Here is a 144179-nt window from a genome sequence, read left to right as displayed (position 1 = left end):
CATTTTAATTGAAGATGCAGCACGATTATAAGGATAAATGTATAAATTAATAACGAATCAATAACAAAAACAAATAGTGCATTTTTTCAGTTTTTTTGTGAAAGGATTTGAAGCAATTGTGTGTTTGTGAACTATAATTTATGAAAATTTGAATTAATAGATCAAACTTTGAATGGGCATCATTTAGTTGATTTTCTCAGACAAAAACTGTTAATTTCCTATTCAGAATGTATTATTGTATGGAATGAGTGATGTATTGGACGTCATCATTGATGACGTTCAATCGAACGAATGATAAAGGGGGCTAAGTTTCGTAAAGCTCCAGGGTATAGCCGCGATTTGTGGGCCATGAAAACTGGCCCAACACTGTGCCTGAAATTTGACCTGTATATGGACCAGAACGCGATCTAGACGATGGCATATTCGTCATGTCTGGGAAAACTCCAGTTTTTGATAAAATGACGAAAAAGTGGTGTTTTTTATTGCGCAATCGCTATAAAATGAGTTCTCGCCGGAAGCGTTAATAGCGTTAATAGCAACCCAAACACAATTCACCCCCAGGAGACAATTCACGCGCTAGGCAATTCAAATTTGATTTTAAATAATACATATTGCGATTTTATTCCCAAATTAATTAATAATTTCATTTTGCGTTTAACATACGTTTAAGAAAATATTAACAAAACAAACAAAAAACAAACAACCGTTAAATTTTATTGTTGTAAATATGGTAACCTGATTACATATCCACTAGCGTCTATGCATATTTACACATAAAAAATAGTTCGCAAGTAAGCAACAAACAATCACATTCAAACGCAAATTATTTAACAAAATATATAAATTTAAGCTAGAAATCGAAACTTAAATACAATGTCTGCACTAAAAACACAATACCAATAGTTTTTACAATAACACATTCGACATGTACATGTACTTCCAACAACACGCCAACCGCTATTTTCAAAGCGAATGTGTAGAGTAACATTTCAACAATAAAGACAAACTGGAACTGGAGTTTAACTTAGTGCGCATAATTGGAAGTGATAACAGTAATTTATTTTTCAACTTGTCAATCTCCGTAGTATACGTTTAGTTGTGAGATGTTAACGGTTTCCCAAAAAAAGCATGCCTTCGCTACGAAGTCAAAGTGGGTGGGGAACGAGACTGCTTGTGGATTTCGAGTTGCTGGAAGTTTGTAACGAAGCTGCTTTTGTGCAATATTCAGCGATTTTGCAAGCTGTGTGTTTGAAGTTGGAGATATATATTGCTGACATTAATGATGTTGTGTACGTTCTTGTGACCACTGATCTGCATATGATACCAGTGGGAGAGCATCCCGAATCCTAGTCCAAATTTTTGACGCTCTCAAATATTAAGCTACTTTTCTTATGGGTAATATCCAAAGAATTTAGCCCATATAAAAAGTATCTCTAAATTCTTTGCGCGTCTTATAAATAAGACTACCCGAATCCCAGTTCCCACATAGTCTGCAACAGATGTTTCCTGGTCGAGTGGTTGGTAAGTTTCATCGTTATACATGCATATTACACATTTTACATTATTTGTGCTATTTTTGACACCCATTTTTCATGCTGATGAACCAACGGTCAGTGCCAGTAGTCCTACTGTCATTGGTCTGTGTGCTTGTTGAAAGTACATGTAGAAAGGGTTGTTTAGCTCCAATAAGCCATGTTGCTCTTTTTTGGATAAAATTTATGGCAGTTGGCTTTTTTATCTTTGTGCAGCAACCTCTGCCGCCTCATTTTTTGAAAACATTAGTCGCACACTGTTCATATTGTGGAAAAATGAGTCGTGCATGTAAAAGTAAGAAAAATGGGTGGTGACTATTCAACAATGTGAAAAAATGAGTCGCGCATTGTTTAAAATACTTAAAATATCAGTCGCAAACATTAGAAAAATGTAAAAAAAGTGTCTCACAATGTTGAAAATTGTGAAATATGAGTCGTACAATGTTGAAGGTTGTAAAAAATGAGCCTCGCAATCTAGACAATTATGGAAAAATAAGTAAGGGGACAAAAATTCCACTCGTCTGCTCATATTGACGAGTGAAATCTTTAATGGACAAGTGAATTTCCCTAAAGCGCTCGTCCTACAGGACGAGAGAAAAAGCTGATGTTAAAATATGTATTTTAGGACCCGTAAATAATTAAATAAAATCATTTTCTTAAAGCATATCTATTCCGAAAGTAGAACGAGAATGAACTGGAAATTGTAATTGTAAATTTCATACAACAGGTGCGCATTGTTATGCGAGACTAAGTCGCGAGTAAATATTGGTGTCAATGTTGACAGGGAAACATCCGACTGCATTCACTGTAAGTATTGATTTTTAAAGAATTATTTAACTGCAAAGTACAGTTTATAACTAGTCTGAATTTCGTCCGAAAAATGTCTGACATTTGAGCGTTCTTTAAAGGGATGGGGGGGGGTTTGATGTTCAAACATCCCAAACAGGAAAGCACGCAAGCATTAGAAAAAAGTAAAACAGCAGTCTTCATTTATTTATTTTGTGTTCCTCATAAATAACTTATTTCACTGCTCAACATTTCTTTTTTGATCAGCTGGCATGAATAACTGAGTAAGCAGCATTTTAGCAGTGATATAGTAAATTTTATTAGTCATATTAGCCCTTTGCAAACTTTATTTCACACATATTCAAGGACGAGTGCATGTGTTTGCAGGACGAGTGCACATTTAAATGCACTCGTCCTGCAGGGCGAGTGCAGTTTAGAAATATTGTTGTCCCCTGTAAGTTGCACACTGTTCAAAATTGTGAACAAATGACTTGTGACTGTTGGAAATAGTGAAAATAATTAATTGAGCATTGTTCAAATTTGTTAAAATATGAGTCTCAAACTATTCAAATTTGTGAGAAAAAAAGTCGCTAACTGTCGAAAAATGTGAAAAAATGAGTTGCACACTTTTTAAAATACTGACCATTTGCATTGCAAATTCCTCTAATTAAAATACTGACCATTTGCGTTGCAAATTCCTCTAATTTTTGCAAAAACAGCTTTCACTATTTATTTAATAATAATCAGCGTTCTAGATAAGCTGCGTATCAGCGTAATATACGCATTCGAAATATCAAGATACGCTCAATTTATCATTTCCGTGCGTACATTTAAGCAAGCCAATCTGGACTTACGCTAATGCTGTAAATTCTCTGCGCAGTGCCCCAGATAATTATTTGAGAAATAGGGTTTTCACCCATTGATTTGAAAAATATAAGGGTGATTTCCTTCTTGAAATAGGGTGAAATAATTTATAAAAATGCATACCTTTATATCATTAATGTTTTACTTCTGTGGAAGATGCTCACTTGTACTGATTCAATAAAACTTTAAACTATCATAATTAACTTTAATAAACTGATGTTTCATAACATCTTTAATCATTGAAACTGTCCTTAATATAAACTTAAAACAAAAAAAAATCGATAACACGAATGATCATTTGGCTCTTGCTTTCTTGGTTCGAAACAGTTTGCGATCGACTGATATTTTTTTCTCAACAATAGCGGAAGTCTTTCGACCTCTCTTAGACATTTTTATTTTGCATCGTTATAGAAACTGAAAGTACAGGCACTTTATAAATACATGCACAATGAGCGACGGATAAAGTCAGATTGAAAACGCATGTATGTTGAGGAAAACAATTTGATCACACTTTATTTAACTATGAAATCTAGAACGCAGAGAGTTTGAATAAAGCTTGACTGTTTTCATGCTCCGTCATCCAGGCGCTTGCTTAATAAATACGCGTGACGATAATAATTTCAAAGAGAAAATACCGAAAATGAGCATTTAGCATTTTCGATTGAAGCTATTGTGTTGTACGCATTGAATTTGACGAATTTGCGCACAAATCAAAATGGTTGCGTTTTCAATAGGCATGTTATTGAATTTCTTTGCGTTTTTAGACATTTTAATAGGGTGAAAGACACAGATACACAGCTTATCTGGGGCACTGATGCGTACATCATAAACAAAAAATATAAACAGCTGATTGTCTTTAGCCAAAAAATGAGACTGGTTATCGTAAAAATTAGAGCTGGTTGTAGAAATAGTTAGCCAGTCAGTATGTATACTCTGTAGCATCTAGATGCATGGTAAATTTAGTATTGATTTTTTAACAGACAGTCAAGCGCTTATGTGTTTATTAAATTACATGAAGTGGTCAGCATGGCTTCTTCCAAGCCAACACAAATTACTTCTCAAAGTACAATTGATTCTTTGTGTATGGCAAAAATTGTATCGAGTAATAAAATTGTACTGCCAATACTGAATGATTTAAATTCCTCTGTTTTAAAATCAAAAAGGAACCACTAAAATGCTAATAAAACAACTGTTGAAAGTTGGCAAAAAAGTTCTCCGTTGGCCACGGTGGTGGATAATAACGACGAAGATCTTCTTAAATGTAATCTGCCAACAAGTTAAAATAACAAGAAATTAAGAAACCTACTAATATGAAGGAATACACATAGTTAGTGGTTAATTGTGTTTAACATTATTAAAGTAGAGTGTCTGTACCCCGGCTATATTCTGGTTTTACTTTTAGCAAATTACCCCTCAACCAAGGCGAAATTTGACCATTTACCCCTATGCTTTGAAAAGTGGGGGTATTTACCCCCATGGGTACATTTTTTATCCTATTACCAGCTGAAAATCGATAGTATAACAACGATCGTATAAACTTTACCTTTATACTATCGCTATTTTTTCCGACCTCTATCTTAAGAACACTATATGTTTAAATGTGACGTCATAGCAAATGATGACGTTGAAGTAAACAAACACTTTAAAGTCAACTTTGAAAACCAGCGCTGTTTCTTTGAATTTTAAAGTCAGGTTTTTTTTTTACTAAGAAAGTGACGCCGATATTCGGCGTCTTCCCCTACCAGAATTTTTCCCCTAAAAATACCATTTCCCCTCCAAAAATATAATTTTTCACCAAAATATAATATTTTACCCTCAAAGAAATGTTTTTTTTCTTTTGGGAAGTCGACACTTATCCAATTTGTACCATGTACAACGATCTCGCTCTCTCTCTCTCTCCGGACGAACACTCAAATCTGGGAATCCCAGTGATTCTATATATAGCTCTTAAATTACGTCATGGAAACCGGGCAACTAATCGTATTAATCATGTGACTATTTTACTGGATTCCGGTCTTGCGCGAGAAGGGTGTTTCGTCAATTAATTACCGGAAACCAGTCGAATTTTCATCCGGGTTATGTGAAAGCCAAGATATAAACGTTAAAACAGAAAAAAGTCTCACAATTGGCGTTCATACACAAACAAAACAAAACGTTCGGACTCAGAAAATATTAATTGCGTGGACGCATTTTTTAAGAATCAATCATCAAAAACCGTTGAAACCCAGCAGGATTCGGTACATGTAATCAACATCGATTAATACTGTCGGATTATTGTGAAAGTGAAAGTAGACAATCGAAAGCTGCGGCACCTTTCCCTTCCAATACTGTAGCAGATCTAGATCGTCAACCCATTCATCATACAATTGAAATCATAATATTGACATTGTTCCCAGGCCCCAGTTGAAAACATTTCCCATTATTAGATCTACACCTGCAACTTTATTTAGGACTTTGACTTTAATATCATACTTGTTCATGTGTTTAAGAACAAAAAGGTCAGAGACATGCCTCTTTTTCTAAAAAAAACCTGAAGTCTGTAGGTGAGTTATAGACATTGAAATGAACAGTTATTATTTTTCCCCAAATTTGTCTCTTTCGCGCTCGATTTTCCCCTTTTACCCAGCGTCCAGCGTCTTCCCCTTTATCTAAAAAAAACCTCTGAAAGTATTTATACTTTTTTTGAACGATAAATGACCACAAAAAAGGATAAATAGAAAATTATGTGAGTTTTGGATAAAGATCAAGTTTATCATGCTCGGCACGAACCATGTTAGCGGCAAGCCTCGCGCTTCATCGGTTCTAAGCCTCGCATGATAAACTTGATCCAAAACTCACATAATATTCTCTATATCTATAATGCTGAATAATTGAGGTAAAAAAACAAGTCTATTATAAAAAAAATTTCAGTTTAAAGAAATCGTAATTATTTTTTATTTGAAGTTATTTACGGCCATTTCATATGCCTATATTATCATTTTTTTCATTATGATATTGTGTGACAGAGGTCCTAATTTAACGACAACTCTTGTGTTTAAACTGTTAAACAAATTAACAGTATACTATATGCAAAGACTCACACTGGACAAATTAATCATTAAATCTACAATGAATGGGAAGTAAGCATTTGTCCCTCTATTTACATTGTTTTTTATCATGATAGAGTTTTTTTTCTCTAACCCGTGATATTAAAGAAAAGATGAAACTGATCAAACAGCAAAGCTCAGTCTTGTATGGTATGAAATTACTGAGGGTGTATATCTCATACACCATCACTCACTTACTAAGGCTCGATTGGTCATTGTTGGCTCGGGTACTACTTACATGTACCCTGGGTAGTATACTTACATGTACCCCGGGTACGGAATATATACTTAAACGTACCCGGTGATATTAGACTGTACCTGAGTTGTATATCCTCCCAAAATCCGATACGCTACTGATTACCGTTAAACGATATTGTTTACCTTAAACAAACTTCTATTTAAAAATTTCTGCATCATGTTGCTTTTTATCCCCACACTTTTTGAAAAGCGTGGGGATTTTGATCATATTGTGGGTATCTCCGCCGTCCGTCCGTCCTGGCCTGGCCACTATCTCCTCCTACACTATATGCACTAGAACCTTGAAACTTACACACATGGTAGCTATGAGCATATGTGCGACCCTGCACTATTTGGAATTTTGATCTGACCCCTGGGTCATAAGTTATGTGGTTGGGCCCGGGCCGGGTCAGAGATTTTACTCATTTTTTAGGTTATTTTACTATAATTTCTTCATTTCTACACTGATTGTCTTCAAATTGATACCAAACCTCTCTTATGACAATACGGCAGGGGACAAAAATATTTCTAAACTGCACTCGTCCTGCAGGACAAGTGCATGAAAATTTTCACTCGTCCTGCAAACACATGATCTTGTCCTTCAAATATGTGTGAAATAAAGATTGCAAAGGGCTGATATGACTAATAAAGTTTCTTATATCACTGCTAAAATGCTGCTTACTCAGTTATTAATGCCAGCTGATCACAAAAGCAGTGAAATAAGTTACTTTATTTATGAGGAACACAAATTAATAAATGAAGAAAATTTTGTGTTTTCCTTTTTTCTAATGCTCGTGTGCTTTCCGTTTCGGAAGTTTGAACATCGCTCCCGCCAACTTTAAAGAACGCTCGTTTGTCAGTCCTTTTCTGACGATATTCAGACTGGTTTAAAGCCGTTCTTCTGGATTAAATAATTCTTTAAAAATTAATACTTACAGTGAATGCAGTCGGATGGTTCCCTGTCAACATGGACGCGCAAAGTTTACACCAAAAAGTCAATATTTACTCCGGACACAGTTTTGCATAACAAAGCGTACCTGCTGTATAAAATTTACAATTGCAATTTCTGGTTCATTCGCGTTCTACTTTCGGAATAGATATGCTTTAAGACAATGATTTTATTTAATGAAAACGAGTCTTACTTGTCAGTAAATACATATTTTATTATCAGCTTATTTTCACTCGTCCTGTAGGACGAGAGCTTCAGGAAAATCCACTCGTCCTGTCAAGATTTCACTCGTCAATACGAGCGGACGAGTGGTATTTTTGTCCCCTGAATACGGTAAATCTCAACTATGCATGGCCCCATTACCAACCCTGGGGGCCCCGCCCACATAGGCCACTCCCACTAAAAATTGCAGTTTTACTATAATTTCTTAATTTCTACACTGATTCACTTCAAATTGATACTGAACCTTTCTTATGACAAAACTATCAACCTCAGATATGCATGGGCCCCATTACCAACCCTGGGGAACCCCACCCACATAGGCCACGCCCACCCAAAAATGCCTTTTACTATAATTTCTTCATTTCTACAACGATTCACTTCAAATTGATACGGAACCTCGGCCCCATTATCAACCCTGGAGCGCCCCGCCCACATAGGCCACACCCACCAAAAATTGCCTTTTACTATAATTTCTTCATTTCTACACCGATTTACTTCAAATTGATACTGAACCTCTCTTATGACAATACGATCAATCTCAACTATGTATGGCCCCATTACCAACCCTGGGGCAACCCGCGCACATAGGCCACGCCCATCCAAAATTGCCTTTTACTATAATTTCTTCAATTCTACACCAGTTCACTTCTAATTGATAATGAACTTCTCTTATGACAATACGGTCAATCTCAACTATGCATGGCCCCATTACCAACCCTGGGATGCCCCTGGGTCAAACATGCGGCGTGGGGATACGCGTCGGCCTCTGCAGCACCATTTCTAGTTGAGTATGCATGTCTATAATATAAAGGCTGTTTAAAGGAAAATTGACCTAAATGTGAACATAATTAATTTTTACAAATTAGCCGACAACAACTGATTTAGCATTAAAATTCTCAGTTACGTTTTAGTATATTTATCGTACCCAGGGTACATGTAAGTATACTTAAGAGTACCTGAGGTGCATGTAAGTACATGTAGTACCTGTGCCAACAATGACCAATGGAGCCTTACTAACTGTATAATGATTATATCTCACCAACTACCTTAACCTTGTGTTTATTAACCTGAAATTTATGTAAAATCTGGCTTTTTTACTTTAATTTTTCATTCAATTGATTATGCAATTTTTGACTTATCTCGTGGGAAATTATTTGAATCTTTGGATTTTAATGTATTTTAATGTTGTGTTTGTCACGCATAATTCAGTGTTTTCCAAAAAAATTGAGTAGCCAGTTATATGGGCAGCAACTATGCGGTAAAACAAAAGCATTTGTGACATTTAACTTGATGTATTTGGGAAAAGTAGCCGGCATGTAAAAGAAGTCGTTTTAATGCAGGTATTACATTGTAAATATTTATTTATTATTTCGAAGATAACAGTCATTGCAACGTGTTTAGTGAATATTACATCGATAGGCTGGCATGAAAAGTAGCTCCTTTTGAAGCACAAACTGCATCCAAGAATATATCATGGCTGACCCGGTTTGATGAGGCCTGTTTTTGATAATAATTTATTACTATTTTTACTTCCGTGTTCATAATCTTTACGGGCGCCATGCTGGAAATAGTCCGTTTCCCACAATGCATTTACAGCGTTGACACACTGGGTCTATACCGGGAAAAACCACGCGCCAGTTTTGGCGCCTGACGTCATCCCGCCGAAATTTTAATTGGGCAATTCATATGTAAACGTCATTGTATTCGCAAAAAGGCGGTAAACTTTAAAAGCCAGACATTGAGGGCAAAGCGCGAAAGTAAAATGTCTCGGATATTGGGAAAAAAACGCGCGTGTTAGTCAGTTAAATAGTTACTTAGTTAGTTACTTATTTTGTTTAAAGTTCATAAATTTATATTGAAAAGTGTAAGGCAATAATAACTTAAACGGACTAATGCACAATGTGACCAACGGACTGTCGGATTACTAACGGTAAGAAAACATGCAGTTTATTGTCAATATTGATTTATTGGCTTTGCGTAATGCCCCTTTTCGCACTGTTTTCAGAAACTTGTGTTTACAATCACACTCGCATATGGAAATATCATGAATATAAGTGACATGAACGCCTGTGAATGTCTTTGCTGCAACTAGTTTAGTGGAGTGTAACATATATTATGCGCATGCGCTTCGATTGTTTTATTACATGCGGTATTGGCAGCCATTTAAAGAAATGTGAAAACAACACATTAATCTTACTTGTTCTCGTTCTAATTAATAGAATTTTTCAACAGCTTGGTCGAGTATCGAGGTAAATATATTTAAATGCGTTTGCATATAAACTGAATACCGTATGAAACGTGTAGATGATGCTTTTCTGCATTTATTAACGACTGCAATTGTTTGTGAAATACCATTGTTTTTTACTGTTATAAAATTGTGTATTTCTAATATTTGGGTATAATACGTGTGTCTGGATATATTAAATATATTATATGGTTGTTTTATATTGTGCATATACAATGAATAACTTATGAGGGCTTAGTGTGATTCAGAATACAGTTTGGATCCTGATGAGACGCCATGGTTTGTGGCGTCTCATAAAGTGCAAATATTTCAAGGGAGATGACTGTTATAAGTTTCTGATCAGCACAAATTACACAATTAACTCCCTTTCTTTACGGGCTCCATGAAAATGCTATGTCCACGTATAAAACTGTTTTACAGTGTGAAGACCCTACATAAAAATGCGGATTTTTTTCTTACGTGGTATCTTGCGACACACATTTTCAAGTCTATTTCATTACATTTGGCATATATATTAATAAAAATGGCATCGTATGAACATGTCGTCATAGTATATAAGCAACATTGAAGCCTAATATACATTCATCTATTACAGTGATTCATTTTGAAATCTACATCAATGAGTCTCTGGGACTCGCATATTTTTAAACAATGGGTCCAAACTGAAAACAATGGGTCCCAGATTGTGTCTTTGTAAATTCGTAACAAATAATCTACTTAACATGATACATTATAGCATGGGTCTCTTTTGTGCAATTTTACAGCTAAAAACAGAAATATGTTTATAGCAAGTAAAATCTTTGTTTTACTTTTTATAAAAAACAGTGAAACATACAACATCTTAAACAGAGAACGTTTAACATCTTTAACAATTTGGACTGACTAGACTTTTAATAAATTGGATGACTAGTGTTTATAATTTTTTTTGTCAAAATTAGCCCTTTCAAACAGTGTGACAAAATACAATTTTTCCTTTGGTCAAAAGGTTTACAACTTCAATACAGATTTAGTGTAACAACACTCATACTGTATTTTAGGTGAATAGCCTTCTCGCCTTGTTTTTTCTCCAAACAGGGAGAGCTTTTTCCACAAGTTCATTCCGGGCACAACTTCACTCTCATGAGTTTATCTTGTTTCCCAACAGTTAACCTGTTCCTGAATTTGGTCGAGACCTTATTCTGTATAGAAAAAAACCCTCTCACATCCTGCAGTATAAACAGTAGATGTCTGTGTTGGTATATGTACTTACATTCTACGTAAAATATGACGGAATACTGTACGATCTGTATCACTATTATGTATGTACCGTATACAAATAAAAGATGCTATTGATTTCAGAACTTGCAAATTTTAATTGTCACTTAAGAAAAACCAACACTGCTCAATTAATCCAGAAACGTATAATAACATCGCTTTACTAAATAAATAATAACTGTCTGCGCTCACAACAGACGAACGCAAACTGTGTTTTCCGCAATTTATTCTTCATATTTAAACCACATGGTTTACATCGAGGCTGCGTTATCGATAAATATCTACACAGCGAGTTACAATTGTTCAGGATCAATTTCAAAAAGCTTTTTCTGTCGCATTTTCTCTGTTTACTATCCGGGACAGCCAATTAATCGTCCACTAACTTTTAATAAAACGCCATAACTGATTGGATAATTGATATATTTCAACCAATCAAAATACGCGTACTACATTCCCAATGTAGTAATGTGACTTCCGTTCTACTTTTCAAAACGGTGTTGACATGTGTTTTGCTTATATCCACGAATCGTATTCGATATCATGTACAACTTTGACAATGTTGAAAATTAGAGTTTTTAAACAATGCGTCCCGAGAACGCACATGTTTGAGAATGATGCGTCCCCAGAAAAAACGTGCGTCTGGCACGCGGGGCGCACATCAAAATGAATCACTGCTATTATTATTTGGGCACAAATAATTTTACCGTATGAAGACCCTACATAAAAATGCTGATTTTGTTCTTACTTGGTACCTGGCGACACACATTTTCAAGTCTATTTCATTAAATTTGGCATAGATATATATAAAAATGGCATCGTATGAACCAGTAGTCATAGTATAAGCAACATGGAAGCCTAATATGCATTCATCTATTATCATTTGGGCACAAATAATAATACCGTGTCAAGATCCTACATAAAAATGCTGATTTTTTTCTTATTTGGTACCTGGCGACACACATTTTCAAGTCTGTTTCATTAAATTTGGCATAGATATTTATAAAATTGGCATCGTATGAACCAGTAGTCAAAGTATAAGCAACATTGAAGCCTAATATGCATTCATCTATGATTATTTGGGCACAAACAATTTTACTTTGTGAAAGCCCTACATAAAAATGCTGATTTTTTTCTTACTTGGTATTCTGGCAACACACATTTTCAAGTCTGTTTCATTAAATTTGGCATCTATATTAATAAAAATGGCATTGTATGAACATGTCGTCATAGTATAAGCATAGAAGCATAATACGCATTCATCTATTATAATTTGGGCTCATACAATTTTACCGTGTTAGCACCATATATCAAGTTGCAGATTTTTTTAATATTCGCCACATACCCACAGGCATTTTCATTAATATCTCAGAAAAAAAGACATATAAATTAATACACATGGCATCTAAAGAACATTTTATCATAGTTAAACATGGTTCCCAGCCAACCTGGAAATCAGGGAAAACTGGAAAAAGACTCTTTTTTTCCAGTCAGGGAAAAGTCTGGGAATTTGGAAAGTTTGTGAAATCAGGGAAAAATCAGGGAATTTTGTTTGGTCAGACTTTCCCGACTTGTGTCGAGAAGTCCATACAATTTAAACAGCAAATCATTTCCTCTGCATATCTATCGTGACTTTGTAGTATACGTGTAGCTTAGTTATGTCTGCAACTGCTATTTATTCAGGGTGTCTAAAACAAGAAATAGGTCAAAATCATGATCCTGGAAGTTTTATTTTCCATCAGGGAAAAATCAGGGAATTTTGTTCATACAAAAAGCTGGGATTCCTGTTAAAGCAATATAGAGGCATGAAATGCATTTTTCTGTTATATGTCCACAAATAATTCCACTTAGTGATGACCCAGCTTGAATATGAGGATTTGTTGAATTATTATTGCTAACCGACATACATTTTTAGTAGTACATCAGGATTCAATACCTATACCTTAGTGAAAATGGCATCGGAAGAACATTTGTTCATTGTACTAGATAGAATGATACATTATATCTATCCATCTTATACTTTATTGCAGTTTCAGTAATATTTGGTCTATAAATGATTTCAACATGATATAATTATTAATCATTGCTAGGAAATGTTTACATTTGTATATATGAAACAAAAATTAAAAAAGACGTTTTTTTCCCCCATTTATGTATATATATATATCTATGTATACATCTTTTGTTGCAAACAGTTATGCAACATGTGTCAGAAAACACCCAGGACAAATATATGGACGGAATGATTTTTTCACTTATGTGGGTGTATGTTGGCTCCACTTCACACGATACAGTCATTGTAGTTTAATTGAAAAACGCATCTTACAATGTGAGATGAGTACTGGGTTCAAGCCCCAGCAGTGGCCTATCATGTGTGATATACAGAGCCCATTATGATTAAATATACACAGTTATCTATTTAAACAATTCAATTAAATATAAGGAATAATGTTAAAGGGGAATTGCTGCTTAACCATTTTTGGGATTGTATTGTAATTTTTTGCCAAATTTGACATTCAATAACAGGGTTTATATACATCCCAAGCATAACTGTTTCTAAATAAAATAAAAAAAACAAGTCGAAGTGTGCAGAATATCAAAAATTTGAAACTTTCTGATGTCTAAAAGTCATTAAATGCCACTTAAAGTTTACATTTTTTTGTACAAAATGACCCATTTTGTGCTGTTCATTATTGGTTAATGTTTTACGCTGTCAGGTCCAAAAGCGCACATTCTGTAGCTTGTTTGGACCATAATCTATAATGCGGCCATGTTTCAGCAGATTCGGCCCAGTGGTTCTGATTTTATACGCCGTGCCTAGCTTTTAATGAGTATTACTCACTGACTTATGCATATGAGCTCGGCTGTTTTCGGAGAATACCTGAGGTATTCTCATAGCCAGCTCATCGTATCGTGTCATGTCTTTTCGCCTTCTGGCGTCCGCCATGTTAAAACCTTAACATTGACCCATTGTACCCACAATTTTCGTACCCACATTTTTTTTCGTAACCAAAGTTTTCGTACCCACATTTGTTTAGTACCAAAAATTTGTGTTCCCGCATTTTCTTACCCAATATTTTCGAACCCACATTTTTTTAGTTCCCACTCATTCCATCCCGCGAAACCCTTAAGGTGTCGCAACTCTAGTAATAGTTATTCTATTATTACAAGAAGTACAACAAGCTATTTTCCATGACTTTTTAATTAATAGTATTTGTAATGGCATATTTTATCATTCGACTGAATTTATAAACTGTGTTCATGCAAGCATGGACAAGGTTTCATTTTTTTGACTATTAAAAAATCATATTAAACATGAAATTTTGATGTAGCATAGGTTTTATATGCAAGTGTCTATTACACTTATAAATTATAAGGAAAAATGCCCCGCCCCTTGGAAGCCATGTTTTGCAAGCAAACGTAACCATTTTCAAACTCATCCAAGATATCATTGAGACAAATCTTCTGACCAAATTTCATGAAGATTGGACAATAAATGTGACCCCTAGAGTGTTAACTAAGTTTTACTAAAGCCATATATAGCCATATCAGGAAAAATGCCCCGCCCTCTGGTGACAATGTTTTTTAAGCAACCTTTTTAAACCCAACCGTCGTATCCAGAAAACACATGTTCTGACCAAATTTCATGAAGATTGGACCAAAAATGTGACTTCTAGAGTGTTCATATGTTTTCACTGTAAACAAATAGAGAAAACTGCCCCGCCCCCTGGCGGTCATGTTTTTTCACCGATCTGGACCATTTTCAATCCTGTCTGAGATATTAATGAAACCAATGTTTTGAGCAAGTTTCATGATGATTGGGCAACAATTGTGACTTCAAGAGTGTTCACAAGGTTTCTCTATAGCCATATAAGGAATACTGCCCCGCCCCCTGGTGGCCATGTTTTCCAACGGACCAGAACCATTTTTGAACTTGACCAACATATCATTTAGACAAACATTTTGACAAGGTTACATGAAGACTGGGCACCAAATGTGACTTCTACAGTGTTCACAAGGTTTTTCTTTTTTTTACCTATTTTGACCCAGCATGACCCAGTTCGAACTCAGTCGAGGTATCAATGGGACAAATGTTCTGACCAAGTTTCATGAAGATCGGACAATAAATGTGGCCTCTTGAGTGTTCACAAGGCAAAATGTGGACGCCGCACTACTCACGATGGACAAGAAGGGATTACAGAAGCTCACCATGAGCACGTTGTGCTCAGGCGAGCTATAAAACACCATGTGTGTCAGACGTCCCACAGATGTCATGGCAATAGGAAATTCATGGAAAAATTTCACACTTGAAGGAGGTGTATGTAGAAGGGTTCGATATAAGGAGAACTTATACTGCCTTGCTATATGAGCTAGCTTTTATAGCGACACAGTAGTTTCTGCCTGATTTGGAACCGGGAGGTTCCGGGTTCGATTCCCATGGTGGTCGGGGATTTTTCTGGCTGGGTTACACAAGTATTGTTGATTTGGGGCTAATAATCCTGGAGCCAAAATTGACCCAGGTTTAAGGCCGAGGCCAAATGAGCATGATCCTGCTATACACTGAACAAGTATTGGTTCTACCGAAGAAACAGGATTGAGTGTTCTAGTAAGCTTCAGCCTTTCAGTGCAAGTTATCTAAAATTAATAACTACCCGTATTTGTTGAAATAAACATTCTGCACAGATTCAATTATTTATTTTACCTGTATGTAAGAATCTTTCCAATCCTGAAGGTCAGTTAACTATTTCAAAAGCACCATAACTATGAAAAAAAATTATTGTTTTGAATATTGCGTTCTTCAAAAATGATGCCGATGATAATTCGACACGATTAGGAATGATAAGATATTTCTAAATTTCATTTTCGCTAACAATTCCAATACCAATTCAATTGCTTTGAACACAGTTGAAAATAACACTCTTACACTGTGGAAACGTTCTACATACTATATTTCCACTGTTTTTTTCCCCAAGCATCCTAGGGATTTAAACATTTTCTCTGACTTTTGTAAATATGCAGCCATATTGAAAATAGTTAAAAAGGGCGACCATTAGACCAGAGGCAGATTCAAGCGATCAATCATCTGCTGATCCAGAGTGGTTAAGCAGCTACGCTCAAAAATATAGATCATGTGATATTTGAGAAAATACTTGATGCAATAAAAGTTCAGTTTTTTACATCCATCATTTAACCAGCTACTCTCCATTAAAAGAAATGCTACCAACGGTTAAGGTCTCATTATAAAGTGTCCAACATTAAAACGAATCTGTAGTACACAACAATGCTTTTTCTACCAAATTTTCAGATGAATATTCCACCCTAAAGTCATGGTAACAGTCCTACTCGGTTACTCCTTTCTCCATAGATTCAACAAGAATAGGGCTAATCTATTCAACTGTTCAGGGGTCATTATCAAAGTGGTGTGAAACGCTGATCACTGTTAGACGTGATAACATGATGGTGGCCATATCTAATTACAAGATACTGGTGTAGAATGCTGAGAATTCAGAGGGTTAAACATTGCTCACACACTAAATGAATAATTTGATTGTAGAACAAGGGACAAAATTGTCACAAAACCAGGTTTTCATTGTGAAAAAAAAATCTGATAAAGGGAGAAAACTCAAACTGAACTTTTGAAATGACCAAAAAAAATTAACCCCCTTTGTAAGTTTTTTTTTTTTTTAAATCTATTTTTAGTCGTGGCGACCTTGACATTGGAGATATTGACGTGATTCTTTCGTGGGACACACCGTCCCATGATGGTGAACAAATGTGCCAAATGATTTTAAAATCTCACAATGAATGACATAGTTATGGCCAGGACAAGCTCATTTATGGCCATTTTTGACCTTTGAACTCAAAGTGTGACCTTGACCTTGGAGATATCGACGTAATTATTTCGCGCGACACACCGTCCAATGATATGAACAAATGTGCCAAATGATTTTAAAATCTGACGATGAACGACATAGTTATGGCTCGGACAAGCTCATTTATGGCCATTTTTGACCTTTGAACTCAAAGTGTGACCTTGACCTTGGAGATATCGACGTAATTATTTCGCGCGACACACCGTCCAATGATTGTGAACAAATGTGCCAAATGATTTTAAAATCTGACAATGAACGACATAGTTATGGCCCGGACAAGCTTATTCCGCCAGCCCGCCAGCCAGCCAGCCAGCCCGCCAGCCAGCCAGCCCGCCCGCATTCGCCAATCTAATAACCAGTTTTTTCCTTCGGAAAACCTGGTTAAAAATACAGGGGTATGCAATTTAATAGGTATCAAAAAGTTAATATTAATTAACTAAAGCACATTTAAATGAAGAGCATCGTGCTTGTATTTGAATGCTGGATTAAAATATAAAGAACAGATCAGAACTTGTACATAGTTTATTATTGAATTGAACAACATATTTATTAATATTAATTAAACTATGTTATGGAAAGTATATATATATACACACTTGGGGACTTTTTTAACGCATCACTTTTCAAACTTGAATATCTAAGTTATGAGTAAAGATATTGATTCAAATTTGTACAATCATTTGACTAAATAGTCTACGCAAGCTCACGATAAAATCATTCATCCGTGACAAATGGACGCTTTAGCAAGTGGGCTAGGTGTGGTTCCATATTTTTGCACGTGGAAATGTTGAAACGCAATTTAATTCTAGTTTTATTTCAATTGAATAAATTTAAGTGGATTCTTACACAATGTCACGTAATTATTATTGTTCGTTGATATCACACAGTAACCAACTAAGTTCATTTCTGATTTCTTTGCGTTTTATTTCTGCTTATTAACACAACACAACGTTTCCAAAATGTTTGTCAAATACAAGATACATGCGAAGCCCGCAATGGGCCCATCCCGCGAAGCCAGCAATAATGCGACTTGTATGTTCGGCCGTTTAAGTAAGACTCCTTTATACAATAATGGACAAATAAATTGGGTGACGGCTGTCTGGATGATTGACTTTAACACGAGTTGAATTACCTGATACTGGATGGCTTTATGTGTGACTCACACATCTTGTGCATATATATGCCAATAATTAAGCGAGACCACGTTTGTTTAACTGCATATATGAAAGTTCACCTGTCATTTAACATGAAAATATACACAAATTAACAGTGCGCATGTGCTTACCATAGACATAACTAATTAGTGAACCCAGCCATGGGCAATAACTTGGTGCTTTTTTTTCGTCTAATTTGACGACGACATATGATGCCCATTTATGCTTTTTCATGAAGACAGATATTATGTATTCAGTTACACCGAACAAGGAATATACATGAAATACACCAATTATGCGACATGAAATACATCAATTATGCGACACACCTCATTTTCATTTAAGAAAGATTTTATATTTTATGATTTAAAATCTTTAGAAAGATCAAATCCTGAATGACAAGTGTCTTACAATATCATGTATCAATGTTAAATGACGTTGATCGATTGTCCACGTAACACTACAGGCGTTGTTTGACTAGTGACCTCCTGTGCTGTCCATTCGAAGAAGGTATTGCCCGGGTTGAATATGTACCTGTTGCTGTCAAGTAGATGTCTTGGTTTGTTGTTTTCTGTCTATGTTGATTCATGGGTGATGTTATCTACCATTGCTGTCGTGAAGAAGCTCTATCTATCGCCAAGCTGTGTAGGCAAATCGCACGTGGTCGGTTGCACTCATCTGCGTATCAAGGTTCACATCGAGGCTGGATATGTCATCGTGGTTTCTGTTGTTTTTGTCGCTGAACCAGCCGTCATCACGTCGTTGTTTCTGTTGTTGAATCCATCGTGATATTGTCTCTGGATATGGTGTTGATGCGTACCGCGTTGCTTATCAATTGTGACGTATGTTAAAACCTTTGTGATCGCATTGTTGTTTCTGTTGTTGTTGATTGTACTTTTGTTCTTGGTTCCAGCGTCTTCATTTCTCTTGGGACATTAAGATCTTCTATTGGCCATAATGCTCACGAGGTATTAACTATAGCAGTGTTCTCCTTGATGTCTTAGGCCTCGGAAGTATCATTCCAAATGCGTTATCTACGCACGTCAAACAGTTGAACGGCTGCATCTACTCTATAGTGTTTAACGTCACAAGTATTGTGTCCAGTGTTGCGTCACTCTTTGTCCTTAAAAGATTCTCAGGCGCTGATTTTTCTTCTCGCAATAAAAAACCATGTGTTTCGCTTTGAGAGCAAAACCCAATGATGTTTCTTATGCATTCCATTATAATGAAGTACCGTCGTTAATTCGTTGTGGAAGTCGTTTGTTTTCGCGATGTCGATCTTTAAAGGCGTAATCTTCAAATCTCGATATTTTTATCTGCGTCGTGGTGATACAAGTATCAGTTGTTCAAAATCATGGCAAACATTTATAAATATCCCCTTAGTTATTGTTAAATATCGTCATGACAACTTACTGTGATATCTTATTCAAAAAAATAAATTCTTTACAACGAAAAAATATTAGTCAATTCCTCAAAACAAACTTCGGATAAGTACATGACAGTTTGACGTCTGACAAGCCATTTACTTAATATGACTTGTGTACCGCCTCAGGCATAATCATTTTACGCACGTGCGGCCAGTAAATTTTTGACAGGCGCGCGCCACTTTATTGACCTAGAGTAATGGGTAATGATAGACGTACCTGTTCATATCATGGTTTCATAAACCTCATCTTTATCACTATAGTTTTGCCGTTGGGCATAGATTTATTGACATGTTTGACCTGTGCACTTGTAAAAATGCGCAAATATGACAAGGCAGACTTATATATATATGCATTCATAATATAAGAACACGTATCGGTATACTTCAAAATTCAGGTCTTTGCTCCTAATCGAACTACTCAAATAATTCTTATGCGACATCGCATCTTCTGTCCATAGCGTAATTTGCTTCGATGGCACAGGGATAAATTCTCTTACTCATGAGGACGCTAAGGTTATCGGAACCTCGGGCTCGGTATGTCCGAACGCTGATCAGTCAGCCGTGCTCATAAAATATAATTGTAACCCTTACACAATTATATTAGAAATTTAATGCGTACATATCGTTATATTTTCACTGCGCTATACGCGTCAGATCGCATTAAATTCTTACTTAAAATTACTCAAGACCTTCAATATTACCGATATCCTACATATATTTGCATCAACACAATGACGTATATACATATTTACATAATTTTTTTGTGTGTCTGCCCTATTCATATTCGCAATCAACATTATTTTTCTTATTTCCTATTTTCTTTTTTTTACAATTCGGAAAACTATTTTTAAATTTTCCAATAATTTTATTTATTCGTCCTCTTTAATTTTCTTTATCGTTCTAATAAACAAAACCCGCCTTATGTCCTTTATTAAAATAATAAACAAAACTGTTTTTAATACTCTTATTTTTCCTCGTACATTTTAATTTAATGAAAATTTACTAACATTCCAACAATTTAAAATGTATTGGTAAGCAAAAAAAAACATAAGTCCGTACATAATCCTATATTCTAACAATACCAAAAATATATAAAAATTCTTTAAATACTCTCTGTGTGTACACCTTTAATTTAATGAGTTCCATAACTCATAAAAATAATGTAAAACTCAAATATCTCTTTTTATTCTCAATTCACCGCTATTTATAAAAATGTACCGATAAATGCAAAATTGGCATGATTTTGATATTTGCTAAATTTGTTCGTACATAATTTATTATCAACACTATTATTTTTAACATCTAACTACATTTAATTCTTTAAAACAATTCTTAAAAATTTCGTTGTCATGACGCCTTTTACTTTCATTTTCTACTTTATAAATTTTGAAATTCCCTCTCCAAGTTTGCCATAATTGTTTTAAACAACTGACCTGAATTCATGTCGCGTTGTGGTTGTGATGTTTTCATTTTTTCGGCACGTGATCGCACTTGTGATCGTACTTCGGTCGTATCCATGGTACACGGCTCCATAAAATGTACTGTGTCACGTAATTATTATTGTTCGTTGATATCACACAGTAACCAACTAAGTTCATTTCTGATTTCTTTGCGTTTTATTTCTGCTTATTAACACAACACAACGTTTCCAAAATGTTTGTCAAATACAAGATACATGCGAAGCCCGCAATGGGCCCATCCCGCGAAGCCAGCAATAATGCGACTTGTATGTTCGGCCGTTTAAGTAAGACTCCTTTATACAATAATGGACAAATAAATTGGGTGACGGCTGTCTGGATGATTGACTTTAACACGAGTTGAATTACCTGATACTGGATGGCTTTATGTGTGACTCACACATCTTGTGCATATATATGCCAATAATTAAGCGAGACCACGTTTGTTTAACTGCATATATGAAAGTTCACCTGTCATTTAACATGAAAATATACACAAATTAACAGTGCGCATGTGCTTACCATAGACATAACTAATTAGTGAACCCAGCCATGGGCAATAACTTGGTGCTTTTTTTTTCGTCTAATTTGACGACGACATATGATGCCCATTTATGCTTTTTCATGAAGACAGATATTATGTATTCAGTTACACCGAACAAGGAATATACATGAAATACACCAATTATGCGACATGAAATACATCAATTATGCGACAACAAGGAAAACATAAAATTAATTTACAAAACAATATAGCTTGTATGAATATTCAGGAGCACAATCGCCCACTTTGCATTTTACAGGCTACCTTTACCACTTGCTAAAGCGTCCGATCGTCACGGATGAATGATTTTATAGTTAGCTTGCACATATTGTAGTCAAATGACCACATATGCAATTTTAAATAAAAATATTTACTCATTACTGAGATATGTAAGATTTAAAAGTGTTGCGTTAGAAAAATCACCAAGTGTAGTAAAAGGCGATATACATGTTATTCCAATTTAATTTCAATGTCATAATTCTAGGTAAGTTTTTACACATGAAAAACATAACATCAATTAAAGAAAACAATATGGCTCGTATGAATATTCAGGAGTGAAACGGCTCAATCTGCATGTTGCAAGCCGGTCAGTTATTAATACGTGTAAGTTTTTGCGTTTTACTTTTCACATTGTTATTATTTAAAGTTGTACGAGTTTGCGAAATTGACTTTTGAAGTGACGTATTTAATTTGTTAAGTTTTAGATTTTGTTGTTTTTCAATTTCAATTAAATTTTCAGGAATAATCAGATATGTGTTGAATTATTCTTGGTCCAAACACAAGCCGTTCAAATTTAAGGGAGATATATATTGATCTGATTAGAAAAGTCTCCAAGTGTATGCGAACAGTATACAATGATCTCAGAGCATAATTATAATTATGATATATATTATCAAATTATTCAGAAGTAAACAATTGAATATTCCTTATTTTTTCAATGTACAGCTATAAATGTTCATATAAACAAGTTGAAATAGCATAAATAGTATGGCACATACATTTTATAGAATTCTTGTCAATTTATAATAGAAATTTATAATTTTTATAGAATGATAAGCTGCTATATACATGTATATTTAGTACTGTCATGATTGTAACCCAAACTTTTCTAGCAAGGAAATTTCATGGAAAAAACATAAATTTTTGCTCCAAATACTTCACCTTCGTAATTCACATAACAAATGTTCACATAATATACATACCGGGTAACTATGTTACTAATCAGTAAATTAAAAAACAAATTTTTTAACAATCAACTTTACAAGAATTATCAACATGGGTATCCAGCATGATATTTGCTAGTGGAGTGTTGAACTGGTCTTAAAATACCAAAATGTCGTCAACATGAATTTTCCAAATATAACACCTGGGTTCATTTATTATCGCCAAGCAGGTTGTTGTCATCCTGACAGGGGAGTGTGCTTTATGACCACAGAACAGTTAACACTAATTAGTTCTGCTGATAAGCTGATGGCTTAAATCTAGCCGTCCTGGGAGTAACTTGGTAGGGGTGGTAAGTGCCCATACATGAAATTATGTCAAGCAATAAATGGTGTTGATTTATTCAGAAAGTAAAGCATATTGCACTGCACAACTGCAATATTAAGTATATTGTAACTTCTACAGACAAAACACTGGTTATAGAAATAGTGGACGAAAATAAACATGAAAATAAACATGAGTAATGGAATGTGCTTTGTCTTATAACAACAACAATGCGAGACTATACACAATATTTCATTTAATTAGCAATACAAAATTAACAAATCACAATAACTTAAACAGACACCCGTTTACAGTTTAGAGAAACATGTACATGTTTACTATAACAAGAGCACCCAATAATGGGTGCCGCACCCAATAATGGGTGCCACGCTCGGATGCGGGTGCAGTTTTGAATGAATGAAAGCTTGTACGAATTAGTTTTTTTCAAGAGGTCACTGCAACCTTGACCTTTGACCTAGTGACCGCAAAATAGGTGTGGCGTGTAGAACTCATCAATGTGCATCTACGTCATATGAAGTTTCAAAGTTTTAGGTGGAAGCACTTTAATTTTAGAGCAAAATTTAAAGGTTTTAGCACGAAGCGGACGTCGGACGACACAACGAGCTGGCTATGACAATACCTCGGTTTTTTTCCGAAAACAACCGAGCTAAAAATACCCTTAACAGTAATGTCAAATATTGAAGATATTTACAAAAGCAATTAAAAAGAAGTCTACATAAGAGTTTATACACCCTATATCTACTAATGAAAAATGTTTATTTAACGTAAATGAAAAAAATCACACATGATTGAAGCATTTAATCTTAAATTACAAACATAGTCCAATACCAATAAGCTTGTTTGATAACATTTTTGGGGGCTAAGCATGCATACAAATTATTGCAAATTTTGTATTTTGTTTTCTATTTATCAATTTGATATATCTAAACATGACACACACTTTATACATATAAAGTCATTTTCAGTCGTTCAACAAAAGAACAAACATGTCACATGCATTCAATAAAAGTTCAATATAAACAACCACAATTTTAGGGAAATCTGTATTTAAGACATACGTGTATGCTGAAGTTTTAAACTGGAAGAATTACGGAAATTGAACCCCAGTGAATTCACTCCACTGACAGCTATGTTGACTGGTCAACGTTACACAAACTGTAACAAAACTAGTTAAATGACACAATTCTCTAATAGCAGTAGATCTACGTCAATACTTATCAAGTACTTTAAATACAAGTATAATATTAGTGTTGAAATATACACATTTCATAAACGTCACATTTACACAACTTTACACATTGTGTGATCATGCAAATGTAATTTTTCAAATAAAGTCATTACTGATGCATTTTGTTATTACACTTGGTGTTTATGTAACAATAAGTATCACATTTTACCTAAACTATTACTTCCTGAAACAAGCATATATTTTCTTAAGTGTTTATTCCACAAAACCCTTTTAGACATTCACCTATAGCCGAGTATATAGTGCGAAATAATTAGAAATGTATTTACTTGTTATGTAGAGTTGTAAAACACAATTATTATTTAACAAAATAGATATCTTTTGCAAACAATAGTACTCGCTTATATTGCCAATAGAGGCCATTGCAAGTCTTGGCAATTGTTAGCATATGACATCACTCTCCCTTAATTTTAATTCAAATTTCAAGGTATTATTTTTTTCTTTAGTTTATGTAAAAAAATACATTTTAAATAGTTGCTAAAATTCATTCGATGAAAAACATTGCATATAACAAGGTGTTTATATTGCCTTAACTATCTTTTTCTCTTCAAAATATGTCATGCTGCATTATTTAAACAGTTTAATACGTATATGAGCATTTACACAAGAAATGTTGTTTTAGAACAATTGTTTGTACAAATAAATGTAAACAGTGAGTTTATCTTATAAAAGTGGCAACATTAAATAAACAGTTTACACTGAACATACAATTGTTTCGCAGTTGCTCTATGTATACATGGCAAAACATACCTATAAACAGTGATCAGAAATCTTGGTTAAGTTACATGTGTACTCACTGATTTAAGAGGGTTGTCTAAATGTGCATATACAAATATATGCCATTATAAACTATTATGTCCAAAAACAAACTATAAAACTTACCAGCATGTAAGTCTATGATATAACAACACAAACTAACAATCATAACTTTTGCCATTTTTCATAAAATACTTTCATCTTTGTTTAATTCTCATTTACATGAAAAGCTTTCCCAATAACACAAGAGTCATGCTCTTATCATTTAATAAACCACAGGCATTGAAATCAACCAAGTACTGATAGTAAATACAGAATCAATTATGTTAGGTACATTAAATGATTTTTCCCAGAATTTATTTATACATGTATTCCGATGAAATATTATGCTACTAAACAAGATTCTTGATCGAAAATACTTAAATATTTTCTCAATTTTATCCAATTTATCACCATCATTTAAACAGCTTTGACAATCTTAAAATAAAATGTTATCATTATCAGGATCAAAGTCTGTAGTGAAAGTTTCATAATACAGACAAAGACATTGGATAGACTTGTTATATGTGTGCTTATGATAATAATGTACATACTATATTTCACCAAAACTTTCAACATAAAATGACTGACAGTATCATAATTCCCATAAAACATATACTTGTGTTTTCCTTTGAATACAACTTGGCTGGTCACATACAAAACGTGGCTGTCCACATGACTTTCTGGCTTTCCACTTCAATTGTTGTGATATGTCATTCTGCCATTTCGATGTGAACAAGCTCATTTATTTTCCATCCGTCACAAAATTCAAAGATAAAACCTGTCAGAGTAAGTGCTGAACATACCAGGAGGTATGTAGAGTCTAGCACATCTTAAACAGTATATATCTCTAAGCTTCTCAGGTTTGACTGAGGAAAATATGGTAACAACTGCTGCAACAGGCTGTAATTCTGATTGGCCAGTTTTCTTTCTTCCATGGGTGTCTGATAAAAGAAAGACACATTACTGAAAAGTCAGTTTTTTATTATATTTTTGATACAGATGAAAAAAATGAACAAGCACTGCCTGCCGTAGGGTGTTAAAACATATCTGATTTGAATTCAGAGAGGAAATAATGGTCCTGAATCTATTGATAAAATAACAATCGACTACATATATTAAAGGTGAAGTGTAACCTCTTAATATACAAATACTATGGGATGGGATTTGATAAAGATAATTTTTTGCCATTCGAAAAATAGTTAATAATGACAATAAGCTGATGGCCCAAAACACGTGCATTGAGCAAGAGTTTTTATGAGAAAACTCATATCTCTTTTGTGAAGTAGGAAACAAGAGTTGGTCACCATGGTCACGGACGCATCCACATTTTTCTTGTGTCACAAAACTCCACTAATGTCATAGAGAGTGAAAAAAGTTACACAGGAGGGTAAGTTCATATGATGGAACATATCTTTGATTTCATCACATAAGACGCAATACTCTTAGTAGACAAACAAATCCGTTAGCTGATGCGAAAGACGTATGGACGGACTATGTTAAATCTACATTCAACCACCCATTGCTTTAATTGGTGCCATGCAAAAAGCATTCACATGACTTGAAAACTCACCCAAGGTTCTCTATGTTCATAGACTGAGGGTCATGCAACATGGCCATGACAGAATATCGAGACGATTATTGCAGCTGATGTTTGTGCCTTGTGTGCAAATGATTCCGGAGCAGACTCTACGCTTTGCAATCAGGGTTTTCTGGAAATAAAGTCAATCATGTGTCAAACGAGACAATACTAGCATGATTTGGACATTTTTTTTTCAAGACTCCCAAGTACTGGTTCAACCCCGCCACACTTGTGATTTTCTTAATAAGCCATAAACTTTCATATAAACAAGGTAAAATAAAGAGGCTTAACTAAAGCCTTGTGTCCACGAAGTTCCAGAGTTGGAAAGCCTCTTAAAACTTAACATACAGTCAATGCAATCACGCCAAATATTAGAAATTAGTTTAATTTTTTGTTTTTTGGTTATGACCAATTTTTTTTGAAGAGTTTTTATATACAAATAATATACTTTTTCTGACAAAAGTGGTATATTAAGTGGTATATATATTTGATGATTCACCAAATACATACAACACATTTTGAAAAAGTTGATTTACATAAGTTGGGGACAATCACTAAGAGGTGGTTATCACCTAATAGTTAAGATGGTCGCGTCCCTGCAGATTTATTAGCGTCTATTTCGTATTAATATTCGCTCTATATCTCTACTTTACTCACAACAAAATTTCTTAGCAGGATCACAAAATTACAGCTCCCGCTAAGAAAATACGTGGCGAGTCAAGTCGAGATATAAGCGTATATTAATACAAAACAAATACTAATCACTTTCTTACTGTTATGGCTGGAAATAAAGCGGCATTTAAAAATTAATAAAACTAGTAAAGGCTATAAAACAGCGAACCTTACCAGTCTTGGCATGGACGTCGCCATCTTGACTTGCACGTGATTACCCCCCCCCCCTGATCACTTCTTCCCTGCCATTGATGCCATGTTGTTCAGTCATCTTGTTAACTGCAAATGACGGAGAATACTGCAGGAAAATGTTCAAAGATAGATTCCAGTTCTGTAATAAATCCGTTTGCAGTAAAAAACATATTGAGATTTCTTTAAAGGGAAAGAGGTTATTCTTTCTGCAGACATTGTGTTTACTGAGAAAGATAGTGACATATTAAAAGGAAAATGTTTAAGACCTGTTCTGCAGTCATTTTGTTTTAAGATATAGTGGTCATCGAGTTCTCAATATATTTTTACAAACATTATTAAAACCAATAAAATACAGTTTATGGAATAACCTAAAATAATTAAAATAATAAAAATTAAGGACGTAAAATTAAAAAAACTGCCTCTATTTGGATTCCAAACTTGGGTAATTTATATTTGTATTCAAGGCAGTAAAAGCATATTGCGATACTATACACTATGTACCGCAATATATTGGTATAAGTTGTAGTCATATGTTTATTCATTTAAAATTGTTGCCATTTTTTTAGTAATGCCAATGAGGTCTGTCAACTTACGCACACAATCTGTGAACAAGTCCCTTTAAGATCTTTCATTTTCTTACTGCCGTGAACATTTAAGCTGATGTGACCTTAAACCTGACTCCCAGGTGTGTACAGTGGTCATGTCAAGTGGCAGCTGATAATTTCATTGCTTGGCACCGAGTGGTTTTGGGTAATCCTCGACCTAGTTAGGAGAAGAGAAATCATAGGAAAGATAAATCAAAGCAAAGTCAAATATATCAATATATTTAGATTTTTTTTGAAACATGTGTTATTTAGATATATTTTGAAACAAAAATAATGTTTTCATCATAACGTATTTGAGGCAAAATGTTAAGAAATACATGTTTTGATGTTTGCCATTATTACAATAGTTATCATGCATATGCATCTGTGGTGTTAATATATTGTGCTATATAACGCTCTTACATTGAAATTAACAAATATTTTCAATAACTCCATTAGGTTTTATTTAAAACAATCCATACAGAGCGGACGGTGCAATAGACTGCGGTGCGTAGTTATTTATAATATAAGTTACACAGCCTCTGAATTCCCATGTTTGATGAGATACAGAGACAGTACATTAATATAGTGCAAGAGAGTCGTGACTGGGCCAATGATAAGTTAGAGCTTTGTCACAAAATGTCAACTAACCCTCAACCCACACTCCACGGGGTTCACACAATGAAGTTTCATTATAATTCCCTTGAGAAATATGGACATGGTTTAATCAAATACAATACAATCCTTTAACATTATATGCAGACAAAGCGCCACTCTGAATGACTAACCTTCAGAAAAATGACTCCATTATTATGACTCTGTGAAAATGTAGCAAAATGTATGTGTGAAAAGTATCCACTTCGATAAGCTTGTGCAATCTGCACAGGCTAATCACTGACATCACTCTGCCTAAACCAGATTTTTGCAAGAAGAGACTACCTAAATACAAAAAAAATACCATTAAAGCGGAAAGTGTCGTCCCAGATAAGCCTGTGTGGACGACACTTTAGGCACATGCGTTATCTTAGAGAAAAGCTCCATTGTAATTATTCAGTCAACAATTAAAGGAAACATTCACCAAAGGTGAGTCTCAATATAAGTTTTTTCCAAGCCTCATACATTTGAAAGAGCTCAGCAATGGCACTGTTGATTGTTGAATTGTGGGTGTTGTTGCTGCTTTTGCTACTGCTGCTGCTGATGTTGCTATTGAGACTGAAGCAGCAATATCTGCATGTCTTACTGTTGTGACCTCTATTTCTCTCTATGGCACTTCATCTTTAGCTTCGGTTGTTACACAAGAGACTGACGGACCTTTAAACATGAATGAAAAGAAACAAGCATATTTGTCTCAAATTTAACGCCACGTGTATTTCAAGTTCACTGACCAAAACACTCTATATTCCTTAAATGTTAACATTTTCTTTTCAAACAATCTCAAAGTTCCTTAGTAGAAAACAATCTAAATGGTCCTGCATTGAAAATCCTCTGAAAGTTGTTAATTGAAACAAGAGGTTCATAATGGCCCTAAAGCGCTTACCTGAGTTAAACGTTAAACTTTGGTAGAAGACTCGACCTGGTGCAAGATCGGAATTCAATTTTGAAGTTTTCTTAGATACTGTCAAGATGAACATTCTGAAAAAGTTTCATCAAGATTGAGACATGTATGTGACTTCTACTGCGGAAACAAGGATTTCAAAAGATTAACTAGTTTTGGATGCATGTCACATAAATTAAAACTCAGCCTAAAATGAAAAGATAAACATTTCGAAAAAGTGTCATCAAATCAACTTATAAATGTGGCCTTTAGAGTAGCAAGAAGATTTTTCTACCATAATAACTAGTGACCTAGTTTTTGGTCGCACAATCCCTCATACAAACTTGCCATTGTCAAGATATGCATTCTCTCAAAGTTTAATCAAGATTGAGTCATACATGTGGCCTCTATATTGGCATCAAGGGTTTCTGAAGATTTGACCTGGTGACATAGGTACATAGTTTTTGGATGCATGTGACCTCCATACAAAATCAGCCTAGATATTGTTCAGATAAACATTCTTACCATCTTATGCAAAGGCAAAAATACAAGTGACCCCTTCATATAAATGGCAGTTTTATTACGATAATTACCTTTTATATGGAACTTGATTTTGTAAAGAGATAAAAAGTCAGTTTGCTTGGTGCCTATAGATAATTTGTATGTTGTTGCTCTTGATGGTCAATTTTAATTTAAGGGTTTAGCGTGAAACTGTTGTATCTTCTTCACATTTCTATATGAGATGCAATAGTTTCACACTTATTGAAATTAGATATACTGGTAAATTAAGTGAAGTGCAGAAAACTGAGTTTGCATTTGGGTTTTACTAATTTGTTACAGCCTGATAACATCAACGTCTTTTAGTTATAAGGGCCACATTCTGTGAATATTGGGCTTAATGCACGTGCAGTCGGCACAGGATATTTAGGGACACAACTTTTGGCCAAGACAGGATTTTCATGTAGAAGAGACATCCTTAAACAAAAAATTCTCCAAAAGTGGAAAGTGTAGTCCATTATAAGCCTGTGCAGACTGCACATGCTAATCTGGGACGAGACTTTAAGCAGCACATGCATTAAGACCAGTTTTCCCAGAACTAGTCTTATAATAAATGGGCCTCATGGATTGTGGTCACAGCTGTGCCACAGTGATCCATTTTCCAATTGCAAGGGACTTACCTCAGTTGTTTTATATATATTTATTTGGGGCTGTTATTCGGCCCCTTGTAAAATGTAACAAAATATAGATTTTTCCAAAAAGACAGAATAAAATTAACAATTGAAGGATTCCAAAACAAATAAAAAATGTTTTGCAATATTAAGTTCATTTTCCTAATCAGCTCTCCAAGTTGAACCATAGCAAATATAACATTGAACACACTTTTATCCTCAATATTAAAGCAATTGTTAGTAAAAACAACCACAACACCAATTTCTCCATTTTACTTAAAACAACACAGTTTTTTAGAATCAAAAGGGCCCCAGCCCCAATCCAAAAGTGGTGAAACAAGCAAATTCGTTGAATTTATATCCCCCGCCAATATCAAAATTGTTACAGAGGGATGGACTGACAGACAACGCCAATTCTATATCCCTCCACCTTTTAGTGCTGGGGGGGGGGAGTAATTAATGTAAATGTACAAGAAACTAAGAATGGTTAGTTTAGTTTAAACATATTTATTTAAGCTCGATTGCATCGAAAGCCTAAGGCTTATATAAACGCTCTCGAGTCTGTTTCCTGGGCCTAGAACCAGTACTTGGTGTCTATGGGGGAGATCTAAAGTACGCTCCCACGGTGGGGATCGAACCTGTGATCTCCCGGTCGTTAGGCGGACACCATATCCATTACACCATGGCGACCTCAAGAATGGTTGGTGAACATGGGCCCAACATGTGTGTATTATTAGTATTTGGGAAAAATCAAAAACTTACAACATAACATTTTAGGCATATATTTTATTAATGAAATGCATTTATGTACAAACAAGTTTCATTAAAATGCACAAAAGAAGTTCCACAATATGCTTCTGGACACAAAAGTTTTCTGGATGGATGGACAACGCCAAAACAATATCCTCCTTGAGATAAAAGGATTGATGGACAACGCCAAAACAATATCCTCCTCCAGATAAAATTATGACAGAAGGAAGGACATACAAGTCAGCGACAATATGCTCTCCCTTGTTGGAGCACAAAATCTCTAACCTATAATTTCTAAGTACAAAGGTGTATACATAATTCTGGAAAAAATGCTGGTCAGTTAAGGGGTTTAGCGTAGGACCTTACATGAAGCATTTGTGTAACCTTGACCCTTGCATATAGTATATTGTGAGACGTTGACCTTAACCTTAGACATGAACCTTAACCCTAGACATGAATCTTACAAACGACACACAGCAAGGAAGAAGATGGAAAAGAATTATAGAAGGTCAAAACAGAATCCACTGAGCATAGTAAAATAATGGCTAAGCAGTAAATATTTCTACAAATGTGTGACCTTTGATGTGTGACCTTGACTTGGGTCACAAACGCATAGGACTTGCACTGCCTGATATTTGAGGACAATTACATCAGGCCATTTTGTGAATCAATTTAGTATGGCAGAATCCTTACCAAAAAAGGCATATTTAATCAAAATGTGTAATTTTGATCTTTGTGTGTGACTTTGACCATGCGCCTAGCAACCTGGATCTTATATTTGACACTCAGCTAGATACTGGAGAACAATTGGACAGTTATTACAGAATCCCTTGATGCATAGTAAAGAAATGACTAAATAATGTGTGACCTTGACCTTAGCCCCTAGCATTATAAGTGTTGAATGTGAAGCACCTCGAGAGGATTGGCAACAACTATGGCAAGTTTCATGGCTCTGGCTCATGTGTTAAATAAAGATGCAGCCCTAAGCTTATATTATAAAGCATTTTTTTCAAGATACAAAGGGTCATAACTCCATTATTAACAAATAGTGTACAATGCCCATTTGGGGTGCATCATCCTCTTATCCATATACATACTCATACCAAATTCCAATGAAATCAACCAAAGCACTTCCAAGATATAGCTACAGACACAAAAGTGCCAGATGGACTGAAGGACGGACGGAAAGACGGATGGACAGACAACGCCAATTCAATATCCCTCCGCCTATGGCGGGGGATAACAAACTATTACTGGGACTTACCTGTTGAGATGTATTGCCTGTGTTGCAGTTGGGTAACATTTTTCTCTGGGACTGAACTTGTGAGGATAAGGTCCCTGTGAACAGATAGAAAGATCTTAACAAATCCCAGAAATATATTCAATGCATTCGGAAATGGCATCAGTTACATGGACCAAATATGAAACCAAGGGGTGTTGTGGTTTAACCAAATGTTTTTTCGAAGGTTTTACCTATATCAGTCAATGACCACAAGGGCCAGGTGCATTAATCAAACAAACTCTGTAGATGACCTCTAGATTATGCTCAATACCAAATATGGAACACTTGGGCTTTGAAGTTGCAGACAAAGATTTGTTGTCCCTAAATATGTTTATGTAAAACTGGGAAATCCTAGGGCTAAGCCAGTTGACCCCAGAGACATAATTTGGTAATATTTTGAGAGGACACACTTTACACTGTTGCACACCAAACATTAAACCTCTTGGCTATGGGTTTCAAAAACGAAGAAAACAAGATGTGTTTGTGAAACACAATGTCCCCCTATATGACGTTTGACCTTGAAGGATGACCTTGACCTTTCACCACTGAAAATGTGCAGCTCCATGAGATACACATGCATGCCAAATATCAAGTTGCTATCTTAAATATTGCAAAAGTATTCATAAAATAAGTGATTTGGGCCACATATATTTGACCTCTGACCTTGACCTTTCACCACTCAAAATGTGCAGCTCCATGAGATACACATGCATGCCAAATATCAAGTTGCTATCTTCAATATTGCAAGAGTATTCATAAAATGAGCGATTTTGGCCACATATATTTGACCTCTGACCTTGAAGGATGACCTTGACCTTGAACTTTCACAACTCAAAATGTGCAGCTTCATGAGATACACATGCATGTCAAATATGAAGTTGCTATCTTCAATATAGCAAAAGTTATTGCAAAATGTTAAAGTTGGCGCAAACAGACCAACAGACAGACCAACAGACAGGGCAAAAACAATATGTCCCCCACTACTATAGTGGGGGACATAAAAATGAACACCCAAGAAACATTCCTGTGAGGTTTCATTTAATTCTTTCAAGTGCTTCAGGAGAAAATGTCCCTTGACAAAAAGTTGACAAACAGAAATACATTGCAAAAGGATGGACAGCAGATACCATGGTATCCAAAATGCATCCACAGTTTCAGGCCTCTAGTAACAAAAAAAACTGTCAAAAAACATCACTTCAATTATGTCAAAGATATCAAATCAAAATATGGAGGTTCCCAAGTTCACATGCTTTTTTAAATAACTGCAAAGTTTCAATCCCTCTTGCACAATACTTTTTTTAGCTAGGGCGGCCACACAAGTGAAAGAGATGGACGAAAGGATGGAAGGACAGACAAAATCACAGATGAGGGCAAATCTTTTTACCCCCCCCCCTTACCTCATATAGTGGGGACATTAATATCCATACTCTACCAAAAATTATTTGGATGACTGTGAAACTGTTTGCATAACAACCTACCTTGTAGATGAGGTAGTCTTGGCCCCTGAGCAGGGAAGTTTGGAGTTCCATGGATAGACTGGCTGTACCCTGGGGGTAGGAGCTTTACCCAAAATTCCTGACCCAAGAGCTTGACACCTTTACCAAGCCATTGTCCTTGGATGTCCAGAAGGCCTGTTGTTGTTCAGCTGTGTAAAGACGTGTGATTGTATGGGGTCCTGTAGGAACCAGAAAATCTACAAAAATCCCGGAATTTTATCAGTTTTTAATAGACCTCTACACAAACAAGAGCTGTCAGAGGACAGCACGCTCGGCTATTCGAGTGCTTGACAGTATAACGTAATCCATCAGGGGGAAATTGTTCATATTCAATAAGGTCAAGGTAATATAGTCATATTCTAAGTGGAAGAGGACCATAATTGAAACATATTATTGATCCCTTATGTTTTAAAGAAGTTGTACTTTATAGACGATTCTGAGTTCAGGTATATTTTCTACAATCTCTTTAACATTTGTAAAGACATAAAACAAACTAATAAGATTTTATTTTAAGTTTGATAGCAATAGCTTGGGTGGGATGGTTGGACAATTCTTCCAAAATAAAGTAAATAAATATTTGTGGATTTTTTTTACTATGTTTCAAAGAAAAAAAATCTTTTTGGGTGTGGGGGGGGTTGGGTGTGGGTAGAGAGAGGGGGTATAATGTGGGTGTGTGGTCATTTATTAGATGATATTTTAAAAATAAAAAAAAGGAAAAAAATATTATTTTTTCTATTTATTTTTTTTTTTTTTTGGGGGGGGGGGGGGATTCTGGGGTGGGGCGTGGGGGATGGTTTTGGTGGAGTCATTGTGTTATGTCAGGTAAGTGTTGTTATGTCAAAGTATGAATCAAATCTGATCCTTAATAAAGAAGTTATGGCAATTTAATTAAAATTTATTAATTTGACCTTGAGAGTCAAGGTCATTCAAAGGTCAATGTCAAATTCAACTTGCCAGGTACAGTACCCTCATGATAATTAGAAAGTATTTGAAGTTTGAAAGCAATAGCCTTGATACTTAAGAAGTAAAGTGGATCTAAACACAAAATTTAACAAAATATTCCAAGTTACGAAGACAAAAAAGCCCCACAATTCCATTAAAATGCCAACCAGAGTTATGCAACTTGCCCTGTACAGTCCCCTTATGACAGTTTTCCAAGTCTGAAAGCAATAGCTATGATACTTAAGGAGTAAAATGGACCAAAACACAAAACTTAACCAAATGTTAAATTATCTAAGTATAAAAGGGGCCATAATTCTGTCAAAATGCCATTAAGAGTTACATTACTTTGCCTGCACAGTCCCCTTATGATAGTTAGTGAGTGTTGCAAGTATGTAAACAATAGCTTTGATACTTTAGGAATAAAGTGAACCTAAACACAAAACTTCACCAAAGTTTCAATTTTCTACATATAAAAAGGAAACATAGTTCTTACAAAATGCTTGATATAGTTGTCTGCTCTTGATTATAGATTGTGGTCATGTTGGTCAAGATGTATGAAAAATATAAAAGCAATATTACAATGAACATAGAAAATATTTGATGTGGTACGCAAACTTTAACATAGATTTATCAATAGTATGCATATTCTATGTGGAAAAAGAGCCACAATTCTAACAAAATGCCTGTTACAGTTGTCTGCTCCTGTTTATAGATTGGGGTCATGTTGGTAAAGAAGTATACTCAATATGAAAGCAATATGTTAAGGGACATAACAAATATTTGAGGTGGTACACAAACTTTAACATAAATTTATCAATAATATGCATATTCTAAGTGAAAAAAGGACCATAATTCTTACAAAATGCTTGATAAAGTTGTCCGCTCTTATTTATAGGTTGGGTTCATGTTGCTTAAGAAGTATGCAAAATATAAAAGCAGAATCATTGAGAGAATGGACATGAACATTATTTCATGACCATTCAATTAACAAGTTATATGGCTGACCATATCCCAAAGCAAAATATGTTTTTTTTTTAATTCTTTGAAGAAAACAATATCTAATAATCTGTATAAAAATACTATAAGCTAAAAGGTGTAATTGCTTTCTAGTCAAACAAGAATTTGTTATCATTGTGACAAAACTATCACCCAATGGTGCAAGTCATAATATGTCGCATGATGTTATAGATTGTCTAAGTGTTGTAATTTTCAGTGAAATATGATACAAAATTTAGATGCACAACCTCATATGAGAATGAAAATACCTGAAAGTTTGAATGCTGAACGTTGAATATGTAAGTGAACACCCACAGGCCACAGACATTTACAAAGACCGACAGACATCCATCCAAGGTGATTCCTATATACCCCAATCATCACGGGGGTATAATGAATAAATATCTTACTCCAGCGGCATATTTGTATACTTAAAACTTGGACAGGTGGTTAATTTTAATTTATAGATATCCTTATTTAAAAATAAATGCAGAAAATTATTTCATAGAATGTTGACTGCATTTCAATGATTGTTAAAAAAAATTAACCAGCATTTAATAGGCATTTTCTTTAATTTATGCAAGGGGAATTTTGTAAATATACATGTGAAAAACAAAACAAAAACCTTTTGGTTTAGAGGCTGAATTTTGGCACAAAAATGTATGAAAATATGCCCTGACCCTTTATGATTAAAACTGATATCAAATCAACTCTTATATGTATTTATTTACTCAGTTTGACCAATTTACAATTTAAAAACACAAAATTCCTGATAAGTAATAGGAACTTTTCTACAGAAAGGTCAGCAAAAAGCTGATGTAACGTGAACTAAATGTGCAAATCTAAACTCATTAAAAACTGGGTTAAATGCATTTATAGCGTAAAGAGTTGTTCCAGATTTGCCTGTACAAACTAATCAGCCACGACACTTTCAGCTTTTATGGAATTCTTTGTTTTAAGGTATATTCGGAAAGTGTGGTCACAAATTAGCTTGGGCAGACTTAACACGCTTTTGTGGGTAAAACACTTGAGGCACATGCATTAAGCCCTGTTTTCACAGAGCGCAGCTGAAATACTTCCTGTTTTTGTTGCTGCTGCTGCCATAGCCAGAGATTGTGTGAGTCTTGACGCCAAAGTCACCACCCTGAACCGGGAATGTAGGACAACGCTGCTCCTCAGGCATCAGGTTCATATTATTGGAGAGCGATATATGGAGGTCAGTCACTTTAAGAGGCGAGTCACTCAGCGCCTGCTCTATCTGTGGATCAGATTGTTTCACCTCGAGTGACTCGTCGGGATGAAAGTTGAACTCACCAAGGCTCAACTGTTTGAAGTGTTGATTTAGCGCCTTGTGAGAAGATGTTAAAAGGTGGCGTGCTGAATTTCCTGAGCGAGTTGTAGTATAAGTGGATTGGGATTGCCTAAACATTCATGATGTTTGTCTTGTTTGCTTATAATGTTTTCTGCAAAGGAAATGGAAAGTAAACTAAAAATAGTGTTTTTAGTGACAAACGAATATGCCTTGACAATGTATGTTGAAACACCTTACTTAACACTTTTTAATGCAACACATTGAGTCTATATTTTATATTTAGGATTGCATAATGATTTATTTTTCGCCAGTTAGCACTCACAATAGCATTGTTATAATGAATAACGCGCAGCAACGTGTTAAATCGAAATTTTGGGGTTTTAAACAGTGAGGAATACATGGTAAAGTACATTTTGTAGCAAGTTGCCATATTTATTTGTACATTAAAAAACAGGAATAACTTAAGCACTTTTAGACGTGACACTATACCCCTTAAAATATGATGCAATACAACATTTTGCTAACGAATACTTAAAAATTTAGAATCAGTGCTAAAAATATAAATTGTACTTATATTCAACTTATAGAGCTGAATAAGGAAATGAACTCAATGTCACAACCTATTAAAAACAGTATTTGTTTTGTCAAACATTTAATTGGGAATTAAGCCAGTAATTATCGAAAAATATGGAATAGACTTTTTGAGATTAGGAATGCTTTGACCAAATAAATAACACTGTAAGGTCTCACCTGAAGCTCAAGATGCAGAGATGACATTCTAGCCTCGCTGATATTGCTAAGAGCCCAGTTTGAGTTCTACCTAACATCGGGTTGAGAATCAAAGAGCATATTGGACCACACAACAAAACTGCTGTCATTTTTCAACACCTTCTCAAGCGCCGACTCAATGCCAGGCTGTTTAGGATTGGAGTGGAAAGTTACAAACCCTGATGGGTTCACCTTTAGCACCTTGTTTCAGCTGTTGGTCGAACTTCCCGCCAGAGGCATGGCCATGGAAGCTCTGAGTGTTCACAACAAAGTCGGTGGTGCCTTTCTTTGTTAGCAACTGCGTCAAAAGTGCGTTCTTTTTGGACAGTTTGGACACCTGTGAGGACAAACCGGGACTGTCCGTAAAGTCACGACTGTCCAGGAGTATCCCAGTGGTAAGCATACGCTTTTGACTAAAACTCTACAAATATTCCTTGATTTTCTCTTGTTACTTTCCGTTCTACTGTTTGTCCCAAAAAGAATGGAACGAGTTATCCAACTTTGTATTTATCATGATATTAGTTGTGAAGTCCAACATTGAGAACTGACCGTACATGTTGCCATAACTGCTGCAATAAGGCCTTGTGTCTGTAACGGTTGTCCCATCTCCGGCACTCGGGTCTAACAAACCAATCAGGCTCAAGTGCGGATCACTCGACACGAAAATTGTGGTTGTTGAGAACCATGTGTTAAAACTCTTTGTGCTCAAAATTTTCTATAGGAGGAATTTGTTCAACGATGCTGACCCTTTGAAGCTGGATGTCAAATGGGAGAAGCTAGGGGTCAGGGGAGTGGTCGTGCTTGACTTGAGGCTTCTGCAGGCCTGGCTGGTGCCGTTGCCGTACCAACTCTATATCAAAACCGGGGCTCTCCTGAAAACATGGGAAATATGAACTAATAAAAAAGGTTTATATTACAATCTATAACAAACTATGTCTCTTGATAAAGTTTTTCAGAGGCAAAACTTCATTCTCATGAATGTTGAACTTGGCATTTCACTGGTTCCTTGTCCAAAATAACATGACAATGGATTCAATCAAACCATATCGTACTCAAACATCATTTAAATTGTTGGTCAATACTTTATTAATCTGTCAATTCATAAATAATAGTTTTAACTTTTTTTGTTAGTGTCCGCTACAATGCAATCCCCGGACATGGAAAGGCCGCGTCCCCCCACATCACTGGACTGTAATACAGCCAGCCTTTCACCAGACAGTTGTCTTCTTTGCTGAGCAGTAGCTGTAACGTTGAGCGAACCAATATGGAATATGCAAACTGCACAGGCTAATCTGGGACAACACTTAACACACATGCATTAAGTCCTGTTTTCCCATGCAACCTTACATTGTTGCCATTGCATGCATGAAAACTAACTCTAAAGCTTTTATTACACTGTTCTTGGAATGAGGCCGGGGTCCTTCTTATTGAGAACAAATGCATTCCATGGAATCATATTTATAAGCTTTATTAAATATCTCACAACTTTATAAAAACTCAAGGCCTTACGAGGATGACAGAAATTCTTGGGGTGTTGTCTAACTGAGGTTCCTGTATGATAAGTTGGAAAGCATCGAGCTAAAGAAGAGTTTGAGTTATTGATCCTCAAGTAAAACAAGTCCTGCTGTAAACATGATATACACAATAAAAGACGCCATTTTATGTTTTATTAAATAATATCATTCTTATCAATTTCATCTTTAACATTCTTTGTACACAGGTTACACTGTAAACCATTATTATTTGAGGGACATTATTTTTGTTGATTTTAAGGGTTGACTGATCCACAAATTTATCACACACAGAAAAGTAACTGACACAAATTCATCATTTATTTTTCTGAACCGAGAAATCCACAAAATAAACTAATGTGTCCGTAAAAGTCTTTTTGACCACGAAATTTCGGATGAATATATATACGAGTTTACACTATACAAACAAGTAAAGAGGATATTTTATCTTAAGTACATTCATACTTTTCTTTTCCACCTCATCTTTTTTGCATTCTTAATACACAGGGGATACATAAGCAGGTCTTTTCCTGGCGTATTTATGGGTATGTGAAATGGACCCATACGCAAAGCGTTTTTCTTTCTTTAACAAGGGCTGTTTGTAAAACATGCATGCCCCAAATATGGGTTGTCAGTTGTAGTGGCAGCCATGGTGTTAATACGTTTTTAGTCACTGCGACCTTGACCTAGTGACCTGAAAATCAATAGGGATAATCTGCCAGTCATGATCAAGGTATCTATGAAGTTTGATGATCCTAGGCCTAGGAGTTTTCTTGAGACATCATTCGGAAACAATTTTACTGTGTCGAGTCACCGTGACTTTTGACCTAGTGACCTGAAAATCAGTAGGGGTCACCTGCAAGTCATGATCAATGTACCTATGAAGTTTCATGATCCTAGGAGTAAGCAGTCTTGAGTTATCATCTGGAAACCATTTTACTGTGTCCGAGTCACTGTGACCTTGACCTTTAACATAGTGACCTAAAAGTCAATAGGGGTCATCTGTGAGTCATGATCAATGTACCTATGAAGTTTCATGATCCTAGGCATAAGCATTCTTGAGTTATCATCTGGAAACCATTTTACTGTTTCGGGTCACCATGACCTTTACCTTTGACCTAGTGACCTAAAAATAAATAGGGGTGATCTGCAAGTCATGATCTATGTACCTATGAAGTTTCCTGATCCTGGGCGTAAGTGATCTTGAGTTATCATCCAGAAACCATTTAACTGTTTAGGGTCAATGTGACCTTGACCTTTGACCTAGTGACCTGAAAATCAATAGGGGTCATCTGAGAGTCATGAACAATGTACCTACACAGTTTCATGATCCTAGGTCTAAGCGTTCTTGAGTAATCATCCGGAAACCATTTTACTATTTCGGGTCACCATGACCTTGACCTTTGACCTAGTGACCTCAAAATCAATAGGGGTCATCTTCAAGTCATGATCAATGTACCTATGAAGTTTCATGATCCTAGGCGTAAGCGTTTTTGAGTTATCATCCGGAAACCATTTTTCTATTTCGGGTCACAGTGACCTTGACCTTTGACCTAGTGACCTCAAAATCTATGGGAATCATCTGCGAGTCATGATCAATGTACCTATGAAGTTTCATGATCCTAGGCCTTAGCATTCTTGAGTTATCATCCGGAAACCATCTGGTCGACGGACATACAGACATAAGGACAGACGGACCGACATGAGCAAAACAATATTTGTACTGTGCCGAGTCACCGTGACCTTTGACCTAGTGACCTGAAAATCAGTAGGGGTCACCTGCGAGTCATGATCAATGTACCTATGAAGTTTCATGATCCTAGGAGTAAGCAGTCTTGAGTTATCATCCGGAAACCATTTTACTGTGTCCGAGTCACCGTGACCTTGACCGTTAACATAGTGACCTAAAAGTCAATAGGGGTCATCTGTGAGTCATAATCAATGTACCTATGAAGTTTAATGATCCTAGGCCTAAGCATTCTTGAGTTATCATCCGGAAACCATCTGGTCGACGGACATACAGAAATACGGACGGACGGACCGACATGAGCAAAACAATATACTCCCTCTTCTTAGAAGGGGGGCATAAAAAGAGAATTAGGCATTCGATCTCCAAGTGTGTATTAAAAGTGTTCACTGGTGACACCACATGTCTGCATATGTGTAGATACAGTTATAAAGACAAGGGCTGTTTGTAAAACATGCATGCCCCCCAGGGCTGTCAGTTGTAGTGGCAGCCATTGTGTGAATATGTTTTTTGTCACTGTGACCTTGACCTTTGACCTAGTGACCTGAAAATCTGTAGTGGTCATCTGCCAGTCATGATCAATATACCTCTAAAGTTTCATGATCCTAGGCCTAATTTTTCTTGAGATAACATCAGGAAACCATTTTACTGTTTCGAGTCACTGTGACCTTGACCTAGTGACCTAAAAATCAATAGGGGTCATCTGCCTGTCATGATCAATGTACCTATGAAATTTCATGATCCTAGGCGTAAGACTTCTTAAGTTAACATCCGGAAACCATTTTACTCTTTTGAGTAACTGTGACCTTGACCTTTGACCTAGTGACCTGAAAATCAATAGGGGTCATCTGCCAGTCATGATCAATATACCTATGAAGTTTCATGATCCTAGGCCTAAGCATTCTGTAGTTATCATCCGGAAACCATTTGACTATTTCGAGTCATTGTGACCTTCCCCTTTGACCTAGTGACCTGAAAATCAATCTGCCAGTCATGATCAATGTACCTATGAAGTTTCATGATCCTAGGCGTAAGCATTCTTGAGTTATCATCCGGAAATCATTTGACTATTTCGAGTCACTGTGACCTTGACCTTTGACCTAGTGATCTGAAAATCAAAAAGGGTCTTCTGCTAGTCAAGATCAATATACCTATGAAGTTTCATGATCCTAGGCCTAATTATTCTTGAGTTAACATCAGGAAACCATTTTACTATTTCGGGTCACTGTGACCTTGACCTTTGACCTACAGACCTCAAAATCAACAGGAGTCATCTGCGAGTCATGATCAATGTACCTATGAAGTTTCATGATTCTAGGCGTAAGCGTTTTTGAGTTATCATCCGGAAACCATTTTTCTATTTCGGGTCACCGTGACCTTGACCTTTGACCTAGTGACCTCAAAATCTATAGGGGTCATCTGCGAGTCATGATCATTGTTCCTATGAAGTTTCATGATCTTAGGCGTCAGCATTCTTGAGTTATCATCCGGAAATGATTTTACCATTTTGAGTCACTGTGACCTTGAACTTTGACCTAGTGACCTGAAAATCAATAGGGGTCATCTGCCAGTCATGATCAATATACCTATTTAGTTTCATGATCCTAGGCCTAAGCATTCTGTAGTTATCATCCGGAAACTATTTGACTATTTCGAGTCATTGTGACCTTGACCTTTGACCTAGTGACCTGAAAATCAATCTGCTAGTCATGATCAATGTACCTATGAAGTTTCATGATCCTAGGCCTTAGCGTTCTTTAGTTATCATCAGGACACTATCTGGTGGACGTACAGAAGGACCAACAGGCCGACATGTGCAAAACGATATACCCCCTCTTCTTCAAAAGGGGGGCATAATAAGTGCCTTATGATTAATATGTCTCAATTATATTTCAATAAGATCTAAAAAAAGTATATAACTAGCATAATATGATTTTATTCTTTTAATATTAAGTATTAGAAATAGTCAATTAAATTTGTTTTTCTGAAATTGATGGACTTTTCGCACGAAAAAAATAAAAATCCAAAAATTGCATTTTTTCCCAAATTGGCCATGAAAAGGCCTGATAATTAAAACGTCTTTGTTACCTTCTGTGTATTCAGGTCATCCTTGTCCACCACATCCTCAGCATCCTTGTCCTGACTCAGCAGCCACTGGAGCAGCAAAATAGCTTGATGTATTTCTTGTATGTATATTTAGGACTCACACAAATTTATATAAATGTAATGAAAATCAATAACAGATGTTCAACAGCATAAAATATGGCAAATTAATAAATCTCACATCAAGTGTTACCTTTCTGTCAACATTGCGTAAAATATCAATATATACTCCTCCAAAGATTACTTAAACAACATTTTATTTAAAAAATATTCATCCATATACATTTCTTACATGGCATGGTGTTTATAGAAATGAAAGTCTAAAAATAGCCTCAGTTGCTACGTACATGTGCATCTATGTACAAATATGTAATTTTCAGTTGAAATGCTTTGTTTTTTCATGCACAGTTTACAAGAACTAAATGTTAGGACCATAATGACACAAATGATATGACAACATAACATAATATGCATTAGATCTAATGTTCTAACAAAACCCCTCACATTGTGTAATCAGATAACAATATGTTAACATAAATTATTTGTATCTTTTAGCTACACACTTACACTACTATGTTCGTATGCTAAACAACACATTGTAATTGAAATACTAATCACTAATTACAACAACTAGTACATACATGTACACACTATTCCACTCTGAACACCAGGATGTTGTCCCCATATTGTCCCACAATGATGGATGATGTTGTGCTGCTGTAGCAGACTGACTGTGGGCACCACACTCCATCCTCCTGAGTAGCAAGATTAGCCAGCTTACTCTCTCCCTCCCAGCCCACCTGTAGTACAGTGTTGGACAGGCGTCCACAGACCAGCACCTGGCCTGCAGGGGTCACATGTAGACCATATGGGCCATCTAGTGCTGGGTCTGTGTATAATGTAGCCAGGAGTGTGCCATCCCTGGCCAGGGTGTGAAGCTCTCTCTGGCCCCAGCTGGTGATGTACAGCCTGTCTCCTGTGGGACTCACAGCACACCTCCATACTGCAAAACAGAGTAACATCAAGATATTGAATTATTGTCAATGTTAAATAATCTTATTAAACGTACTGCAGTGATATTGTATTACGCATGTTGCTATAAAGAGGCCTTTACACATCTAAAATATATGCATACATTTCAATGATTCAATAGTTAAGCGTGACAATAAACTTCAGTAGCAGAGCTACAGTATTGTGTTAACGTTTGACATGTTGAAATGCGACTGGTGAGTTAGATAAGAATTGAAGCAAAACAATTACACAGATGGAAACAATTACACATACAGAAACAATTGCACAGTTCAATCAACAGTTTATACCATGTTACTATGTGCAGCATGAATAGATTTCCCACACATGAATACATGTGATAACTATGTACTGAAATAAGTGAAATTGACCAAAGCAGTTATAATTCATGTGCCGTGTTACAACATTATTTGTGTTTTTCAAGTGTTTATAACAAAAAAAATAATATTCAAAACAGCAGTTATTGACACTTTTCTAGCTAGTTAGTTACCAAACCAATTTCAAAAGCAAAATGTTTAAATGAACATAGATCTACTACTATAATTGCAATGAAATTAATACATACATTTGAACACTTCATAAAAGAATACAACCACAAGAGTACCTATGCTATATGGTGTTATGAAATTATTCAATTTATCAAAGATATTGTACATGTACAATAATTTAAAAACCACAAAATTAGGACTAGGTCAGAAAGTGTCTCACTGCAAGGAACTCAGTTTCTATTTATAGACATGCCATGTAGTGACAGTCAAAATACTTCATTACTCATGTTTATAAATCAATATTTCTGAATCTAATTGTTTTGGCTACATTGCACTGTAGCATTCAAAGGGCACATATGAATTATAGAACAAATATTTTATAATACATCAGCAGGTTTTCTGCTATGACATCCGACTGTTATTTTATTTTTATCTCACAAAGTATATAACTATAATTTATATGATTAAAAAAAAACAAGATAAAGGCCATATGAGTCAATATTTGTTGATTAAAAAAATAAATCCCAATTCGGTTCATTAAGTCGATAAAATTTTTCCAATTTGTGATTGTATGGATTTAAAACAAGAGCACAGTTTAACAGGTGCCAACGCTCGGCTGCGAAAGCTTGTTTATGTATATATTTATGTAGATATAATTTTAACTAAACAGTAACATGCCTCTAGTTCAAAGATTCTTAAGATTAACAACCACTTTTTTAATATGGACATGAATTGTTTAAGTGAGAACAAAACATAACATACTTTATGTGGTAGGACTAGGAAATTAATATTAACTTTGTTGAAAACCATTCAAATAAACATTAAGATTGATGTATGTATAATAATAAACTTATTCATTTTAGCTAGACTGCATCCAAAGCCTTAGGCTTGTTGAGATACTCTCAAGTCTGTTTTCTGGGAAGAACCAGTACATAGTGTTTTTGTAAAGATCATGAGAACCCTCCCCAAGTAGGGATCAAACCTGTGGCCTCCCAATGGCTAGGCAGGCACCATATCTACAATGCCACAACAAGATTATTAAACGATACAATATATAAATAAATAAATAAATAAATATATATATATAAGATTTATGTATTTCATTTATGCCAGGTCACATGCTGATGACACCAGTGTCGGTGATGGCAGCTTTGAAAGTGTCGGTGGCCAGGCATCTCCTGACATGCATGAAATCTCCACAAATAACAAACAAGAGGGCCATGATACATGTAGCCCTGTATTACTCCACTGCTGAAACAAATATTCTTGGCATGTGCAAATACTTATATATAGGCCCTATTTAAGCACATGTACACTTTTGTGACCCCCTGGGCTGGGTCAAATTTAACCTCAGGGGCATAATTTGAGCACACTTTGTAGAGGACTACTATATCTCACGACATGCAAAATGTGGTAGCCCTAGGTCCTAGAGTTTAGGACAAGAATATATTAAAAGTTTTCACAAAACAAGCAAGATATGAGCGTATATAATGTTCAATTTTGTGACCCGCGGGTCAAATTTGACCCAAAGGGCATAATTTGAACAAACTTGGTATAAGAGGACTATAAGAATGATGTTACTGCATAACATATTTGGTAGCAATAGTCCGAATTGTTTTTGACAAAAAGATTTTTTTAAAGATTTCACAAAATAGGCGCTTTATAAGTTTATTAGATGTCTATACATACCAAATTTGGTAGCCCTAGGCCCAATGGTTATAGACAAGAAGATTTTTAAAGTTTTCAAAAAATAGGCCCCATTAGTGTATGTTCAGTTTTGTGACCCCGGGCTCAGGGTCAAATTTGACCCAAGGGGCATAATTTGAACAACCTTGGTAGAGAACTATAAGATGTCACTACATACCGAATTTGGTAGCCCTATGCCTTGTAACACTTTTGGCCTAGTAAGCTGACTAAACTCAATTGGAACTATCATACATGTAGGGATGCTCTTAAGCCTTGGTTATTTGGCGGTCAGACCGATGTTAAAACGGTCATGAAACTGCTTGTTTACTGGGGTTAGGAAAAAATACTCCAATTTGACAGGGTGATGGAAAGTTTTGTTTACTTGCTGAGATCACGTTTTCTGGAACATGACCGTTTATATAAGCATTCATACATGTATAAGCATTAGTATAAAAAAGGGGTATTTTTAAAACAAATCGAGCCATTATTGATAGCAACTAGCACAGTAAACATTATAATTTTACGGCTTTATGGTAAGTGGAGGAGAGACGGACATTTACTTTCTGGACGGATTATATTTGTGTTGAAGTATCTTGTTTCTTTCTTGTTTTGATCTTGTTCAATTTCTTAATAAGAATTACATACATTTACAATACAAATAAGAATAATATACATTTACAATACAACATATACAAACATTTAAACAAGAATAAAAAGACTATATATGCTATAAAAAGACTTGTTGCTTTCTTTCGCAAACTAACGAGTAGTTAAACGAACCTGGAAAATTCATTTCAAAACAAAAGATTACACAATGCGACTTAAACGAACCTTTGAACACTAATATATTCACATAAGGGTAGAAGTGTCACAGCCTTATGGTTAAAGGACAAAAAGATTTTTAAAGCGTTCACAATATAGGCACTATATAAGCATATAATCGATTTTGTGGCCCCCAGGGCAGGGTCAAATTTGACCCCTGGGGCATAGTTTCAACAAACTAAATAGAGGACTATACAATGTCACTACATACCAAATTGTGTAGCCCTTAAGGCCTATTGATTATGGACAATTTTTTTTTAAGTTTTCACAAAATAGGCATAATATAAGCATATGTTCAATTTTGTGACCCCCGGGGCAAGATCAAATTTGACCCCAGGGATAAAATTTGAACAGATTTGGTAGAGGACTGTTAGATGTCACTACATACCAAATTTGACAGCCCCAGACCAGATGGTTATGGACAAGAAGATTTTTTAAGTTTTCACAAAATAGACCTTATATAAGCATATGTTCAACTTTGTGACCCCGGGGCAGGGTCAAATTTGACCCAAGGAATAAAATTTGAACAAACTTGGTAGACAACTATAAGATGTCACTACATACCTAATTTGATAGCCCCCCCGGGTGTACATTGTCCAGGGTTATCATGGAACTTAGGCTGGAAATCCATGGTATAACATGGAATTCCATGGAAATCCCTGGAATTTGATATAGTTTCCAGGGTTTTCCAGGGTTTTGTTCTTGAAATGTCCATGAAACATGGACTTTTTTTTCCATCATTTTCCAGCCTTGGATGGAAAAGCATGGAAAACGCTGGATTTAGGCTGGATAACCATGGAAGATATTTCCAGATAGCATGGAAAGTGGGACTTAGAAATTTTTAAGCATGGAAAATACTCTAACATTTTCAGCTGACCCTGGAAAAGACTTAGACTTTTTAAGAGGAGAAAATAACTTATAAAAATGCAACACATTTTATTCAAAGTTAATCAAAGTTCAACAATTTACACAATATATGAATAAAACATAAAACAATGTGCATAGTTTAACCCATTTATGCCTAGTGAACTCTCGCATCTTTCTCAGTTGGATCAATTTATTTCCAAAATTAGGGATGTCTAGTATATTTATTTCTATATTGAGAACAATTCTTACAGAAATTCCTTTAGGCAAACAGCGTAGACCCAGATGAGACGCCGCATCATGCGGCGTCTCATCTGGGTTTACGCTGTTTGCAATGTCCTTTTTTCAGGACGCTTGGCATGAATGGGTTAAAACATAAAAAATTATATATACACGGGGGGCAATATAGAAAAAAATATCATTCAAAATTCAAAAGACTGTGCAGCTAATACATGTAAAGTATTATTATGAAATTGATAGAATGAACTTGGACAATATAAAAAATCTGATTCACAATTGCAATATTACACTTAGCCTTACTGTGTACCAAATGTCATTATAATACAACTAGATCCCTAAACAAAAGATAAAGAAAAAAATATAGATGTTAATTTAAATTATTGTAAGTTATTAATTTTAATAAACATTAACTGATCATGAAACAAAACATGAAGCAAGTAAGGCATATATAAACTTAAATCAAATTAACAAAATTATATACACTGTTTTGAGCATGCAGACAATATCAGATGACCATGTACTGGGTAATATGCTTATGTGAAAATGCAAAATATGTCACATATATTGCAATTAAGTATAGTTTTGAACCCTAATCATATTTAATCCTAAATATCTAATCTGTCTCGTGATGATTTGGGAGCAAAGCAGCGTAAATACATGTATTTTTTTCATCTGCAATTACCACAAGGGGCTCTCTTAAGTCGGTTATAGCAACTACTACCGGGTAAAGGCGGGTCATTTTATGGATGTGTGGTACCCTGTTTGGAAGTATGGAGTCTATTAGTTTGACTAAGAACCCAGAAGCACACACCTGCTTAGTGTCAACATTTGCAATATATCTATCTACTTCTATTGCATGATAGTTGTTCATCATGATTGTGTAAGAATTTTGCTTCTTAACCTTTTCAGTTTCTCTACTGTACATAGTAAAACAATTGTGTATTATCTTAAATGATCTATTAAACTTGCTGAGATCTGTTGTGCCAAACTCATTTTGTAAGAATATAGTCTCCGACTCAGTCATGGTTTTAAGTGGAGTCGGCTTTACAACATGACATTGTTTTGCATTTCCATGTTTCTGGGTGTATGTTTTACTCTTCAGCATTTTTGTTATTTGCTCTTTAGCAGTGGAACTATATGGCAATTCTACAAGTTTTCTTTCCACACGCTTTTTGGCTTGCATCTGCCAGAATATATCTTTGCACACATTACCTGTCCCATGGATTGTGTCCATTATAGTGCCATTAAAAGATTCGTATGGAAAGCAAGACCAACACCAAAGGGGTCCCCATCGCCTGACCATATCAGAATAATGAACAAGATTATGTACATTCATACTCATAAACTGCTGTCCATACAAAAGTTCTACATTTTTGGTAAAAGCGCACAGCAACATATTTGCTCGATTTATTTGATCAGGTTCAATTCCTTCTCCAAGGAGGATGTAAATTCCTTCAACTAAACAGCTGAAATGAAGTATGTAGACACGCTCAAGATAAGGAATAAGACACGGTAATGAATAAAACAAGAGCCAATTTCGTAGTTCCGATGCTTTCCAGTGATGATATGTGTTTGTTATTGCTCTTGGGCGTCTATGGATAAAGTAGGGTGGCTTGATTGATTGGAGATGACGATCAATTGATTTTGTATGTGATCCAATATACCATGCCTTTTTGGCAAACTTTGCATCAAACCAGATTTCCATGAATTTTTTTACTACACCAAGAAGCGCTCCGTGCATGTAGTCAATCACTACATTATTCATTAATGAAAAGTATGTCAAGTACATGAAGACAGTTTCCCCGTAGAATCCCATGACACGCTTACGACTGTTTCGAGCTTCCTTTGCATGCTCTCTAATGGACTCTTCTGTGCGCATTTCTAAATGTTCCTGGTATTGATAGGACCTGCAATGCCCAGCACCACTGGCTACAGATTGACCTTGGTGGAGACAATAGAGGCAGCCATATTCTCCATTGTGATGAGTCATTTGTAGAATGTATGCCCTGGCTTGCAAATCCATTGTCATGACCAAGAGCATTGCCCTCGAATGTATTGACTGACCTTCATTCACAAATTCAAACCCTTCATGGTACAAACAGTTAAGGTTTTGAACCAGTGGCTTCAGAAACGACACCATGTTGGGTTTGCCACTGCCTTGCCAAATGCCCCAGAGAATCATGTTACTACAGAGAAACCTGTCCTTTTGGGGCAATTCATTAACCAGTAAATAAACTGGCCACAATGATACTGAAGAGCTTTTAAACAATGGCACCCCATCAGTAAACATAGACAATGAAATATTGTTACTATTGTGAAGGAATGCCCCAGGTTGTTTAAGTTTTCTGTATTCATCTCCAGACCTGATGTCAGAAATGACAGATGTTGAAATATCTGTTCCTTCTTGGATAGAAGCCCATATTCCAGGTCGCTCAAGAAGTTCTTTTAATTGACACCCAATGTCAGCTGTCACAAAGTAAGCATTTGAAGCTGAAGTGCCTGTGCAGCCAGGTGTAGAACATATTTCTTCATTGTCAGACGTGCTTTTTTTGCACATGCCACAAAACAAATTGTGTGTTAGGTAGTGTCTGTCAAATCCACACTCTTCTTTCAAAGTCTGAACTGAACTTACTGCAGTATTTGACGTTGGTAAATGTAACCTTACAACATTCAAAAGATCTTTAATTGCTACATTGGATAAATTGTGTCTGGTTGCATACGCTGCTATCGCCATAACATGTTCTGTTTTAGAAATGCTTGATTCAAACAGATCTTCTTGTGGCGGTATGACATACAGTGGAGGGCCTGATTTATTTGTTCTGTTCATCTGTGGATCATAATTTTCATCATCACTTTCTTCCTCGTCATTAGAACTAGCAACATACAGACTGTGTTCAGGTTCGAACTCGGAGCCACACTCAATATCCATGTCACTGTCAAAGGATTCTTCTTCATCATCTCTGTCTGTGGCTGTTGGCAGTACAGTAGCATCTGCATCTTTCAATGTCTCTTCATTCAAGTGTGCACTGCAAAAATATGAAATTCTATCTATGCACTACATTTACAAATTTGGATGGCTTGCTAATGTGAAGTAATGGTCATTTACGCAAATTATTAGAATCGTTGTCTGAATAGTTATTTTCAAGAAAACATACACTGACTTTATAATTAATGATATAAATTGTTTGGGCCAATAACGAACACTAAAATTGCCTAGACATACTGTATAGATTTGAGTGGGGCATATTAATTTTAATTTGTCACGCATACTTATAGACATATAATACGGTGTATGAACTGTCGGGAACAGTATGTCTAATATATGCTTAGACGCCTTTGCCTGTTAAATACATATAATGACATAACATGAAAACGTTTTCGAATCTTAAATTGGACCACACAAAGCGCCGCCAATCTGGTGTATGAATTTCGTTTTTTGTTTCGGTTTCATCTCTGTTAAATGTTGTATCGTAGAAGTTTATGTAACGCATGGACACTTGTTTATGAAACGATTGTATCGCACAGAATACTCGGAACATGCGTTGATATGGACATTGAAATTATTAAATACCTTAATGGTCTCTTCTTTGATGCGTACAATGTACTCTTGGGTCGTTCAACAGACGTATTTGATTCATACTGCTTGTATTTTCCTCGTTGTCCTTCAACAACTGCAACCAAAAAAAAAAGTTAACTAAAACTCAAACAGAATAACACAACAATCAAGCATAAAAGCTAACAAACTATTGGTAAATAATCAATTCATTGATTGCCATCTTCCAACTTATCCCCCCCCCTTCCTCAGAAAAAAAGAAATGATAAATAAATAAAATAAAGAACAACTTGTTTTTACAACCTGCCAGACTCATATTAAAAACATTTTTAAAGAAGCACATATTCTAAAACATTGCGTAGGAATATTCAGTTTCAGTTTCATCTCCGTCAAATTTCATATTGTAGAAATTCGGGCTAAACTGCACTGAACCGGTATGTCGCCATCTTTGTTTTTGTCATGCGCACGTGCTCATTGTTAGCAGCATAAGAATTAAGAAGGCACGCTAAATTGCTTGTTAGGCCAGTTCGTGTTTTTCAAGAAGCATACCTATTTGACGGCCACATAGGTATGCTTCTTGAAAAACACGAACGTCCAGACATGAAGACAGACGATATTTAGCACAGCAAAAAATACATGTATGTCCGTTTGGAGTGTGGCTCCGACATTTTAAATGTCAGTGAGCATTTGACCTATACTATTATGTGCTTATGAAGAGTGATTTCGATGATTTTGCGTTCACACACACTGACACCCTACGCGTTTCAACTTCCTTTAATATTTTTAGTGTACATATATTTGCGACATACCCCCGGACATACCTATTAGCAAGGTAGAGTGAAATGAATTGATGTGCTCGATCAGCGTCTGCTTCCTACTCAAGATCTTCCGACATTGTTCATCTGGACACTGCCATTTGTAATCATTATTTTGACAGTTTTCAATATTCACAATCTCTTCATTCATTCTGAAAAGGAATTGTTTTTAACGTGATTTATATCAAACTGTTCTAAACCATAAACTATAAAACTAAATCATAAGATGTTTTTTATTTTCTTTTTTACAAACTCTTTTTCTGCATAGAGGAGTGTCTACATACATTATTACAATATATATCAGGCTCGGAACGAATAAAATAACGGCTCGGCAAGCCTCGCCGTTATATTATTCTAAGCCTTGTCTGATATATTAAAAACATATCAGGCAGTAACCTGTTATTCTCTCTAGTCTATAACAGAACACATTTAAATGTATTTACTGACCTTTTCATGAGAAGCCTATAGGTGTATAAATAATTCCTCACTTCTAAGACGTCTCGACCATTCCAACGATGTCCAGAACACCATAGCAAATAGTTTGATAATGAGCGTGCGTTCGGCTAAATTGTTTTTGTTACCCGATCATCTGATGGCATATGGCTGTCCTCACAATGAGAGAGGTCGTAGAACGACACTGCTTTCGCTATGCGGATTGTTTCAAGCTGCAGACCCAGATCCATACTTGGCGGCCCGGGGGGGGGGGGAGCGCACAGCCAAGGAGGGTTGTTCCTTTTGCCCATGTGTTCACACACTCACTCATAGTCAGTCAGTCTATCAATGAATCTCAACCATTCATTTATTCAATCACTCCAACCAACAATTTTCTCACGTATTTATTCATTTTACACACACTAGCATTTATGCATGGCTTTTGTCAGCATAACATTTATCCATTCAATAATGCATCTTTTTTAAAAACTCATTCACACTCGAACATGTACTCATTAACTCACTTATACATTAAGTCACTTGCTCAGGCCTAAACAAATGGTGTGGTTCGGGTCACCCGATCCTACCTAGGAACAGGCGTCGACCCTAAAGTTTTTACTGGCCGTGCCGACCCTTAACTTTTTTACCGTTTTCTTTTCTAAGGAAGTGTTGTAACAGTCTCTCTTCCCAGAGAAGAGCTCCCGCTGTCGTTCGCCAAATGCGAAAATTTCGCAAATTTTGCGAATAACCTAATCGTTTGGCGAAAATGCCTGGCGAACGTTTTTGTTCAGAAAATCCGGAAAAAAAACGCATCGTACCAGTGTGAGCGTCCTAGAACTTGGTCCGTATTCCGTGTTTTGTAGAATCCTCAAATGCGCATATATAGGATCTGGCATGAGTTGTCATATCATATTATATTTTATTAAACGGGTTCAGGAATTTTGTTAGTAAGCGAGCCTTTGCAGTCCGCACAGGCTAATCAGGGACGACAATTTCCGCTTTTATGGAATTTGCGTTTTAATGATGTCTCTGCTTAGCGAAAATCCAGTTGAGGCGGAAAGTGTCGTCCCGGATTAGCCTGTGCGGACTGCACAGGCTAATCTGGGACGACACTTAACGCACATGCATTTTGCCCAGTTTTCTCAGAACGCGACACATTTGTCTCGATAAACGCGCGCGCAAATTTTTCCCTACATGTACAACGACACGTGTTGGGTCTTGTGGAAACACGCTAAGCGGTTCTACTGACCTATTGTGTAGACTACTATGTTTTGACAAAAGGGATTAAAATGTGCGAAAGCGACTTTTAGTGGAGACGGTCCATAATTACTGTGAATAAATTGTTCAGAATATAATAATTGTTTAAATAAAAAAGCTCTTAGAAATATAACAGAAAAAAATATTTAAAGCACTACATAACATCGAGCGTTTCAGGATCAAAGTACTCCTATTAATATGAGGTCGATATACATTACGTCTAATTATTTGGACTAGGATCAAAGATAAATGAGCGGAAAAGAAATCGAGCTAACCGAAATTACGAACGCTGGCCGGTTTAGTGAATAAAAAAACAAAGACTCGTGGAAGGCTTAAAAAATATGAGTCGCTCGGTGGGGACGTGCTCCCTGTGCCCCCGTTAAAACCGGCCCTGACTGCTGTCGAATACGATTCAACAAACATAGTGAAGTCATCCTTTTGGCGCATTTTTGATAACGATGGACAGAAGATGGCAGACCAGAACGAAATTGCGCTAGTAATTTGGATTAAAGATGTGCCAATACGAGGCGGAATCATTAGTTTATTAGACATAAGTTTACCTAGAAAAGAGTATGAAGCATACAAAGAAGGAGACGTTGTTTATGCGAGGTGTCGAGGTTTCAAAGGGAAGCATGAATGCTTGTTGGGAAGAATTGGAGGTGAGTTTTCAAATTTGTACTGTCAGTACATTTGTTCTGTTCATTTTAAAATAAAATAACTACATTAACGCTTAGGCCTTTTATTTATATTATGCTATTTTTTCCGCACGTATATCATGATTAACTTATATGAGTACGATTAAACACGATTTCAAAATTCTATGCATAGATGATGTCGTCATTATTTTTCAAAAATACAATTTCCGGTTTGAACAACGTGGACGACATTAATACATCCATAAAGTGTGTTTTAAGTACTTTTTGCACAAAATATTGTTTGCTAACATACACAATGAACTAAAAATTATTTAACCACACGTTTTAACTGTAAATAATAATGTGCATGTTCAATATAATTAATAAATTTCATTTCAAAATGTAGCGATGTATTCCAGTTTGTATTTAATGTTTCGGACTGTAAATTAATTTATCGTACTACATTGGAGTAAACAATAATACACAGTTTTATGTAAAGTTTATTTCACTTTTAAATTTAACTATATCAGAAAAGATGTTATTTTTAATAATTCAACTATAAATCTACACTAAATGATGTTTCGATGTTACAACTTTAAAGCCTAAATTCAAAACTAACTAAACTCTTTCCAGACATGTTATTAAGCTACAATTTTGTCCACTATCACCAAACAGAGATTCACAACATAAACAGCCGAAAATGTCATCTCTCTAGCAACAGAGCACATTTAATCTTAACAAAACAAACTCTCTCTCTCGAACAATGTCAGGTATCAGATCCAGCATCCACACCCAAAGGTATAATTAATCGCAGTTAGCGACACAAATAATGCCATACATCGTCGGTCGTAACGTAAACAAAGCTGTAGAGTAAGACAATATTGTTGTCAATTGTAATGATTTAAAAGAGAAGTTTGACGATTTCTTTAGTTATTTTAATGCGTAATACATCTTGTTGATTTAAGGCCATAGAAAATAAATTCCTACATTTTCATACCCGCCCGCCCATCGAAAATCGTCCCGCCCGAACGTTTTTTATTTTGAAAAAAAAATCGAGCTGCAAAATACTGAGGACGAAACGGCTTAATGAGTACGAAAATAGCGAAGTGCGAATCGGCAACTCAATGTCTTTGAGACGCTATAAAAAATTGACCTAACAGCGCACGAGCGTCGTCTGAAATTTAAGTGATCGAGCGAAACAACAACAAAATGTTTTTTTTTATTTTGAGGTGTAGAAACGGCGTTCCAACCGTAAAAGATTGGTACGGGGTGTCAAAATGTGCAGAAACTTTAACTCTCGCGGACCTGTACGATGAGTTCATTTGTGGTTCGTATGATCAAGCCCCATCGTTGTAATTTAAACACCCGAAAATCGTCTGGGCCTTCGTCGACCGAAATAAGTTAGAATTGACACAGGTGTCACCCGATGTTACAGTTTTTTAAAATTGATATTTAAATGGTAAAATAAAACACAAGTCACGGTTTGATAATTTATTTCTTTAATACTATATAATTTTACATACATATATAGGCGTTATGCATATTTACCAACAAATTCTTGAATATTTCATTACGTATGTCCGACATATGAAATGAAAGATAAAAAATAAAACCCACCCACCGGCCCCAAGTTCCCCCAAAATTTGGACGAGAATCTAGTTTATTATTTTCTATTGCCTTATGTGCTGTCTTTTTATGTCCACCAGTATATACTGGGGGACATATTGTTTTTGCCCTGTCTGTTGGTATGCTGGTCTGTTTGTTGGTCTGTTTGTTGGTTTGTGCCAACTTTAACATTTGCAATTACTTTTGCAATATTGAAGATAGCAACTTGATATTTGGCATGCATATGTATCTCATGGAGCTGCACATTTTGAGTGGTGAAAGGTCAAGGTCATCCTTCAAGGTCAAAGGTCAAATATATGGGTCAAAATCGCTCATTTAATGTACACTTTTGCAATATTTCAATATTCAAGATAGCAACTTGATATTTGGCATGCATGTGTATCTCATGGAGCTGCACATTTTGAGTGGTGAACGGTAAAGATCATCCTTTAAGGTCAGAGGTCAAATATATGTGGCCAAAATCGCTCATTTGATGATTACTTTTGCAATATTGAAGATAGCAACTTGATATTTTGCATGCATGTGTATCTCATGGTGCTGCACATTTTGAGTGTTGAAAGGTCAAGGTCAATGACATTATTACCCCCTCTCACCCCCACCCCCCCACCCCCCCACATTTTTTTTCAAACATCTTATAAATTACCTACCCACCCCACATTATTACCCCCCCCCCTCCCTACCCCCCCCCCCCCACCCTCCCTACCCCCCCCCCCCCACCACCCCCCCCATTTTTTTAAACATCTAATAAATTACCACACCCCACATTTATACCCCCCTCTCACCCCCCCCCCCCTACCCCCCACCCCCCCCCCAATTTTTTTTAAAACATCTTATAAATTACCACACCCCACATTATACCCCCCTCCCCCAAAAAAAAATAAAATGTTCTTGTTATAAACCTGATATTGATAAACACAGGCCGACAGTGTCAATTCACCATTTTTTGCATAATACACTACAAATTATGAACTATAGGTAGTTTATATAGTATATAGTAAAAAATCGAGACGCGAACCTGTGTTAATAATGGATACTGTATTTTTTGTTGTTCATTCTCAAATTTCAGCTAAATCTAGGAAATCAGAATTTGATGCGCTTTTGCTGGGTACTAGTTTCCTTCAAATTCTTGAGGAGTTTGGCTTGCACCAACATGCGTAAGTAGCGCAGTCTTATTATTTTAACCCTTACCCTTGAATTGGTTATCTCTGTAATGTGCTTAATAATATCATTTGTTATTTATTAATACATGTAGTTGTACTTCTTTTCTATTTGTTGAATTATGCTTTGCTATATTTATTTTTATGTAGGGAGTTTAATTAATTTATAATATTTTTAATGAATTAACATGATGTTAGACACAATATTGTAGTTTAAAGTGTTTGTACATTTAACTGGGAATAATTGGCTACATTTGGCCAAAATTCTTAAAATTTGGCTACAAAAAATTCTATTTGGCTAAAAAGTTGGCTACAGAAAATTTCAACCCTAAAATGTTGGCGACAGAAATTTCAACCCAGCTTGAGCCCTGATTTATAGTTGTTATCTATCAAACCCTTATATATGTTATAACTGAAAGATTTTTTATGAACTGTTCATTTATTGTTAACTGTACAGAAATATTTTATCTACATACAACACTGTACAAATCTGAAGGAGAAATAAAAATAGTTATTCAAACTTATTTCCTCAATTTCCAGTCCAAATAAGCAAAGTCAGGATGATTCTGATGTTCAGAATGATACTCTTATTCAAGAGGTAAGCATTGTAAAAGTCTAAAACTATTACAAAAGTCAAATTTGGTATTTCTTTTTAATTGAATAAAATATTATGCAAAAAGCTTTAAAATGTAAAAGTTACTGGGTTAGTTATGGTGATATATAAATCTTTACAGCTCTACTGGCTTGTGTTCTGAAAAAAATGAACAGGTGTTAGTAAAAAAAACTTACAAAGGCTTACATTTAACATGAAATGTTAAAATAGGTTATGCCCCAGCTTGAAACTACAGTCACCAAGGAAGTAAAGCAGAAAGAAAAAAGAAAAAATGCATCGCCAAAGAAGAGAACCAGTAGTGCTCAATTGGTAAGTTCAGTCAAGATAAAGAAATAATGAATCTCCAGATACATATCCAGGGCTTTTTCTCATAGGTTGGGGATGGGGCCTTTCGCCCTTAATTTGGGGAAAAATAGCACAGTATTTTTGCAAAAGGGGAGAAAAAAACTTTGATTTATGGGAAAACTGCCTGATTTTAAAGTATTTTCCAGATAGAAAGGCCCCTATTAAAGAAGGAAAAAAAGCCATGATTATCAGGGAGCAACTTTGGCTAATACCTATGCTGACGTTTCACTTTCATTGTAGCAACATGTTTTCTTTTGGGAAGCAAATTGCCATCTTCTGCATTAATTTTGTTTTTTTGTTTTTTATGTCCCCAGTCTATACTGGGGGACATATTGTTTTTGCCCTGTCTGTTTGTTTGTTGGTTTGTGTGCACAAACTTTAACATTGGCCATAACTTTGGCAATATTGAAGATAGCAACTTGATATTTGGCATGCATGTGTATCTCATGGAGCTGCACATTTTGAGTGGTGAAAGGTCAAGGTCATACTTCAAGGTAAAAGGTCAAGTATATGGGTCAAAATCGCTCAAAAGGGGACATAGTGTTTCACAAACATATCTTGTTTATCAATCAAGAAGTATGCAAATGTAACTCAAAACTTAAAGCCAAAAATCAGTTGAAAAGTGCAAATGTGACCTTCAAAATTAATATCGCAAGAATATCTTGCTACTTTTTTAAATCAATTTTGCAAATACACACTGTAATTGCCTCAATTTGATCATATTTTCCAATACTATAAAATGAACATTACATTTTTTTTGACACCAAATTATGAATAAAAATAGAAATTGAACATTTTTCACACGTTGGAAAATTAAAGACATATTTGCGAGGCCTAACTTCACATGCGAACATTTTGTAAATACTGGTACTCATTCTGTCAAGGACTTTTGAAAGCCAGTTTGAAAGGGGCTTGACTTTTGCCTTTTTTAAAACAAAATGGCTTGGTTAAATGTTTATTTTACTTCTGCATTAAAAACGTAAAAACCTTTGGTGTCATTATTTTTTATTTATTCTTGAAAACCCAGGTTCAAATTGCAAATGACTTGGAGCTGACTGAACTTCAAAATTCAGTGGAGTTCAGTGATTCAGCTGAGTCATCCTATGTGTCAGCATTTCACAAGCCAGAGACACCATCAAAAAGGTAGGTCTTTCATTATCTTTATTTTGGTACACACACATTTTCAAAATGTTTTGTGTATTAAACATCTATTGTGAAAAGGATTATGTTTTGTTTGTATAGTGTGTTTGTGAAATATAATTTTATGCTTACCATATATATATATATATATGGGAGCATATAGTTGCCAGTTTGTCTTTCCGTACTTCCTTCCGTTACACTTTTTTATTAGTTTCTCATAGCGCCTTCAATACTTTTACCGATCATGTACATATTTGGCATGAAGGTACCATGCATGAACCTCTACCTGTTAATGAGGTTTGAGGTCACTGGGATCAAGATCACTAATGGCTTATAATAGATTTTCTCAAAGTCACACTTTTTTCCAGACAATTAACCCATATATTGACAAAGCATTATTGGGGAGCATCCATCAGTTTTACTGATATCCTTGTGTGCATTTGTTACAGGAAATGTGTTGGATCAGCAATAAGGGGAGGGCTGTTGGCATTGGACCATGACAGCAAAGAAATCCATGACATGGACCAGTCCCCAGTTAAAGGCACGGGATTTAATCAAAATTCTATTGACTTATTTTAATTTGTTGAGATTTTCCACTGGTATTAATATTTAATTTTATTAAAACTTTGTTTTAATTGTTGATGAATAATTATGTTATAATTTGGCTAATTATATAATCAAAACAATGAGAGGACTGAAATACCACTTTCAGTGTCGAAATGTAAGTGCAGCACAGTTAGTAGACATAAATTTGTCCGGTAAATTTCTTATACAGTTTTCAACATACAACATTAAATCTTCCGTGCCTCTTCCAGCCGACTGTTCTTGTGGCTGCAAAGCTGAAATTGAAAGGCTATCAGCTAAATGCAAAACATTTGAACAAGAGTTTACCGCCACCTGGTATTGGATAAACCTTGTAAGTTGCTTCTACTATAGGTAATCTTTTTGATTCTGTAATTTGTGTTATATTCATATGTGATAAAAAAATCTTATAGTTTTATTAAGGTTTTTCTGTGAAAAAGATTTCTTGAAGTGGCATAATGAAACTATTTTTAAGTACTGGCATAATAATGAATTATATGGATTTTTTTTTTAGATATTTAAGTATACACCTAAATTATATTACTGTTATTACATAAAGACACTAAAGACAGCTCATGCAAAGGCTTGTTAAAAAATTCTTGAACATATTCAAAAAAAAAATTGTATGATGTGGGTCTGAGGTAAACAATAACCTCTATGATTGCCTTTTTAATGATAGTAATAAGTATTATAATAATAATTTGCTTTATATGCTTTGTATGTTATTCTCAACAGTTTTTTTTCCAGATGTACAATCAGATACAGCAAAAGCAGCTGCCCAACACTCCCAGCCATATGCAGCTTCTTCAAGTAAGTTAATTCTAACTTGCAGGCATTGATGCTTATGATATGCTATGGTACATTAAATTTTGCAATTTTATCATCTTGGACTTGCTTTAAGAATAAAATAGTTTAGCAAATTGTTTCTAGCATAGAATTCTGTAGCATCATGTTCTTTATTAGGATATTCCTCGGGAATGGTGGTTATTCTTCATCTCAAAATATAGTTTTTAACAGTTTCATCAATTACATATAACATGTTATATGTAATAAATGAAATTTTATCGAACTCTATAATCATAAACGCATTGATGCATGATATATACATGTATGTTAAATAACGACAGGGGTCTTCAGGGCATGGGCAGCTACAGATGCCAACAATGGAAGAAGCTCCACAGCCATTGACCCTCATGACAACACCAGTTAAAACTCCTCATGTCTTGTCATCAGAAATCAAAAAGACAACAGTACCTACATATGGTGGATTTACAAAGGTATTTTATAAATTACTGGTCACTTTCTGGTGAATATCAATTTGTTTTTTGTATGAAACAAATGTAAAAAAATCACTATTACAATTGGAGGTGACAATAATATAATTCTTGTGTTAATAACAATAATAATTTAGTATTGATATCTATAGTTCAGCAGCTGTTGAAAATTAATTGTATACTATTTTCTGCTGGATTAAAGAACAAAATCTGACCTATTTGTAGACATTATAAGGCGAGCATTGAAAGTTTATCACGCAAGGCTTAGAAACAGGTATGAGGCTTGCCTAGTGTTTTGTGCCTATCATGACGAACACCCAATGCTCATTATTCATGCAAATGGCGAAACAAATAATGAAGTAAGCCAATAGTTTAATGAAAAAAGCCAATAGCGGTTTTGATCCTTTTTTTTCTTCTATAGCTGTAGCAAAATATAGGCTACATCCCCTCAGAAAATTGCTGAAAAAGGCCACATGCCCTCAAACATTTTTCTTCCAATTCATGCAGTTTTTCTCCCAAATCAAACTTGCACATAGAAATTTCATTTCCTATGAGTAACATCGTGTTAAAATTATCCATATATTTGTTTTTCACCCACCATTTTGGACCCAGATAGCCTCTTCCCCCGCACCTTAAGAACCTGTCATTGTTTAAAACACCCTGACTTTTTAAGCCATTTGATAATAAAATTCATTCTAATAATGGCAATAAGACATCTGTACAACAGATAACGATAGGATAAAATTATGTTTATAACATGGTTTGCTTTTTGATTGTTTCATTGAAGATCTCTGAACAAGACCGTTTTTATTGTATGTTTCCATACATTTTGAACATGTGCTTTCACTGCAGTCCCAGTTAATTGAAGAAATAGCAGGGTTCGGGGTCGAAGATTACCCAAAAGCAGCCAAGCGTCTCTTTCGACGCATTTACAAGGAGGAAGAGTGGCAGGGCCATACCCTCACTGGCACAAAAGCCAACAACAAATACGATGGTAGACCTGCCATAGAAGATCCGTCTAGAATGAACATAATTTATGGTAATGATTGTTTAAATCAGACTATATTATGACCTGCATAGTAGAAGTATATTTTCGTTTTAAAGAATTATTTTAAAGCTCACATAATTCTGCAGTGCACATATAACCAGTTTTGTTCAAAGTATTAAAGTGTCATCTTGTCACCACATGTCAATTCAAATGCATTAAAATGGTAACTGTTACTGAATCAAAGTGGTTATTGAGTTATTGTTACAGTCGTGATTAGATCGGTTAGAAAGTAACATTTTTTTCTGTATGTTTTTACTTCTTGGAAGTTGATCGATAACCCACTTTCAAACTTTCAGAGTATAAATTTCAGTTAATGCGAACATACTCCTTGTTAACTACTTTAAATCATAACTGTTTACTAAAATGAATAACTTTCAAGTAGACAAAATTTGAATAGATATACAGCTTTGTGTAGTGATATGAAATATCTTAAAAAGACTTAATAATGAATGAGAGTTAGAATAAATAAATTCGATCATATGATTGCTGCGCAGTTACTTATAACCCTTTGAGCGCTGGAACCGGATTTTGAAGGCCTTTGCAAACAGTTTGGATCCAGATGAGACGCCACAGAACGTGGCGTCTCATCAGGATCCAAACTGTTTGCTTTTCTGATAGTATTCTTTGAAAAAAAGTGAAGAAAATGATGATTTTAGAAATTCAGCAGACGACATTTTAGCAGATGACAAATTTCCCAGCATGCAAAGGGTTAAAGATGAATGTTAAAACTATTTTGCTTTTTCTTTCAGAAATCATGCAGGAGCAGTACAGGGTCACCCCTGTGCAAGTGCGTGAGAAGATCCGCGACCTGCTGAAACCCAGCAAATTAAAAAAACAGTTTTAAAAATTATGCCCGTTTCTTCGAAGAGTAACTTTACACCATGCCGATAGAACATTCGATATAAATATGTTTTGGGTTGAAATTTCATCTAAAATATTATTTTTGATATTACATTTAAAAAGTAAGGAGTAACCATATGTTTTTATAATTTTTTGGTAGAATAATTTTCATTTACTCGTATTGGTATTATCTAAATATTTTTTAACCCAACTGCATTTGATTGTTTTTGCAGCATAATTAAGTTTTCGTTGTTAAATGAATAGTAAAGTGAATTAATTAAATGTGCTTTAATATCATTCCAGAATATTTTATAAAACTCGATTGTGATGCAATCAGATCCTGGACTTTTGTTATTTTGCATTTCTTTTAGTGCTAATGCACATTCATATTCATTAAGTAATCCATCACACAATAGTTTTTCCTCTTGATTTAAAGCATGATGTGTATTTTCAAAGAGGGTGTTATTTTCAACATGTTTTCATTTATAGAGGGTTTCGAAAAATTAACGTTCTTCTAGGATTTGAGTTCCGTTTGTTATATCTTCGCCATTAAATTAATTATTTGTATTTTTATTGCTTTGAATACACTTTTTGAAGGTACTATACTGTTATGTTGCTTCTTTTTTAAGTATTAAATTACTGACATTAAAAAAGCATTGTTTAACTTATAAAGACAGGCGTGTTCTGCTATGAAATGGCAATTTTTTTAAATAATGGACCAGAAGATTTGCATGCATGTATTCTGTTTTTTAGACCAGGATTATTTTTTTCCTTTCCAGTGACCATGGTATAAGCTGGACAATTTTCCATGTTATTCCAGGCATCCATGGAATATTAAATGTGGAAAACTTTCCAGGGTTTTCCAGCAAGCATGGAAAAAATACCGTCCGAATACTCCATGTATCTGGAAAAGCATGGATTTTTTTCCAGGGTTTTCCAGATTACATGCTGGCTGGAAAACCCTGGAAAAAAATCCATGGTTTTCCATGGTTTTCCAGATACATGGAGTATTCGGACGGTATTTTTTCCATGCTTGCTGGAAAACCCTGGAAAATATTCCAGGGTTTTTCCTTGCAGGCTGGACATTGTTCCATGGTAAAAATTCCAGGCTATTTCCACATACCATGGACAATTTTCCACCCTTTTTTAAATATTGACGCTGGAAAAGGCTGGAAACTTAGTCCGAATACTCCAGCCTAATATTTTCCATGGATTTCCATGGAAAACCCTGGACAAAGTACACCCGGGAACACCACCTCCACAAAGCCTACCTCAGAAACCCCAAGTCCATAGCCAGGAATGATGCATTTAACAACATAAGCATAAACTTTGTCAGATGCAAGATGCTTGGATTAGAAAAAAAGCTGTCGAAAGATTAGCAGATAGGAACAATAATAATAAATTTTAGTAACGGCGTGTTGAAAGAAGTGTACAAACCCACTATGTTTACTATCAAGCTTGCATAGACATGCGCATGGGGTCAACACTTAATGACCCTTTGTTATCGAGTGTTGTGACTGTTGTATGATACATAACAGAAACTCATGTATTTGAAATAGTATGAATGAAAATAATATTTTCAGGAAATGTTAAGTAATGCAGACCAACGGACAGACACATTGACTAAGTGATTTAAATTTCTCCCCATACACACATATTCCAAGAGGGAATATATTAATTGTTATGCAACTTGCCATGTACAGTCCTCTTTATGATAGTTAGTGAGGTTTTCAAGTCTAAAAGCAATAGCTATGATACTTAAGAAGTAAAATGGACCAAAACACAAAACTTTACCAAATGTTCAATTATCAAAGCATAAATGGGGCCATAATTATGTCAAAATGCCAGTCAGAGTTACATTTTGCAACAACCACTCTGACCTTAGTGTTTATGTTATGCAGTGAACAAATTGACCTGATTGTTGCATTATGCAGCAACCACATTGAACTGAGTGTTATATTATGCAGTGAACACATTGACCTGATTGTTGCATTATGCATCAACCACATTAACCTGAGTGTTGTATTATGCAGTGAACACATTGACCTGATTGTTGCATTATGCAGCAGCCACATTAACCTGAGTGTTGTATTATGCAGTGAACACATTGACCTGATTGTTGCATTATGCAACATCCACACTGACCTTAGTGTTGTGTTATGCAGTGAACACATTGACCTGATTTAGTAGTATTATGCAGCAAACACATTGAAGTGATTGTTGCATTATGCAGCAAACTCAATTTGACATGATTTAGTTGTATTACGCAGCAAGCACATTTACCTGATTTAGTAGTATTATGCAACAAACACATTGACCTTACTGAGTTGTATTATGCAGTGAACACAGTATCCTGATTGTTCCATTATGCAGCGAACAAATTGACCTGATTGTTGTATTATGCAGCAAACACAATTTGACATGATTTAGTTGTATTATGCAGCAAACACATTGACCTGATTTAGTTGTATTATGCAGAAATCACATCCACCTGATTTAGTTGTATTATGCAGCAAACATTTTCATGTGGTTTAGTTGTTTTACCCTTCTCGAAAAAGTGCACTAAATGCGCATTTAATGCGCATTAAATGCGCTTTTAATGCGCATTAAAGCGCATGTTATTGGCACCGTATCTTTTGCTAAAAAAAAATACGGTGCCAATAACATGCGCTTTAAAGCGCATTAAAGCGCATTTAACTGTTTTTTCTGTTCAAATAATACACTTTTTGAGTGTATAAATGCACTTTTGTGTGTATTTTAAAGTGTATTTAAGTGTTTTTAAGTGAATTAATACGCTTAAGTACATTTAAGTGTATTAATTCGCTTACCGTTTTTTTTGTTCCCCAAAAAGTACACTTTTAATATTATTTTAAGCGTTTTAATTTACTTAGGAAAACATGAAAAAATACACTTTAATACACTCAAGTGTATTTTTGTGAAAAAAATACGCTCAAGTGTATTTTTTTGAGAAAAAAAATGCGCTCTAGTGTATTTTCTGAAGAAAAAATACGCTCTAGCGTATTTTTGGGAAAAAAAATACACTCAAGTGTATTTTTTGAAAAAAAATACGCTCTAGTGTATTTTTGAAGAAAAAAAACGCTCAAGTGTATTTTTTAGTGTATAAGCGCACTTAAGTGTATCTTTGAAAATGTCTATTAAAAAAAACATTCGTTTTGATATGAAAAGTGGCCAGTTTAAATATGATCCAAAAGAACAACAGCAAATAAACTTTGAAATAAACACATTTATTAACATAAATCATTTTAAAATAAACAAGTAGTTAAGACCATTCTATGGGTGCTTAAAAGCTTTTCCGCTTTCCTCTGCAACTGCCCCTGTCCCTATACTTTTTGGTTTACATTGCTCCATACAAAGAATGCAAATGAAAAATAACGTGTCAATATATATACATTTTTTTCAAACAATATCACAATAAATAACAATGGCAAATAAAATATGTTGAAAGACAAAGACATAGGCTTACCAAATTGTCAAATAGCAAAAAAAGTTTAAAAAATCTTTCTCAATTCTCACATGGTTGTTAATATTGTAAGAGATTATTTCTTGCCAAACTTGTAATGTGGCGCACAAATTATGTAAGTTTCTCGAATTTATTAAAAAAAAAAATATCAAAGATAATTCATTCTAATTATTAAATATATTAGCACTATGGACATGGAAGCACATTTGAGATCTACATAACTTTAAAATTGAAAAACTTGAAAATATATACAACCATTTACAACTATTTACACACAAGATATCTCAGTTTAAACTATTTAGGAGCGACACACATTTTTTATCTTAACATTACAAACAATCTCCTCAAAGCACTTCGCATTTTGGTCTCGATGACTGATCTGTCAACCTCAAATTTGTGGGACATAACATCTGAAACGAAAAGTCATGAAAAGTGTTAACAAGAAAACAATTGTATTTTAATTTTAGAGTTTGAAAAATGTATGAAGCTGTTGCAAAGTGAATATGTTGTCCTCATAGATACTGACAAGTGGTCTCCTTTCAGATCTTTCCAATATACGGCTTATATCCAAGATTTTGAGCTTGAGTACCTTAGTATACAGTAAGATTTTATTTAAATAACATTCATAATTGAAGTCTTATTAAATAACAATTTAATGCATAATTTGTTCTTTAAAAACCTGTTGCCATATATAGTTTTAATTCAAGATTATTACCAATGACAGCTTCTCGCTCAGCCTCTGGTAGGCCGACACGAGGATCCCCATTGGTGGTTATGCCACCCTTGAACGAACAGGTGGCCAGCTGCTCCTCTGTAAATACAGCTCTCATAGCTTTTGCCAGTGCCTTGGGCATTCTCCTCTCAAATCCGATCGCGCTTTCAATGATCTCCTGAAAAAAACAATTTAAAACAATAATGCATATGTGTTACAACACAAATGTAATATTTAATGAACAAGAGGTGTGTTTGTCAGAAACACCATGCCCCCTACTGCACCACTTTGAATTTATTTATTTTTTGTGATTATATCCCTTCAAAAACTATAACTTCCAGTGTGAAAATGATCTGTACCTGCCAAATGATAAATATAAATAATCTCCCTTAAAAGCTTATTACTTCCCTTGGATTTAGTTTTTTGACCTTGAAGGATGACCTCTACATTTCACCACTCAAAATGTGCAGCACCATGAGATACATATGCATGCCAAATATCAAGTTGCTACCTTAAATATTGCAACAGTTATGGCCAATGTTAAGGTTTTTGGACGGAATCACAGACGGGACTGACAGTTCAACTGCTATATGTCACATTACCAGGGTCATAAAACGAATAGCATATAATTTATCATGTCAAGCATATTTGTCCGACAGACTGTGATGCACCTATTTACATTTGGAAAGTTGTTGAACAGCTGCAACCTTAACATGTCCATAAAGCCTTTTTATGTTTTTATGCTAAAGGTCTTAGCTTTACATACAATTCAATTATTTAATCAACAAAAACTTTATAAAGACATCCTTGAGAAATTGTATTTATATACGTACATGTGCTGACGACCCATGTGCTGACGACCCATTTGCTGGCGACCCATTTGCTGGCGACCCATTTGTCTGCAGCGAAGACCTATTCGTCTGCATCGACCCATTTGTCGGTAGCGTTGCCTTCTGCATAGTCTAAAAAAAAATATACATTGTTTTACTTAATGGATAGTCTACAGTTGGCATCTTAAATAAATGTATTCATAAGAGCTAAGGAGAAAACCACTTAATAATATTTTTTTCAGTTTCAAACATGTTCAGCCAAATGACATTTCTTCAATTTCATTTCATACTTAAACAAGGCTTGTGACCATAGGATGACATATGCCCCCTTTTTCCACATTTTAAATCTGGAAAAAGGGGGCATATGTCAAGGATTTTTCTAACCTAAACGCAAAGTGTGACGGAATTTCAGCAGACAGTGTGATCACTATTTTCCCGCCTTCGGGGGCATAAAAATCAAGTTGATTATACTTTTTATGCAAACCTAGCAGCAGTTAATGTGTCAACTTAATAAGGCTATTATATAGTTAATAACAAAACTTTCTTACATTGCTGAAGTTTTGCAAGCTTTTTGGCATCTGGGGCATTCTGGGTGGTGTTACCGAAGTCTTGTGCCTCTCCTGCTGCAGATCTTTCACCTGTTTATAATTCCAAACTCACATTACAGAAAAAACATAACTTATTTTCAAATATTTCAAATCAAAATTTCAAAGCTTGGCATATGCGCTACACTCTGTAGGGAACTAATGTAACAAGTGTATGTAATATCCCTCAAGCCATCTCAGATACAACTTATAGAAAACAGCAGATACTTTGGCAAATTTTAATCTTGAGTTATCAATTTTGGTTTTGAGTTTATTCAGTTTTTAAATGTTTTTCACTAAAAATAATGTGTAAGGCCATGCAATAAAAACTAGCTCACACAAAATAATATGGGGTAAATATTTACCTGTGATTCTAGTTCAGCAATGCGTCTTTCCAATCTTTCAACAGTGGAGTCCTGGCATCTAGTTTCAGTCTAAACAGAATGAGATTAAAAGAATAAATTAAATTTTGACATTTTTAAACAAATATACATATAGAACATGTTGATGCTTTTATGCCCCCTTCCGAAGAAAAGGGGGTATATAGTTTTCGCACTGTCTGCCAGGCTGTCAGGCCATCGGTCTGTCACACTTTTCGTGTCCGCTCTCTAATTCAATAGTTTTCATTTGATCTTTACCAAACTTGGTCAGAAGTTGTATCCAGACAATGTCTAGGTCAAGTTCGAATATGGATCATGCCGGGTCAAAAACTAGGTCATGGGGTCACTTAGTGCATTTTAAGGATTTAGCATGGTGTCCGCTCTCTAATTGAAGTAGTTTTCATCCGGTCTCCACCACATTTGGTCAGAAGTTGTGTCTAGGTCAAGTTCGAATATGGGTCATGTCAGGTCAAAAACTATGTCACAGGTTCACTTAGCCTTAACCACTTAACCACTGGGCCACGACAACTTGACATTAAAGCTGCTACAAATAGATATCCATAAGTAAATAGATAAAAATCATTCTCGCAAAATCAAGTTTACATTTTTTATTTTTTTTTTCAGATGATACATTTTGTATTTGGATCAAACTAAATATTTATTGTGAAAATACTGTATTATATAGGCAAAGGCACATAAGGGACATATATGTGGGACAAATATTTGTAATCACTTTACCTGCTCTGTCTCGAAAGAGCTGTTCAGCATCGACAGGTAGGATCCACTGACGTGCTGGTTGATAACTGGTTCCTGTACACAAGTCCAATAATAATATTTAGAAAAAAAAATTATTTAAAAGTGCTCAAACACATTTTACTGTGCTTGTATTGGGCTAGATTTGCAAAACATTCTTGAATAATAAATGAAATTAGAATACTTATAACCAGGCGTATGCAGACATGGTGGTTAAATATGAAAGGGAGTGTTTGGAAAATCAGACAGTTCACAATGCAACATTCACTGGTCTACAAAAGCATTACTTAAATTGCAAAAAATGTGATGGCTAACAATTCTCTATGGTTGACGTTTGTACCCAACAAAACATTCAAACACGTAAATCATCGTTTGTTAATGGCTGTTTTATCAACCATCCTTACACCCCTCAAGTGTCCATATCTCAAAATTATCACGGCCCTGGGTGAACTTTCAACAAACTGTCCTGTGGGGCAAGTACTTTTACAAATTACTTGCCCTGACCAAAATGCCACATACTCACACATGAAATACACAATTTTTTTCGAATTGGTTTAGTATTGGAATACATCGATACCTATGATAAAACCTTATGTTGAAACTTTGAACATGTGATCTGCTGTAATCTAATACAAGTCATTTGATGATAAATAACAATGGTAATAATAAGCTTTAGTCTTACATCATACTGCCACTGCTGTGGAGAGGGGTCACTGTATTCATGATAGTTAGTAGACCAGCTTGGCAGCGGAGATGAAATCACTGGGAAAGGCGTCTGGTTCTGATTCTGGAGCACATGGTACGTCTGGCTCTCATGCATGGCAGGCGTCTGGATTGTTGGCGAACAGCTTGTTGAAAGCGCAGCAATTTGATGGGGTGACTGGGTTTGTGCTCTCCTTTTCTGCAATATGAGCATGGCTTGCTCAACTGAAAAAAATGTTTAGTGCAAGATATATTTACAACAGAAGTATACTAGTAAAACTGATTTTAAATGTCAATTCTTTGCCAGAGCCATAAAAATTGTCTCAAAAATGGAACCATTGTTTTATGCAAACAAATAGTTTACTTTACTTTGTCGAGTGGCTGCTCAATGAATCCACAAATAATAAGATTATTTTTAAAGTTGAGCGAATGCAGTTAGCCATATTATCCCCTACAAACATGAATGGCTAATGAGGAAAAAAGTTAATTTACTAATTTATTCTATAACTAAGTTACCTTGAAGTGGGTTTTGTGTTGGATTTGAGATGGCCTCAGAAAAAGGAGCTGCAGAGACCACTGTTTCTTCTATTGCCTTTTTTTGCTTTTTGGTCTGCTTGCTGTTGTTCTTAGGCGAGTTTGCAAAATACATTTGTTCTTCATTATTCTATAACATGTTATTTACATACATTATATATACATTATAAACATGTATCTTACCAATATTAACATGCATTAAATGTCCAATCCATTTATTTGGAATAGAGTACAAGTTCATTCATCATCAATACTGTGGAAAGCATAAGACGCCTTTATTTGGTTGTTTTTTGGTAATTTCATAATGTTATCTTAACCAGTGTCGGTCTCAAGTTCAATAATTAAAATAGTAAAAAGCAATTATTGCATGGAAATGTATGTAATATAACAGCAGGGTTTTTTATCTGATTTTGGAGGCCTGGCCTTTTTAGGGGGAAAAAATCTCAAAAGCTGGATTTTGTGGGGGGGGGGATCACACAAAAATTTTGGGGGAAATAAGGAAAGTTTCAAATACTCACTTTAACATATTTTACTGTTAAAGGTTAAAAAAATGGGGGGAAATCATTTTTTGGGGAAAATTTTTGTCATAGGGAAACAAAAATAGGGGAAAGGGCCGAAATTGGCAGGTCTTTCAGAAGCGAAAAAAGCTCTGGGCCGGTAAACGGCACCATTCCCAATGTAAAAAAATATATATATTTCCAAAAAAGGACATTAAAATTCCCAATTGAAGGCCCCCCCCCCATTTTGTTTAAGATAACAACATTTAGTTCATCTCCTATCCAACTCTTCGAGTTGAACCTTAGTCAATATTATATTGAAAACACTCAATTTTGAAGCATTTGGAAGCAAAACACTAATTTCCCAATTTAAGTCAGAACACCACCATTTTTCCAAATCCAAAGGGACCCGGCCCCATTCCCAAAATGTTGCAACACTGTAACAGTTATAGTATAACAACACCTACCACATGAAGACTTTGGACGTTTTTTTGTTGGCTCGCCTACAGCAGCAGTCTTCAAATGCTCAACAGGCTGGCCTACAGCAGCAGTCTTCAAAGGCTCAACAGGCTGGCCTACATCAGCAGTCTTCAGAGGCTCAACAGGCACATCAATTTGTAGTCCTAAAATATAAGAGCCTCTTGAGGGGTGTGATTCAGAAACTTGTTGGGGTATAATAACATAAAATCATAAAAATCCTTGTCATGTATCAAAGGATAGCAAGCAGTGTCTTGAAATCTTCATGAGTGCAACCATAGCACGTCTTTTATCTATATATGACAAAGTATAAACAGGGGAATCAAACCAAAAACAGAGTAAAATAGTAATAATAATAATAATAATACTAACTTTGTAGATCCAGCGTCATCCCATTTTTCAGTTGCTTGCTCAGCGTTGCCCTGTCATCTAAAAGTTAAATGTATGGGTAATGCCTGATTTTAACACAAACATGACTGGTTTCTAAAAAAAGATGTTTTCATTTATAAAACATGTCCAAGAATTTAATTAAATATACTGATAATAAACATGAAAGAGCCAAATTGCTTGTCTATACATTTAATGCATAAGATCTTAACTCTTTATTATCAATCTATTCAGTCTGTTTTGATAGGCATTCCATATAAAACAATCAAGACTACAGTATAGAGTTAGTTTTATAAAGAAAATATGTGCAGTAGTAAATTCGAAATTCAATATTCATATATTGTCGGATAAGGAAATAACATTGCCACATACGCTCTGAAAGACTGTATAGCCTTTGACCGACATAAATGTGTAAAGTTTTAAAACCGGTCCCTTTTTTGTCTCTGCTATTAAAATGCTTAAACATAAGATATCCGGATTTAAAGTATATCCGGATTTAGGTACTTTGCCAACGATAATGTAGAACACGAACAGTAAATCAACACTCATAAATAAATCCGTTAACACTATTTACTACGGGTTTTTAAAATTATGATCTTACCTGATAACTCATAAATGTGAGCGCTGTACAGCTTTCCTCCAAACTTTGCTTTCACAGCCTCTCCTACGGCATATTCGTGGATTTCTTTCCGCGGTGAAACAATGTTTGTTAAAGATATGACGGTAAACGTCGAATCCTCCCAAAATACTATCGCGTACATGATCTTAATTAAAATAGAACTTTGACCTTTGACTGTATTAATCTTTCACGGTTCAGCTCAATTACGTTAATGGCGCCTCAATCAACCAGAAAGTTCAAACGTCGAAGTGCGCGCCCTTTGTAAAGGATTTGTGGGATTGAAAATCGACCAATCAAAATCACGGTTCTGACTTTCTAAGCTTTCTGTCCAATCGGAAACCCTCGGACAATTCCGCCATAACGGCGATCGTGGTGTAGCACTGTCCGAAGCGTTCAGATTGGCTTTCTGTCATTGACGGAATTTAACGAGTAATCCCGAAGAAATACCGAGAACATAGATGCGCGTAGTCATATCAATGGCTAGAAAAAATATTAAACTTATGAGATTATTTTCAATTCAATTCATAATGCACATTAAAAAAAAATGCATTTTAAGGCATAACTATGTTACGAATAACCCTTTACAGTAACATATATGTATACAATTGACACACACATGTTTGAAAGGAACGATATTAAAATGTTGTAGCAATTTATTATTATTACATTATGTTTGAAAATAAGTCAGCCGTAAAGTAAATTCATTATTATGATTTGCATGCATATCCACAAATCACAACATTGCTATGTTTATTTTTCACTATCACATTACGGTTTACGATACACCTGTATCGCGTGTTGTTCATTTAAGTACTCGTGAATCTCGGACATCGATTCCTACGCACATAATTGAAATGTGATGATATTTTTCTTTTACATTGAATAACAATATTGGTGCAATAAATAATAGTGTTTCATACAGTTTTTTCGAAAGAGAGAATCTACAGTTGCGTTCAAGTCATTTGAGTAATATGTACACAAAACGTAATAAACAATAAACCTGTACAAAACAATGCAATACAACACAAATTTTATATATTGTCGGGAGGCATATTGACAAAATTAAATTTGCTATGAGTAGCAATTAACACCGACATTTATTGATAGCTTTCATTATATTTTCATTTGTTCTATTTATTTTGTTCATATGTATCCGATGTTGGCAAACATACAGTTTGATACTAAGAAAAAAGGATAACTTAAATACAGACGCAAAAACTAAACTTAAAAATATTTACATATTTTTTTTCTTTATAGGTATGATTAAATTGGAAACAATCTGTATACAACTTTAATAGTCTGATAAGGGCACACGAATGCTTATTTTGACCATTCCCTTAATACCTTAATATGAAATTTAGGCAACATATTAAATTTTGCATTACGTCACTCTATTGATAGATCTTTGCATGAAATAACTGCTCAATACTTCTTCAAAGACCCGAATGTACCATAAATGTTGATAAGTGACAGATAGTCGTCTGCCACATGTAGGTTTATGACACTAAGTTGTTAGTTAGTAACTGTCTGGTCATTATCTAATTTTAGCTTTCTTTCAAACTTACATCCGGTATTGAATACCCCGTTTATCACAACTTTGCAATCGTTTTCTGGCCTCGGGCTCTACAAGCGAAGGTACCATATGGCGTTGCATGGCACGTGCTTGCAATAGCAATAAATTATATCCTTCTATCGATAATCTTTGTTTACAGATCAGATTTAAAATGCTAAATAGATTTAATGTAGTTTAGGTAGAATGCTCATGATGGTTTTATAAGCGTAATACACCTTAATATTGATATCATAAATACTTTTTCGTTAAAACTTAAAATGCCTTTTATTTTAATAAAAATTTAATGTTAATTCCAATTTCCATTAAAATAAGCATAAGTTACATCATTAAGTGAATCATGCGAAGTTTATTTAGGTATCCGGACAAACGGCCCCGGAAAATCAGAACTATGTGTTTTTTTTCACGCCTCCGTTCAAAGATTTTTTCACAGCAAAGTCAAATCAAGTCAAATATTTCCTAAAGTTTCGTCGATAAACGTGATATTTCTTATTGTGTATCGGTATGAATTGTCTAACGTTTTGATGGCTGTTCTATTTCGAAAACAAACAAAGAACATATAATTGTTTATTAAGATTTGTGCAGAGTTATTCACCTAAACCAATATATTCTAAAATCCCTTTTCTGAAACAATAACATTTGTTGATGTGGTAAATGTGTTTGCATCAAAGCTCTTGAAAAATGAAAGCTATTTATTCCTTCACGACCCCCTTTTTGCTTTCTATTCAGAAATAACTTTCCTTGTCTTTGAATGAAGAACTGTGAAACAATTACTTAATCGGTGAATTTAACAGTTTCTCGCTACGATGCTTTTGTAGTTTATTTGTATGCATGGACACTTCAAACTGCTGTTGTTTTTTTTACAAATAACAAACAATTACTTTTAATTGATTAATCATAGATGTCTGGTTTAAATAAAAACATCGCCAATAAGCTTTATATACGCATTTTATTCAAACCCTTAAAATGAGTGCGAGGTTTTGTTTAAAATGAAACACTCGACAATTAAAGAATTCCATCGATCAATTTACTTTCATTTTCGCCTGATTCGCATATAGATAGTGCGCTTATTTAATATACGATATCATTAAACAAGCAATAACATACTACCATTCTGGAGGTTAATGATACTGATGACTTATAAATAAAATATATAATACAGTGTTATATATAAGCACTAGTATAGTCTTTTCCGAAACTAGCTAACTTCCAGATCTTAATAACGACTGATGTCCTATATGGACTCTCGATGACTTTTATTGATTGTAAATCGCATTTATATGTTCTGATATACCAAATCTCTTCCAATAAATGTTTAAGCAAGCAAACAATAGATTTTGCGTCTTTTAATGGGTTTATGTTAAAAAAAAAAAACGAACTTAAAAACGCAGTTATAAAACGTTTACCTAATGTAATACTGCTTAATAACGTGAATAGCGTTGTACTGTCTGATATGCACTTGTTAAAAATGTGTCAAACTAACAGCAAACAATGGAGTTTCAATTAAATGCCAATTTTAATTTCCTAATTTGATGCAATTGTTTAAATAGAATACATACAGTCAAAGGAACTCTTATTCTTATAACACAAAATCGATTCGAAAATTTAAGTTGTCATCGGAAAAATGAAAACTGCCTTACGTGTGCTTGCAATTTTCTTTTTTAAATGTTTTTATACAAAATAATTCAGATTTCATAATTTTAGTTGAACCGATAATTTAAATCGTTCATATCTTTACGTATGGTCCTTCTTATATAAGATTATATATATCATGTGAATAAATTAGAAGTATCAAAGAAAACAAACATATTTGAGACAGAATTATTGAGGGCAACGTCTGATGTCATGAGTAAGTTCTCATCACATGGGGATCCTTGTCGTTATCTGCATTATGTATAATTACATCGGAGAGGCGGTATTGTTCTAAAAACGCATGCTGGTATGACCCAGCGGTTTGAAACATTGAAATTTTATGACACTTAACTTCGGATAGATTATCTCGCGTCAGAAAAAAATAAACCGGAATTAACTAGATTATTTAACTTCTGGTTGCTAAACGACAACTGTGGTTACGAAATGCCATGTCGCTCACGTACGCATTGTTTAGCTATATTGTCATTGTTTAGAAAATTTTCGGAACCGCGCAAAAGATAATAGGAACGAGTGATACGTTATTTCAAAGATCTATTTTTTTTTTTATAGATCTTTGGTTATTTGCAGTCGTGATACATCGACTTCATCTTAGACTATACCAAGCTGTATATTTAAGTCTAACTCCCAGTGCAGTGTAACCTCCCTTCAAAACATAGGAAGTCACGTGACACTGCAGTCATTGTTTACATCCGGTTTTCAAACTGAATTGAAAAATATGAACGATACAGACAGATTCTTCAAACCGTTATCTCAAATTGGTGAGTATTTTAAGAAATTTGTGTTATATTTCAATAGCTTCATAATAGTTAAAATAAGTCAGTGAAATGTAAAATATTTTGATGATAAGATTATATTATTATTACTGTTAGAGGAGGACGGTCTCGTCCCAGCAACTTTCTTGGAATTAATCTCAAGTTAATTTTAATATGTATTTCGATATTGCGTCGTGTATAATCATTTTTTATACGTGAAAAAACACACGTTTAGTTGGACTTGTTATTGCGTAAATTAGAAATAACGTAATTTGGAAACACTGATTGTACTTGTGAATATTTGTTTGCCTTTTAACCACCACCTTGTTAAAATAGTTTCGATAAAATTTTGAGCTGTACTATACTGAGCATATAGTACTTATGGGAGCATGTAGGATACGGTGTTGTCTATCATACGTATGTAAAACTAACAACAGATCAGTTTCTTCTTGTCTTTAGACCTTTTTGTTATTTCATTGTAGCATAATTTTTATTTATTTTTCATTTCAGGCACCTTGTTTATCTGATAGATGGCACTGTTTGACAAACATCCATGCTAATCTGAGATGATTCTTCATGTAAGTGATTGTGAACAAGATGTCTGCATTTGGTTGCAATGTTAAAATATTTAAATATAATTAATGTCAGATTGTGAAGTATTTTATATTTTGTTGCGTTTTAATAACTTGTGAGTTGAAGCTATGCCCACAGCATCCATGGTATTGTCTAAACAACAGAGCATATATCAATTAATAAGTGTCTTGCATAACCCCCCTTATAATTTATTTTGGTGTAACTTTTCTGATAATCTGAATCTCTGAAGTAAGTAGCAACTAGTTACTACAGCTATTTTTACATTTCAGGTCAGCCCATAGACCGGTTTAATTGCAAAGATTGATGCAACTTCATGCTGATTTCATTCAAGATGTTAAACGCCTATGATGTAAGTAAACTGTATTGCTAGCAGGGCATTTGTTAAAAAATATGTGAATATAACATCCAATACCTAAAAACTGTGTCGGATGTTGTTGTCATTTAACAAAAATACTAAACAAAAATTCAAAAGTTTTACAAAGTTTATGACAAGTTCAATCCTCATGAATAAACATGCTGACAGGCATTTCAAATTATTCTTTACAAAACACAACCAGTTGTTTTGAAATATTTCTGCTAACCAATCCTTGAGGCATAACTTGATTATATATAAAGACAAAAAGACATGTTGCACAATAATAAATAGGCAAATGGCCTTGGCTTGAAAACGTTGTTTTTTCTACATGATGGTTTGGCCTTTGATCATACGCCCAAACAGACTGTCTCATAAGATAAATTTGGTTTTCGGGCACATTGAAGTGCGGTGGGGGGGGGGGGGGGGGGGGGGGGTAGCGTTGTAAATGGTTTCATTCATGTGAACGTGATGACTATTAGAGCTAAGGTAACCATTTATTTATTATCTTTTTTCAGGTGTAAGTTGGAACAGTGTGATAATGTCATGCTGAAGGTGCACATTAGAGAAAACATCCGACCATTGATTCCTGTCTAGCATCCATCCATGATGTAAGTGCATTATCAATCCACAAAACACCCTACGGTTACTGAAAACTCAATTTGCTCAATTTGGCTATACAAATGTATGTATGAATTATATTTTGAAATAAAACAGATTTTAGAACTTTCTTAGCTAACATTCTAAATAACAGAATTTTTGGCTTCTTATACAGATTTCTTAGCACCAACCTAGATAGTGACTAAGTGTAGAAATAGTAGTGCTGCAACGATATACCGGTATATTGGTATATATCGCAATACGCAATCCGCGTATTGTATTGCGATACGATTTTCATCATACCGGTACAAAAATTCTACAAAAAATCATCCACATTTCGCCCAGAAAAGCCATCCGAAATAACGATATCAAAGAAAACAAAACAAATCGGTGTTTAGAAAAAATAAATGTGTTACGTAAAACTAGCATTCTTAAAAGTCTAGTATACGGAGTAGCGTTGTTACATGGGAGTCCGCAAGATCATCTTTTGCGTGTCATACTGTTATATTTAAGATGAAGCTTATGTAAATACGATAAAAAAACACAATTAATTACATAATAAAAATATAAATTAATGTTATTATAAACAGAAGTAATAATGATCCAAAACAAATTACGTAACAGTATTCTGATAAGTTACACGACCGGCTTTTAAACATCCACAATTCTCTTTCGGGTTATTAATCTTCTTGTCGGCTTTTGTAATAGTTCTCAAAATGGCAGACGAAACGAACGCCGAGTTTGACTTTATAGACATTTCCAAGGGAAAAAGTGTTGTTTTGGGCATATTTAAGTCTTAAAAGGAAGAGAGAAACGAATGAGATCGAGGAAGGGGTAGGATATTGTAAGCGGTGTAAGGATGGTGTCAAATGTTGTGGCGGAACATCCAATTTGTTCTCGCACTTGAGCGGCACACAAAATTTTGTAAACTGAGCAATAAATATGCTTTACCAGTTTGAATAAAACAGTAATGACTTGGTCATATTGTACTTGTAGCATATTTATAATAAATTAATGTTAATGTCCCAGAGATTTATTCTATAAAGTATACAGCACACAATTGCGCAGAATTTTTAATGTTTAATGGGAATATCCAATGGACAAAATGACAATACTAATCTTTCATTTATAACAAAATTCTTTGTAAAGCCAAAATAAGAGTTAATTGTGTTTATAATGCATTTTGTAAAAAAGGCTAGAATTGCCAATAGGATATAACTAGAGCCTAAACATACAATACAAAGGTTATGTTCATGTAATTAAGTTGGTTTTGGTGATTAGCTGGCGAGTTATAATTCTGGTACAAGTAAGCAATATATTGCAATATATTGCAATATATTGCAATACGGGTTTTTGAACTGACAATATATTGCAATACGGTTATGGCGTATTGTTGCAGCACTAAGAAATAGTAAGAGAAGTGTTTTAACAAAATGTAATATTCTGAAATAGCTTCGCAAAAGCCATGCATAATCCTGTACCACAAAATGTTTTGCCTGACTAACCAAGATGGCTAGTTAATCTACACAATGAAAGTTTTTAAAACAATGTTTCCATCATTATTCATTCAATTAATTTCATTTATCCAAATAATTTTGTTCTTCACTGAATATAACTTGTTCCTTCACTGACTATAACTTTGTTAACTTGTCGATATACTCTGCTCATATTTTATTTGCTGTTTAAATTTGTCTGTGTTTTGAAACCACAACAAAGTTCAATAACCTTTTTCAGGGAAGGCCAGGTGTATCTTGGACCCCAAAGTAACCAACAGACATGCCATGTTTGTGGTTTACGTCTTTCAAGTAAACAACGTCTTCAGACCCACATGAGGAGCAAACATCCCTCCGCTGATATGCCAGGTAAGAAGGGTCTTATGCTAAAATTTGCTGGAATTTGACAATGGTCTTTTACATGGTAACATGAGCTTTTTATCCACGCAGAAATTTTTTGAAGGGATATAGTTATTGTCTCCGTCCGTCTGTCCTTCTGTCCGAAACTTTGTCCAGAGCATAACTCCAAATCTATTCAATGGATTTACTTTAAACTTAGAATATAAACTCCAACACTATATAACTAATTGATCCTTGAAATTTAAATAGATGAAACAGGTGCCATGTTTTACAAATATTATTCTACTTTCTAAAACCAATGTTCTCATACAAGCAAACACATTTCGGCAGGGATTTGGCACTACTGTTACAAGCTCTTGTTAGGGAGGTGGCTGTCTATTTCTTGTGTGTTATTAATGACCCTATCATCGTGGACACTTTTTAAGGTTACAATTTATTCATTTCATTATTCCTGTCAATTTCATCTTGGTATGATTATGTGTGTGGTTGTTTGTTTAATCAATACGATTTTAACGATAAAGATTTGAACTGACTTACGAAAATACTTTCCAACTTGAGATCATAAAGAAATAAATTGGTAGCACATTACCATCCCCTTTGCTAAGATATTTTTTTGTCGCATACTGATTTCATTGTTGAGGACTACTGATTTACCATTTGTCATGTCTGTCCTTCAATGTTGTTTTGTCAGATTGTCTGGATGAAGCAATGTTCAATAAATAATTGAACTATCTTTTCTTTTTCACAACAGTAAACAATAGTTGGAAAATTGACACTTCATTTAATTATAAAACATATCATGAGTTAAGGACAATATGAAATGAATGCACCATTTATATGTGGTAGGGCTATACATCTTTGCCTTTTTCAGATATTTTATTCTGTGTTTTGACAGTAGTGCTTATTTGGAAATGCTGGACGAGTTTGGATCATGTTGTATAAGGAGTACTGTCACATGGCTATCTCCTAGCTTTTTTAATTATTTTCTTTTTCTTTTTAGATGATCTGCTGACAGACAGAGGATCATACAAGGCATACGAATTCGATACATCATTGCCCGTCCCTAAAAGGACTAAAATAAGACATCAGTCCGGAGCTGACCACAAACCGAGGGACCCACCTGTTGAAACGGTTACTCAACAAAGTGAAGATTTGTATGAACCATCAAATGAAGGCCCTGAGAGCAATTCTTCATTGACAACAGATGGAACAATCATATCTAGCCAAGACAAATGTTCGGCGGTTCTGACATATATATCAAAGATGCGCCTGACTGGAACAGCATCAGATCAGCTCATAAGACTGCTGAATATCTGTGGGAGCGTAGACCTGTCAAAAGAAGACCTGAAACAATCTCTAAATGACGCACATGTAGAAACAATTGATTATTGTGAGCTTTGCTCATGTTTGTTTCCCGAGGACAAAGACATCTTTCATTGCGTTTCCCCAATATGCAGTGGATTACGGTTCTTGGGACCAGCTGAACACCAGCATTTGAAACGAAGCAAGTCATACTTCGCTACATCTTCCATTCATTCACAGATATTGGATATCATGGAAAGAAATAAATTAGTTAACAATGGAATCACTCTTACTATGAACACGGATGGAGTGCCCCTTTACCATTCTTCGGCTGTCAGTCTCTGGCCAGTTTTCCTGGTGCTAAATGAGTTGAGGCCTTCCGAGAGGTTTCTTATGAAAAATGTAATTGTCTGGGGGATCTGGCAGGGAAGAGGAAAGCCTGTTTTTAGGACTTTCCTGAAACCTCTCACCACAGAGCTAAACTCTCTTCACCACAATGGAATCATGCTAGATGGAAAAAGAGTTGATGTCACCCTGACGTGTGTCACAATGGACCTTCAGGCAAAATCGCAAGTTATGGAAATGGTCCCCCACAATGGACAATGTTCATGTGTTACTTGCGAAATAGAGGGTGTTGTGGAAAAAAAAGGAAAAGGCCACACGAAAGCCTTTCCTGTATCAGACCCATGTCCCTTAAGAACAAGCTGTTCAATACTGAAAAATGCAGAAGAAGCTATATTGACTGGAAAGGCCCAAAAAGGAATCAAAGATGTTTCCGTGTTGTTCGATGTGGACCATTTTAATCCAGTCCATGGGTTGTTCCAGACTATATGCATGGTGTTCTGCTGGGAACAACGAGAAAGCTCCTTACATTGTGGACTGGAAAAACATCAAAGGGGCAGCCATATTACATTGGAGGGCAAGTAAAAGAAGTTGACAGAAGACTTTCTGATATGCGACCAACTGACAACATGTCAAGACTTCCAAGGTCAATAAATGATCATTTGAGCCATTGGAAGGCATCCGAATTTCAGCACTGGCTGCTGTTCTATAGTGTCCCCTGTCTCCAAGGTATTCTTCCGCCTCAATATATGGAAAACTTGTGTTATCTGGTTGAAGGTGTTTTCAAATTGTTAGGAGAAAATCTTGAGAATGAAGTCATCGACGAAGCCGAGCTAAGCTTGACAAAATTTCAGATAACTTTTGAAAACCTGTATGGCGTGGAACATTGTGGCCTGAACATTCACAATATTGGATTTCATATAGCCAATTATGCAAGACTCCATGGGCCGCTGTGGGGCTGGTCATGCTTCTCGTTCGAAGACATGAACGGGACTTTGCTAAAATCAGCCCATGGGAATGGCAACGTTTGTCGGCAACTGTTGCAGACAATGCTAGTGCAGAAAAAGTTGCATGGTGAGGCTGCTGCCATACAAGATGACAATCTAAGGGATTTTGCATTGGACATGTTGACCACTGGAAGAAGGACAAAAACAAAAAAAGAATGTGAGAACTGCAGTTTGTTGGGGAAGATGCATCCAGTTGACGTCCAAAATCTGCAAGTCGAACAAGAGGTGAAGCAGTACACTGGAAAAGATGTCTGCTCCCTCCAGAAGGTACATCGAATTAAATTAAAGGGACAACTGATCTCGTCCAAAAATTACAAACGAATGCAGAAGAGAAACTGCCACACGGTTTTGTTAGACAATGGATGCATTAAATCAATAGAGTTTTTTGTATATGACGCTGTCAGCAACAAATGTTTTGCGTTAACTCAAGACCTGAAAGTGACTGGGTTGCTTCATAACAGTTTGACCCATTTAATTAAAGTTGAACATGGCAGAAAGAATGAAATTGTGCCAGTCGATGCATTTGTGGAAAAAGTGATTTGCTTAGAAGGATTTAAGGACTGTGTCTGTACAGCAAGATTACCCACTTTTTACAATCACTGTGTGTAGATGTTCTGTGTTTTGTTATGAATTTTCCACCGTGTATTTCTGATGTGCATGGAAATATAGTGAGACATATATTTAATATGTTATTCCAGGGAATAAAATAGCTTTTAAAAACCTGAAGTTATAAGCCAGTGCTCGAAATGTTCATGGGTCAAATGTAACTTTCAGGGGCCAAAATACTGAAGTGTAGATACAGTAGTTTGTTGCTGAATATTTGTTGTTTGCTCTACCAACATTGCTTTGTATAACTTTTAGTATATGTATTGCATTACTAAAAACAACATTTTGTGTACTATAATGTACATTTTATGTTAAGTTACATGATACCATTTGCATCAAAATGATTCAAGGCAGAAAATATGGAGGAGTATGACAAAACAGCAAAATGCTTGCATCAAAAAGCAGGATTCTGCTTAAATTGAAATCCTTGTATTACATTCAATGTATTGCATTATACACTGCATTATATGTTTTTGCAATAGGGTTTTGCCATTATTACAACATGATCCTCTTAGTGTTTTCATTATTTGCTGTAAAATGTTCTGTTCAGAGTTTACAAATTCATCATAATGTAATATTGGTTTATAAGTCTGCATAGGTCATATGAGGGCTCAATAAAAGGGCAATTTATAAACTTGAATTTAAACTAGTAATAATGCAATTAATGATATGCATGTCAACACTTTCTTGGTGAAAAGGCTATTTCTTAAAATAGTAATTACGGTTGGTAGTAAAGTGTAAGCCTTAAGATTGTCTATTGTTTCGTTTTGAATAGATAGTCTTGAATACGGCTTAAAATAATTGTTATGCATTAAAAACCTTCGATAATTTTAAAAGATTGTCTCAAATACATTATGTCTCAAATAAGATGTAAATATTAATCAAATGAGCTTATTTTAAAAAAAGGCCATTGTTGTTCAAATATTTATTATGAAAAGTATTATTTTCTTGATGTTTTCAAATAATCAATAAACATTTGATAATGTCATAAATAACACTTGTATTTGTGTTGTTTTTGTAAATACTACTAATATATAATGTTGATGTGAATAAAGTTGTTGAAACGTATGAACTGGATGTTGTGTTAGTAAATCTTTAAGTTTCTTGAATAATGACACTTTTGTTTTCATTCACTATATAGTATACATTCTTTCTTTTTGTTCCGACTTGTAATTAACTTTCACTGATTGAACTGAAGTATGGACAAAAATGTAATTAAAAAGAATGATGTTCCATTCATAAGCTTCAGAGGTTGTAAGTGTGCTGAACATTTTGATTTTATGCCCTTAAGATAGAAAAAAATACTTGTTTTCTTGATTAAATTTTAAGATAAACAAAATATTTCTTTTAAAAGATAAGTACATTTGTTTCTCAATTATAAAATATGTTCAGACCCAGAAAAGATACACTTATTAATACACTTAAATACACTTAAATTGAAAAGACGCACTGTCTTGGAAAAGATACAGTTAAAAATACACTTCCATTGAAAAGACGCACTCAATCATGAAAAAGTACAGAAAGAATACACTTGGCAATTCAAAAGATTATGAAAAAACGCGCTCCAATTTCGAAAAATACACTTTAATGCACTTAAGTGTACTTTTAAAACGAAAGACGCAGAAAAAATACACTTTTTTGGAGAAAGCGCAGAAAAAATGCACTTATTAAAGTGTATTTTGTTAAAAAGCGTATTTTATTTCGAGAAGGGTAGCAAACAGCGCAGACCCTGATGAGACGCCGCATTATGCGGCTTTTCATCTGAGTCTACGCTGTTTGCGAAGGCCTTTTTTCCAGACGCTAGGCATAAATGTGTTAAACACGATAAAAAGTTTACCACTTTACAGTCATATCAGATAATCGCTTAAAAGTGTTCTATTTATTTGTAGCTCAGGGTTGATACAAACAGGGCAAATTGTTATCAGAAAACACAAGTGGGACTTCCACATTCATGCTTACAAGAAAAGCCTAGTAAGGCAAATATTAATCTAATAAAATTATCTACAACATAACATTTTTCCATATTTTAATACAATTACCTTAAGAGTGTTTCTTATAGGTTGTTTATATTTGTATGGCAGAGAAGTTTGCCTAACTGCTCCAGATGTATAATTTTGTTGTTACAAACAATAATCCAAATAGAAATTAAAAGACATAGGTAAATAGTGTGGGTAAATGACATGAACTTAATTACAAAAATAAGATCTATGCCCTGCAATTTTGTTACCTTATAGCAATTACTGTAAAACATTGTGTATAAGGCGCACTTTTTTACCCCCAAATTTTATTTTAAAAACTTGATGCACGTTATGCACAACTACAGCCATGCCAAGACATTTTTTCCCTGTAAGTTACCCAGTTACGGTAACTCGCATCATTATGTTCCCCGTTGTTTTAACTGTAACTATGTTAATAATTGTGTTATATTTACAATCTGAATATTATAAGATGGACAAACGTTATAAAGTTAACATTAATATTTTCTATCTTTTTCAGGTACGTACAGAGCATTGAAATCAAATAAATTTGAAGAAGAAAATGAAAAACAAGGAAGCCATTTTCATTTAAATTTTATTGTTTTTTCCCACAATATTATACCCTACTGTACTAGGGTAACACAATTTATTTGGGGGCACTTTTCGATTTACAATAGTATGTCGGCAAGGTCTTTCCTGATATATTTATGATTATTTTTCTTGGTTTTTCTTGCTTTTCAAATGTGTTAATATAATTGATGTTGTGTTTATTTACACGTTTTCATATACAGTCTTGTCAAGCTTGGGGTTGTGATTATCAAGCAATTTGCGTCACCTGTCAAGTTTTATATGGGCTATAATCAAAACACACGAACCGGCAAACAGCTTTTTACCTCCATTGTTTGTTTTATTGCCCACCATGTCGGTAATGGTATTTGAGTTGTTAAAGTCTCCTGTCAATTATAGACACTCAAAAAGAACGCATGAGATCAGCAATGTAAATAAAACACGCAATTGTGAATTAGTCATGCGTGAATAACCCCGTGCAAATACCAATCGATAATGTCAGTGTCTTAGTTATACCAAGCACACTAATCCATCCGTTAAGTGTACTCCTCCACGATAAAATCGTGGACAGTTACTTCGGAGACTTCTGATGAAAACCTTGATGGTATCCTAGTGGAAAGTGTGCATTTCATGCATAATTCATTTAAATCGAACATTTATTTTTACGCGTTATATAATTTAAAAAAACAACACACAAACAAGTTATATTGTTATTGTTATTGTCTTTAAAATAATTAATAATTGAAACAATACAAGAACGCGTGAGATTGGCAATGTAAATAAAACGATTTTCAGTAAGCCTACGGTACGGATTTTTTTCCCCCCCAATTTTTTTTGCTTCAAAAACTTTTTTCCCGATTTTTTTTGCTTAAAAAAGTACATGCGCGTTATACACAAATGCGCCTTATACACAACATTTCACGGTAAGCAATTTACCAAAAGGAAGAAAAAAGGCTGCTCAATGAACGTAATATCAAATTTATACATCACTGTAAAAACTAATTTCTTTGTCAAGGTATGGATGGCCATGGTTTAAATGTAATATGCAGCAAACACATTGACCTGATTGTTGGTTTATCAGTGCCCCAGATAAGCTGCGTCTTTCACACTATTAAAATGTATAAAAACGCAAAGAAATACAATATCATGCGTATTGAAAACGCAGACAATTTGACTTTCACGCAAATTTGTCAAATTTGATGAGTATGATACAATAGCTGCAATCATTTTTGGTATTTTCTCTATGGAATTATTATAGTAACGCGGCGAGGCTTGTATTCAGCAAGCGCCTGGATGACGGAGCAGGGAAACAGTCAAAGTTATTCAAACGCTCTGCGGACTATATTTCATAGTTAAATAAAGCGTCCGACCAAATTATTTTTGACGACATACATGCGTTTTCAATCTGACTTAATCCGTCGCTCATTGAGCATGTATTTGTAAAGCGCCTGCACTTTCAGTTTCTATAACGATGCAAAATAAAAATGTCTAAGAGAGGTCGAAAGACGTCCGTGATTGTTGCGCCAAAATATCAGTCGATCGCAAAAAAATTCTAACAAGGAAAGCAAGAGCCAATAAGCGCCGAAAGTTTAAAGTTTATGTTATTGACAGTTTCAAGGATTATAGATGTATGAAACATCAGTTTATTTAAGTTAATTATGATAATTTACTGTTAACAGTTTTATTGAATCAATACAAGTGTGCAGCTTCAACAGAAGTAAAGCTGCATTGATTTTAAGATATGCATTTTTAGAACTCATTGCACCCTATTTCAAGAATAAAATCACCCTATTATTCAAAATCAATGGGTGAAAACCCTATTTCCCAAATAATTATCTGGGGCACTGGTTTATGCAGCAAACACATTGACCTGATTGTGGTGTTGTGCAGCAAACACATTGACCTGATTGCTGTGTTTTGCAGCAAACACATTGACCTGATTATTGTGTTATGCAGCAAACACATTGACCTGATTGTTGTATTATGCATCAAACACATTGACCTGCTTGTTGTGTTATGCAGTTATCACATTGACCTGATTGTTGTATTATGCAGTGAACACATTGACCTGATTGTTGTGTTATGCATCAAACACATTGACCTGATTGTATGATGCAGCAAACACATTGATCAGATTTTGTATTATGCAGCAAACACATTGGCTTGATTGTTGTATTATGCAAAGAACACATCAACCTGATTGTTGTATTATGCAGCAAACACATTGACCTGATTGTATGATGCAGAAAACACATTGATCTCATTGCTATTTTATGCAGCAAACACTTTGATCTGATTGCTGTATTATGCAGCAAACACATTGATCTTGTTGTTGCATTACGCAGATAACACATTGACCTGATTGTTGTATCATGCAGTGAACACATTAGCCTGATTGCATTATGCATCAAACATGTTTATCTGATTGTTGTATTATGCAGCAAACACAAATTGACCTAATTCAGTTGTACAGTAGATTTCGCTTAATTGAATAGCACATTTGTCACATCCGAATATTCAATTATCCGGAGTATTCAATTATACGGAATCAGTTATAGTTTCAAATGTTATCACTAACCGGGTGTAATCCTCCTGGAAATTGTGCTTTTCATGCATAATCAAAACATCGTTTGGACACGTAAAGCGTTTAAAAAAGTTAATATTGGAATTTAATATTGAATCCATTATAAATATAATATAAATGGTTTGCTGAATTCCCAAATGAGAATACAAATTTTGTAATCCAAAACACACTTTCTACCTTTAAATTAAACGTCCACATGTATTTCCTTTGCCCCCAACAAAAAGCTAGCAAAAACTATGCAGCAATGTTCAATGTCACGCCATACGGTGCGTGTAATGTTTTTCCTATTTTCATTTTATTGCTTACCCAACGCTTACGCTAGCAACATCTATTGCTCATGTATTGCCCTGGTAAAAAGCGTGCAACAATTAGCATGGGTGTATATACACTGTCGAAGGAAAACTTTGTAGCGAGGAGAATGCTGTATCTTTGACGTTACGCTCTTTCAGGTAGTTAAGTATTGAAACAGATAATGTACTGTGTACTGATTTACTGGAAAATCTGGTCAATACTGGATTTAATTTTGGTTATTGTGAAAACATGATCAGCAGTGTTAAGACTGGGATGTTTTGACAAATGTGTGCGTTTTCGATTGTTTGACATCATGTTTAGATATGATTTACTGTGACGCATTTGTGTAGATTTATATACACGAACTGAGAATATAGTGTAACATTCCATCACCTATCACAAACTGTCGAGCAAGACACGTCAACAATTTGTTTCTAATCAGCAACACACTCTTTAATTGTTTCTAAGCGACAACAAACTGTTGAAGTGTGTTACTCGACAGTTTGCATTCGAAAGTTTGCACCTGACTGCACACCGGAGACTCCAGTGTTTGCATTGTACTTGCTCGCATACTACACCTGTTAGTCACGTGACGCTTGACAGACGCTGCATACATGAATGGTGTGAAATGAAAACAAAGGCAGTCAATTGAGCGTGTCTGTCAAAATCATCGATACGATGCGTATCCTTGGAGATTTATGACATTCTTTGCTGGATTAAAGTGTGGATTATAATGTTCAATAGAAAATTGGCTATTCAATTAACCGAAATACGCCATATTTCCTATCAGAATATGTGGAATTTTTACAAAGTGAAGAGATGCAAATGGTTTGGTGATTTCAATTTCTATTCAATTAACCGAATTATTCGATTATCCGGTATTCAATTAAGTGAAATCAACTGTATTATGCAGCAAACAGTCATTTGCCTGATTGGTGTATTATGCAGCAAACACATTTAGCTGATTGAGTTGTATTATGCAGCAAACATATTGACCTCAGGGCCCTCAATCAATCAAATTTGCCAGTCCCCCACCTGAAAAGTATACTTTTTTTCCCTTTTGGGGGGAAAAATTCCCCCCCCCCCCCCAAAAAAAAAATATTTTTTTTTTTTTTTTGAAAGATGGGTCTCATGATAATTATATCTCAATTCTATTTCAATTTAATCTTTTCAAACATACTAAATTATGAAAAATGCAATGAAAATAGTGCAAACATGTTCAAATGAAATAATGAGAGAGTAAGTAAAAAAATCCCCCAAAAAGGGAAACGCCGCGAAAATTCCCCCTCCTAAGGGCTGCGGACCCCTTCCCCCAAAGTAGTGTGAGGGCCCTGGACCTTATTTAGTTGCATAATGCAGCCAACAAATTGACCTGAGTGTTGCATTATGAAGCAAACACATTGGCCTTATTTAGTTGTATTATGCAGTGAACAAATCAACCTGATTTAGTTGTATTATGCAGCAAACATATTCATGTGATTTAGTTGTATTATGCAGCAAACATATTCATGCGATTTAGTTGTTTTATGCAGCGAACACATCGACATGACTTTGTTGTTTTATGCAGCTAACGCATTCACCTGTTTTCGTTGTATTTTGCAGCGAACACATTGACCTGATTTAGTTTTATTATGCAGCAAACAATTGACCTGATTTTCAAAATCTCAATTGAAATAGTTTACATTATTTCATTATCTTCAAGGCTGTCTGGTTAGTGCAGTGCTTGGTACATGCAATTCTCACTTCTGCAACCCGTGTTCAATGCCAGTTCGCAGGGCATGTGAGTTTAGTAGGTTTTCATCATACCAGACAGGTGCGTTTCCTCAGGACACTCCAGTTTCCCCCACCCCCCCCCCCCACAGCAAAAGACCATACCAAAATTATATAACTTTCGGTTTAATCAAACAAACTGGAAACTGCAGCTTTATATCAAAATTCATTTCCACTTTCTTGAGTCTAGCAATCAAATTAGGTCGGAGTGCTGGGACACACTCTGGGTCTTCACATAATACAGCCTCTGGCCCAGAAGGACCTCATAAACTTCAAAATACACACACATTATCTATGATTATGATCATTCATTTTTTTATAACACCCCCACTTCAACTTAGGTAGATCACGTTTGAGGGGTTAAACAATGCATGATCATCAGCATGGTTCTCAGTATTTGACATTCCTGCCAATCCCTCTTAAGAGTCATATTTTTGTCTACCTTTAATCTCGATTCACATCACACACACCAGGGTGTAAACAAGAAACCGTGGAGACAGGTGAGGCTCCCCAAAGTTTTTTTTGTCACAATATTGCACTATATTTTCAGATGAAAGGAAACATCTTGAGGGCACAGTAGTTGGGGGGACAAGAATTGTTTAATAGAAAATTTCAAAGGGCCATTTCTGAGAAATAGCATGGACAAGAATTGCACTACATGTATAGTTAATGGAAAATTTCAAAGGGCCATAACTCTGTGAAATATCATCCGACCAGAACCGGCTGAAATATGCACATCTCCTCTTGGTAGTGAAGCTTCCCATAAAGTTTCATTGAATTCCGGTCATTAATTGCTGAGAAATAGCCCGGACAAAAACTGTGCACGGAAGGTCGGACACACGGACAGACAGACAAAGCGGCAACTATATGCTCCCCCCACAATTTTTTGGGGGAGCATAATGAAAGGATATATTACATATTCTAATCTGATGGGATATAGATCAAACATCATGGAATATTCACATTATTCAAGGATTGGCTACAATATTTTACCATTGGAAATGGACGTGAGATATCCGATTAATGACAGTCCAAGGGAGACAACTCAAAATTTAAAATTTGTACCAAACTTTAACCATTGGAAATGGAAGTGAGATAAACCAGTAACGCAAGTCCAAGGGAGACGACTCAAAATTAAAAATTGTACCAAACTTCTCTGTGAGTCAAGGAATTAAAAGAAAATTCACTTCATTGAATTTTTAAAGTTCTTAATGTCTTTATAAAACTGAGATAAGACATGAACTAAAGACATGAACATGTCATAAACATGCTTTAATGTTACAGGTTAATTAATGAATTTTATGAAAAACACAATTTAAAATATTTTTACATAATTGATACAAGTAATAAATAACAGGCTTGATAATGCCTTGATAATTACTAAGAACATCTTAATATTGACTGCAATGAATAATTGTCTAAAATTGCAATTTTAAACACAAATTGACAACAGTTTACACACTGTGTGACACAGTATCAAATATGGATTTCTTCTTAATTGGGTTAGGACTAGTGACACTTTTCCAGTTTTTTTAACTTCTTTCCTATTGCTTCAATGAAGACGTCAAACAATTATACTTGAAATGACAGGCAACACACATTTGACACCAGACAATGATTGACCAAAATAGCATTTGAACCTCAGTTGATTGGGCTGCATGCCACAGAGGCTGCGGCTGTTATTGATATCAATGTAATCTTACCTGACACGACTTGGCTTGTGATTCTTGACTTGACAACTATCCGAGGCACATTCACTTCCAACTCAACAGGAGGGAGGTCAGTACATGTCCAGTGTCTGGCTTGAGTTCTATTTTTGCTGCTCACTTGACAACCACTGTCACTTCCAACTCAACAGGAGGGGGCCAGTATAGTGTCAAACGTTTGGCTTGAATTCCATTTCTGCTGCTCACTAGATAACTATCCCAACCACTGTCACTTCCACCTAAACAGGAGGGGGCCAGTATAGAGTCAAGTGTCTATCTTAAGTAAAATTTCTGCTGCTCACAATATTACTGTTCCAACAACTGTCACTTCCACCTAGACAGGAAGGAGGTCCGTGAATGTCCAAGTTGGACTCGAGTTCTATTTCTCTTGCGTAAAATGCTTAAGCCCCTTGCTTGCCAAAGTGTCCTTTGTACATCAACTGTGTATTCAAAACAGAACAATAATTAGCTCATTAATTATTTCCCAAAAAGGTAAACAAACCTTTGTGAATACATATTATAAATGCCTTTATACATGTTCAGCCACCACACACCCTACAGAATCTCAAATTATGTGTGAACAACATCTAATTGACATCAACGTACCAACATTGCTACCTGATCATTGTTTTTGGGAGGGTGCAGGGAGTGTTTTCATCATAAACCCCCGATATATCTCAATGTTTTATTAAAGATTAATTATATCTTATTATTAAAATGAAATCATATAACAATTCTCTCACTCAAATATGTTGCTATGTCTGCTCTACAAAACAAATCAGGGATACAGGATGTAGAAGTAGACTAGTGTAAAATTGTGATTTTTTTAGAATGCAAAAAAAATGAAGATTAAGGAAAGTACTTGTGTTTTGTGTGTTCCTTGGCTATTCAAGAGCAATATGAATATTGCATTTATCAGCTAATGAGGTGTTTTCATGACTCTATTGATAGTAAAACAAAATACATCGATTAAATCAATGTGATGTCATTAGGGAATTCTCGTTCTTAATATAAACAACATCATTCACTACTTGCTTGGGTGACATAGTATATCGTTATGTTTATACTACTTGCTTGGGTGACGTAGTATATCGTTATGTTACTTCTTGCTTGGGTGACGTAGAATATAGTTATGTCAGTCTACTTGCTTGGATGACATAGTATATGGTTATGTTATTACTTGCCTGGGTGACGTAGTATATTGTTATGTTACTACTTGCTTGGGTGACGTAGAATATCGTTATGTCACTACTTGCTTGGGTGATGTAGTATATCGTTATGTCACACCAAAAAGGAGAGTTCTCTATTGAAATAGGCATAAGGACAACTAAACTTCAAAATTTCACTTGTATATAAACTTAACAGTATACCTTCTCATTATTGACTTCCCGTTTTGTATCACTGGTGTTAACAATGCAATAGTATAAGCTAAGATTTGTTTAGATTCACAGTTCTCAATTTATAAAACGTTGAACATGATTTCATTAATAACTATAGGTATACTATAGACAAGGACAAAAATGCTTTATAATCGCTAAAACAAAATTTAAAAAACTACTAAATATAACAAGAAATATCTTTACAATAGATATTCGGCATAAATGCTAACTTTGAAATAAAGTTTGAAAATGTATGTGTCTAAATAATTAAATTTGAAACACAAATTTAACTATTGTGTGTGTTTTTCACAAATTCGCATATTCTACACATGAAGTGTGTATTTTTTATAGTCAAACCATACATTAGTGTAAGTAGATACAAATTATACTATGGGAGTTCACATCATATTGTCCTCACATGGCTTACTATGAGTTGATTTCTTCACCATCAAAATATATTGTATGTTAATATTTGATTAACACACAGTTTTGTTTCGATACATTCAAATCACACTTTCATAGCCGCTTTATGTAAAATGGATTTTATGGCGTTTTTGTCAGCCTAGCTTTAGCCCAGCCTAGCTCAAGCCCAGCCTGCGCATTTGCCAAGTCTGGTCAGAGGCGAAGCTATCCCCCTATAAAATCACTCAAAGTTGTTATGGTCTCATTATGTATCTCCTGACCAGACTGGAAGATGCGTAGGCTGGGTGGGCTATAGCAATGATGTGCGCGTATGGCATAAGACCCATTTTGCATGACTGTCTTTAAAAATCTCATTGCGTATTATAAATGGCACATTTTAGCACAATGTTTTTCGATATAAAATTGAATTCAAACTAGCAAATAAAGCAATCTGGCAAATAAGGGTAGCCTATTCAAGCGTTCAGGAATGATTTCCAGAGGTGCTGGCCAAGTACAGCAAACTATGGTTAGATAATTAAACGATTTCCATCTCATTGAGACACTTCAATTTCAGTAGTGTTTGTTTTCTCATATTAAAAGCATAACTGTGTTAATCAACAGTCAATTATGTCTTCCCCTGACGATTTAGTGACCGTGTACAGACCCTGAAATTCTGCGATATGGATTTTAACGCGTAATTGTAACTGAGCCACAATTCGTGTCTACATGTGTCATTTGAACATTGAGAGAGTAGTCCGGAATTCCTTACACTGAACAGTGTTACATGCTTTACGCTGTGCACAGACACAGTGATGTGGCCAAAGTTCAAAGGGATTTCTCTCAAATCAACCACTAAAATATTTGAATGTATTCAATCGTGTCTGCTGGTGTTATGTATAGGTCAAGTATCCCTCCGTGGTGACTAATTTTTAAAGAGTTCTTTTTCTCTTCATACATAAAAGCCATTTAACAATCTGAGACTTGTATTATGTGGCTATTTCTAATATCCTACCGGTATATGCTTGTTGAGTATTTTGATAACATCAATTGCATTCTAACTTGAAATATTAATTTTAAGTGTGTGTTTTCTGTTGTATGGGGCTTTTGACGAAAAATGCTTTATCGAAATATAGCTGCCAAAACGCTGTTTGGACTGGTGTCTGAAATATTATTGAAATTATTGGAAGACGACATTAAAATTATACCAGGCTTGGAAAAGGAAAAGCCAGAAATAATGTTTTAAAAGTTGGCAGTATTATAATGGGAACCTTTCAGATTGGAATACGTGTAATTTAAATTATAAAAGCACATAGACTGGAGTGTCAAAGTCGCAGAAATTCATCTGCAAACATGAAAGGAAAAAAATGTTTAATGAGTTTTCGAGAGTTGGAGTGCTAGACAAGATGAGAGATGTGAATATTTTGGTAAAAATGGGTGGGAATGTAAAGGATAGGAAGGGGATCTGGTTGGGAAGAATAAGTGTTACATTTCCGTATTACCTTACGATGATCTTCATATATTTAAATTACAGATGGAGGACAAGATTTAAAAATACGCAATGGCATGCATGTACCGGTATCCCATTCATGCCATTCTCTCTTTTTCGTAAGCCTGATCATTTATCCCTTTTAGATCATTTTGCAAAAAAATCAGTGGCAGTCTTGCTTTGACCGAGTACTGGACATGATTTCAATCAAGATTATCCGGATTAAATCATTTGAACACCACTATCACTTTTCTGACTTAAATAGTAATGTCTAAGCTTTGTTTTACCCGTGGACCTACATTTTAGTTTAGTTTAAGTTGGTTGATTTGCTTGTTGTTTTGTTCAATTTTTTATTTGTGGTTGGTATATCCCATACACCATCAGTCACTAACTGTGAAACAATTATATCTCAACCGACTACTCGATTACTCGGGGTCTATGGAAATTACTAGGGGTATATGGAAAATACACCATAGGCATGCAGGTAAATTTTCCCCCAGACTTCATTCCCCCCCCCCCCCCAATTTTTTTTTTTTTTAAAACTTCAAGTACATAAGTTAAAGCCAGGCCGAGTTGATATTTCTCACAACAATTTGGTTTTCTCAACTGACCAGAATTGATCAATATTCGTAAGATACATTCTAAACCTTAACTCTTCCATACTGATTTTTAGCAAAAATTGTGCCAAAAAATGCTAAAGCATCAAAGATACAAAACTTAATCATGTACATAACGGAATCCTCAAGACTTTTATTAGCATGTGACGTTTACTCGCCTTGGGTCACGTGAGCGCCAATTTCACGTGATTTCCACTTCGGCGCTTTTCAAAACAAAGAACGACTACTTAACCATAATTGCTGGGCGCGTGGCCAAATCACTTAAACATCATCAATATGTAATAAAACAACATTTTTCATCATTTAGACAAAAAAAAATATGATAAATTATTTATAAACAAGGCAGGTATCTCTTGACACAGGAAAATCACCTACTTACAACTATCAAAATATCACAGCTATGGAACATAATCCACATTAGTACAATTAACAAATACGAGTGTAATAAATTACAACACAGATTTGTTCTTTTGTTTGCGTTATTACGTCAAAATCGTGGTAAATCGTGATTTTTTTATCGGTAATTTCGAGGCCAGCTCCATGTCGATCAGATGCTCAAGTTGAATCAATTCTCGGTTTCAGATATTCGTTAACTCTGAAGCGCGGAACCAATAGTTGGATAAATAGTGTAAGGTGAAGGACGGTATATCGTACACGATTGAAATAAAAATTTAAACATAACGATTATAGTGTTTGGTGTGGGCAAAAGACAAATCTGTGTTGTTAGTTGATAAACTTGTATTTGTTTATTGTACGTATGCGGATTATGTTCGGTAGCTGGGGTATTTCGATACTTTTACTCTTGATAAAATCAGCCTAAACGTTCAGTCAGACGAGAGCCAACCTATCATTTCTACGAGTTCGAGAAGTGTTGTAGTTTAAATTGGCAAGTAGCCGTTTTTGGACATTGTTCGTCATGAGACAACCTTTCCCAACAAAATGGTACATATTTTACGAAAATCTACCGCCATTTAGGCACTTAATGGCTTAAAAAAGTGTCGAAGAAGGTGATTTTCTTGTGTCAAGAGATAACTACCTTGTGTGTGTGTATATATATATATATATATATATATATATATATATATATATATATACAGTCCACTCTCGTTATCTCGAAGTCGGCGGGAACAAGAAAAAATATTGAGATAATGAGAGTTCGAGATATCCGATTAGGCGTTTTCAAAGAAAAAATGAGACGAAAATTTACCTTGTTTTTAACATCTTAATACCTGCTAAGTGATCTAACTAAAGCCGTCACCGAGTGGCATAATACTCTCTTCCTGATATATACGCGTTTTACGAGGCACGATTAATTTTGCTATTTAAATCCTCAAAATGACGTTTAAAGTATTACAGAATTGCATGAACACATGCAGTTATAATTTTTCTTAACTGTCGAGTAAACGACGGTGTATATACGCAAAAATATAACTCAATGCATTTTGGAATGTTGTTTGTAAAAACAATTAGTCTTTCGGCCTTTCGGCAGGCTGTGTATTAATTGTAGTTAATTAATGTTAAAGTGACACTTTAAGTGACAGGCCTTAATCAAGTGTTAATGGCTAACGACATTACACACGTGTGATCATTGATGCAATTAACGGATCAATTTCCTACCGCACAGTATCGGGAGCAGCCGGGCGAAGCGGGACGGTGAAGTATCAAAGAAAAAGTTTCTCACCTTTTGCTGACACTGGAAAAATTATTCGCACTTTGAGATAAATACATGTTAAATCGGGACTCGGGACAAAATTTTATATCAACATATCGAATTATTCGACATAACGAAAATCGAGATAAGCGATGTTTATTTATATAGATAAAGAAGGAAAAAAAATGGGACATTGAGCTTACTTCGACATATCGAGAATATCGAGATATCCGATGTCGAGATAACGAGAGTGTACTATATATATATTGACAAAAAAACCTACATATATATATATATATATTGCCAAAAGACCACGCGCCCAACTCCTATGCTCCGAGTCTGTGCTTTTATTTTTATGCTTCAGTCCATGCCTCGAGCGAATCACATGGTTTTACATGTGACCCGCGCGTGTTTAAATATAGATCATTTCTGTCCATGGACAGAAATTGAAAAGCCCTATCTTTGTACAGATTTTGGGCATTTCCTGACCAATTTTGACTAAATCTTTTGCACATCTGACATACGTTCACATTTTGACTCATAATCACTTTTTGTACCTTTTTGCTTAACTGTATGTGTATATAACACTAGTGACACTGCAGCAGGTTGTTGTTATTGTGTTGTTTTTTTCCATACATTTCACTTGATACACTGTTGTAGTACTTTCTGTACTATACACAGGGGTTTTTTTTACTAAGAAAGTGACGCCGATATTCGGTGTCTTCCCCTACCAGAATTCTTCCCCTAAAACTACCATTTCCCCTCCAAAAATATAATTTGTCACCAAAATATAATATTTTACCCTCAAAGAAATTTTTTTTTTCTTTTGGGAAGTCGACACTTATCCAATTTGTACCATGTACAACGATCTCGATCTCTCTCTTTCTCTCTCCCGACGAACACTCAAATCTGGGAATCCCAGTGATTCTATATATAGCTCTTAAATTACGTCATGGAAACCGGGCAACTAATCGTATTAATCATGTGACTATTTTAATGGATTCCGGTCTTGCGCGAGAAGGGTGTTTCGTCAATTAATTACCGAAAATTAGTCAAATTTTCATCCGGGTTATGTGAAAGCCAAGATCAGTGATTCATTTTGCTGTGCGTCCCGCGTGTCAGACGCACGTGTTTTTCTGGGGACGCATCATTATCAGACATGTGCGTACTCGGGACGCATTGTTTGAAAACTCCGATTTTCAACATCGTCAAATTTGTACATGATACAGAGTTCGATTTGTGGAGATAAGCGAAACACATGTAATGACCGTTTTGAAAGTAGAACGGAAGTAACATTACTACATTCGGAATGTAACACGCGTATTTTGATTGGTTGAAATATATCAATTATCCAATCAGTTATGGCGTTTTATTAAAAGTTCGTTGGACGTTTAATTGGCTGTCCCTGATGGTCAAACAAAGAAAATGGCACCCAAAAAGGTTTTCAAAATTGATCCTCAACAATTTTAACTCGCTGTGTAGGTATTTATCGATAACGCAGCCTCAATGTAAACCATGTGGTTTAATGTGAATAATAAACGGCGGAAAACACATTTTGCGTTCGTCTGTTGTGAGCGCAGACAGTTATATAGTGAAGCGATGTTTTTTTACTTGTCTGGATTAATTGATCATTGTTGTTTATTTCTAAAGTGACAATTAAAAATTTGCAAGTTCTGAAATAAATAGCATCTTTTACGGTAAATACATAATAGTGATACAGATCGTACATTATTCCGTCCTATGTAACGTAGAATGTAAGTACATATAACAACACAGACATCTCCTGTTCATAATGCAGGATGTGAGAGGGGTTTTTCTGTACAGAATAAGGTCTTGACCAAATTCAGGAACAGGTTAACTGTAGGGAAACAATACAAACTTATCAGAGTGAAGTTGTGCAATTTTTGCCCGGAATGAATTCTTGGAAAATGCTCTCCCTGTTTAGAGAAAAAACAAGGCGAGAAGGCTATACACCTTAAATACAGTATGAGTGTTGTTACACTAAATCTGTATTAAAGGTGTAAACCTTTTGACCAAAGCAGAAATTATCTTTTGTAAAACTGTTTGAAAGAGCTTATTTTGACCAAAAAATTATAAACACTAGTCATCCAATTTATTAAAACTCTTGTCAGTCCAAATTGTTAAAGATGTCAAAAGTTCTCTGTTTAAGATGTCATATGTTTCATTATTTGTTATTTAAAGTAAAACAAATAAAGATTTTACTTGCTATAAACCTATTTCTGTTTTTAGCTGTAAAATTGCATAAAAGAGCCCTTGGCTAAGGCATATCATGTTTAGTAGATTATTTGTAACGAATTTACAAAGACACAATCTGGGACCCATTGTTTTCAGTTTGGACCCATTGTTTCAAAATATGTGAGTCCCAGGGACTCATTGATGTAGATTTCAAAATGAATCAATGCAAGATATAAACGTTAAAACAGAAAAAAGTCTCACAATTGGTGTTCATACACAAACAAAATAATACGTTCGGACTCGGAAAATATTAATTGCGTTGACGCATTTTTTAAGAATGAATCATCAAAAACTGTTGAAACCCAGCAGGATTCGGAGGTACATGTAATCAACATCAATTAATACTGACGGATTATTGTGAAAGTGAAAGTAGACAATCGGCAGCTGCCGCACCTTTCCCTTCCAATACTGTAGCAGATCTAGATCGTCAACCCATTCATCATGAAATTGAAATCACAATATTGACATCGTTGAACGGCCCCAGATGAAAACATTTCCCATTATTAGATCTACCCCTGCAACTTTATTTAGGACTTTGACTTTAATATCATACTTGTTCATGTGTTTAAGAACAAAAAGGTCAGAGACATGCCTCTTTTTAAAAAAAACACCCTGAAGTCTGTAGGCGAGTTATAGACATTAAAATGAACAGTTTTTATTTTTTCCCCAAATATGTCTCTTTCCCCCTCAATTTTCCCCTTTTACCCAGCGTCCAACGTCTTCCCCTTTTTCTAAAAAAAAACCCTGATACATCTTTTTATTACGGTAGACCATGTGTGTGATGTGCATTAATTAATGCTTCTTTGCTCATCATTTGCCTTCTGAGGCTCTGAAATAGTGCTAGTTACACATGCGGAATAATCACTTAAGCATTAGTATTGTATTGCTTTGCATGTAAAATGATATTTTATTCTTCATTCATCATTGTTGTATTTTGTTGATTTTACTGTGTGAAATTTGCTGATCAGTTCCCTTCAAGTCTGATTTGAGGTGATAATTTCCAATCTTTAACACAGCTCTTAATTTTGAATGTATAGTTCTGATTTATATTTTTGCCTAGATTTTAATAATGTGCTATAAGAATACTGCTTAAGTTATGCTGTTAGTGTGTTTTATTATTATAATATTTCTTATGTATGCCATGTATTTATGGTGTGTTGAAATTTGCTACTGTTTGTTTATAGGTCAGTCAAAAGCTATACATAGCTTATGTTATACTCATGTTATCTCATACCGACAATAAATAAATTTTGATTAGATTTGAATCATCTTCCTTGTAAAGGGTATATGCTATAGTCTGGTTGAGTCGTGGGTAATTTTCATAAAGTTGTTACATCACAAATATTTTATAAATATATGACCATGAATCATAATGAAAATAATTATTAACCTTTCTTCTTCAAGATGTGTTGCTTTTTTACAAATGTTTATCGTCATTAAACATCAAAATCATCGACTGTCATACATGCCATACGTCCCGGATTGTCCGGGACAGTCACGGAAATGAAGAACTTGTCCCGCTGTCCCGGAAATCTGTCAAATGTCCCGGAATTGACAAAATCCATATATACATGTACCTTATCTTAGGCTTAACTGCACCTCTAATCTGTGTATATCTGCAGCGTCTCCATGACAATGATGACCCGAATAGGCACACTACGCTACATGTCAAAATCGATCAATTAGTAGGGGTCCTGTTAGCATATCGATTTTTTCTCACGTTCGCCGAAAAGGCGGCATTGTTTAATGTGGTTGTTAATTGACTTTAATCTACTACGTCATTATTTCTCGCTGCGTAAGGGCAAAGGATAGTTGTTCACACATCTGACCAGCGATTTTCCTTGTCCAATTGGGAAAAGTACCCGTACCGGTCCGATTGGGAAAAATTGAGTCGTGAAAACCTCAAAATTGGGAAAAATCGAGTCGTGAAATCCTGAAATTGGGAAAATCGCGTCGTGAAGTTTGGGTCTTATTGAATACATCATACAGTTCATACTTAATTGAACATACCCATTTAATAATCATTTGCAGGCATGCCTTAATGACCATTAAGTTATAAAGTTTATATAAATAACAAAATATTAAAAAGAACACACCAAATCAATTACTAGTTGTTTTAATCTCTTTTAAAGCAATGTCACTCTCTTTCATTTTTGTGAAAATTTCAACAATCTTTGATGTTTGATCATCACTCAGTTGCTTGCATCCCTCCCTGCACAGCATCATTATTGCTGTCAATGTGTCCTGTGATAGATGGTTCCGATTGGTTTTTTGGCATAATATTTGCTATTATGACTCATTTCAAACTACGATAAGGTTACAAACCGACGTAAAACAGTACGCTGGCTGCCTGGCAAAAGAACCGGAAACAGTAACAACTCTATTGATTGAATGCGCTGAATAATAAAACCCGAAATTAATCGAGTGCGTGGTTACACACAACTATACGATTTTCTTTGTTCGCTCGCCGAAAGTTGGTTTTTTACGAAACTTTCTATCGTTTTGAGAAAAAATTCGGACGCTGATTGGGATTTTTCCAGATGCCGATTGGGAATTTGGGAATTTTCGCTCGATTGGGAAAGTACCGTTTTGGGAATTTGGGAATTTTCGTTCGATTGGGAAAGTACCGTTTACCGGTACTTTATAAAGAAGGAGGAAAATCGCTGCTGACTGTCCGGATTTTAAGTTGACGATCTACCGGTACTGTTTTGTTGTATTTGTTTTATTGTGATTGGTTGTATGTATTGTGAATTGATTTGAGTTGACGATCAAACGGTACTGTATTGTTGTATTTTTTATTATATAAATGATATAAATGAATAAAGGCGTATCAACAACTACGCGTTACACACCGGTCTTAATAACAATAACGCAGTGACGTCACCATCTATGTTTAGAACGCTTGCATTAAATTTGACGTTAATAGATCAAGTGTATTTCGGATAGGCTTTTGAACTTTTGCAATTAACAATGCGAAACCAAAAAAACGTACCAAAAATGCATATGTCTATAAATATCGTTACATTTTATACATGTCCCGGAAAATCGGCAAAAGTCCCGGACAATTTAACTCAATGTCCCGGAATTGGTCTGAAAAATTATGGCATGTGTGCGACTGTGTTGATAGTGTCAAACTACCATCATGAAAATAAGCTTCCGGTTGATTCGTGGGTTCTGATTGGCTGCCAGAATTTTAAGATTTGCATACTATAAATAGCCTTTAAACTGCCTTGCAGGACAGGTTAAATTCTTGTGAAATAATGTCAACAGACAATGTAGCATGGTAAATACTCATAAATAAACAATTTTGTGTAACTTTGAAATACTATATGAACAATACATAAATGAGGAAATACTTCATAAGGACCTATCAAGTTATGATGAATTACACTATTTACTTGTTTTTGACGCATTTTAGATCGGAAAAAAATGGTGACCATTTCAAAACATTTTTCAATAACGAACTGCATCATGTGCAAACGTTCTATCGTGAGATTTCACGCGATTTCTATACCAACAAATCAAACAGAACCCACGACTCAACCAGTAACAACCATACTGTAAATTTTTTTTACTTTTTGCCATTGACAGGTTGTACGAGGCTGCTATTTTGAGCAAAAACAATCACTGCTTTAGAAAGAGTAATCAAACTAGACCTGCATTACATGTTGTATTGGCAATTCAGAGCACGGTATCAATTAACTTTAAACCTATTAGTATTAACGGCCATGCAAACGGGATCGAACTTGTCGTTGGGCGAATTATATCAGTGTCTTCTTGTGGTTCAATTTCATTATTTATACTTAAATATATAGCAAACAAACATTATGAATGTATTATGAGAAAGGCCTACCACATCTTCATCGTTGTTGTTTCAGAATGGAGCTTTTTGGTCGTTTATCGGAAATACACGAGATATTCCCGCGTTGTTTACTGCGTCAATATTTTATGTGGTCGTGAAAATAGCTTCTTTTAGATCAATTCGTTCCTCCGAATTTCGTAACAAAATTTAAATAAATTCCTTATCCCAACTCGGTGATAGCGGCGTTGTTATGCCGAATTATGATACAGCCTTGAATTATGATTTCCCTTGAAAATAATTTTGCCAAATAATCAGTTGCTTCAAAATCACATGAATTTCACAACAAGAGGCACTTTTGCTCCCTTCGTCGCGAGGGATATGATTGAAGACCGCAGAGGACCCATATCCGCGGAAAGGGTTTTAATTGAACGGAAATGGCAAAAGAAATTATTATCTTTTCGGTAACGAATTTGTTGTCTTAACCGATAACAATCCACTGACCACTACTGCTAAGCTTGATGCCACTGGCCATAGATGGCTGGCCGGTCCATACAATCACCGAAAAGCACCGAAAAGCGCCGAATAGCACCGAAAAGCACCGAAAAGCACTCAATTTCTCTCTCTATATTTGCAATATATCGTTTCTAGTGTGTGTTAACGAGTTAAATTAGTTATAAATGGTTATATGATTGTATGTTTATACTGCATTGTGCCCAAAATGGTAAATATCGGCAATTACCGACCGAAAAGCACTTCATGTGAAGACCGAAAAGCACTCAATTTCTCGCTATATATATGAATATTTGCGTTTCTATTGTGTGTAAACGGTTTAAATTAGCTATAAATGGTTATATTTCATGCATATTTATACTACCTTGTGTTTATTATGAGGTATTAATGCCCAAAATTGGATAAATATCGGCAAAATACCGACCGAAAAGCACTTCATGTGAAGACCGAAAAGCACTCCCGCGACAGCAGAGAATCACCGAAAAGCACTCAAGTTATCTATATATACATGACAGTTAACTATAAGGGCCGATTTTAATGGATTGAAAAGATGTACATATTTATTTAGTCAATGTCTGTTCAGATTAAAACTTAATTTTAAGGTCTGAAGTCATCAAAAACAACTTGTGAACGAACGGCCGGTACGCTTCTTTAATCAGCACAAAGCAGTTTTGAAATAGATTTTCGCACCTTCAATAAATTATATTCCAGATAATGATGAGAAGTTGTGTTATGATCGGCGCCTTTCATTCATGTCCGAACGGTGCGGCTCGTGTGAATTAATGTACAGTTTTGTTGAATTACATGTGCTCAATTAATTATTCGATGTACGATGTGAATCTAATCTTAGTATTAGTGCAGATTCGTTCATACGACACAAAGACACTATTTTATTTTACGGATCATTTCGGTTTAGAGGACTGAGACAGTCATGTTAAATATCGAATATAATATATATTTTAAATAAACAACTGGTAGCAAGTTATAAATATATCGGCAATGTACCAACCGAAAAGCACTTCATGGTGTATATCATCTTATACGTAAATTGATGTATATGTTTTAAGTATTTCTAATTGACTTGAAACTCTTAAATAGAAATTGCAGCATGACTTTTAGTTAATGTGCTTTGTATTAATAATAGCGATTTTTTATCGTTCCATTAAAACCATTCATTGCGCGAGTATCGAGTGTACGCTGGTAACTTAACATACATTTTATTATGACTATTAATTTACAGCTCAAACACAAATTTAAAAAGGCGCGTGTGCGTTAAATCAATTACAATGTAATATTGAAGATACAAAAAATCAACATGTACACTTGAAATTCAATAGCTCCCCCAATAAGTGCAGAAAAAACAACAACGTGTCAACGTGAAACCCGTATATTTCCCCTCCCTAACCTACCTGAATTAATATTGCAAAAAACAACGTGTCATCATTGCTTCTCGTATGACCATCCTCACCCAATTAATGCAATAAAAACAACGTGTCAATATGGGACCCAAAAAACTTCTTTGAACTTATGTTGTCCGCCGACTTTTAGAATAGTTAGTGTCAGTAATAAATGTATTGCTTAAGATTCACATGTTGTTGTTTTTTAGATATGAAAAATGCAAATGTGTCTTACTTATATTGTTTTCTGGTCTTTAATCTATCTTATATATGTGACTACGTGCTAATTTTTTGGAGAAATGAAAGATTCAAATGTGTCTTATTTATATTGTATCCATGTATCATGTGTATTCAGTGACATGCGAAAATAGATCTTAATTTTTAATTTTCACCTTCACACTTTATTGGCGCTGTCTTTAATTAACTCAGTAAATTAATTAATTTAATAAAAAAATGTGCAACGGTGAGGTGGATCAATTCGCGTTGTTAATTGTTAAAGTACACACCACTTCAGCAATAAATGAAATCAGTTATTTTGGCTGTAAATCCGATATTTCCAGTACAGTAGCCATGTTCCTGTGTATTGAGCTGATAAGATAAGATCACCACAGCAGGTTGCTAATACACAGTGCAGACTGAAATGAAAACAGTTATTTTTGGCTGTAAATCCAATTCCCGTACAGTAGCCATGTTCCTGTGTATTGAACTGATAAGATCACCACAGCACGTTGCTAATACACAGTGTAGACTTCCCCTGTTTTATTATAGTAATTGTTATTTACCTGCTTGGAATAAATGGGGTATTCATTCGGGTCTGATGGCATTACAATTTCATGAAACAATGGATATATTGGCGTGATGGAACATGATTTATAAATCAAGCTGACAGAATAGTATCAGCTTTCAATTATGTGCAATTTAATACGCATCTCCCCCTTAACTCAACGTTCAATGGCACGCGCACTTAGCACAATTATAAAATATCATGTGCATCATTATTTTTCTTTTTTATAAATTATGTACAAATATAATATGTTATACATGTTTTTTTGTGTGTTTTTTTACTCACCCAGAAAGAAGTAATATAACATTGTTATATATAAAGCTCGTTAATATTGCAAAATTCTACATTAAATAAAGAAATATCTTTTTTTGTTAAGTGTACGTGCTTGATTTATTTATATAAAATAACAGTTTTTTCTAATACAATCGGAATTTGACATTCAATTTGATGCATTCCACATTTTTTTAAGCGGCCAAGCGCAGTATTCTGCGCTCGGCCGCTGATGGTGTTTTGAAATAAATATAATTCTGATAAGAAGTAGTAGCACATAACAGGAATTAGGTTGATAAAAAGAACTGACGTATTTATTGAAAGTGAATAACAACACCAACTAAAAAAGTTTTGAAATTATAAATTTGCCCAGAATAGTTGTATAAAATTATTCATCTAGCGGCCAAGTGCATTAATCTCGACCGCTGTTGGGTATTTTACTGTTTAGTAACACCTTAATACCATCATTTTTAAACTGATAACGGAAATAAAGAAATATCTTTTTTTTGTTAAGTATACGTGCTTAAATTAATGTTACATCTTTCATTGGAGATACATTGCGGCAGAGTTCTAGTTCGCAGCGTAATCAAGCTCCGTGTAATCGGTATCCTACAATAAATAAGTGCAACTCCAGGAAGTGTTTATGTTGCAAGTTTTTTTTCTGACATAATTTTTCAATCATTTAAATTAAAAAAATAATAATGAAACAATGAACATATTGTCGCGATGAAACATGATTTATAAATCAACCTGACGGAATAGTATCAGTTTTTAATTATGTGTAATTTAATTCGCAACTCTCTCTTAACTCAACGTTCAATGGCACGCGCACTTAACAAAATTTTAAAACATCACGTGTTTTTGTTAAGTGTACATGCTTGATAAATTCATAAAATAGCAGTTTTGTTTTAAAACAATCGGACTTTAACCTTAAATTTGATGCAAATGAAAAGAAGAACTGATGTATTTATTTAACGTGAATAACATTATGAACTAAAAATGTTTTGAATTAATGTTAATGCAAAAATGAATCTATAACATTATACCGCTGTTGGGTATTTTACTGTTAGTAACGCTCGATTGGTCATTGTCGGCTCGGTTAAAACTTACATGTACCCCGGGTACTCTTAAGTAAATCATACTCAAAAATCATGTTGATGCAGTTTTTCTTAACAGAAGTTTGTTTAAGATAATCGTTAGCGCGTTTTACGACATCGGATTTTTGGCGGGAATACAACTGGGGTACAGTCTAATATCGACCGGGAACATGTAGGTAGTACCCGAGTCGACAATGACCAATCGAGCGTTAGTAACCCATTAATACAAACATTTTTAAAATGTGAACGGAAATAAGGAAATATCGTTTTTTGTGAAGTTTACGCGCTAGATTTAATGTTAGCTGTTGAAATTTAGTCAACTCTTCGGGACACCCTCTTTTTACAGACTTCGGGCCGCATTACAGTCAAAAAAGAAAATGCATTGATAAATGCTGCTAAGTCCGAAAGGAAACTATTAGATGCGTATAATGTGGGATTCAAGCAGACGGATGTTACGTTCCCGTCTTCAGACGCGGACAAGATGGCGATCAATATTCTGCACAAATTTCATCCTGTAATGATAGGGCATTACACACCTATAAAAACAATCGGTGACGGCAACTGTCTGTTTAGATCTACATGTATTTCAAAATGTTTGAATGGTAGTGAAGAGCAACATATTTTGTTGAGATTGTTATCTGCTCTTGAACTTATTGAAACGCTTTTATGGTATTTTTAGTTTCAAGGAAGTCACTCCTCACCGAAAATCAAGTTTGGGCGAAAAGTGTCGTCCCTGATTAGCAGCGCGGACTGCACAGGCTAATCTGGGACGACACTTTACGCACATGCATTAAGCCCATTTTTCTCAGAACGCGCCTCATATATATATATAGTGCTTTATTTTTAAACTTAAATCAATATTTTACGAAGTCATCATTGACTATATTAAATATAGAGGGAAATTGAGTGCTTGTGCTTTATCTTTAAACTTAAATCAATATTTAACGAAGTCATTATTGACTAAATAAATATGTACATCTTTTCAATTCATTATAAACGGCACTTATAGCTTAGTTTCGTGTATATACATGTATAGAGAAATTGAGTGCTTTTCGGTGATTCTTTGCTGTCGTAGGAGTGCTTTTCGGTGGCCACAAAATAGTAATGAGCTTTATATTTAAACTTAAATCATTATTTAATGAAGTCATTATTGACTAAATAAATATGCACATCTTTTCAATCCATTAAAATCGACCCTTATAGTTAACTTTCATGTATATATAGAGAACTAGTGTGCTTTTCGGTGATTCTCTGCTGTCGCGGGAGTGCTTTTCGGTCTTCACATGAAGTGCTTATCGGTCGGTATATTGCCGATATTTATCCAATTTTGGGCATTAATACCTCATAATAAACACAAGGTAGTATAAATATGCATGAAATATAACCATTTATAACTAATTTAAACCGTTTACACACAATAGAAACGCAAATATTCATATATATAGCGAGAAATTGAGTGCTTTTCGGTCTTCACATGAAGTGCATTCGGTCGGTTTATTGCCGATATTTATCCAATTTTGGATGATAATACCTCATAATAAATACAAGGTAGTATAAATATGCATGAAATATAACCATTTATAACTAATTTAAACCGTTTACTAACAATAGGAACGCAAATATTCATATATATAGCGAGAAATTGAGTGCTTTTCGGTCTTCACATGAAGTGCTTTTCGGTCGGTATATTGCCGATATTTATCCAATTTTGGGCATTAATACCTCATTATAAACACAAGGCAGTATAAATATGCATGAAATATAACCATTTATAACTAATTTAAACCGTTTACACACAATAGAAACGCAAATGTTCATATATATAGCGAGAAATTGAGTGCTTTTCGGTCTTCACATGAAGTGCTTTTCGGTCGGTATATTGCCGATATTTACCATTTTGGGCACAATGTAGTATAAACATACAATCATATAACCATTTGTTCCTAATTTAACTCGTTCACACACACTAGAAACGATATATTGCATATAGAGAGAGAGAAATTGAGTGCTTTTCGGTGCTTTTCGGTGTTATTCGGCGCTTTTCGGTGCTTTTCGGTGATTGCAGCATTGGCTGCATACAATTTCACCATTAAGTACAAACTAAATATTGATGCTCATTCTTTGAGCAGGATACCTGAAGTTTCTTCAGATATGGTCCAAGCCATAACACAGGCATCTGAAGTACAAATGCCCCTAGCAGAATGTATTGCCATTGATATCTGTCCTCTTGCTGCAGAAAAGGCCAGATCTCAATTACAACCTGCACAAAGGACTGACTGGAGTACAGCTCAGGCTCAAGATCATTACCTGGCTAGAGTACTTGACCTATTAAGAAGCGGTTCCCGACCCAGAGAGGAGGCACTCCGTAAGGAACCAAACGAGGTACAGCTGTTACTCAGAGGATGGAAACGACTCACTATTGAGGATAAACAGCTGTACTGAACCACCTCTTTAGATGGTCAAGTCGTTAAGCAATTAGTTTTACGTAGTGCATTCAGGGAACAAGCCCTTAAAGGTGTTCATGATGATGTTGGACACCCAGGCAAGGACAAGTCCTTGTGGTTGGCCAGGCAGAGATTTTATTGGCCCCATCTAGAACGAGATCTAGAACTGAAAATTAAGGGTTGTACCAGATGTATTTTGAGGAAACGTCCTCAACAGACAGCTGGTCTGGTGAACATCAAGACCACAAAACCCATGGAACTGGTTTGCATGGATTTTCTGTCCCTAGAACCATCAAAGGGAGGCCATGAAAATATCCTGGTAATAACGGACCATTTTACCAGGTATGCACAAGCCGTCCCTTGCAAAAACCGAACTGCCACTACTACAGCAAAAGCCCTGTATGACAACTTTATTAGATACTACTCATTTCCTGAACGCCTTCACAGCGATCAGGGCAGAAATTTTGAGAGTAAGGTAATACAGGAGCTTTGCAAAATAGATGGAATTGAAAAATCCCACACAACCCCATACCATCCAATGGGTAACCCAGCGGAACGATTCAACCAAACACTCATAAAGATGTTGGGAACACTAGATCCAGTCCAAAAACAAGATTGGAAATCCTTTGTAGGTCCCATGGTGCAAGCCTATAACGCCACTAAAAGTGACGCTACAGGATATTCGCCCCACTATCTCATGTTTGGGTGGCATCCCAGACTTGCGATAGATACATTCATGGGTACCGAGCCCGGGAATGAAGGATCTCCAGACCCTACTGGTTACATACACAAATTGCAAAATCGCATGCAGCAAGCCCATAAGCTGGCTGCAGAGGCCTCTGCGAAGCAAGGTGTAAAGAATCAGGCATTTTACAACCGCAAGGTGAATGCCACCAGTATTGAGGTCTATGATAGAGTTTCAGTGAGAAAAACTCATTTTGATGGTAAGCACAAGTTGGCTGACCATTGGGAATCTGAACCGTATACTGTCATGGAAATCCCAAATCCTGACATTCCAGTAAACAAGGTTAGACGAGAAGATGGTGCTGGTCCTATCAGAACACTGCATAGGAATTTACTGCTGCCAATAGCAATATTCCCTAGTGCTTCACCCACATCAATTCACAAAAAGGGAACACATGCCATGAAAAAAGGATTATCAGATCCCAGTCAAAACACATGGAGACATCCGATAGTGACTGCTCGTCCGAGTCAGACTCTTATGTCATTCCACAGCGGAGAGTCGGATATGTACCTGGGTATGACACAAGACAACGGACACACAGTCCGGTTGTCAATGCCTATTCTGAGATTCTCAGTCCTGTATCTCAGACACCGTCAGCGGTAGATGGTAGCATGTCTGAGCAGTCAATCAACTCACTCAATTTGTTGAGTGATCAAAATTCCACAAACTCAGGAGTTAACTCTCATGTTGGTGAGTTAGTTAGTCAGCCAGTGAGTAACCAATCTCAAGGTGAGACTCAGACTGCATCACATACAACACAGCAACATACACCTCAGGTTACACCACCTACAATAATACAACCAGAACGAGTTGGCAGACCCCAAAGGCTAACCCGTACGAAATAATGGGGCGGATTCCGGGCGTAATTGGGGCGGAATTGGCACGTAATGTTGGAATTACGCCCGTACAATTGGCGGAATGAGTTTTACGCCCGGAACTAAAATTATTTCTGGGCGTAATTCAACTGTTTTTTTCCGGGCGTAAAACAAATCCGGGCGTATTTTTATACTTAGAATTTGTATGATGGAGATTTGTGGACGGAATTTTGCACTTTGTTTCTTTCGTGGGGCAGAATTTCATACTTATAAAATATTTGTGAAGCCACTTGATGGAATTTTGAACTTAGTAGTTATTACAGAGAGTAATATTGGACTTAGCAAATTTCTATGAAGCTGAACAATAACTTAATAAATTTAATTTAAACCAAAGTACTGAACAAAATATTACCAGTAACTGATAACTTAAATAAAAATATTTAATTTTATTTATACATTTGTACAATCAATGAACATTCATTATAGACACAACTATTTCAGTCACAGTAAAATTAATTCAGCATAAAGCTTTGCTCTAATTTATGATTTTCATGTTGAGATTCTAAAACATATTTTGTAGTATTTTTATACTTTATTTGTGAGAAGCTGAACAGGAGACAGACTTGTGAACTTGTGATCATGAATTATACTCTTAGATTTTGCATTATTATTGGCAATATTGCTGGTAAAAAAAAATATTAGGAGATAACAATAACACATTTTAATTAAATATATTTTATCTATTGCTGACTTTTACAGTTTCTCTTACAATACTTTTACAATAATTTTAAGTCTGAGGGATGACCATGCATTAAAAATCTATTTGCACTTATTTTTTTAATTCACTCCTTTAATTCTTCTTTTTTTTTGAAAATTTTGCTTTTAATAATTATGTCATAATTACAATAATGACTGTAAAGTTTAATAAAGAACAAGACTTGATAATGTTTTCATCATTTTAAGGTTTCCTTTAACATTAAACACACAACAGTCTAGTTTAATATCATTAATATGAATGCAGTTTCTCTGCATGTTACTCTATATATTTTTTTTATAGTAGTTAAGATTTCCCCAGTCTGAAAAGACCATAAATATACCAATGTTAATTTAATCTCAGATAAACACTGACATCCAGCTGAGTTGATCTCATGTATTGTGCTGCCCATTCAATACCTTGAGTCACATCTGTACATGTTTATAAACCATCTGGGCTTATCAGGCTTCAGTGGATTGGTTCAGTGGTACAGGAAGTGAGTGGTAGAAGTTGCAGTTTGAAAACATTAGAGCGGTTAAGCAAATCACTGATTCTGAACTAAATTGTCAGGATAATGCTTAAGCAAAATGAGGACTAAACTGTAGTGAAAAAATGTCTTGCAGGGAGTACTGTGTCAAAAACAATTTGTATTTGATACACCACATAATGTGGAAATGAACAATAAGTTTGTTGCAAAAGAGGTTCAAATTGGCTCAGGTTTAACTGTGATTTTGTCTCACCAAATTCCTGTGTTTTTGGAATACTGCAGAACAGCATAAACGGTTTGTATTTTTACTCCTTCATTCCTCTATTATTTAGATTATTAACTGATATAATTGTAATTGTATTTGTGTACTGTCCCAGTGGGAAATGTAAAAGGATGAATGAAAAGTAGACGGGCATCTGAAGGAAAAACAACACAGTTTGAAACTAAAATGAAATTTCTTTAAAATATATAGTAAGTACTTAAATTAATATTTCATTTTCAGATTATGTCAGGATTAGGGAGAAAGGTTGCTGGTGGCATAACAAATTCTCCCTTCTCGGACCTCAAAAGCCACATCACAAATTGAAGAATTTGTTTGCAAGAAAGCACAGTGTTGAAAAAAACATGTGAAAAAATGAACTTTTTTATATTTGCTCTGTGTGCGCGCCCGGATGATGAGCACAAAGCGGTCCTTGACAAAGGAAAGCTGGATTTGTTGATAGGTGAATCACAATTTTACTATTCAAGTTATTGTATTATTAGTTTGAAGTAGTTAAGTTCAAAATAAAGATTAATTCGAATTATACGATTAGTTATCCTCAGGGCAAGGCCTGTCAATAACAGAGTGTCTCAGTACCTTGCCGCACTAAGATCCAAACCTGCCCCCTTTGACCCCCAACATGTTTTTAATTGGTTCTGATCACATTATTTTGCAGGAAATTAAATGAATTTTCAATAAACTAATTTTATTTTAACAGTGAAACTAGTTTTATCAATTAAAAAAATATTTTTAAATGAAAATGCATGTAATAATAAATAATATGCGCATATATAGCACTAATATGCGCATATATAGCACATGTTATTTGAAAATATTCCATAGGGATAAATATCCAAGCACGTTCAAAAGTGTAAGTTGCCAAATTTGGACCCTGTCTTTTTCAAATCCTAGCTGGGGCCCTGGATTAGATAAAAAGTTTGAAAAAGCAATTAATTCTACATACGTTGTTAACAGTATTTGCAATAGGTGAACTGTAGTTGTACTAAATATCAAATTGCATTTCAGATTATGACATAGGATGGGGGAGAATCGTGGACCTGAACAATACTGTGATAGAGAGGAATTCCTACTCAAAAAAAGCAGTTTAAAAAACGCATTCAATGTGAAACTTTTTTATTTTGGCCGTGTATAAGAACAGTTTGTTTTTAAAAAAGTGCATGTCTATCAAATTATTTTTTATGTATATATATTGAATATTTTTGTTGTTTGTCTTTAAAAGCTACATTGTATCTTAAAAGTATCATCAAAATGCGGAACGAAAATGCGTACATTTTCCGCATAAGTTCCACATTTTTTGTGACTGCGGAAAAAATGCGGAGATTTTCAGCATTTGTTCCGCATTTGCAGAAGTATAAAATGGTGATCCATGTTTTTAAAATGTATTATCTTAAAATTAATATAAATATACTATGTTAAATGTATCTTGTCATAATTTTGACTAGTTCTTAGCTAACCTGAGCACAAAGTGCTCATGTTGAGCTTTTGCGATCGCCTTTTGTTTTTTCAAATGGCCTGTCCTTATATGGGTATATGAGTATATTTACAATATGCATGTAATCCGATATCCGCCCGGTATCTAAATTACGCCCGTAATCTAAGTTACGCCCGTAATTTTAACATTCCGCCTGTAATCTGAATTCCGCCCATAAACTGCTTTCCGCCCGTAATTTAAAATTCTGTCCCACCTCATTTACATATTTCGCCCCTGTTTTCCGCCCGAATTACGCCCGGAATCCGCCCGGAATCTGCCCCTCTTCTTAAAATCGTATATAGAAAAATACGCCCGGAAATATTTTTTTACGTCCGGAATTTAGTTTGAGATTCCGTGCCGATTCCGGGCGGAACATTTCGTACGGGAAGACAACCTCCAGATAGATATGGAGAATGGGTCATGCCAATCTTTGCTCAGAACTATAATGATTGTAAAAAGGAAGTCCATATTTATTATGTATAACTTATTTAGTATACATAACAGTCCCTATGAAAATGCATTGTCTATCTGCTTTTCATGAAAATATTTAAACATATTTTAAAACAATTGTTTTAAATTGATTTTGTTTTTGCATGTTTTAATTTATCATATTTCAATGGTTTAATAATATTTAGACCTGATGAATGGTATTGTTAATTTTCATCTTGTGTACATTGCCTTCTAAAGTCAATGTGATGTTTGCTAAAGAACAGTTTTCAGTATATTATTATCAGGATATATTTATCTATATTTTGGTCAGTAAATAGAATGTTTTAACAGATTGATTTATTTGCAATCTAATAATTTATATTGCAATTAGTGTGTGTACTTAGATTCAACCTTCTAAGTTGAATTATTGTGCATATTTTCCCTGTATATATATAGCACCAACTCTGTTTACATTTGATTGACAAGTGGGTGAACTGTCAGCTGATTGAACAGCTGTTTTCATACATACTGTATATAGGTCAGGAATTTTCCCACGCTCCTTGTAAACACTGTATACTCTAGTGGAGAGTGTACTTCAGTAATGTGAACTGCTGGTATAGTCAAGGGGGTACTATAGTAGGGATTGGTCATTTAAATTTTGTGTTATATGTTTAAAATGTCAGGAGCCATTTTTTCCAACATAGGGAGTATGTAACAGGGTATTCACTCTGACACTAATCCTTTAATATTACTAACCCATGCAAGAATGTGAGCGAGTATCAGTGTGGGTGCTAAGTGGTGAGTGAATGAGTTACTAACACTGTATGTTTTTATGTGAGATGTTTTAACTATAGAGTTTCAATGGTTTTATACCCTAGTTTATGATCATTCCATCATAAAGTCTCGTAAGAGATAGATGTTGGCATTTTCCATTTGTCAGCATATATTTATTTTAAAACTTAAGTCCTCAGGTCGCTGGCCATCATTTTTAATATTATAGACATCTATAAAATAAAGAATATATACGACAACCCACTTGTGTTCTCTCTATTAACAACCCGGCTACGCCATTAAAATTTTTTAGACCTGTAATATGTGGCTATCTCTTATATCTTATATGTGTCTGGGGAATTTTGATGACATCAATTGCATTCTAACTTAAAATATTTTTTTTAGTGTGTGTTTTCTGTTGTATGGGGCTTTTGTGGAGCAATGTTTTGTAAAAAACGATGTTTTCATCGTGTCTGCATTCGTAGGACATGCCTTTTTATTGCAATTATTTCAAGACATATAGATCTTTAAAATTATACCATGGTTGGAACAGGAAAATGAAAGGCCAAAAAACATGCTTTAAAAGTTGGCAATATTATAATTTGTTCACTTAAAGTCACTTGCTCACGAAGTGTGTTTTGTCATGTGGTTCATTCCGTCACGCATAGTCACGTGCTAACCTAGTTTTTGCAGTCACGTGGTTCATTCTATCACGTGATTCATTTTGTTACATTTAGTCACATCCTCACGTAATGTGTGTTGTAACGTAGTTTGTTCTGTCACGTGTTTTGTTAACGTATAGTCACTTGCTTATGTAGTGTGTGTTGTCTCGTGGTTCGTTCTGTCACTTGGTTCATTCTGTCACATACATTCACGTGATCACGAAGTGTGTGTTTTCACGTGGTTCGTTTTGTAACATGGTTCATTCTTTCACATATAGTAATGTTCTCACGAACAGTGTGTGTTGTCACGTGATTAAACGTTCAGATGTATTGCAGAGTGCCGGGGTGCGCAGGAGAAGGCGGAGGTTGCGGGAACTCAAGGAGCACCGGATGGAGCGGCGCATGCATTCCGACAAGATCTTCCACTACAACGTGCACTGGGTCGGCCGGGAAAGTATGTCGGGAGCCCAAAGGCTGGTCGGCCACACATTCGCTGAACCCTTTAACACTCCGCTTCTGAGCAGGAAAGGGTTAAACTCAATTACAATTACGCACGATTTTAGACGACAATAGCCCCTTATTCCCCGCGTTTGGCTTTCACAAGCGTACGGGAGCAGCTACTGACGCTCTTTTCCATTTGCAGACAATCAAACGCTTATGCGTACCTTTAATAAAAGTAACAGTAACAGTGTTTTCCACAATTGAATTGTATATGCGGACGAGTAAACAAATATCGCTACTAAACATGTACACCTTCAATTCAATGAAATTAGTGTCAAGACAATTACTTCTTTACCAATTTTAATGCCACGATTGATTGTGTTTTATATTAATATTCAAATGTAATCCAATAAACGTGTTAGGTTTTAAGCACATCCGGTTTGCGCTGCAGGTATCTAGCCGGATACATGCTAAGAGCACCGGAAGTACCTGGCGCGCCTCTGCAAGGACTTCGCGGACAACATGATCTCTCGGGTGACGCAAGCTATTCGGAATCGAAAGCTTCTGCACGTCCGACTCACCGAGGAATTTTGCAGCACATTCGGTTGTGCGCGGAGTTCCATAGACGTACCGAGATTCTGGATGTACGCGCGCTCAACATTCCAACGCTATCAATTTTGAGAATCATGAGCGATTTCTCTGTTACTAGTTTGCTACACCTAATTGTGTAATGCCCTATCGTATTCAAATCTGTATACTACACTTTGAGTATGTTCGGGTTTTCAATCAAGGATCCTCCAACTGTCCAAGACAGAGCGGTAGTCGGAAATAAATTGGCACAAATGTTTATCTTAGATTTAACATATTTATTTTAGCTCGATTGCATCGAAAGTCTCAGGCTTACAGAAACGCTCTCGAGTCCGTTTCCTGAGTATATAACTAGTACTTGGTGTCTTTGAGAAAGATCTAGAGAACGCTCCCCGAGTGGGGGTCGATCCAGTGACCTCCCGATCTCTAGGCAAACACCTTATCCATAACGCCACGGCGAACTGAATGTTTATCTTAATAAGCAGTTGTAGAGTGTAATCAATTGGTGGCTTCTTGTGTAAGGTCTTTTCTGTATTAGGACTTTAATATACTATTTGTGTGAATAGTATGTGGATGTTCGATTATTATTGTTAAACATGAAGCTAAGACAAAACGTGTGCAAGTTATCAATGACTTAAGATTTGAGCCTCGCTCTGGGAAAACAGGGCTTAATGCATGTGCGGAAATGTTATTCTCAATTTAGCCTGTGGAGTCCGTACAGGCTAATCACGGACGGCATTTCCCGCTGTTGAATTTTTCATTAAAAATGGTTCTCTTTAAAACGAGAATCAAAGTGTAATTAGTTTGTTGGGACTGCACAGGCTAATATGGGACAACACATGCATAAAGCCCTGTTTTCTCAGCACGAGCCCCATTTGTTGCCACTGTGCATTCTTCTCTTACAGCGGATCAAATCCTTCTTGATGGACGAATCGACAACGGCCCCGCTCGTGGTGCACGGAAATAGAGGTTCGGGCAATTCCATCCTGGCGTTGTCGGAAAAATTGAGCAAGATCTGGCTGGCCAAGACGCCCAAGCTAGTGTTAAGGTAACTGATGCCATGTCGATTTGAGCATATCTTGAGTGCCCTCGGACTGGAGGGTGTAAAGATTCTTTGAAAAAAAAACTTACGCACGCACGCACTCGAATGAGACGATGGATGATGGAAAATGCAGTATTTGTTTTAAACTGTTTAAAATAAGGTTTCCTATATGAACTACCGATATAGCAGTATTGGAACTAGTAAATATACCAATGTCATTAATAAGTTGCGAAAGAGACAAATTTATCGAATAGACTTTTTTTTCGTAGTTTTGTAAGACCTTTATAAATAAAAACCGATCAAGTGTTCATTAGTTTACGTGTTTGTGTATTTCGAAGTTTAGGAGGCCCGTTCTTGCCTGAGGCTTGAATAATATTTTTTGCTATGATAAGTCAACGAATAAATTGTGGTCGCAGAAACTAAATAAACGCGAGTTATAAATTTTGTGTAGTCCGTTAGCAGTGTATTTTGATGTCCTCTTTATCATAAGAAATAACGTCATTTTGCTACCATTTACACGCAAACGCATTATTCATATATTTCGGCTTGTTCTGGAAAAACGAGGCTTAAATCATGAGCGTAGAGTGCCGTCGCAGAAAAGCCTGTGCAGTCTGCAGCGAAGACACTTTCCGCTTGGAGCGGGTTTTTGTTAAGATTTTTTATTTAAACGAAAAATTTTCAGAGACCGCGGAAAGTGTCGTCCCTGAGTAGCCTGAGCAGTCCATACAGGTTAATCTGGTCCTACACTTTACACACATGCATTAAGCCTAGTTTCTCACACACAGGTTAATCTGGTCCTACACTTTACACACATGCATTAAGCCTAGTTTCTCACACACAGGTTAATCTGGTCCTACACTTTACGCACATGCATTAAGCCTAGTTTCTCACACACAGGTTAATCTGAGCCTACACTTTACGCACATGCATTAAGCCCAGTTTCTCACACACAGGTTAATCTGAGCCTACACTTTACGCACATGCATTAAGCCCAGTTTCTCACACACAGGTTAATCTGAGCCTACACTTTACGCACATGCATTAAGCCTAGTTTCTCACACACAGGTTAATCTGGTCCTACACTTTACACACATGCATTAAGCCCAGTTTCTCACACACAGGTTAATCTGGTCCTACACTTTACACACATGCATTAAGCCCAGTTTCTCACACACAGGTTAATCTGGTCCTACACTTTACACACATGCATTAAGCCCAGTTTCTCACACACAGGTTAATCTGGTCCTACACTTTACACACATGCATTAAGCCCAGTTTCTCACACACAGGTTAATCTGGTTCTACACTTTACACACATGCATTAAGCCTAGTTTCTCACACACAGGTTAATCTGGTCCTACACTTTACACACATGCATTAAGCCCAGTTTCTCACACACAGGTTAATCTGGTCCTACACTTTACACACATGCATTAAGCCCAGTTTCTCACACACAGGTTAATCTGGTCCTACACTTTACACACATGCATTAAGCCCAGTTTCTCACACACAGGTTAATCTGGTCCTACACTTTACACACATGCATTAAGCCTAGTTTCTCACACACAGGTTAATCTGGTCCTACACTTTACACACATGCATTAAGCCCAGTTTCTCACACACAGGTTAATCTGGTCCTACACTTTACGCACATGCATTAAGCCCAGTTTCTCACACACAGGTTAATCTGGTCCTACACTTTACGCACATGCATTAAGCCCAGTTTCTCACACACAGGTTAATCTGGTCCTACACTTTACGCACATGCATTAAGCCCAGTTTCTCACACACAGGTTAATCTGAGCTTACACTTTACGCACATGCATTAAGCCCAGTTTCTCACACACAGGTTAATCTGAGCTTACACTTTACGCACATGCATTAAGCCCAGTTTCTCACACACAGGTTAATCTGAGCTTACACTTTACGCACATGCATTAAGCCCAGTTTCTCACACACAGGTTAATCTGAGCTTACACTTTACGCACATGCATTAAGCCTAGTTTCTCACACACAGGTTAATCTGAGCCTACACTTTACACACATGCATTAAGCCCAGTTTCTCACACACAGGTTAATCTGGTCCTACACTTTACACACATGCATTAAGCCCAGTTTCTCACACACAGGTTAATCTGGTCCTACACTTTACACACATGCATTAAGCCTAGTTTCTCACACACAGGTTAATCTGGTCCTACACTTTACACACATGCATTAAGCCCAGTTTCTCACACACAGGTTAATCTGGTCCTACACTTTACGCACATGCATTAAGCCCAGTTTCTCACACACAGGTTAATCTGGTCCTACACTTTACGCACATGCATTAAGCCCAGTTTCTCACACACAGGTTAATCTGGTCCTACACTTTACGCACATGCATTAAGCCCAGTTTCTCACACACAGGTTAATCTGAGCTTACACTTTACGCACATGCATTAAGCCCAGTTTCTCACACACAGGTTAATCTGAGCTTACACTTTACGCACATGCATTAAGCCCAGTTTCTCACACACAGGTTAATCTGAGCTTACACTTTACGCACATGCATTAAGCCCAGTTTCTCACACACAGGTTAATCTGAGCTTACACTTTACGCACATGCATTAAGCCCAGTTTCTCACACACAGGTTAATCTGAGCCTACACTTTACGCACATGCATTAAGCCCAGTTTCTCACACACAGGTTAATCTGAGCTTACACTTTACGCACATGCATTAAGCCCAGTTTCTCACACACAGGTTAATCTGAGCTTACACTTTACGCACATGCATTAAGCCCAGTTTCTCACACACAGGTTAATCTGAGCCTACACTTTACGCACATGCATTAAGCCTAGTTTCTCACACACAGGTTAATCTTAGCTTACACTTTACGCACATGCATTAAGCCCAGTTTCTCACACACAGGTTAATCTGAGCCTACACTTTACGCACATGCATTAAGCCTAGTTTCTCACACACAGGTTAATCTGGTCCTACACTTTACACACATGCATTTAGCATAGTTTCACAGAGCGTGGCTTCATTATTATTATGTACCTGAAACGTCAACACACATCACATGACGCATATTTCTCTGGGCTGCAGGTTTCTCGGTACAACAGTGGAGAGATCTTCCGTACTGCCTCTGCTTCGGAGTCTGGTGCAACAACTGAGTATGCTGGGGAATCAAAGCCCACGAACCGGCCTGGTACGTGTGTCATTATCATCATCATCATCATCACCGTCATCATCATCATCATTATCATCAGCACCATTATTAGCATCAACATCATCATTATCATCATTATCATCACCATTATCATCATCATCATCATCATCCTCACTATCATCATCATCGTCGTCGTCGTCAATATCATCATCATCATCATCATCATCATCATCATCATCATCATCATCATCATCATCATCATCATCATCATCATCATCATCATCATCATCATCATCAGCCAGCTCGTCGTGTCGTGTTCGTCGTCGTGTCGTGTCGTGTCGTCCGCGTCTAGCTAAATCCTTAACATTATGTCAAGGTTTTGAACATTGGCTCTAACATCAAAGTGCTTTCACCTACAACTTTGAAACTCCATATGAAGTTGCACCTTGATGGGTTCTACATGCCACGCACATTTTTGGGTCACTATGTCAAAGGTCAAGGTCACTGTGACCTTAAAAAAAATCTGAAAAGCTTTCATTTTTTCAAAATACATCGCAGCCGAGCATTGGCACCCGTTATGGGGTGCTATTTTTCTTATTATTTTTTGCTAGTAATGTTATTCTTAAAATTTGTCTTCTTTGTCATAGTCATGCTTACATTATAAATCTGGTCGTACAGTCTTTAATATTGTAGAATGCCAGTCCCAGGTTATTTCCTTTCAAGATGCATATGAGCCTAGTTCTGGGAAAAGTGGCTAAATGCTTGTGCGTTCCATATTAACCTATGCAGTACGGTATTATGGAATTCAGTACGGTATTATGGAATTCAGTACGGTATTATGAAATTCAGTACGGTGTACAGGTACAGGTCTATTTCACACGCAAATTCAGTTACGGCGGAAATTGTCTTCCCTGATTAGCCTCTGCGGACTGCACATGCTAGGAAGAGACCACAATTTAGCACATGCATTGAGCCCAGTTTCCCAGGGCGGGTTGTACAGGCTAATCTGGGACGACACTTTACACACATGCATTAAGCCCGGTTTTCCCAGTGCGGGTCACACAGGCTAATCTGGGACGACACTTTACGCACATGCATTATGCCCAGTTTTCTCAGAACACGACACATATGTATATCGGGTACCATACTATTTTGTTCAAAACACTCCTTTCTTGAATTGCCTCGTGCAAAGATAAATTGCCATATGGATTCTGAACAATAGTTTCTCTTTTTCAGACCGTTGACCTTCTAAAAGTCCAGTTAAATCGGCTCTAAGAGGAAGGCACGGAAGAGTGTTCACTCGTGGTCATCTTGGACTCGCTTGACCAGCTGGACACCTCACACAATGGCCGCTCTTTGATGTGGCTTCCGGCCTCCCTGCCGCCTCACTGTAAGATTATTGTGTCATCACTTCCGGAGGAGAAATACGAGAAGTTTCCGGCTCTCAAGGTAGCGAAACTTAAGAAAAAACTCAACTTGTGAACAAGTAAAATTTTAGCCGAGGCAATATCTTAGGTCATTCTAGGGGGGTCCGGGGGCATTGTCCACCCCCGCACCCGTAATGTTTTTTCCTAGTACGTCTCAAGTGCGTTTAAAGTCCATTTAAACCACATTTTTTACCTAAATTATCGGAATCGTGGATGCTACATATGACCGTTTGGTATCAATAAAGTTAACACAAAAATTTGCTACAAGTTTAGTGTCATTTTTAGAATATGTTACAATAATCGATGTTACATTTGAAGTCAGATAGAATAATAAAAAAATGAGACGCAGCTCTCTCATAATATGTATATGGATAATATCATGTGCTTAATAAAATTATTATTGAAATACTAAAATAATATAGATCTACCTTAAAATCTGAAGAAAACAGATCTATCAGTCATTTTAGCGAATTATTTTCATGAATTGTGCAATACTTTTTCACTGCCTTAACATATTTTATTATTCTTCAACTCTTAAATATCAATCTTATTGAACGCTTATTAAACTCTCCCGCCTCCAGTCGAATCCCACATTTTAAAAATTTGTTTTCGATAAACTGGAATGTGTTTATGAACAAACATTAATGCGATGCCATTAAGCCGGTCTTCTTTCATAGTAGAACGTGTCCACGTTTTAAGCCGGCCATAAAGGGGAGAATACTAATAAAGCCGAAAACGCCAACCACCCGAAGTGTGTTTAGGTCCAAAATAGACCCAGGCCTGGTCGTAAAACACTCGATTCTAGCTCGGTACGTTCCGATGTCTTCAATGAATATAGCATCAAAGTGTACAGTGCGACGCTTTGTTTAATATACGGATTTTCCAAATCATTTTGCTGAGCAATTTTGGCATCAATTGAAGTTATTAAATTGAAATAATTATCTGCCTCAACATGAACCAATTGTACTCAGTGATAATATTTGTTTGTGAATATCATGGTGACTAAAATTCATTTAATTGCCTCAATTTCTTATATAGATTTTATTCGTTGACATACATTTTCCTTTTTCCATGTAATCTCAACCACAGGTATTGGGCGCGTGGTCAAGTCACTTTAACACTATCAATATGTCATAAAACAACTTTCTTCATTACAAAATTCTGATATTATATATATAAACATAAATTATATCAGATTTTTAATTTATTTATTTTTTAAGAAAAAAAAAAGTTTGATGACATATTGATAGTGTTAATATGACTTGGGCCACGCGCCCATTACCTGTGATCTCAAAATTGCTCTGCAGATTTTAGCCGAGGCAACTGCCTCGGTGTGCCTCAGCGTTGCTTCGACGCTGCTGATTAATATGAATTAAAAAACGCTACCGAGAAATGTGTCTCTTCCCACGACTTTTAATCGTGCGGCAATGTTCGAGGTCGCCGGATGTAACGTAGGCATCCTCGAGCTTTCAGAGATAGAAAATCTATTCAAATAAAACCAACCGATTACAGCTATGTAAGTTTTGGTTTTTAATTTAAAAAAACATCATCAACAGGAACGACGAAATACAGAGGCATATCGATGAAAATTTCCAGTCTAATAGAGGCACCTTGGCCGCTGCTTCCGGTTTAGTCTCACTTTAATGTGACATCAGTGACGCCGCACTGATGACAATGCTGTCTGGAACATTTGCATTCGTCATGTGTCGAGGTTGAAAGTCGCCGAATGTACCATTGGTCTGCATGAGCGAAAAAACGCGTATTCGCACTAAAAATATATATGACGAAAACACACTTCAACAGCTAGAATGCGCTTTTTCGTTTCAATCATTAAAGAAATAAAATATTGAGGCATTTTGGTGAAACGTTTCAGTCTTCTAGGGGCACTTGGGCCGCTGCTGCCGGTGCAGTCTTTCTTTTATGGAGGCGTGTTGAAATCAATTTGCATTCTTAATCCTACCCCTTCGTAACAGTTTTTGTATGAAAACGGAACAAGATATCTAAAACATGTTTACTTTTCAGCTATCATATAGTCTTAACCAAAGTTCAGGGTCAGATAAGACTTCAAGAACTGTACCGGAGATATAAATAACAAAGCTTACATCGCCAATAATAACGAACATAAAGCTGTGCTATTTTAGAGTGATCCGAATTTAAGTATTCAAAATTATGGCCTCTGAATAAGGAATTTGGCGTAAAGTTGATTCCTTATTTGGAAGCCTGTATTTCGGACAATCACTTTCGGATATGTTATATTTAATATGTAGTGATGGTTATTTAAGCTTGATTATGTTATATGGACGTATTCTGTTACATTTATTTTTATATTCTATTCGACGATACACGCTGAAAACAAGTATTATGAAGACGATAATAAGGAAATGGTATTGCCTCACTCAAACAAAAATAAAAATTAACCGAAAAATACAAAATGTCAATGAAAATCGTGGTATATGTAGGTTCGAAGTAAAAAAAATATGCATAACAATATATTTCTATCTAGTTTTATTAAATAATAACACAGTTTCTTATTCAGTAAGAATAAAATCACATCGAATAAGGAACTGGCATTTTCATACTAAACAGACTATTAAAAATTTAAAATGAACCAAAGAGACCAATTAATCAATGTAAATCATTGTTATTTTAGGTTGGGTATCAAAAACATTTATTGCAGCAAATCTCTACTAAGTTTCATTGAATCATAACCGAGTTCCTTATTCGAATTGAAAAAGTAATGAGGAACTGATCCCTTATTTGTCATTCAAATCGAATAAGGAATGTCATTTTCATACTTAACAAAATATTGAAATGAACCAAAGAGACAAAAACATCAATGAAAATCATTGTAATTGTAGGTTCCGAATAAGGAACTGGATTATAAAAATACAAAAACATGTTTAAATGTACAAGATTGCACTTTTATATCACATACATGTAAAATAATAGTATATGCTTTAGGTTTTTGTTGATGTTAAGTTAGTATTCGAATTAAAAATATCGGTTCGGTTTAAACAAGAAATCATATGCAAGCGCGAAGAAGAAACATGAATATGTAACGTAATACATAACGTAAATGTATTCGAGTTACTTTGTTTTGATTTACTTCAGAAATGTTTGCATTATTTTTTTTAACCATGCAACAAATTTCTAACGCGTGAATAAGGAATAAAGAACTTGGAAAAAGGAACCAACTTGCTCTCCATGGAATACCGCGCTATGCGTGAACTAAAAATACCACGAGTTTTATTTCGCTCTTTGATTATTTTATGTGTATTGCTCTCATTTGCTGAAATGAATTTCGACAACATATAATGATGCCGTTTATATGAGCCCCGTTCTGTGAAAAGTGGGGTTCATGCACGTGGGTAAATTCTCGTCCCAGATTAGCCTGTGCAGTCCGCATAAGCTAATCAGGGATGACACTTTCCACGTGTGTTGCATTTTTTCGTTAAAATGAAGTCTCTTTTAAAAGAAATTCCAATGTGGAAACTGTCGTCACTGATTAGCCTCTGCGGACTGCAAACGCTAATCTGGGACGACACTTTACGCAATGCCTTAAGACCAGTTTTTCCCAGAACGAGGCTCATGTAAATAATTCATGAATTACATTTTTGTTTTCATTTATTTTTATTGAGTTTCTTTTATGTGATTATTCTTTCTACACTCAAAACGTCCGAATTGTTGTAAATGTTGCATTCCCCCTGATCATTATTTGATACTTTAGATACGTACATGATATCTTTGGTTAATAACAAAACAGTCCAATTAAGTAAACTTTTAAAAAATAAATAAATATATTGTGCGTCATACTTTCAAACGTTTTACTCAACGGGAGGTGGTCGGCTTTGCATACATTTGGTTTTACGAAGCAGACAACAGATCAGTGGTCATGGAAATTGGCAAAAAGTTGTACTTGTTTGACCTTGAACAGATTAACTTCAGCATCGTGTCTCGGGAGGAGTGTGTATCGTCACCAAACGGAAGCGTACGTTAAAGTCCTTATTTACATTTTACAATTCATGTGTGGGGTGGCAGTATTCACAACATTTTAATTAAATATTACGGTCATGGTTTGTCATTACTATTCCGCGTCACTAAGAAATCAAATTCATGATTTGAAGATTTTGCGAACTGAGCGATTTGGGTCAGAGCGTGTTAGAAACCGTTCCGCCCAATTTATCTCTGTCTATGACGTCATTCTTCATTTGTAGAACTCCTCGTGACGTCACGTTTTGACAAGAACGTAAAACTGTACACCATCACAAACGGCTGCGTTGACGCCATAATCAAAACTGGATACAAGGAGGAGATCTACCAAGTTGTGATCAGTTTTTATACCTTTCTCCACAGTATGCCATAGGCCACCAGTACAAGTGTAGTAGCAAGCAGTTAACATCTCAAAACTTTATTGCATTTTTGTTTTTGAATAATGTGACGAACATTTACATTCGCAAGTGATGTGTTCATATTATGTACGGCCATTCTCCCCATACCCCTGATTCACGAAGGGCAGTTGCCAGTTCTCATAAAAGCATGTGTACCAAGTAATAGGAAGACAGCTTGCCTAGGAAAAGTGTATGTTAACTGGCCGTCATGATATGACTTTCATACTGTTGAAAAGGGTGATCAATGAAAATGATCCCCGTTCTGTGAAAACTGGGCTAAATGCATGTGCGTAAATTGTCGCCCCAGACTAGCCTGTGCAGTCCGCACAGGCTTATCCGTGACGACTCTTTCCGCTTTTACGGAATTTCTCGTTAAAAGAAGATCTATTCCTGAGCGAAAATCAAGTCAAGGCGGAAAATGTCGTCTCTGCGAACTGCACAGGTAATCTGGGACGACACTTTACGTACATGCATTAAGCCCTGTTTTCACAGAACAAAGCTCTGTCGGACCGTATTTGGTACAAAAACGAATATGTACAAGTTTGTACCATATTCGGCCGAATATGGTACAACTGTCTAATTGTACCATATACGTATCTGCAGTTTTGGGGTAAAATGCCTGACCGAATATGGTACAAACTTGTACCATATTCGGATGAAAAATGTACCACATTCGTTCCGAATATGATACACACTCATCATCGTAATCATCATCATCATCATCATCGTTATCTCATCATCATCATCATCATCATCATCATCGTTATCTCATCATCATCATCATCATCATCATCATCATCATCATCATCATCATCATCATCATCATCACCACAATCATCAAACCCCAATCATCATAACCACTGTCATCATCATCACCACCACCATCATCATCACAATTTTTTTACCATCATCATCATCACAAATGTTTTGTCATCATCATCATCACATATTCATTTTACATTTTGTATTTTATAATTTGTTTCATTCAAGAGATTCAACAAACTTGTACTTTTTTCATTTATTGGTATACTGACAGGATTTTTCAAAGTAATATTGAAGAACATAGAACAGCATTTAAATTTTAATCCAACTGTAGCATTTTGACAAGACATAATATACATATATACATTCATTTTAGTAGCAGCCAAAATATCCCAAATGTGCTTCGTAAAAAGTTACCAGTAAATGAGCAAATGACAACAAATTTCCGGTAGAAGAACATAATCATCAATCACAAAAATAACATAACAGGTTTCCAAACACCGATATACATGTATATTTCACCTGTAATGTCTGTACATGACATCTATGATATCATACCAACCGATTCCACTAACACGCAAACGCAGCCATGCGTTTGCCCATTTTGGCCCCTTGATGATTTCTTTTATTGCCGAAATAAGACCGCTGTTTCTGCCCGCTCTTGTTAATAGGAAACGAACGCTAACAGGATTTCTGTTACTAGTATCTAGTCCAATATCCGGCCGAATGTAAATTCTAGGTGTTTGCAAACTCATTGACCTTATTAAATCTCTAAAGGGTTTGCCGACCTTCGCCAACACAAACTGGATTGACGGGTTTGATTGTATGCAGAACTTAAAAATTTCAACTTGAATGTGAAGTGGTAACATCAGAAATGGAAAAGTCGTTCGCTTCTGTGCCCTCCTATTGTTTATCATATCTTGAAGCTCTTTCAGGGCTGAACACACAGAGACGTCACCGTTGTCGCCAGAGTCACCGTTGTCGCCGGAGTCACCGTTGTCGCCAGACGCAGCGTTGTCGCCGGAGTCACCGTTGTCGCCGGAGTCACCGTTGTCGCTGGAGTCACCGTTGTCGCCAAAGTCAACGTTGTCGCAAGAGTCACCGTTGTCGCCAGACGCAGCGTTGTCGCCAGATGCAGTGTTGTCGCCAGACGCAGCGTTGTCGCCGGAGTCACCGTTGTCGCCAGACGCAGCGTTGTCGCCGGAGTCACCGTTTTCGCCGGAGTCACCGTTGTCGCTGGAGTCACCGTTGTCGCCGGAGTCACCGTTGTCGCAAGAGTCACCGTTGTCGCCAGACGCAGCGTTGTCGCCAGATGCAGTGTTGTCGCCAGACGCAGCGGTGTCGCCGGAGTCACCGTTGTCGCCAGAGTCACCGTTGTCGCTGGAGTCACCGTTGTCGCCGGAGTCACCGTTGTCGCAAGAGTCACCGTTGTCGCCAGACGCAGCGTTGTCGCCAGATGCAGTGTTGTCGCCAGACGCAGCGGTGTCGCCGGAGTCACCGTTGTCGCCAGAGTCACCGTTGTCGCCAGACGCAGCGTTGTCGCCTGACGCAGCGTTGTCGCCAGACGCAGCGCTGTCGCCAGAGTCACCGTTGTCATACGACTGTTCTAAGCGTGATATTATGTCCTTGTACACGCGTTGATTGATACGGATACTAACGTAATGCATGCCAAATCCTTCTGGGAAATACCCCAATGCAATTGTTCCAACATCACCATCGAACTTTCCATCTGCTGACACAATTGATGAGTGTTCTAGTCCTCGGGTAGAAACTACCAGGCACTGCAAATTATATTCTCTCATAAGTGCAATGAGCGTGAGGTTGTCGCCGTATGTCCCATTCTTAGACATATTCTTAACGTATTCATCAAATGTTTCATCATAGACAAAAGTTTCATAGAAATATCTGTTTTCTACAATGTGATGGACTGCTTCCTTACGTAAAGCATCTACGTCTTTGTATATACCAATTTTACCAAGTTGATGCGATATAGCAGCAAATTGACAATTTCCATCCGGATTTGGGTCCATGGCAATATTCACCCCATCCAACAACTGCAGATTTTCATGGTGTGTTAAAACATGATAGTACTTAGTTCTGTGATTTTGTTTCTCTGAGCGGTTCTGTTTTAATGAATGTTTTTTAATTTTTCGTTGTTTCTCTAACGCAACAGTTAGGCTAGTCATGTTTTCGACCCCAACCGATTTGCTTACGAATCCAAGTTCGGGTTTGTTCGGTACTTGAAATGACACGATATAAACACCATTTCGTTTTACTTTTTCTACCTTGCCTTCGATAACATATCTTTTGGTTGGCACCCTGGATTTTCGAAAGGGATAGCGAATTAATACTGTCTCTCCTACTTTGTACTTGCTTGGGGAAGTTGCGTTTTTCAACAGCGACCTGTAAGCCTTTTTATTTGCTCGCCGTATGGTTTTCTTTATTTCACGAGAACTATGACGTTCTTTGGTAAAAACATGACTTCTTCCGTAGTAGGCTTCAAAGGGCGTGAGACCCCCAAGAACTCGTTTGAAACTTGTGTTTATGGCATAGGCTAAATCTTGAAGCCCTTCGACCCAGTTAAATCCACGTTTACTTTTTGTTGCAAATAGAATCTTGGCCTTTATAACACTGTTTGACCTTTCACACTTGCCCTGTGATTGAGGATGATACGGCCTACTATTGATCATTTTGATGTTGTACTTGTTCAACAAAAGTTTCATACTAGGGCCTTTAAATTCCAGTCCGTTGTCACATTGGATGATGTCAGGGGCAAGGTTAACCATCAACACGTCCTCTAATGCCTTTGCAACTTCACGCGAACTCTTCGTTTTCAGGGGTTTTGGCATAACGTACCTAGAATAAACGTCCACGACTTGTAGAATATAACTGTATGTGGACCCCTTGTAGCTAACACTTTGATTTTTCATGTTAATTATGTCAATCTGCCATCTTTTGCCTGGTTCCTCTTCTGTAATTGTCTTTGGCTTTGGCTTGTTTGTAAATCTCGGATACTTCTCATGGTAATACTTGCTATTGTACAGTATTTCAAGGATAGCTTGTTCCGAGAACCCCGTGTAATTTACTTTCAGTTTGTTGTAAATAACCCTTGCTCCACATCCTTTGTTTTCCATGAACATCTTCTCAACAAATCTAGGAAGATCTTCTTTCACAAGGACTTGCTTTCCGCCACACAATAAAGAACCCCGGTCACCAAGCTCGAAGTCCTTACGTTTTCTAATCATGGCCAAACAATTATTCTCTTCAGGTGTCCGTTTCTTCACAGGGACATCGAACGATCCGTTTAAACATCTGACAATAATGTCGTACTTCGACCTGGGCAAGCACCCTAATTGCTTCCTTTTTCTCCTAATTGCTTCCTTCATCTGAAATAATATAATAAGTTATTATACATTTATACTTCATTAGTTAATAGAGCTTGTATTGAACACCGCGTGTCGAAAACGAATGTCTCACGACATGAGCTGAGCTAAAATCACTCGTCTGATAGCTCCGCTAAAATTTACAATCCGAACTTCCGGGCAATATGCGCAATGAAAGTAGCAAGTACTTCATGTAAAGTTTCATTGAAATCCAACCGAATTCAAATTCAGGGGAAAAATAGCGGGCAAACTTATGGCGGTCAACGGACAAACGGTCTGTAGAAACCAATGCTACGTGGATGGAAGGGATATAAAGAAGGGGCCCTGGGGGCCTAGGTCGCTCACCAGAAGTCACGACTAGGCAGGGTTCGAAGGTCAAAGACCTATAAACTCCATAAAATTTAAAATGTTCAAATCTACAGATTACAGGAGCTCGATCTGATTTTGGTGGAAAATACACTTTCGAAAAAATGACTGTAGCTTAAATATTTTAGCAGTTTAGGAGTTACGCACCCGGAAGGAATGCCACGGACAATTGGGTAGACGGACGGACAACTGCAAATGCACTCTGAGGGGGGGGGGGGGGCATAAAACATAAAAATCAATGCATGTTAAAACATCAATGCATATTAAGACAACTGAAAATTAAAATTATGTACAGTACTTACTGTCAAGAATTCTTTTGAAGTTTGAAGAAAGTTTGGATTTCAATTCTTTCTAGTCGAAAATCACAACTTTTCTTGCCGACCGCCAAGTCAAATATGGTTACTGACTTCTGAGTAAGACTCGTGTGCAAAATTCCCGCCTTTTTAAAGCGGCACGTTATCAAAGAAAAAATCGGAAACTTCAAAGCTTTGTCGGCTTCTCAGCAATATGACGTCGGAACGACAAATCAACTTTACAAAGTAATGTTTAGGAATACAGTCACACCTGTCTAAAGCAGCCAGTCAAACATCCTTATTTTTGGAGAGATATATTCATTTAAAAGAGCTCAAAATCTCTTAAATCGGATTTTGGTGAAAATACACTTTCGAAAAAAAAAGTTTTAAAAATTTGAAAATTGCTATTAATGATCTCCACGAAAGTATCTGGCCCGCCCGGGAATCGAACCCAGGCCGCCTGCGTGCCAATCTGACGCGCAACCGACTGAGCTAGCCGGCGAAACAGCTACACAACCAGCAAAATCCATGTAAAGTGTGGTTAGGTTAGCTGTTTCTGTTACTGCTAGTTACGACGACGACGACGACGACGACGATGATGATGATGATGATGATGATGATGATGATGATGATGATGATACTTTTGTCACTTCCAATATTAGGTTAATACAATGTATTTGAGTTTGAAAAAAAGTTTACACATCGGCAGACTATTTCATTTATTAAGAAATACATAATTTATGTACCATATACGTAGGCCATTTTCATTTTTATGAGTTTTTTTGGTATGTACCAAATACGTTTCGGCGAGCATAGAAAAACTTATTCCAACCGAATATGGTACAATGTTTGTACCATATTCGGTCGAAAATTGTACCATCTTCGGTCCGAGTATGGTACATTTGTACCATATTCGGCCGAATATGGTACAAATGTACCATATTCGTTTTTGGTACAAATGTACCATATTCGTTTTTGTACCAAATACGGTCCGACAAAGCTCATATCGTTGTTTTACAGGTAAACGATCCGGGAACGCTCGCCGCAGTAACGGTTGAAATGGGACCCGTAATGGTGATGGACCTTGTCACCCACTCTCGCATGTATGAGATCTCAAACAGTTCGTACAGGAGATGCGACAGTATCTTTACCTTTCAGAATTAAACATACGTTGGAATTTCGCGGCATATATCGTACAGTATATTTTAAGGTTTACGGCGTCTCTTTTTCTGTGTACGCATTACATACTAGCATAACATAAACTACAAATAAAGCTTTTAAATGTTGTTGTCAAAATCAGTTTATCGTTTTCGCTCCATATGTTATAAGACTACGAAAGTGTTATCGACCAATCAACTATTAAGTATGAACGTATGTTTTATACCAATGAGTCTCTTTCTTTCTGGTAATCTGTTGAAGAAATTCAGTTTGATTCAAACAATTTTTTTTCTGTAAACACACGTTTGCACCCTTGTCGCTAATTTGATTGCCTTTATAACTTATATTATCCGCGTTCTGTGAATACTGGGCTAAATGCATGTACGTAAAATGTCGTCCCAGATTAGCCTGTGCAGTCCACACAGGCTTATCAGGGACGACACTTTCCTCATAGAATGGATACTTCCGTTAAACGAAACATTTTATAAAAGCGGTAACTGCAGAGGCTAATCTGGGAGGATTCTTGACGAACATGCATTAAGCCCAGTTTTCCAAGAACGAGGCATAGATAAGTTCCGCGCTAGTTTTAGGCCGGCGGTACGGAGGGAGATACATGCTGTTCGACTCCTACATGTTGTTGACCCGAGTCAGCAGCCGCTTGTTCTTCATCGGAGGTTACGTGGGCGAGCGCACAGACAATGAAGTTCAACTTTTCTGCTGGGACACTGAACAAAGTAAGCTGTTTGTCCCGTTCTTGCAAATAGATCAGTTTTTTATCGACGAGTTTCCTGTCTTTTTATTACATGATTTTACCAATAAAACGACATACATTATATTATTTGTATAACTGACCACTGATATGTACACCCACAATTGTTCATATTGAGACTGGAATGACATCCATCTTTTCTGGTCAATTCAGAGGCAACTATATATTTCTATATCCAAACATCATTTCCTGTGTATTTAAATTAGTATATACAAAGGCTCGCTTTCCACCAACATTATTTATCTCGTTTGATAAACTATTGTTTTAAATGACAACGCATGTCAGATCTTTTATATTTTGAATCACATAAGAACACATACAGATGCCGCAATCGAAGTTTGTTCTTACTTTTCATGTAAGTATTATGAAGGTCCTTATCTAATGAGACGAGTTCTTTTAAAACTGTTTTCTATGCACGTGCTTAAAGTGTCATTCCAGATTAGCCTGTGGAGTCCGCACAGGCTAATCAGGTACGACACTTTCCGCATATACTGGATTTTCTTTTTGTAGAGACTTCCTATAAACGAAAAAATTCCATAAAACCGGAAAGTGTCCTTCGAGATTAGTCTGTGCAGTTACCATAGGCTAATCTGGGACGACACTTTACGCACATGCACGACTGGTCCACAAGACGTGGGTGAAGTTAGTGCTGAGTGACGTCACGCCATGAGACGTAACTTCCTGACGTATGACATAGTATCGCAGGAGAACTGCATCTTTCTGTGGGACAAAGTCACGAGCTCCAGGGTCGCATCCTTCACAATGGACGAGCGAATGAGAGCGCCGTAACGTGCCGGTCACGTGCATGAAACCGGCTATGAGTGATTTAAGACAGAATTCATCTCCAGAGAGCCAACAGTAGAGATACTCTGAGCCGAGTCATGCGATGATGGGCTTTATGCCGAATGCAGCCAGCATAGGTCCAGACCAGCCCATGCAATCGCGCAGTCTCGTCTGGAGCTACCTAGTCCTTTAATGAGACCACGGTACATGCGTGATTATATAGCGGACAGTGTAGCTCCTGATTAGACCACGATATATTGCGTGATTATATAGCGGACAGTGTAGCTCCTGACTAGACCACGATATATTGCGTGATTATATAGCGGACAGTGCAGCTCCTGACTAGACTGCGATATATTGCGTGATTATATAGCGGACAGTGTAGCTCCTGACTAGACCACGATACATTGCGTGATTATATATCGGACAGTGTAGCTCCTGACTAGAGTACGATATATTGCGTGTTTATATAGCGGACAGTGTAGCTCCTGACCTGACCATGATATATTGTGTGATTATATATCCGACAGTGTAGCTCCTGATTAGACGACGATACATTGCGTGATTATATAGCGGACAGTGTAGCTCCTGACTAGACCACGATACATTGCGTGATTATATAGCGGACAGTGTAGCTCCTGACTAGACCACGATATATTGCGTGATTATATAGCGGACAGTGTAGCTCCTGACTAGACCACGATACATTGCGTGATTATATAGCGGACAGTGTAGCTCCTGACTAGACCACGATATATTGCGTGATTATATAGCGAACAGTGTAGCTCCTTACTAGACTGCGATACATTGCGTGATTATATAGCGGACAGTGTAGCTCCTGACTAGACCACGATATATTGCGTGATTATATAGCGGACAGTGTAGCTCCTGACTAGACCACGATACATTGCGTGATTATATAGCGGACAGTGTAGCTCCTGACTAGACCACGATATATTGCGTGATTATATAGCGAACAGTGTAGCTCCTTACTAGACTGCGATACATTGCGTGATTATATAGCGGACAGTGTAGCTCCTGACTAGACCACGATATATTGCGTGATTATATAGCGGACAGTGTAGCTCCTGACTAGACTGCGATACATTGCGTGATTATATAGCGGACAGTGTAGCTCCTGATTAGACCACGATATATTGCGTGATTATATAGCGGACAGTGAAGCTCCTGATTAGACCACGATACATTGCGTGATTATATAGCCGACACATTGCGCAAGCTGGTCTGGAGCTACGCTGGCCGCATATAACGCGACTTATGTTTTACCTGTTCACATATTTATAACTAAGCATGTGTGTAAAACAAAAACAAACAGTGCATAGTAATACATGAAAGTATTGCACTTGCCGGATAAGAAGAAATGTTAAGACGTAAGTTATTTTACACATGAAACCCCGGGATTCCCATTGGAGCTACAATTTGTTTTAGATTTTTTTTGTCCAGTTATTAAACCTTAGGATATTAATTTTATGTTGTTTTCCATATACCCTTTCTTAGCCTGTTTAAAACCATACATTCTGCAAGTTGCCTTTGAGCAAATCGCTTGAACGCACCCTGCGTATTGATTCAACTCGGGTTTGTTCGTCCTTGCGTAGATTTATCTGTCTCTCAAGGAGTCATTCCACATAACGTTGCCGTTGTAAACATTACACAATTTGGTAATGGTTTATATACATTTTAATAGTTATTCGACATGACTAGATAATAATCCACACAATTCTGCTACCCATGCTTTTATGTCAATGTCACAGGAATACAGTCCTTATTATATTATTCAGATCGACACCCTGCACTGGAGCGCCGATGAAACATTTTCTACACGACCAGCGATAACTTCTAGAAACACAAGGCTCCTGACGTCATCACGTGGACTATTCACCATGGAAACCAACCCACATCGACGCCTGGGGCTAAACGCAGTCCTCCCTTATTTTTAACGAAAGGTGACATACACGTTATTGTTATTTCTTTTCTGTTGTCCTTTAGTACAACTGCCACAACAACTACTTCTTCTTCTACTTCTACTTCTATTTCTAATTCTACTTTTTCTAGCGGACGATGAGGTCTTTGATTATAGAGTCCCAAAGTAATGACGAAGGCGATGCGAGGCGGTGAGAAAACAACCATTACATTGAACACACTCAATGTTAGACATTCTTATTATTAGCAACTACATAATGTTTTTCACGTTCGGAATTTATTTAAAGATGTCGGAATACCCTCGACCTTATCAATTATTATTCAATCACTTAGTATACGATATATTTGAATTGGTCCTAATTAACTGTCCGTAAGAAAAATTTACGAAAACCGAAGACAAGATGAAGACATTTGCTTCAAAATATACAAGCTATAAACATTATCAGCGGCACATCAGAAACCTCGCCATGTGATGGTACAGTGGATCAGTATCGGGTTCGAACACCAAGCATCATGGATTCCATGGTTTCCACTCTGCATTTATTTCACAATACGTGTTTACATATTGTTGACATTTTTATAAAATTATTTTAAGTTTTAAATATGTTATTATATATTAATTTTATTAATATTATAGTGTACTGTTTATGTCAGAGCAATACAAGTAACAACATAACTCAGTCGCATTTTATTTGAGGTGCAACTCTGCCAAGTAGTCCGTGTATCTGACTACAAACTGTTATCGTATGCAGTTGGTGTCAAGGCGGATTTTTATGTCCCCCACTATAGTAGTGGGGGACATATTGTTTTTGCCCTGTCTGTTGGTTGGTCTGTTGGTCTGTTGGTTGGTTGGTTGGTTTGCGCCATCTTTAACATTTGCAATAACTTTTGCAATATTGAAGATAGCAACTTGATATTTGGCATGCATATGTATCTCATGGAGCTGCACATTTTTAGTGGTAAAAGGTCAAGGTCAAGGTCATCCTTCAAGGTCAAAGGTCAAATATATGGGTCAAAATCGCTCATTTAATGTACACTTTTGCAGTATTTCAATATTCAAGATAGCAACTTGATATTTGGCATGCATGTGTATCTCATGGAGCTGCACATTTTGAGTGGTGAAAGGTCAAGGTCATCCTTCGAGGTCAGAGGTCAAAATTATGTGGACAAAATCGCTCATTTTGGAGTACTTTTGCAATATTGAAGATAGCAACTTGATATTTGGCATGCATGTGTATCTCATGGAGCTGCACATTTTGAGTGGTGAAAGGTCAAGGTCAAGGTCATCCTTCAAGGTCAGAGGTCAAATGTATGTGGCCCAAAACGCTTATTTATAAATACTTTTGCAATATTGAATATAGCAACTTGATATTTGGCATGCATGTGCATCTCATGGAGCTGCACATTTTGAGTGGTGAAAGGTCAAGGTCATCCTTCAAGGTCAGAGGTCAAATATATGTGGCCCAAATCGCTTATTTTATGAATACTTTTGCAATATTGAATATAGCAACTTGATATTTGGCATGCATGTGTATCTCATAGAGCTGCACATTTTGAGTGGTGAAAGGTCAAGGTCAAGGTCATCCTTCACAAGGTCAAGGTCATCCTTCAAAGTCAAACGTCATATAGGGGGACATTGTGTTTCACAAACGCATCTTGTTACACATAATTTTGCCCACAAACTCGTTCATGTACAAAGTCCATATACAGATAATTATCGAATAGACATAAAATTATATAGAAAAATACGTTATTGGCTTTGTGTTGCTGTAATTAGGATACCGAGCGGATGAGATGCGGCCGCATTATACATGCATGTATGCAGGTCTCATCAAATATCCATATCAATCATAAACGGTTCTTATTATCTTAATTCAGATTCGGCTACGATTATTTACAGTTTCAACGAAATATTCATAAGGGCCAGATTACATTTATCGTGAAATAAGATGTTAGAGTCTTTGCAAACATAATATAACTGACCGAAATCAGTTTCTTTTTACGATATCGTATATTATTAACACTGTATTAAAATCTTCATATTTTGTTGCAGCTAAATTAACTTGTTTTACAAATGTTTATTTGGTACTGTTAAATCAGTACATGTTTTTGTTACCTCTTCTCTTTATTTATACATAGTGGACAAATTTACAATTTATTAAACAATCTTTACTAAGTCTATCAAGACTTTGTAAAAACTCATAATAATTATTAAAAAACTTAACTTGCTCGTTTTCTCTTTCAAGTCGTGGTTTACATGACCAATTTTCTTTAAAAGCTTTAAAAACTCATTTACCTTTGCTTTGTTAGTTTCCCGATTAAAAGAACTGAAATTACCGGTAGATGTTTTAATTTAGATTTCTTTGATATTGACAGATCAATGTTTTACAAGGTCTTATTAACACAAATGTGAGTACATGTATAAATATATGAATATATTGTTTGTGCCCATATCCTTTCTAACTCCCGATGCATTGACTGTTTAGATAAATAAAATAAAGTTGCACATAGTTAAATGTCGTCCAGAATATTTCAACATGAACATGTCATTTAAATTCATAACTGGTTATTCAAATTTATATTAATTTCTTAAAAAGATGTTCTTGACATGCCTGTATTTCAAACGCTATAAATGTAAATATTTCAAAGCGGTTGTCAGAAACATCCACATTTTGAGCACAAATGGTACGAATTGCATATAGATCAAAAAGCGAATGTCAAGAAGTAATCAAGCAGTCGCTACTCTCAAGATTGATATCTGCAACAACGAAATTAACACGCAATATTTTTTTCAAATTTTTATTGAGGAAAAGCAAATAACAAGAAACAGTTGAGCATTCTTTTGCCACCTTGCGATGGTCTCATCTGAATAAATACTAAATACAGGTGTAAAACAGTTACAATTAAATATAACATAACGGTTTCAAAAAAACAACAACATTGTTTTCATTCAACATTGAATTCGAAATAGGATTCGGTTGAAATCAATGCAAAATCTGAACCATATGACTTCACTAGGTCTGAAAGCGGACAGTGTCGCCCCTGATTAGTCGGTGTGGACTGCACAGGCTAATCTGAGACGACACTTAACGCATATGCATTAAGCCCGATTTTTCCAGAGCGAGGCTAAAATGATTTTACAGATTTAGGATACCAAAGTATTGTGAATGGAACATCACGAAATATACCGGTAAGCAACAAAAAATATTGATGCAAATGCCATGTGCATCCAGATTCCCGCGAGAAGCGCTATAGGTTTGAATTATGCAATATTGTCATAATAGCAATGGTCTATGAGCCGCGTCATGCGACAATGGGTCGTATGCCATAACCACTCACCTTATTCAACCACGTGACAAGAGTTTGTTCAGACCATTTAAAACTAGTAGATTATTGAAACAAATACGTTAATAAAAGTTTCGTTTATCTCGTAGAAGAATACATGCTGAGTCCGGTGTATCTGAAAAACACATGATAAGACCAAAAGTAAGTACATGATATTCCGCATCGGTCTTCATTTGGGTTTTAACAGACTGATTTGGGTTTATTAAACCCACTTCTAAAACCACACATGACCTATAAAGTAATATAAGTCCTATTCATATTACATTGAATGTCCTTACCAACTTTATCATGTCAAGGTCTTTAAAAGTTCGAAATTTAGACAACCTGCTATAGTAGAAGCAAAGCAGATATATAACATAAAACAATATTTGACAGAAACGACTGCCAAAGTCAATGTCTTTTTGTGTTTCGACACGATCATCATTAGTTTACGAGGGAATACTTTATCATAAGTTTAACAACAATCAAAGTACAAGGCATCCCTAAGCTGTCGCATGACTTTAACCCATTTATGCCTAACGTCTAGAAAAAAGGCCTTTGCAAACAGCGTAGAACCATATGAGACGCCGCATTTAGAAGTATTCTAAATATAGAAATAAATATACTAGACATGCCTAATTTTGGAAATAAATTGATTCAATTTAGATGGATGTTAGAGTCCACTAGGCATAATGGGTTATGATACATGTATATTGTTTCTCAAAAGCGATGCGTCCGTATGTTGTTTTGATTTGAAAAACAATGTCCAGTAGGAGCGATTTCTACAATATTTTATTTAATACTAACGTAATTAAGAAATGCATTTTAAAGGGACTTTTTCACGTTTTAGTTAATTGACAAAATTAAAAAGAAATGTTTCAGATTCGTAAATTTTCGTTTAAGTTATGATCTTTGTGAGGAAAAAGTAATACTGAGCATTTACCATGCTCTGAAATATACATTTTATGCATCTTTTGACGATTTAAAAACCTGAAAATTTTAAATTGTTGCAACGCGAAACGACTGAATAATCTGGGGAGTTCTGTTGTTGTCGTTATATTTATTTTGTGACACTACGAGGATTGCTTATATAAAGTATAAAATACATCATTCATTATATGAGAACGGATGGCCGAGTGGTCTAAGCATTAGACTTTAATGTCAGGGGTCAGTGATTTGAGCCCAGTTGAGGGTTACTTTTTTGTTTCTTTCTTGATTTTAAACTGGAGCTTTTAAGATCAAATGTTTAAATTTATTAATATAAAGCATTTAATGATACACTACAATTCATGCCAAAATCTGTAAAAACGGTCCTTTTGAGTCCATACACAAGTCATTTAACTTTAGGCTTGCTATGCTGTTTAAGCATGTACTTAGACAAGACTTCAATGTGGTGTCACATACATAGGTAATACGTATGCGATTCATACCAAACCTGATACCGTGGAGATGGTAATTAAGGAAATATTTACAAAACAAATATGCTCGATTTAAATCATTATTACAAACAATCGCGGTTCAATATGGGAACATGAATGCTTTCGTCATAAAATGAGTCGCGTTCTGAAAAAAATGGGCTTAATGCATGTGTTGTCCTAGATTAGCCTGTGCAGTCCGCACAGGCTAATCATGGACGATACTTTCCGCCTAAATAGGATTTTTGCTAAGAAGAAACTTCATTTAAACGAAGAATGTCGTAAAAGAGGAAAGTGTCGTCCCTGATTAGCCTGTGCGGACTGCACAGGCTAATCTGGGACGACACTTTACCCACATGCATTATGCCCAAATTTCTCAAAACGCGACTCAAATAAATGACAAAATGCTTCCATGAACGAACTGTAACATTGATAGAGCTACGACGCTTGACAGAGCCACGACGCTTGACAGAGCTACGACGCTTGAAATAGCCACGACGCTTGACAGAGCCACGACGCTTGACAAGCCAGGACGCTTGACAGAGCCAAGGCTTGACATAAAAACGATGTTTGACATAGCCATGACGCTTGACAGAGCCACGACGCTTGGCAGAGCAACGACGCTTGACAGAACTATGACGCTTGACAGAGCCACGACGCTTGACAGAGCCACGGCGCTTGACAGAGCCAAGA

The 144179-nt window shown here is 35.8% G+C and overlaps 3 protein-coding genes and 4 long non-coding RNA genes across 10 annotated transcripts; 2 read left to right on the top strand and 5 right to left on the bottom strand.

The window, feature by feature from the left end:
- Positions 1 to 16797: 16797 nt before the first annotated feature.
- On the bottom strand, positions 16798 to 17431 carry LOC127876879 (uncharacterized). Its single transcript, XR_008048129.1, has 2 exons — positions 17212 to 17431; positions 16798 to 17050 (listed from the first exon to the last, which is right to left on the bottom strand). It is a non-coding gene; the product is annotated as an uncharacterized LOC127876879 (long non-coding RNA).
- Positions 17432 to 25553: 8122 nt separating this feature from the next.
- On the bottom strand, positions 25554 to 36045 carry LOC127876850 (uncharacterized). Of its 3 annotated transcripts, XR_008048108.1 has the most exons (9): positions 35870 to 36045; positions 34417 to 34613; positions 32921 to 32994; positions 29741 to 29835; positions 29323 to 29514; positions 28213 to 28381; positions 27602 to 27706; positions 26747 to 26885; positions 25554 to 26117 (listed from the first exon to the last, which is right to left on the bottom strand). It is a non-coding gene; the product is annotated as an uncharacterized LOC127876850 (long non-coding RNA). The 3 variants fall into 3 exon arrangements; XR_008048106.1 differs by lacking the exon at positions 29741 to 29835 and having other exon boundaries at positions 35870 to 36044; XR_008048111.1 differs by lacking the exon at positions 29741 to 29835 and having other exon boundaries at positions 34417 to 34583; positions 35870 to 36044.
- A 2575-nt stretch (positions 36046 to 38620) lies between these two features.
- Positions 38621 to 44730, bottom strand: LOC127876892 (uncharacterized). 2 transcript variants are annotated; one of them, XR_008048142.1, is made up of 4 exons: positions 44455 to 44730; positions 43799 to 43864; positions 39572 to 39694; positions 38621 to 39324 (listed from the first exon to the last, which is right to left on the bottom strand). It is a non-coding gene; the product is annotated as an uncharacterized LOC127876892 (long non-coding RNA). The 2 variants fall into 2 exon arrangements; XR_008048141.1 differs by lacking the exon at positions 39572 to 39694.
- Positions 44731 to 58871: 14141 nt separating this feature from the next.
- LOC127876752 (uncharacterized) lies at positions 58872 to 64733 on the top strand. Its single transcript, XM_052422192.1, has 9 exons — positions 58872 to 59015; positions 59241 to 59339; positions 60403 to 60518; positions 60965 to 61056; positions 61331 to 61431; positions 61845 to 61907; positions 62225 to 62374; positions 63224 to 63410; positions 64169 to 64733. Exons 2-9 carry the CDS (start codon positions 59244 to 59246, stop codon positions 64261 to 64263), a joined length of 900 nt encoding a protein of 299 aa, XP_052278152.1. The 5' UTR covers positions 58872 to 59015; positions 59241 to 59243; the 3' UTR covers positions 64264 to 64733.
- A 3678-nt stretch (positions 64734 to 68411) lies between these two features.
- On the bottom strand, positions 68412 to 71851 carry LOC127867336 (uncharacterized). Its single transcript, XM_052408451.1, has 6 exons — positions 71682 to 71851; positions 70985 to 71056; positions 70232 to 70300; positions 69831 to 69920; positions 69286 to 69414; positions 68412 to 68630 (listed from the first exon to the last, which is right to left on the bottom strand). The coding sequence occupies exons 1-6, from the start codon at positions 71817 to 71819 to the stop codon at positions 68412 to 68414; spliced, it is 717 nt and encodes a 238-aa protein (XP_052264411.1). The 5' UTR covers positions 71820 to 71851.
- Positions 71852 to 73264: 1413 nt separating this feature from the next.
- Positions 73265 to 73779, bottom strand: LOC127876942 (uncharacterized). Its single transcript, XR_008048163.1, has 2 exons — positions 73582 to 73779; positions 73265 to 73355 (listed from the first exon to the last, which is right to left on the bottom strand). It is a non-coding gene; the product is annotated as an uncharacterized LOC127876942 (long non-coding RNA).
- Positions 73780 to 78989: 5210 nt separating this feature from the next.
- Positions 78990 to 85746, top strand: LOC127876720 (uncharacterized). Its single transcript, XM_052422148.1, has 4 exons — positions 78990 to 79133; positions 79655 to 79747; positions 81471 to 81598; positions 82590 to 85746. Exons 2-4 carry the CDS (start codon positions 79743 to 79745, stop codon positions 83816 to 83818), a joined length of 1362 nt encoding a protein of 453 aa, XP_052278108.1. The 5' UTR covers positions 78990 to 79133; positions 79655 to 79742; the 3' UTR covers positions 83819 to 85746.
- Positions 85747 to 144179: the final 58433 nt, after the last annotated feature.

The sequence above is a fragment of the Dreissena polymorpha genome, chromosome 1, assembly GCF_020536995.1.
Source record: "Dreissena polymorpha isolate Duluth1 chromosome 1, UMN_Dpol_1.0, whole genome shotgun sequence".
NCBI classification, from domain to species: domain Eukaryota; kingdom Metazoa; phylum Mollusca; class Bivalvia; order Myida; family Dreissenidae; genus Dreissena; species Dreissena polymorpha.
This window is presented reverse-complemented; position numbering and strand designations above follow the sequence as displayed.

What these genes read in the sequence shown, in the direction of transcription:
- LOC127876720 (XM_052422148.1), top strand. An exon ending in TCCCTCCGCTGATATGCCAG is followed by an intron (nt 81,599 to 82,589) that starts GTAAGAAGGGTC and finishes TTTTCTTTTTAG; the next exon opens with ATGATCTGCTGACAGACAGA.
- LOC127867336 (XM_052408451.1), bottom strand. Translation starts at nt 71,819, where the DNA reads ATGCATGAGAGCCAGACGTACCATGTGCTCCAGAATCAGAACCAGACG. An exon ending in CACAGCAGTGGCAGTATGAT is followed by an intron (nt 71,057 to 71,681) that starts GTAAGACTAAAG and finishes ACTTGTGTACAG; the next exon opens with GAACCAGTTATCAACCAGCA. An exon ending in GCTCTTTCGAGACAGAGCAG is followed by an intron (nt 70,301 to 70,984) that starts GTAAAGTGATTA and finishes CATTCTGTTTAG; the next exon opens with ACTGAAACTAGATGCCAGGA.
- LOC127876752 (XM_052422192.1), top strand. Translation starts at nt 59,244, where the DNA reads ATGCCCCAGCTTGAAACTACAGTCACCAAGGAAGTAAAGCAGAAAGAA. An exon ending in CCTGGTATTGGATAAACCTT is followed by an intron (nt 61,432 to 61,844) that starts GTAAGTTGCTTC and finishes TTTTTTTTCCAG; the next exon opens with ATGTACAATCAGATACAGCA. An exon ending in TAGAATGAACATAATTTATG is followed by an intron (nt 63,411 to 64,168) that starts GTAATGATTGTT and finishes TTTTTCTTTCAG; the next exon opens with AAATCATGCAGGAGCAGTAC.